At 48.1% G+C, this 141511-nt stretch overlaps 5 protein-coding genes and 1 pseudogene across 14 annotated transcripts in view; 3 read left to right on the forward strand and 3 right to left on the reverse strand.

Moving 5' to 3' along the window:
• The window catches only part of LOC144152189 (uncharacterized), a 648411-nt gene extending 637768 nt beyond the window's left edge, over positions 1 to 10643 (forward strand). For all 3 annotated transcript variants that reach the window (XM_077683415.1, XM_077683416.1, XM_077683417.1), the window contains 7 exons: positions 63 to 288; positions 679 to 854; positions 2699 to 2860; positions 3878 to 3987; positions 6309 to 6495; positions 7065 to 7233; positions 8272 to 10643. In XM_077683415.1, coding sequence (XP_077539541.1) covers positions 63 to 288; positions 679 to 854; positions 2699 to 2860; positions 3878 to 3987; positions 6309 to 6495; positions 7065 to 7233; positions 8272 to 10061 — 2820 coding nt within the window. In that variant the 3' untranslated portion in view covers positions 10062 to 10643. The remainder of the gene's footprint in view (positions 1 to 62; positions 289 to 678; positions 855 to 2698; positions 2861 to 3877; positions 3988 to 6308; positions 6496 to 7064; positions 7234 to 8271) is intronic.
• Positions 10644 to 17747: 7104 nt separating this feature from the next.
• Positions 17748 to 21002, reverse strand: LOC144151923 (very long chain fatty acid elongase AAEL008004 pseudogene; annotated as a pseudogene). Its single transcript, XR_013319005.1, has 2 exons — positions 20730 to 21002; positions 17748 to 18681 (listed from the first exon to the last, which is right to left on the reverse strand). The product of XR_013319005.1 is annotated as a very long chain fatty acid elongase AAEL008004 pseudogene (transcript).
• Positions 21003 to 34281: 13279 nt separating this feature from the next.
• On the forward strand, positions 34282 to 100931 carry LOC144151646 (tRNA (34-2'-O)-methyltransferase regulator WDR6-like). Its single transcript, XM_077682757.1, has 24 exons — positions 34282 to 34466; positions 38900 to 38998; positions 44078 to 44165; positions 44724 to 44906; positions 46262 to 46397; positions 47664 to 47936; positions 50911 to 50973; positions 51093 to 51140; positions 53990 to 54162; positions 57043 to 57203; positions 61355 to 61476; positions 61881 to 62069; positions 67912 to 68073; positions 69760 to 69834; positions 71900 to 72085; positions 72718 to 72784; positions 73694 to 73756; positions 74525 to 74701; positions 77963 to 78140; positions 82545 to 82689; positions 85698 to 85833; positions 95162 to 95296; positions 96631 to 96781; positions 100708 to 100931. The coding sequence occupies exons 1-24, from the start codon at positions 34400 to 34402 to the stop codon at positions 100820 to 100822; spliced, it is 3192 nt and encodes a 1063-aa protein (XP_077538883.1). The 5' UTR covers positions 34282 to 34399; the 3' UTR covers positions 100823 to 100931.
• Positions 100932 to 102354: 1423 nt separating this feature from the next.
• Positions 102355 to 106829, forward strand: LOC144151777 (uncharacterized). Of its 3 annotated transcripts, none has more exons than XM_077682914.1 (4): positions 102355 to 102465; positions 104682 to 104790; positions 104995 to 105161; positions 106621 to 106829. In XM_077682914.1, the coding sequence occupies exons 1-4, from the start codon at positions 102447 to 102449 to the stop codon at positions 106635 to 106637; spliced, it is 312 nt and encodes a 103-aa protein (XP_077539040.1). In that variant the 5' UTR covers positions 102355 to 102446; the 3' UTR covers positions 106638 to 106829. The 3 variants fall into 3 exon arrangements, with proteins under 3 accessions (XP_077539040.1, XP_077539041.1, XP_077539039.1); XM_077682915.1 differs by lacking the exon at positions 102355 to 102465 and adding an exon at positions 102569 to 102596; XM_077682913.1 differs by lacking the exon at positions 102355 to 102465 and adding an exon at positions 102607 to 102779.
• Positions 106830 to 109435: 2606 nt separating this feature from the next.
• On the reverse strand, positions 109436 to 111320 carry LOC144153716 (uncharacterized). 5 transcript variants are annotated; one of them, XM_077685402.1, is made up of 6 exons: positions 110840 to 111319; positions 110608 to 110739; positions 109982 to 110088; positions 109821 to 109866; positions 109628 to 109760; positions 109436 to 109567 (listed from the first exon to the last, which is right to left on the reverse strand). In XM_077685402.1, the coding sequence occupies exons 1-3, from the start codon at positions 110845 to 110847 to the stop codon at positions 110049 to 110051; spliced, it is 180 nt and encodes a 59-aa protein (XP_077541528.1). In that variant the 5' UTR covers positions 110848 to 111319; the 3' UTR covers positions 109436 to 109567; positions 109628 to 109760; positions 109821 to 109866; positions 109982 to 110048. The 5 variants fall into 5 exon arrangements, with proteins under 5 accessions (XP_077541528.1, XP_077541531.1, XP_077541527.1 ...); XM_077685405.1 differs by having other exon boundaries at positions 110649 to 110739; positions 110840 to 111317; XM_077685401.1 differs by having other exon boundaries at positions 109821 to 110088; positions 110840 to 111320.
• Positions 111321 to 135928: 24608 nt separating this feature from the next.
• Positions 135929 to 141511, reverse strand: part of LOC144153157 (uncharacterized) — a 183413-nt gene continuing 177830 nt past the window's right edge. Inside the window, exons 6-7 of the mRNA XM_077684807.1 lie at positions 140579 to 140700; positions 135929 to 136568 (exon numbers count right to left, since the gene is read on the reverse strand). Of these exons, the coding sequence (XP_077540933.1) occupies positions 136102 to 136568; positions 140579 to 140700 (589 nt within the window). The 3' untranslated portion in view covers positions 135929 to 136101. The remainder of the gene's footprint in view (positions 136569 to 140578; positions 140701 to 141511) is intronic.

Consider the following 141511-nt stretch of genomic DNA (forward strand, 5'->3'; position numbering starts at 1 on the left):
TGTGAAGCATGAAGCTGTAGCACTGACTCCGCACCTCTCACTTCTCCTTGCCTCTCGCGCAGGTGTTCAACCCTGAGGAGTTCCAGCTCTGGGTGAAGACGGGCAAGGATGAGGCGCCCTACCCCCTCATAGGGCACGAGTACCCCTACTGCATCAAGATGAACTTTGTCCGCGAGCTACTGCAGAGCTCCAGCCTAGACATCTCGACGCTTTCCGACGCCATCACTGGCTACAAGTGCAGCTTCATCCTCCGCAGGAACTACCACAAGTACAGCCTCTCCACCGAAGGTAAGTCTCTAACCTCGCAGCGATTCGGTGGGGCTGCCAAACGCAGTTGCCAACGCATTTGTGTTCATAGAAGTACTTCGAGGACAAAATGCTAGCCGATTCGTGGCAGCATTTGTGGTTGCGTGTCTTGAAACTGAACGGTTGAATTCTATTCACATGAGGCACTGTCAGCTGCTGGAAGCTGATTTTGTAGCACAATTGTCAGAGGTAGGAAAAGCTGCTGTAATTTGGTTTGAGGTATTTCAAAAGTTGAAGGGGGAAGTTTGTCACCCAGAAAAGGCAGGGATCTTTACTGGGCCTTGTTTGTGTAGGCGTAAAACAGACTTGCTTGTAAAGAAAAGTTAATCTCAATATCTCGAGGTTGCTGATGCTCAACCACATGCTTTTCAGTCGGCAAGCCGAAGAAGCCGCGGCGGCCGACCCTCATCAACTGGCCCTTCAAGAAGCAGCCGTCTTCCAAGCAGTCTTCGACGGACTCTGGCAGCATGTCCCCCGTCGTCGGCAACCTGTTTGGCCAGGACCTTGGCAAGGTTTCGCCCAACGGGGTCCTTCCCAAACCAGTTTTGGTAAGCGCACTCTATCAGCGTTTTGCTGGGAAGGGCTGGTCCGCTTATTAACAGCGGAGCTGTTCTACAAGCCGCAAGTTCGATGTTGCAGGACAAAATATTCAGAATATGCGGAGCGCTCATGAGCGCGTGCCTCGCAGCGACCACGGAGCGCTCCCGGCACGCGCAGTGGCTTTAGCAAAAACAAACAAACAAAAAAGCTGAGCACTTGTAAGCGCGTGGCTCGTGGCAACCGCAGAGTACCCAGCACATGCAATCACTTTAGTGGAGGTGGGGGGGGGGGAACACCCACTCCTCTGGTGATGCCATCAAGTGCTACTATGCATGTAATGCTTGGCATGAGGAACACTACAATATTGATGCACATAACTATGACTACTGCCAGCACAGTGCGAAGAAACGGCGGAACATGTGAATAAACTATTTAAAACTTTAACAAATGCTCAGTGCTCACGCATAAAGAAATCCTGCAGCTTCGCCATGGTTCAAGCCTTGCACGACTTCGTGCAAACTTCACCAGTTGAGGTGGTGGAAGTCTACAATGCTGAGGATGAGCTTGCATCCACCACTCATCGTGAAGAATACAGCTGCCTCTTCAGTGCATATGACTGTGATTACTAGCGCTGTAGCTATGGAAATAAACAGCGGTACTGAAATTTTACTATGTGTCCAGTAATGCTCACCTACAACAGCTTTGCCATACAAGTCTTGCACGTGAGTGCAAGCTTCCCTGAATTTTTTTAAAGTAATAAGCATTTGATTGCAGTTAATTCAAAACATGAGACTGCAAAACTTGGATTTATAGGCTTTCAGTTGCCTTAATTAGCGTAGGTCTGAACCCTCATGCTGCTTGAAGATACCTTATAATCTTTCAAAATCTCAACATTGTTACATAATGGCAGGATTGCATATAGAAAAATACTTAGCAACACAAAAAGTAGTTAAAATTCGCAGCACATGGAATATATTATAAACAAATCTGGGAATTTCTGGATCCGTATGCAATTCCACATGAATAAGTTTTCACGAAGACCTTCACAGGCAGTAACTGGTTTGCTTATAAGATTACTCCAACAGGCTAGAGAAGGAGTTGTTCAAGAAATAATGGCTTTGACTCATTCTTTGGGCAGTTGTTTAGGGTGGCACGCATGACTCAGACAGTCATACATGCATAGACTTGAACAGCACTTATGACTTCTTTAATGGGGGGGCAGTGGTGTCATTGGGATACTGTGAGCAAAGAAAACAGTGGCATTGGTTAAGTTTCATATGTTCTTGCAAACCATTCGTATGTGTGTGGCTGAAGCAATGCATATGCAACCCGGTGCATACACTGCGAGATGTCTGTCTGATTAGGGGTAGATTGGAACTGACTCTATGTTGCTGGTAAGCCATGTTGTGCGGTTGTTGCTTGTGAATGGCAATACTTTCCAACAAGTGCAGCATGAGTTATTGGTCCCACCACAACAAAATTTAGGCAAAACCTTCCTGCAGAGCCGTGCTTTTTCTTGGGTTTACAGTTTGCAGTGCAGAAAATGCAATCTTTCAGTGCCCTAGCATTATTAGTGTGCGGGTGATTTTTGTAGTTTAGAAGCAGTGAAAGAGGCAGCGTCTTGGGGGGGGGGGGTGCATTCAGGATATTTACTTATCGTATTACTCACCTGGTATATTTGCTGTATTGTAACGTGCCTCAACATTTACTGATGCCAGGGTGTAAGCAGTTAATATCTGCTGCCTTAAATGCAAACTCGCTAACCTGTGCGAAAAGCTGGGGTATGTCGTTGGGATGCCTGATTGAAGAAGCAGCCTGGTTTGTTTCATCACTCCCTTTTGTTCTCCTGCAGGCCCTACTGAGGCAGCTGTTTCTGCGGGGCCCGTTCACGTACGGCATCTTCCGGAAATCCGGGAATGTCCGTTCCAAGCGGGAACTCCAGGCCAGGCTAGAGGAGGATCCAGAACTGAACCTCGCCGATGTGCCCATCCATGTTGTTGCTGCCGCATTCAAGGTGGGTGGGGCTGGGCATTGCACCGGAATATTTCACTTGCATGCCGATTTTTTTTTTTTAAGTGTTGAGTTGTGGGGAATGTAATTTCAGCCATTTGTTCGGCCAGATTGACGAGTAAGGTGTGTTGCAAGTAGCGCCTCCCTTTCAGTCATAGCCAAACATAACATCCACCATGGGTGTGGCTCAGCAAATAAGGCGTTGTGTGATTTAGCATGAAGTTGTGGGTTCTAATCTGTTTCAGTTCCTCCTAATGTGGCTGAAAGGAAATGTGGTCATGCATCTAGATTTTAGCACACGTTAGCAATCTCCAGGCACATCATGGTTCAAATGGGTCTTTTGGGGTGGGTAACAAATTGCGGTGATGCCTGCCCACCAACCTAGCAGTTCCCAAAACATTAGAAAATTGCAGCGCAACAATCAAGAGGGACATTGACACCAGACTTTGACAACCCCCAGCTGAAGCTGAAAAGGGCCACACTCGCGCATAGCCCTGTGTTTCATAGGTGAACTTATGTTTGTGGCAAGTTTCTTTCTCGTGTCTTCCTCTGCGATCTAGGGCTCATATCTCTGGTTATTCTTCTATATTTCCTTTTTCACCAGCTCTGTATCCACCTCTGATCTAAACCAGGCTGCTTCGAAGTCAAAGGGGCAAAGATACAATGTTTGTCCAAAAGTTTGTTCCACTGGACCTTATTTGCATCGTGTGCAATTGGTGTGTTCGCACAAGATTGCAAGCTTATTTGTTAACCTAAACTGTATGCTCAAGTAAAACTAATCTAAGTTAAGCACGTGTTTAAGCCGAATGTGTTTTAGTCCTGTATCTGTGGTGTTTTTTGTTTAAACGTTATGCACCAGCTGGCCTGCGTTGGCCCTCTGTTGAGTGTGTGCATGTGGCACTTAACACGACTAGGCAGTCAATTTACCGCAGCCCCTAAACCAGCGGTGGGGTGAAACTTCCTGACCTGCAGGGCGCACATGTTCATCTGCAATCAAACCTCCCGTTTTCTCTCGTGGCAGGAGTTCCTGGCCTGCCTACCTGACTGCTTGCTGCAAAGGAGCCTCTACTCGGAGTGGCTAAAGGTTCTGCACGTGGAACCAGAGTGGAAGAAACGAGACTACACGATCAGGTGAGCACTGGTCTAACTGCAGACGTGTGTGAAAATGCCAATAAGTGGGCTGGTTTGGTACTTTGTTCTTAAGCTGGTTCAGTATTTTTTATTCATTCATTCATTTATACTGTCAGCCCAGTTTGGAGTATTACAGTGGGGGGTTAAATACATTATGGTTAGAGGATGAAAAAAAAAAGTACATTTTTTAGAAATGCAACCCAGAAGCACTTGCAACTTGAGATACAACTATGCCTACAGTTAATATACTATGTGAAGGAAGTTCACTTTATCAAACTTTGATCCGCTATTACTGCGTGCGGTATGGGAAAACGACTGCTAGCATTGCAACAGGAGAGAATAACTCCAGAAAGGGAGTAGTTCATGTTACATTTTAATCACTTTTATAACTGCTTAAAGGCATAGACAACCAATTTTTGTGGAGTGCATGCCCTCTACCTTATATGAAACCCAGCATTTTATGTCTGGGGGTAACCACAGGGACAGGGGCAGATTATTCAAGGTTCAATGGGTTCAAATGAACCAGGCCCCACCCACCGCGGTGGCTCAGTGGCTAAGGCGTTGCGCTGCTGAGCACAAGATCGTGGGTTTGATTTCCGGCCGTGGCGGCCGCTTTTCTGATGGAGGCGAAAAGCAAAAACGCCCGTGTGTACGAGGTTTCGGCGCACATTAAAGATCCGCATGTGGTCACAATTAATCCGGAGCCCTCCACCACGGCGCGCCTCATCGACTACGTTGCGTCCGCGCGTTAAACCCTGCAATCAATCAATCAATCAATCTGAACCAGGCCCCCCCAAAATGGCAGACTTCGTGGTTTGGTTAAAAAAATTTCAGGCTTCCTGCTGATTTCCTCTGATGAAGACAGATTATCTACTTTGAGAATAAATGCTTCGAAAAGGGTGTTCGTTGCATAATGTGCATAATCCTGAAGTCAGCTCGCAGTTCTTCAGTCTGAGGTAAAAACATTGCACTAGCCCAAAACCATGCATCGCGTAGAACGACGGAGCTGATCCAGCTGATGGACACAGAGAGTGGACGGACTGGGATTTGTTGAATGGTCATTGTTTATGACCTCGTCAAACTGCTCCAGCAAAAGGCAGGAAAACGGTGGTAGAAACATGCGTACCCTTTTTTGTGTTCTTAAAAGATGAATAAGAGAAAACGGGGTAATGCGCAAACACCTCATTTCAAGGTGGAATTTCTGCGAAGTGAATAAGCTATTTTTACACTGTGTTTAAAAGGAACATTTTTGTAAAAATGTAAAATTATTAAGGGTGTGTGCAATATGAACGTGTTTCCCGCTCTTACAAAAGTAGATATTGTCTTGCCTGCTAAACTGTAAATACGTTACTTGTTTAAAAGTAAACTATCCGGGCATAAATGAAAATATGTATGGGTGTTTATTCGAGTGTTATTAAGAACATTTTTGTGAAAGTTCAGTATCGATATAGTTTTCTATAGGCGCTATCCTTACTAAAAGCTTCAATTCCCCGCACAATGAAAACATTTGAATAATCAACCATTTAAATTGTGTTGTCCTCAGTTGGCATATACATACAATATACATAGTATTACTGTTTGTATGGAAATGCTGCCTTAGGAGAGCTGTTGCTGTTGCTGGATGAAAGCACGCACACACACACACACACAAAAAAAAAAAGACAACCGGTAGCGTATTTATTTTAAGGACATGCGGAATGTTTCTGAAAAAGGCTTACCTGTCAACCTAGCAGTGCTCACACACAGGAGGCAGGCAAAGTGTGCGCTACCAAACGGGTGAAACAGATTGAGGAAGTTTTTTTATGAATGGGCTGCTTGATTATTGAGGAAAGGTCTCCATTGAAACAAGGGTAAACTGCTCTAAAGGTTAAGGCAAACGGGAGACACACACACAACACTTAAACTGCACTTCTAAATTTTGTATGAATTTCTTGCTTTGGTTTTGGCATTTATAGATTATGGAAATAAAATTAGGTTTGCGGATGCTTTTTGCTGTTTTTTCTTCTCGCGGCAACGAAATTCCCGCAAAAGCAAATTTTTTTGCTTTCCCCGGCGGTTCCGTTAATGCGGGGTTTCACTGTATTCGTTTTGGAAGCATATGGAAGGCTGGCAGATCTGAAAATCCTGCTTTCAGACGTTCTAGAGCCCTATCGGAGAAAACGTTTCAAGTCAAGGTGTTTTAGGTGGTGCCCTTTCATTTGGGAAGGACAGCATATACTCCACAACAATCAGTTGTCTGTCCCCTTTAGCAGTTTCGATTTTCACGATTTGTGTTTTCTCTCTCTCACCGCGCTGAAACTTTCTTGCACTTTCTTGCATAGCCTGCTGAAGCGGCTCCCCCCCGCCAATGTGGAGCTCCTGCGCCACTTCCTGTGCATCCTGTGGCACATCAACAACAGGAGCGCCGAGAACAAGATGCCCTCGTCCAACCTGGCCGTCTGCATCGGCCCCAGCCTGCTGAGCCCCAAGTTTGTCGACAACTACAACTCGCCCACCTTGCAGTCAGAGGTCAGCACTCGCATCTGCTGGAAACGTTCGCTTATGTTTCGATCGTTGTGTGCTGCTAGACACGGGAACATGGCATTTGAGGCATTGAATGGCCCTCGTATCTTATGGAGCTTTATTGAGGTAACTACTATTCTCGAGGGAAGAAACTGCGGCCTAAGTATCCCCCAAAACTTGAGGCTGCCAGCACTGTTGGGACAGAAGCTGCTCCTTCACCTGAAGAGCTGTTGAACCGAAAATATTAAAAGCAGTAGCATTTTTTTTTTCCTGCCTATTCTGTGCATCTTGAAATGTAAAAAAAAAGTCACAAAAGGCACTTTATTCGTCAGGTATTGATTGCGAGACAATATCTGCTTCCGAACAGAGTAGGGCATCCCTGAGCTGTAGTCATGGACAAAGGGAGCCCGAACATGAAAATATGAACCAGGACACACAAATAGCGTGATTTCTTTCCTTACAAGTCAAAATGATGCCCGGCTTAGTTAAAAAACAAAGTTGAAAATTGTGGCTTGCCAACAGTTTTTTCTCTCTCTCTCTTCCTCTCTGACCATTTTGCTTCCTCCTGCTTGCAGATCTCTGAGCAAGTGCCTCAGCTGGTGGAGTATCTGATTGTGAACAGCGTGGACATTTTCGGCCAGGACCTGCTGACCCTGTTTGGCGAGCCTCCGCAGAAGGACCCCTCCATTCAGGACTCGGGGGCAGAGGAGTCGGACAGCCCGCACAGCTTGCAAGAAAGTGGAAGTGAGTGCCTCTCTCTCTTCTCTGCCATTTGTGGCAATAATGAGCGAACTTTTTTTTATTATTTGCATTTTTGCCATGCGGCATATCAAGAAAAGATGACGCATTAGGTAGAATAAAGAGAAGGGGTACAGAAGCCCAGGTAGTCAGGAAATTGACGGCCCTGTACAAGTCTAAAGGTAGGCATAGAGTCCGGTCTCGTGTAAAAAGTTCAGCAGCGACCTGCAATAGCGGTTTTCGTGGACCCACCGGTTGAAGTCCCCCGGTTTATCCCACCAAAGACTGGTTCCCATACACGTCCACAAGAGATGATTGACATCCGCTTCAGCCGCCGGAGCCGGAGACTTGGGACATGTTCCTGGAAACTTGAACACCTTGTTTTATGCATGTTTGTTACCTGCGGGAAAGGTTCTTGCATTTCGCGGAAAGACAGTATTCAGAGTCCAATTTTCACCTGGTTCACAGCATAAAGAAAAATTACGTGATTTTTCTGCATAACTTACATTTATGAAAACCCAAAAACGAAGAGGGATATTAATTGTTAAATGCAGCGGATTTCTACTGCAGGTAGACCTTGATGCTGACAAATGTGGTTTTGAGGCTTTGGCATACTTATGGAAAAGATTCTAGCTGTACAATAAATTTTGCTAAAGTGCCTAAAACATGCTGTAACTAGAATCAAATGCACCTACTGTTCACTGGTAACTAGCACGTTGGAAATATTCTCGCACTTCTGCCAGGGATACTTCTCGAACCTACTGAATTTAAGGTTTCAAGTTTGTGCAGTCACTGTTCAGGTGACGGGTTCTACAAAAGCATGTCCAAGTTTCAAGCCACCTTAATGTCAATCCTGCCAGCCAGCTCTTGATACACTTGCATGCTCCTCTCCGAATAACTATTATTTTCTGTATTTTGGCTAATGTAGACTGGTCCTTTGGCATCGCCAATTTATGTTACTCACTGTTTCATATAAGTTGCTCTCCACGTCACTGCTGCATATTTCTCCATGTTTGACGTTCTTTCTTTTTTTTTCCTCGTTAGGTGCCTTCCGAAGAGATGACTCTTCAATTGACAGCCTTGAAAGGGCTCTCATGGAAGATTCTAGTCCCAAACTGCCAAACCGGACCAAAGTGTCGTTGACAAACCTCAGCAGGGATTCTGGGCTGACTCTGAGTGACACTCAACTTTACACTCCTGAGGACGATGTCGAAATAGACAACCCGGGCTCCACGCTGCAAGGGATGACCAAGAGCGTGCCGCACCTCGAAGCCGTCGGCGTGCAGGAGTCAATCTACAACCGGAGCAACGGTGTGAGCATCGACGGCTCTTGTAACGACGTGGTTCGTCGGAGGAAGTGTGGTGGGGAAGCGCCGAAGCATTCGCGACACCAGACCATCTCGGCTGCCGGTTTCTATGCCCGTTCATCTCCAGTATCGAGGGACGTTCGGTCCCAGCATCTTCAGTATTCAAAGTCGTGCAACTATAGAGAAAACGATCACCCGTGCGAGGAAGACACGGTCATGGCAAACGACCCGCTCGTCCGCTGGAGGAAGTGCCGGGCGCGTCAGCAGAGGGCGAACGCCATGCAGTCGGCGGTCGACGTCAGCCGGCCGTGCGGGACGCTCATCAGGAGTGCCTCCGAGGAGAGCCTCTTGCAGAAGTACATGGGGGAGGAACAGCCCAAGCGGAGGCCCCAGCACTGCAAGGGCAAGGCGCCGAGACCACCGATGGACAGCAACAACTGGGAGAGGGTGAAGCAGTGCGACATGTCGTTGGCCATGCCAGATAGGCACGCGCTGTGGTTTGCAAACCAGATGAACAGTGTTGACTGGAAGCGGAGCCAATCGACGTCCAAGATAGACGAGATCGACCACATCCAGGAAGGCCCACTGAACAAGAGCGGAGGGCCGGACAGTTGCCAAATCATCACCATCGCCCCGTCGAGGCAGCACGACGTCGTCAAAATCAAGGCAGATTCCCTTGCAAGTGTCCATAGCCCACCCCGCGTCAACAGCGTCTGCAGCTCATCGTCTGAGGGAAGCCAGAGGTCCCACCGGTCCCACGAGTCCGCCCATTCGGCACGGTCACAAGGATCGAACCGGTCCCGGACCAGCCCATGCAGACGGCAGTCGACCAACTGCAGTTTGGCCTCCGTCCACCGGTCACCCAACAGTAAACCGATGGAGCCGCCCAGCTACCAGGAGGCCATGACTCGCCGCACTCTACTTCGAAGATCGCAGGCCATGTCGCAAGCGGATGACGCACTTCTGGAGGAACCTCAGGTGGAGCCACTGTCTCTGGGGAGCAAAGCGCTGCAGCTGTACGAGCAGTCGCTGCGGAAATACAACGAGCAGCTTGACGTCGCGAGCGACACCCACCACGCCATCCTCGTCAAAGTGGACAGCAGCGACGAGGGGATATCGGAGAGTCCACCGCCGCCCCTGCCACCCAAGCCCCACCAGGCTGTTCACCGCACGGTGAGCGACGGCAGCGGCATCCGCCTCCGGCACCACCCTCCCGTTCACGTCAAGGACTCTCAGCTTGCCAGCCGCGGAAACGGCAAGTGTGTCGTGGTGTCCTCGTTCCACGACCGTTGCCAGCCGCAGTCGTTGTACGACTTCCCCAAGGAGATCAGCTGGAGTGTTGCCCAGTTGCGAAGCATCTTCAGCAAGCAGTCATCGTCACCTGGGAAGGATGGCAGCCCCAACAGCGGCGGCCAGTTGGACTCTGAGGCTTCTCGCTCTCACCTGAGTAGGCATGGTGGCGTGAACGGCCACCTTCGGACAGAATCTGTGGGCAGCAGCACAGGTGGTGAAGAATCTTACGTGTAAACTCTGGAGGCAGAGTGTGTCTGTGTTTTTAACCCTTTGTCTGTTTTATAATAACCAAGACACATGCAATCTGTTTTGGCTCCCTTTTCTACTGACAAGCGATGCGAAACAGTGAATGCTCTTTTGTGTGTTACGAAGGCAACTCACACCTGCATGTATTTAACTACTTGCCACTTTGCATAATCAGTTTTCTGTATATGTGCCAAATAGCCTGCCGAGCAACTGGACTGTGGCATAGATCTGTATAGGTTTTTTTTTCTCTCGTCCAGTGATTCATGTTGTTCATGCTGTTTTTACTACCATTGTTTTTCTCCTCTGTATAGACCGCGTCTTGTTCCTGCTACCGCTCATTCAGTACCGTGAAGTTGTATATAATCGTAACATCTTGCCGTGCAGTGCATGCACATGCTTGAAGAAACGTGTAAGACAGGCACCGATGTGTACGTTTTGTGACCGGCGCTTGTTGCAGCTCAGTGGACCATTGTATTTATGGCCTTTTTCTTGTGCGATAGCAATTGAACAGATTGTATTGTAGATATTGAAAAAAATGGCAATAAAATACTGTACATGCAACGTACCAAATGCGCAGTGGCTCCTACTGGTATGAAGTTTCGCACATCTGGGATTCGGTGAACGTGAATTTGGAACTTTTCTCAAAGCAGGTTAAATGCGGCATTAAGAACAAGATTGGGTTGAGTGGGTGTAAGGAATGGGGCAAATGTCTCAACAAGTTTGTCATGTACAGCTGACGTTTTTTGCAGTGTTCATGTTTTTGCTTCTCTAGACCATGGAATTTGGGCTCTGACTAGGTAAACCTGTGGGCAATGGCGGTATTCAATTAGATAGACAATATTGGTTTACATAATGTTGGTCACGATAATTTTAGTTGGTGCTGTGTTGTGTGCTTTCTGAACAGCCCACCTAAGGCTACAGCAAGTCTATCTCCCTCTTTTTTGCCGTGCCTTGTTTCCTGCGTCTATTCCTGGACCCTCTTCCTCCATTTTACCATTCGCGCAAGGTCACTTTGTACCCATCCCTGCTTATGTGCCTGAGACCAACAATGGTTGGTCACTACCACATGTTCCAATAATTACCCTGGAAGTGTGCTCTGCTTTGGAGGAGGATAAATTCAATACTATGTTTAAACACTCTCCCTCCCCCAGCGGAAGGGGGGGGGGGAGGAATTCGCCCTTCGCCAGTTTCGACGGTTTTGCCAGCGCTCGCCGTTATCTGGCAACATTGTGCGTTCACCGGAAACGTGCCCTAGAAAGCTTCCTGTTTACATTGTTTTACCGTGGTTTCAGTACAATGGCTATAGTTTCAGTAGTCTGTGTTGGCGGCGGCAGCTGCTTGTGTTTCGATGTTTTCGGCGGTAAAATTATTCCGATGAAACGCTCGCGACTAGGACACTGCTGTGTTGTGCCGAGATGCAGTCTGCGTTTGTGTTTCCCGAGAGATGAAGGCAGAAGGAGAACTGGACGCCCACAAATAGCGCGCAGATTTGTTCTGCCCACTTCATCAAAGGCAAGTAAAGGCGATGCTCAGACGTTAGTCTAAGGTCCCCAATTACAAGGAACACGTCGGACACCGTCGTGTGCCACCCATAACAGTAACCGCGGTGACGCTTTAGTTGGATAGCCAAAGCTGGCTAACGCCGAAAATACATTGTAAAGGTGTTTCTTGCAGTAAGAGGCTTAATGATCAGTGATGTGTACTGTTCGAAGCAACACTCGGGAACCAAAGTAGCCGCGCTCCGCATGAATCGCCGCACAGCGTACGTCGCGTTGCCCATGCACGTTTTGTTGCTAATTACAGTAGCGCCGTTACATTTGCTTTTTGTGAGAGCGACGCCTGCGAGTGGGAAATTTTCATCGGTGCGAGCAACTGACTCGTAGTTTGTCGTGTTGCCGCCAATGGAAATCGTCGCACTCCAGCTAATTTACCTTTCGGCGTGAGCGCGGACTACATGTAGGCGAGTTAACTTGAAAGTTCGATTCATGAATAGTGCACTCGTCAGTAAATCATAGTTGTTCTCGTAACTCAGCCGTACCTGACATCATCACGAAAACGTTTTGTTATCTCAGTCACACTGAACAACTTAGATCGCGACCGATTCCGGTCGGCGCCGATCTCTATCAAAACTACCCATTGTGACACAGACGCAGTAAAAAGATATTTATCGTGATGTTGTGTGCCAAACGTTTGAGTGTGTCAAATAGCCCGTTTTAGGCAGCTTAAAATACGTGTGACAAAGCGTAGGTTCCGTTTATGTGAAATGCCGTACCGTATACACCCCTTTTTATGTGAAAAAGTGGTGTTCATCTTAAGGAATGAGCCAGAAATAATGCAGCAACAAACTCAACATCGCTCTAAACACATCTTAAGGAATGAGCCAGAAATAATACAGCAACAAACTCAAACACACCAGGCAAACCCCGCCGCGACGGCCGCGACCATGGAGGAACCTTTTCTTTCCTCCATGGCCGCGACCATTAGAAACCATTGCCGGAAGTGCCGTACCGGAAGTCTTCAGGGGCGAACCGTTCGGCGCATTCATGTTTGTTTACAGGAACTCAAGGAACTATACGCTATGGTGGCTAGAATAGCCACCATATATACGCCTCTAGCGCAGCCTGTAGGGGCGCCACCATGGAGGAAAGAAAAGTGCGCTACTGAAATCCCCCTAGCGGCCCGTTTCGAAAGCAGCCGCGGGAGTCTCCGTACCGCTCCCCACTGTCGCCGCTGCTTTCGGGGCCCGTTCACGACTGAGATTTACCGTTTGTAGGCGCTGGAAATACATATTAATGTGGAGCAGTCACTCTGTTCGCAAATGTAGCAAATTTACGAGAGTGATAAATGTGTCTGACGCGATCTTAGTCTGGTACATTCGGCCTGTACCAGCGCCAGGTGTGCATCTGAGGTCGGCGTCGCGAAACCGGGATATGCATATGGAGATGATTGTGATTCCACTGCCCTGAAATTTACTAACAGTGTCTACGCGTAAGCATAGTTTCCTCAAATGGTCATGCTATGGCTATACACTACGATGTAAATCAGTTTTGTGCGCTTATATAACCTAACGGAGCACTCATACCTGACAGCACGCCCGTTATGCTTGCCAATATCATACCTCAGATATTGATCACTACCCTGGACATAAATTTCATGAACATTCTACGAAATAAGTACGATGGATAATCTAAAATTATACCCGGGATCAGCGCACGACAAAAAAAATTAACGCTGGGGTGTCTTGTCGTGAGCTGAGCGCCCGCAACATTCATATATGCTTCATATATCCTCGGCGAGCAGCGCGGAGAAGGGCTTCTACAGTAATGCGCGTCCGCGACTATAAACGTTTCTTCGAAGCATAGTCATAGGACGCAGGAAGCCTGCAAAATCCAGCAGAAACGGAAGTCAGAGGGCCTTATCAGATATCCGGGCCCACTCTTCTAACGGCACCTTTTATCAGTTGTCAACTTGTATACCTCAATAAATGCGTCCGCCGAGTGATCAGCTGTTCGTCAAAGTCTAAAAACTAGAGTATAAGGTGGACGCGTAGCTTGTGTGTGTGATTACTAAAACGTTCATTCCTTGATTTCGCTCCGCATTAATTGGTACACAACGATAGTTAAGCGTCCCCCTCCCCATGTCTCGCGAAATAGCAGCGCATTTCGCACACTATAGTTGGTCTCGTGAGACATTCCCGGCGTAATTTTAAACGAACGTCTTTAGCATTTCAGACGCAGCACTGAGTTTTTTTTATTTCCGTACGAGCTGTTCTGCTCCTTCCGGAATTGCAAACAATTTATTTTTCCGTGGTTTAATTAACTTTTCTTGGTTATTGCTATAAGGCATGCAAGAGTGCACATCTTTCGCGAAGCACAGCCTTGGAATATACTTCACATTTTCGCGTGGCTTATATTCTTATAAAAGGCACAAGTTATTGTCCGGGGTTGGGTAATCGAATCCCCGAAACGTATTTTTCTGCGGCGTATATATTCGAAACGAGGCCGCATTCGTTGTCCGTGCTGCAAAACGAAACACACGTCGCTCACTGTGCCAGTATCAGGTCTAAATGAGACTGCAATAAAATTTACTTGTGCGACACGTATTCGGAGGTGACAGCGGTGGTATGCTGCGGCCGTCGCCGACGCCCATAACAGCGGCAAAGAAGGGCGCAAAACCGCGTTCCCGAATAGATATTGTTGGCGTTTGAGCACCCTACCAAGACGCAGCGGCTTTCGAAGTGCCCCAAACGTACTATTTACTTACAGACGTCACCATCACAGGTTTTTTAGGGCGCGGAAGGGCAAAAAGAAGCGAAAGAGAACCAAAGCACTGCATGAGCCCACGAAGCGCTAATCCCGTCAACGCTGCGGAGAAGCGGCGGCAGGCGGCGCAGCGATCGCAAAGCTCGAGGAACTCTAGCCATTGCGAGACCACTGCTCCCTCTATCGGTGGGTCTGGAAACCTGCTGCTACCCCTGCGTGGCCTCCGCGATCGGCTGCCGGCGGCGCGCCGTTGCTCCGCCGGCAGCAAATCGCGGAGGCCACGTACCCCTGCGCCGCGTACGACCGACGGCAGATTTACGAAAATGCTCCAGTGTTAAAAAATCCCGGGCCATGGATCTCCACAAACGTGAAACCAACGGAGATGAAACCGTTGGGGGTAGATGTATTCATGCTTTGCTGTAAAAGTCTCTTGTCTTTGGTCTTTGAAGCACGAATCTCTCCAGCGCGAGGCGTAAACGATTGTCCCAGTGTTTTTTTAGTACGCGTTTCGCCACCCTTGACCACCTACCCTACTCTGGCGCTGCTCCGCGTTTTCACTGTACCGGTCTATCATCACCGATGCTATGCCTCCCGATGCCTCAGAAGATGATCCTCCATTTGAAGATCCTAATTTTCTCAGAACCCTTGGGCTGTTCGGAGCCGAGAGTGGTCTGTCAAGATTAGTGTAGACTGCAGGGCCTACTCCGGTCGTGAAAATCCCCCAATGGTAGATCTTCACCTTAGCCTGGCCTTCGCGGTCTGAAAGGAAGCCCTGTGCGGTCTTCATGGACGCATCATCTCTTTAACTGGGCTACTCCTCCCTTCCTCTCGTTCCCCTACCCCTATTTTGGCCGCATGGCCTTCCCCCGATTAATAAAGGACTACAACAACAAGTACGCGTTACGTTTAGCGCGGGGCGTAAACGAGTTTCCCGGTGTTTTAGATCCGTTACTACACGAGACGACGATTACGACGACGATGACAGGAAACGCCAACAGCCCGAGCCCCTACGGGGCTTTGCCTCTAAAATACTGGCCGTCTCGTCGACTGTCGTCTCGTTTCGAGACGATTGCGCTAATATCCCGATTATGACAATGGCTCTAGCATATATATGCGCTAGTGGTAAGTAGGTAGTGTCAGGCTGTTAAGCTCACCCTTTGGATTACGCTTGTAAGCAAGCTAGGCGGAGTATTTGAACGAAATCGACACTGAAACTAAGTCTACCGCCTGGGCTGAGGTATCATACAAAGCAAAGCTTTCTACCTCTACCAGCCAACGGTTCTTTCGTGGCATGCGGGGCAAGAAACTGCCAACGCGGTAGCGGAAGGTTAGGGCGGTTATCAATCGCGAAACAAATTGTAGATGGCGCGGCGAATTTACCCAGCGTTCCGCGCGCGCTCGGCTTTGTTGTCTGCTTTAGCGACGGTTGTTTTGGGTCTGTTTTGGCGCAGCTTCGCGTCCATTGCGCACACGGCTTGATTAAATTGTTCGACAGCACCTTCTCGGTAACCCGGACTGGACGGAATTAAGTGGTCGTACGGCAAAGATACGTAAAAGATTGGTTGGCAGGGCGGGAAAACAAAATGTAAAGACCACATACAGACCGCTAGAGAAACACTACCTTTTGCGCACTGCTTGCCACGAATGGGACTCCGTTTTCTAAACTGATGAATATCAGTTCGGTTGTGTTTTAACAGGTATTACAAAAGGCAAAAGGGGCAACGGGTTTTTATAAGTAGCGATTAGAAGAGTTCCCTCAGCTTTCTCGCAATTCTCAAATCTACTAAGCTAACTTAGTTTAAATCGGTATAACACTAAGCTCACATGCCGAATTGTTTCGGTGTCCGCGCTTGTGTCGCGCGGTGGTGTAGCCCCGAGCTAGCACAGCAGCATGGCTAGGTTCCGCTGTCTCACCCTTCGAATGGCGCTCCTCGCCGTTTTCTTTCTGCCCAGTGCCGACGCCCGTCCGGGCTACAGCGTCCGCCGCTCTAGCCCGGCCGTGGCCGACGCTTCTGCGTTCGGGACGCTGCCCTGCGAATTCTAGGTAACGGCAGGCAGAATCTCTTGTTTCATTCTTTGTACAGCCCCGCGTGTGAATTCAGTTGAGTGACGTCGCATGGGCAGTTGTTGTGGGTGTCGTTTCGGTTTCCAGCTTTGGTTTCCAACCACCTTCACAGCGTGGATTGGAGCCAATTTTTGCTATAGCTGAGGTTTGTGTCTTTAAAGGGGCCCTAAACAGGGTTCCAAAGGTTGAGATTTTACGTGCGCTATCGTTGGAGTACTATACAAAGAACGTCCTGCCGCAAAAATGGTTTAAAACGCGCTATATCTACAAACTCGGCTAAGCTCGTGTAACGAATGGCGACGATCTACATTCTCCCGTGCCGTGCCGCCGGTGCAGGAGCGCCGCGCGGCCGCGTTTTCTCCCAGAGCCGGGTACGCTGATTAACTACAGCATTTAACGGGGCCCACCAATAGCGCAGCCGTACTGTTGAGAGCTTCGTGCGTCACACGGGTGCGTCACAAGCGCTCTGTCGCTCGTCAGAGCGCGGCAGTGTGGCGGCAAGGAAGCGGTAGGTGAGCAAGGAAGAAAGAAGGCGCCTTTGTTGCGTGTTTGTGCGGCCCCTGCTTTACGCAGAGGTGTAATATTTGGTATACGTTGTCGTGAAGGGCTACTCTAGCGATTGCGCGATTAAAATGGCGACCTTCAGAAGCCTATTTAGGGCCCCTTTAAAAAGCACATGACCAGCAAAAGTTGCCTCATACATGTTCCTGCCTCAGTACTTTTTTTTGCAAAACACTTACGCAAATTCTACCAATGTCATATGCTTCACCATGAAAGTATTCGTGACGTCACAAATTGTAATGCGGGAAGGAGTATGGGACCTCCATACCTGTTTCCACGCTTTCGGCATCTCCTATACGTCAAAAACTTACTGCTGCTGCTGCGATTTGTACTCGCGACGTTCTAATCTAACGGTGTATGCCAACTCGCGTTTACACTTCCGTTCATAACTTGCACTTGGGTGTCGTTCAGAGCTTAACATTTGAACCCGCCGCGGCGGTTGAGTCAGGCAGTCAGGTGTGCTGCTAGCTGAGCTCAACGACGCCTTCGATCCCGGCCGCGGTAGCTGCTTTTCAGATAAAGGCGAAGGGCGAAAACGCCCGTACGTGTGTCGAGATTTCGACGCACGTTAAATACCCCAGAAGGTCAAAATTAATCCGGAGCCCTCCACTACGGCACGCCTCGTGGCCCAGATGTAGCTTCGGCGCGTAGAGAACTCCATAATCGAATAAGAGCTCAACGTTTGTATGTTTCTCGGTTGACAACAGCTACGCTAAACAAGGTATAAGCAGGTGTTACCTTCTTGCCTTTTCGGAAGACACATTTGCCGAGGAAAAAGAATTGCGTGCATGAGCCACTAATAGCTCTTTTGGCGATAACGGAGTTTATTCGCTCTTTCCGTTTGCAACTGGTGCAGCACGTTCGTCGTTTGTGTCTTTGAGGTGATGTTGAGACGGCTTCCGCTTGTACGTCTGTACGTAGAAGTTTATGAACATGCAGAGTATGATGAATGTTTGGACGTTGCCCAACATGATCAAGTGCTTCGGGAAGCCACAGTCTACGAACAGGGGTATGGACATGTGCCCCATGATGACGACGAACTGCACAATCTGCAGCGTAGTCAGGTACCTCTTCCACCAGAGGTACTTGCGCACGGCGGGGCCGAAGGTCGAGAGGAAATAGTACGAGTACATGACGATGTGCACAAACACATTCAGGCACATTCCGAGCACGGGCTGACCTTCAGGCGCAAACAGGGTGAAGTACCAGAGGTTGGCGGTTACGATGGTGTGGTGGATGATGTGCAGGTGCGTGAGGTGGGTGAACTTCTTGCGCAGGATGAAGAAGACCGTGTCCAGGAGGTCGCAGTAGCGGGACACGGTGTACACCCACCCCGTGCGGTAGTAGTCGCGCATTTCATCGGTCATGGCACCCGTGATGCCCTGGCACCAGAGGCTGTAGTAGCCACCCGGCAGGTAGGTGAACCGGAGGACGGTGTAGAGGAACTTGGTGTTGATGATCACCAGGGCCAAGTTGTAGACGCGAACGAGGTTGAGTATCCGGAACGGTTCACGGTCCTTCATCCAGCGCGGGCCGGCGACCTTGACGAAATACAGGTACGAGGCGAGGAGCGTGAACACAAAGAGGGGGTCCACCACCAGAGGGTAGTCCCGCGTTCGGGGATCGCCCATCTCCCGGATATGGTGGGAGAGGGTGATCGGGTTGAGGCTGAACTTCATGACTGCGCGCCGCACCGTTGCTCTCGGTGCCGGTGGGAGTTCTGTGGAAAGAAAAAGGGCAAGATCAAAACATAGAGGGAGAGATACAGACAGAGATAGCACTTTATCTGGGGCTCTTATTCTGGGTAGCTGCATTGCAGTCATCAGAGAGTTTAGCATACCGTTACCGTGTTAACGTTAAGTTATAGCAGAGCGGAAAACCACTCCCGGTACTCGGTCGGCGAACCTGCGCATGCGCGGAACCGGTGCGCAGAACTGCGCACGCGCAGTGCACCGGTACCGTACTGGGACGGGTCCTCCGCTATACTGTAACTCTCCATTGCTTGAACTTTTTACGTTTTACCGCAGTCACCGTGGCATGGTGGCACCACTGGCATGACCCGCCGCCAGTGGCTCAGTGGCTAAGGCGTTGAGCTGCTGAGCCCAAGGACGCGGGCTCGATTACCGGCCGCGACGGCCGCTTTTCTGATGGAGGTGAAAAGCGAAAACGCGCGTGTGTTCGAGATTTACGCGCACGTTAAAGATCCCCGGGTGGGCAAAATTAATCCGAAGCAGTCCACTACGGTATGCCTCATAGCCCAGGTACCATCAGCGCGTCAAACCTCATAATCAATCATTACTGGCATGAACACGTTGTTGCAATGCACCGTTTTAGTTTTCCGTGTTCCGGCTTATTGGCTGCCGTAATACAAGTAACGCCATATCACGAATAAGTCTGAACGCGAATGACAAAAAGCTTGCTGCTCAAAGGTATTCGCTCTTTTTTAAAAAATAGCTTGAATATTCTGCTTTTTGTATTAGACACTCAAGAACTTCTTTCAGGGGGGCGGGTTATGGTCGCGGGTTCGATTCCCGGCCGCGGCGGCCGCTTTTCTGATAGAGGCGAAAAGCAAAAACGCCCGTGTGTACGAAATTTCGGCGCACGATAAAGATCCCCAGGTGGTCAAAATTAATCCGGAGCCCTCCACTACGGCGTGCCTCATCGCCTGCGTTGCATCGGCGCGTTAAACCACACAATCAATCAAGGGGGGCGGGTTATAGACTCCTCCCGTACAGAAGAGTCTTTCTTTCCCCATGAGTACTGCTTTAGAAAAGAAAACGTGGTGTTGATGCCACCATTTATTGTGCATATTCATTAACATCAAAGAACGTTAGCTAGAGTTAACATTAAAAAAAACGTTAACCCTTAGCCTGCGCTAAATGTTTCGACATAAAATGAGTAAAATATGTTGTAATAATTACGCAAGCACCTCGTTACCTTACCCAGCACGAATTACGGAGGCGGGGCGCAAGAAGGCCTGGCGGGCTCAGCAAGCTTTAACGCGGACGACCCACAACATCGGTGAGACATAGAAAGCTTCGCTTTAAAACTGCAACTCAAACTGAACGCATGCGCCAGTCTACTGGAAATAAACAAACGATCATCCCGCCATACCGAGAGAAGGTATACCACCCGTACATTGACAGCTGCCCCTAAAATGTGTATTGCTACGCGGTGGTAGGACGAAGGTGACACGAACCATGGTAGATGATGACTAGATAAATTTACCTATCCTCGCACGACGACGGCAATGCGTCATTGTGACCAAGCCCTTCTTGGGGGATTGATGAGCCTGGTGGTGCGCCACTATAGAACATCTTCTTATAACGGTATTGTAATGCAAATGAGGGGTGTGTTCGAGATTTCGGCGCGCGATAAAGATCCCCATGTGGTCAAAATTAATCCGGAGCCCTCCACTACGGCAAGCGTCATCGCCTGCGTTGCGTTGGCGCGTTAAACCCTACAATCAATCATCAATCAATCAAATGAGTGATCAACCATGACCGCTCATGCGCTATGGTCATGTAGCTATATAACCATCCGAGAGTGGTGAACGTTTGGCTGCAGGGGATACCCAAGCACGATCCCCGTGGACAGACTGTGCTTCTACCCGCCTCCCGCTTCTACAACGAAGTTGCAGTTAAACACATATCTGGGCGGGAAAATCAAAATGTTTAAACTTACAGGTCCAGCTTCAACCGCTGTGTGTTTGTAAAATTACTCATAGCATGGAGCCAATAAATTGAGTTTAGCAATGCGCAGACTTACCGGTATACCTTCAAGAAAGCCGAGCGAAACGCGTGAGTTCGCTGCTGGGATTAACGCGTCTGCACGCGCACCTGGATCTGCCTGCAGTCGGTTGAAACGTGCGAGGAACCTTCAAAAGCTAGACAGGAAAGTGAGCGTTACGTAAAGAGCAGGAATCCTTTTGGCATCTGCGCGCTCAGAGTCGAGCACCCCTCGCGGCCTGCCTTTAGCTAGGTGGGCGTGACAACTGCGTCGCTCAAGTCCCCGGCGCTCTTGTAATCGCGCCTTGGGTTTATTCTCTTCTTACATCCACAACGCTAAAAATACGTGCGTTCGCGAGCGTGGGTTTTCCTAAGTTTCCCTTTGTTTCGTGTGTTTCTGCGCATTACGGTTGCGGTGCTACGGGTTGTATTGTCAAGCGTTGTTGGCCACTCATTAGCGCTGATGCTGTGCAAGTGACGAAGTAGGAAAACATGTAAATTTCGGCGCGAAAGGTAGCAAAAGAGTGCGAGATAAAAAGCAGCTCGGCCTTTGTTTTTTCAGAGGCTTATACAAAGTTAGGAGCGTAACGATTTACCGTAGACAATGTCGGCGTTTCAGAATAATGCGTTGAACAAAAGCCACGCTTGCTTTCGCATGACAACCTCACTTGCGTTACACCATTTGTGAATGACGCTTTGTGGCAAAACCAACGCCATCAGCAGAGGCGGTTGAAAGTGTCGCGAAGTGTCGCAAATAAGAATATACCACTCGCAGCAGCAGCAGCGGCAGCGGCAGCAGTTGCTTGACAACAGGAGATGCCCCAGGCGTGAAAACAGGTTTCGCTGCGGCGCCCATGCATTTTTCCGCACTATAATTTGTGACACACAATTCTCGAATGCATGGCGAAACGGGCTTGGCGGAGCCCGCCTAAGCGTTTCTTAAAAACAAACACCGAGGTTAGAACATGTAAGTGCAAAATAAATATACGCGGGAATTTTCGCCTGTCATGCACATTTTAAAAGGCGCAGGCCTCAGCTAGCAAACATTATAAAATATGACGCCTCATGCAGCTCAGCCGGTTGCGTTTGTGGCAGTTACAATTTCAATGAACTGTGTCGCAAGCTTGCATAAAAGCGCAGTTAAAAATATACATGGATGCGTGTGAACGCGATATCCTACCTACTGAAAGCTAGTGCATGCAATATATGAAACGGCCATCAGATATTCTCAGCGCTAGTGACTTGAAATGAGACGGGCGTCAACTTTTTTGAACAACGGCGCGTGTATTTTCAGCACCTGCTACAAGGTGGCAGCACCTCCTGGGCATTCCCGGGAAAGCTTCGCTGGTGTCGTCAGGCTCTGGCCATGCAGAGCCGAGGCTTGGTGGTCGATTTCGCTGTACGCTGCCACACCAAGAAGGCTCTCTTTGACTGGCTTCCAATTTTGCGACGAAACTAAAAACCAATGACAAATGGCTTTCAGGAACATGGTGACTATCGACTCGAGTGAAATTGGGATTGGCTTGCTCTGAACGCTTTCCGACGTGCTCTGTAACGTCACGGAAAAAGGCGATTTAAAAGGAGACGGCGGAGAGAAATGCCAGCAGTATTCTTTTATTTTCTTGCAAACAAGGGATCGTCGAGCAAAAGTCGCGAGGTCGATAAAACGCGTGATATTTCACAAAAAAAAAAAAAAACGTCGGTTATCATCATCATCAGCAATTATCGCGGTACTGTGCTAACTGCGACCAATTTATCCTCGCAAACTTCTTCATCTCGTCTGCCCATCTAACTTTCTGCCGCCCGCTGCCACGCTTACCTTCTCTGGGGACCCACTCTGTTACTCTTAATGACCAACGGTTATCTTGCCTTCGCATTACGTGCCCTGCCCACACCCATTTCTTCTTAATTTCTGCTAATATGTCTTTAACACGTGTTTGTTCCCTGACTGTTAAGTTCGGTAAAACCGCCCGGCAACTACATATCTTCCGCTGGGGATGGCTTGTTTACCTGTATTGTGTTTGTTTCCCCGCCGGCCGAGCTGAGTTAGGCGCGAGAGGCGTAAGGAGAAACCGCGGAGGCTTTTATTATTCGCCGCGCTATTGTGTATCCACCCGACGAGCGGGTCCGGAGACGACGCATGCAAACGCGTCGGCCACGAGTACGGACGGCGCATTTTAAAAACAATCATTAAAAAGCATTTCCAATCTCTTTGGCAACCACAACACCAACCTTGTGTTACCAAATGAATAAAGAGGACAGAGGAATCCTCACTGTTCTGCATCCGGACTAACTCAGCGCGGACACCGGCGTGGCTTCATAGGCTGAACCTTATCTCCCCACCTCTGTGCGCAACTTGTTGCGTAACAGGTGATATCGGACATGGAGCATGCGACGGAGCAGTTACCTTTGTTAAGATAACTTCAAAGGAGAGCCGCTCCTCATGCCTCTTTGGACGATGTCATTTTCTTTAAAGGCCATTCTATCACAAGAAAAGACATTTTGTGCCTGCGGTTTGTAAGGGACACAAGCCTCAGTGACTCCTGGTAATTTTCAGCGCATAGAAGGTGCTGGTCGGGGGAGCAATTGCCGGCATACCCCGCAAGGCTAGGTCCATCCGTTAATAAACTTCACCACCACCCCCAACACCACCACTACTCCTAAGGACCACCAAAACCGTTGATAAGCACAGGCATTCGAAGTGCTAAGTCGGCAGGATGCACGCTGCCCTGAAAAAAAGGATGTTACTGTACTAACAGGGCCCCATGACACCACCACCTTTTGAACAGCAATGGTGTTGACTTCAATCGACTTGTTCATGTTTGTGGAGTTAAAACACAGCAGTTCTGCTGTCAGTACAAAGCCTCCGCAGAGCCTGGTAGTGGCCCTTAACAGCCTTGGCCATGAGCTCGATGAATTCGTCACAAATTGTTTTCGACAAGTGTGACGGGTGGCCTTTCCTCTTGTCCCCATAGCATTTGATGCACTCCTCCAGGAAGGGATCAAACAGGGCAACGGCTTCAAGCACTCCCATATAATTGCCATTTCTCGAGAAAAAAAAAAGAGAAGCGTAATCACTACGACTACGCGCATCATCACCTCTGTCCAGTAAGCAATCTGAGCCTAACCAGCTCCTTGTCAATTGTGCTGCTCGTGTTCAAGCGGGTTAGCCACGCCGCCACGCAGTTCCGGGCTTCCACACTTTTCATGTGCGCAAACTTCTTCTCCTCTTTACCAGTCAGAAAATCCGTGCGTGGTGAAAGGACTCGGGTTGCTCGAAAACAGTTTGCGCATGATTCATAAAACAGTTAACCGAGCCATTAGGGGACTTGTTAGGGGACTTGTGCCTTCCCAGGCGAGCGCGCCCCACGCTGCTCCTTTTCAAATACTCGGAACTCCCGCTACCGCCTCCTCAGAGCTTCGAGAGAAACCTTCATGGTGACGTCATTATGGCGACACCTTCGTGCTCTCATTGGCTGCAGCCGCACACCGGTCGCGGCGATTGTACGATTGCATCTGGCTCGCCAATCGCACGTCGTGAGGCTTGTACGACTAGCTCACGACGCCAGGAATTTATACACACCTTCCCAGAAAGATTTCGCCCCCCCCCCCTTCCAAGAGATTCCACAACCATGAGCACACTGCCCAGGAATTTATACACACCTCCCCATTGCCTCCCTCCAGGAGTACTTCGACCCCCCCCCCCCCCAAAAAAAAATCGTAATTATGGGTAAACATCTGCATGACGCGAAAAGCGGTTCTGTGCGACCGTCGTCACGGTCAGTCGTATGCGAATCGCGTGCTCTCGTCGTGATGTGTCTCGCGCTTGATAGCTTCATTTTTTTATTATGTACGAGATTATTTGAAGGTATTGCCCCAGAGTCACTATACCCCAGAGACTGGGGATGCCAATCTATTGATGATGATAACTTTATTCAGAACAACTTCGGTTTTGTATTCAGTGTCGCTTTAAAGGGACCAGGAAAAGCCTTCTGTAAAAGTTACATAAGGCCTGTATTGTCGCGTAGCACCAATATAGATGGTATTCGTTGAAAAGTTTAGCGGCCAATTTTTTCGCTTGGCAACACTGGGAACAGCCACAGACATGGCCGATGCGCCACGGACATGGACAAGTACCGCCATCCCGCGGAGCCCGACGTAACGAGTGACGGCGCACTCACACGGTTGCATGCAGAAGAGGGGTGCCTGTTCTGGGGGCCGTGCGCACAACGTCGCCTAGCAACAGACGCTTGGCCACAGATATGGCGGCGCACTCGCATGGTTGCCTGCATGCATTCCACGCCATTGAATACCGGCCATAGCGATGCAACGCCGTTGGAATTATTGATCTACATTCAGTATTAGCTGCGCCAGAAGCAATCAAATGCACCTCTCCCACTTGCCGATCGATTCCTCCTCCATCTTTGCTTCCTTCAAAACAGCTGGAAACACTGGGAATAGCCAGCCATGTGACATCGCGACGCTCGACTTCCGTTCTTTGCGATCGCTGCGCCGCCTGTCGCCGCTTCTCCGCGGAGTTAACGGGATTAGCGCTGCGCGGCCCATAGGGGTCATGCAGTGTTTTGGTTCTCTTTCGCTTCTTTTTGCCCTTCCAAGTGCTAACCAACTTGTGATGGTGACGTCTGCAAGCAAGCCCGGAAGAAACAAAATAGCTCGTACAGAAATGAAAAAAAAAAACTCAGTGCAGCTTCTGAAATGCTAAAGACGTTCGTATAAACTTAACCCGGGTAGGACTTACGAGACCAACTAGTGTGCGAAATGCACTGCTATTTCGCGAGACATGGGGAGGGGGAGGGGGACGCTTACGTATTGTTGTGTACGATTGCGGAGCGAAATCAAGGAAAGAACGTTTTAGTAATCACACACACAAGCTACTCGTTCACGTCACTCTAGGTTTTAGACTTCAACTAACAGCTGATCCCTCGGCGAACGCATTTTTTGAGGTATACAAGTTCAAAACTGATAAAAGGTGTCGTTAGAAGAGTGGGATATCTGATAAGGCCTGATTTCCGTTTGTGCTAGATTCTGCAGGCTCCCTGCGTCATATGACTATGCTTCGAAGAAACGTTTAGTCGCGGATGGGCATTACTGTAGAAGCCATTCTCCGGCCTGCTCGCGGAGGATATATGTAACATATATGAATGTTTGCGGGCGCTGAGCTCACGACAAGACGCCCCAGCATTATTTTTCTTTTTTGTGGTGCGCTGATCCCGGATATAATTTTGGATTATCCATCGTACGTAATTCGTAGAATGTTCGGCAAATTTATGTCCAGGGTTGTGATCAATATCTGAGGTATGTTATTGGCAAGCATAACTGGCGTGCTGTCAGGTATGAGCGCTCCACTAGGTTATATAAGCGCACAAAACTGATTTACATCGTAATGTATAGCCATGGCATGACCATCTCGGGAAATTATGCTTACGGAGACACTGTTAGTAAATTTGAGAGCAGCGGAATCACAATCATCTCCATATGCATATCCCTGTTTCGCGACGCCGACCTGTGACGCACACCTGGCGCTTGTACAGACCGAATGTACCAGACTAAGATCGCGTCACACACATTTACAGTCTCGTAAACACGCCACATTTGCGAACAGAGTGACTGCTCCACATAAATATGTATTTCCAGCGCCTACAAACGGTAAATCTCCGTCGTGAACGGGCCCCGAAAGCAACGGTGACATTGGGGAGTGGGCCGGAGACTCCCGCGGCTGCTTTCGAAACGGGCCGCTAGGGGGATTTCAGTGGCGCCCCTACAGGCCGCGCTCGAGGCGTATAGTGTACTAGTACACTATAGTTCTGCGCTAGAGCCTAGCTACATTCCTGCGCCTAGGCACGCGTCAATCGCTGCGGACCCGCCATTTCCTCGGGATCGCGCAGGGAAGAGCAGCCGGAAGCCAATGGCAGTGACGCCGCCGGCGGCCGACCTCGCCGGCGATTGGGCGAATCGGGGGGCGCCTTCGCCGTTGCGTCAGCCGCGGTCGGCTCGCTCCGGCTCATCGGCTGAGAAAGGCTATCTTCAAAAATTGTTTACAAATTATCCGTGCAACGTATGGGGCTCATACTTGGCTCAAAAATCCCCCGTTATGTGTTCTACCACCTGAATGCATTTGATTGCCACCTTCACAAAGCTTTTCGGGGTCCCTTTAAGTTGGACGCCAATCAAGAGGAAGAGGAGGAATAAACGTCCCTATGGGGCAGTTCGCCTTAGGGAAGAGTTTTTATTCCGGGACACCTTGAGACACCTTGAGACCTTGAGACCTCTTCACCAGCCAAATTAAGCTGGTCGTCAGGGTGCGAGCTGGACAGTGGTGTGGGCCCTTCCCCCCTGCCAATCGAGACTTCGGGTGAGATTTCTGATGCCCGCGCTATTGAACGCGTCGCAGCCAATGGGAGTTGAGCGCGTGGCGAGGGTTACGCGTTTTCTAGACGCATCTTCCGCACGCCAACCGGGATCACCTTTTGTGGACGCCAGCCTGATTTTCTAGTTTTCGCCGACCTAGCCGAGTAATGCTTTCGCGTTAAAATATCTAGAGAAATAATGTACAACCTGTTTTTTTTTTCTTCTTTATAACAGTGAAACAGCTTTGTTGAAGCGTCACAGCTGAGCTCTTGTTAACTGTAAACGTCCAGTTTTAGGATAGTGCAAAGAAAAACAACCCATAACCCTACAGCAGTTTTTGTTTTAATGCGAAAGCGTTTCTTGTCTATGCCATTCAAGTGCGCAGCCGGGTGGTGGTACGCGGTTGTGCGTCTTCATTGCGCGTCAGTGGGCTGTGGCGTGAAGGGTGGACGGAAAGGAAGAAACCGAATTCATTTCGTCAACACTATAGGCACCGGACACTGCAGTTTGCGCGCGACTCCAGCGCCGCCTCTCGCCCCCGCATAGCAACTCCGGGTCGGTGGATGTCGCGACCGGCCGTTCAGCGCAAGTAAAAACACACGCGCTGCTTGCGGTTCGACGTTGTGCATAATTGCAAGTTGCAGGGTCCGAAAGGATCAAAAGGCTACAGGAAAGAATTAGTGGTAGCACCGCTACTGCTGCGCGAAGGACAGCCACAATCGCGAAAGGCAGCCTGCCATCGTTCTGTACAGGTTTCGCGCTCGGGCAGCCGTGGGAGAATAAGCGTCGCAAGAAATGATTTTAGCAGTAAGAAAAGTCAAGGAAGTAAGAAAGTCATGACATTTTTTGTCAGTGGAAGGAGTAAATTTATGAGTACGATTACCGTTTGTGCGCAGCGCAGACAGGAAGGGCCGTAAAACTAAAACGTTTGCTTTCAGTGTTATACACATCACGCGCTGCGATGAATCGCGTGCCGTCGTAGTAGTTGCATAACACAAGGTATTACCGCTTCCGCCACTGTTGTTTTATCAGCAGTACTTTTTTGTAGCAACAATCACGGCACCGAATGGATACCAAAAGGCGACACAAGAATATGCATTCACAGCACTTCGCGGGTGATGCCAAAAGCAATGTCAAGGCGGTCAATACGCATCCCGGTTACTGCCCTACTTAGTTCCCCGAAGTGTACATACTTCGGCCACGCATTCCAAGCGAGAGCGTGGAAAGCTATCAAAAGCAAGGTTGCATTCACTCGCACTGACTTCTTTAATACGTTTTGCGTACTCTGAAAGTTGAGGTTATTATTGTTTAGCAGAGGATGGGGAGGAGAATTCTTTAATGTGATTTTCGTACTCTGAAAGTTGAGGTTATTATTGTTTAAGCAGAGGATGGGGCGGAGGAGGAAATGCTTTCTTGGAGAATTCCGAACGGCCTGAACAAACTGTATCCCAATTAGCCGCTAAGACGACTCTAACATTACTCACAAGATAGAAGCCGAAATTAAACAGAATCTTCGTAAAAACAACCGCCACTCCGCAGCAGATTTCGAACTGTGTGGAACTGCGTTTACTTTTGTCCACAGCTAATAACGTTTGAAATGCGTTGTTAATTAGTGACAACACCAACCGAGCTGAAGAAGGGCAACCGAAAAAGTAACCGTAGTGTGGTTGCGCGAACACAGGAAACAATAACACAAACACGGTTCTGTCGTGGAGCGCCGTTGTATGCGCTGGCTACTGACCTGAATTGGCGCTGTAAATAACCTTCCCTTGTGTCAGCTTGATCGTGGCTCATATTGAGTGGGAAAACACTGGGGTTTTAGAATTTAAAAAGATGTTTAATTAACTGAAAAAACTGGGATTACATATATAGACGGAGGAGCACTCAAAGAAGACGTCTGACGCGCTGCTCGGGCGTGGGGCGACTCCCTTGGGCGAACAGCACACACACGCACCACGCGAGAGTCCAAAGCTCGCACCATACACGCTCGGTGGTGTGAACATCCGGCCGCGGTCGCTGCGGCGGTGGTGGTTTCGAGTGCTTCGTGATCCGAGCCCGGTCCCCTCGGCAGGCCGCCGGTGTCTGCTTTCGTTTTCGCCTCTCGGCGCGAGCATTCCCGGCGCGATAATTATTTGATGCTTCGGAGACGGCTTACACTTGCTGAGAATGGGACTTCGCAACGATGTCTGTCCCGTCAATTTCTTTGACGGCGCACACGCGCGCGGGAACGTACAATCTCTAACTTTTCGCGCACGCGAGGCCGACAGTAGTAGGTCAGCCCCGTAATTGTCCGGAAATCGCACAGAAGCACTTGAGACACGGGGAAACTATTTGCCAGAACAGTTTTCAAGGTCTAGACACCTTTCAAAAACAATTGCAGAATCGCAAAAACAAACCGAGAGGTGCCGAATATATGAACGCGCGGCCGCCGTCTGCCTCTCACCGACCCGAAGTTAGCTCAAGCTTCCGCGGGGCGGCGCTGGGTGTACTTTTTCGTCGCGCCCTCTGAGCAGTGACCGGTGCCTATAGGCACAATAGTTCTGTCACACAACCGAGCGCTGACTCACCTCCATCAATCGAATGCTCCCTCAAATTTATTTCATTTGTGCACCCTAGCTGGCTCACAAGTGTCCAGCACGCGCAAACACAGGTCTCCGAGACTAGTATAGCAAATTTATACCACTCTGCTAGCTTAATAAACCCCCAATGGGGGCGTTGTGGTTAATTAAAAGGTAAACAGGCGATTTTCGTTTTATTAAACGAACATTTAATGTCAAACGCCTGGAAAGAAAAGTGCGCGTTGGAGAGGTGGAGGAGGAGGAATCACTTTATTGGTTTACGGAAGCGGTGTGGACGCCGGTTTGAGGCCGGAAGCGACGTTGGCAGCACGGGTGACCAGAATCATGGACCTCTGGGTCGAGCTGCCCAGCGCCCCCTCCCACTGCTCTTCATTAACTACGGGTTGAAAGGGGTCTTGAGAACAGGCCCACATGAACCAGCGTGGCTAGGTCCAGTGGACAATTTGGCGAAGGGAATTGCGAGGGATGAATTCGGTGCAGAAGTGCTCGACAAAGGCGTAGCTCACGCGCCGGTCAGTTTGTCGCGAACCGTGCATTGGGTTCGTTTGCTAATCAATTCTTTCTTGTGAAAAGAACAGGAATGTCTAAAATACGGGACTCATAAAAACCCGATTTCTGTTTTCTTAACTTTAATGTGGCCGACTTTGCTGCGTTTTGTTCTTACGAATGCAGCCGAATAGCTAAGCTGCGTTACTGGTGTAACAAACAGGATGTAAACGCACAAGCTTGTCCTTGTGCGTTAACATCCTGTTTGCCAGATGATACCGCGGTTCACCGCGTACGCGTCATTGCGCCACCACTCGGGGCTGCTGCGACAAATAAAGTGTCATTTTTTTAAAACATTTATAGGCCTCCTGCGCTGGAGTTTTGGCGACATGCAGCGCCCCTAGCGGCCGACGCCTCTGGGTAGTACAAAAGCAGACGACCCTCGCCGCCCTCCATGTGTTTTCAATTACAAGCCAGAGTGAAAGTTGGTTGTGGCGCTTTGCGGCGTGTTTAAATGACTGCATACTGTATGAAATAGCCCTTAAAGTAGCTGCAGAGGTTAAACAAAATAATATCCGCTAAAAGAAGCCGATCTGTCGGCTTTCTTTTGAGCGAGCTGTCGCGGTGGTCGCGGCGTGGGACAGTATCGCTAGATCGGGTGGTTTAACTGTTTGACGACAGTTACAGTTTTTTTATTTTTGCGTGCGGTCGATAAAGGAAAGTTCACGAGTAGCATAAACACGGAACGCTGCTCATCTTACATCCTGAGGTAACTGCAAAAGGTTGCTTCATCGGGAGCTTTAAGCGAACGCAAGAATTGCGCAGCCGACTCAGCTGACACTGCTGGCCTGGCACCGCCTTTGAAACGAGTGGAAATTTTGTTTCGTATTTTCGCAAACTAAATGATTCTTGCGTAACGTTTTACGCCGCACGATTTACGAACGGCAGGGTACATGTATACTAGCGAGTAGGTGGGGCAATACCGCCAATTAAATAAACAATTGATTAAGCGCTATTAAAGGACGCAAAACACGCACCAAATCACACGCACAGCAAAACATAACACAGCCGCATACACGGCGCGGGGCCCCGAATATTTACGTACGATCATCACTGACTGTGTTGGTTTTCTAGTGCAGGGGTCGTCGAATCTGAACGCCGACACGACAGTTTTGACTTCAAATGGGGTTAGACAGCGAGACAAGAACAGAGAATTTACGTCCTCCAGTTGAATTGCCCCCCCCCCCCCCCATCTTCACACTTCGCCAGATTATTGTCAAATATTATTATAAATTCGCTAAATTTTTTCTCTTTGCATTTAAAGCCCCCTCCTCCTCCCCCCCCGATTTGACGTCCAGCCCTCCGCCGTGTCGGCTGCATGGAACTCGGCCGTTGCTGACCCTCATTCTAGGCTATTAAGTGAGAACTGTTAATGTATGCTGCAAGAGCATAATTAGGTAAAGTGAGAGCAAACAAGGAAAGCGAGCGGCCTCTAATTAGTTCGCCTGACCACTTTTTACGGCCACTAATTTCGGAATCGCGAAATAGATTTCACGCTTCGGACGGTCGCGGCATTTTGTCACTGAGACACGCAACAAAACGGCAAGCTAACGCTGCACCATGTATTCGTAACGGCGACGCAAACGAGCACTGTTCAATGAAAGTGCACGCATAGTGTGCAGGTACGCAAAAGAGCGGCGCACCGCAGCAGGCGAGCCTGCGGTCCGCCGGACTCGCTGGCTTTTTAAAGCGCGATCATCGCCGATTACGTCACTCTTCTTTTTTTATCGGCTGTTTTTATGAAGCCTTTGTCACCTAGAGTATTAGTTTAAACTAGAAATTTTACTTAAAATTTCACTTCGTTCGACCATCGATCGGTGAACCTGCGAGTAGCAGACGCCGTCACGGTCCCGGCATTTGCGTCGGCGCTGTAAACGTGTTTAGCGCTGCAAAGCTTTTTCCCCTAATGCCAAGTTGATCCCTGAAATAGATCGGACGCGTCGGGGATGAGCTGGTGACCACGTCGCGAAATAATCGGGAGCGTCGAGCTCATTTTGCTTCTGTCAACACGGGATCCTATGGGACCCACGCAGCTTTGTACTACCCGGAAGTACTGCCCGGAAGCCGCTTGCGCAGCGCCCCCTGGGCAGCGCAGGAGGCCTATTACCATCGTAACCTTGTTACAAAAATAAAATGAGATTACACGAGCCTAGGCCCCGAGGGATGGCGTTAGCGGCACGCGGGCGCTAGAGTTCCTCTAGCGGGCGCGGATAGGTGTCGATCTTGTCGTTCAGGGAGGAGGCGAGGTTAATCGTTTCGGAGAAACCATGGAGGGAGAAACTCACCCCGATGCCCATTGAGTTAATACTGCCGATGCCCCAAACTCCGTCGTTTCTTGGGGAACATGTCGTCGTAAGTTGTGCCGAGGCAAGACCTCGCCAGGCATGGCTGCCGATCCGGTCGCCCTACGCAGTTTTCCATTACCCATCGAGCGAGCAAAATAGCTCGTAACAACCTTAACATTCTTGATTGTAAAGCTTTTACTACTTCACCTGATCAGTTTTGTTCAATACAGTTATTAGTTTCGTGGGATATATCAACTCATCCCAGACAAAAAAGGGGCTACAGTTATCTGCTATGTCCGTCGTCGTTGTCGTTGTCATCATCATGATCGTCATCGTCGTCTTCAAGAGGTCATGGGCGCGTGACATCGCGTGCTCCTGGACCCGCTGCAGCGAAAGGTCCGTTCCATGAAGCCCCGTCAGGCATAGCGACGTCTTCGAGGAGGAACGCCGCCGTCTCTTCCCCACAGCTCCGGCATCGGGTGCAGTTCTTCCCGAGCCTATCGGTTCCCGTGAAAAGCGGCCAGAGGACTCGCCCCAGCCACGCCAACCGTGGACGTCACAGGCGAGCTCGTGCTCTCGCCGCTCCCGCCAACCGGCAGTGACAACAAGAGCGACGGGATCCTGCGGAATTTGGACGAACCGAAGATTTCGCCGCAAGCAGGCAAGTACTAGAAGGCTCTGCCAAGTACAGCTGCAATGCGCAACTCTATCGAACCCTGAAATCCTGTTCCCGCACCTTCGTGGAGAGTAGCGCCATCTGTCTGCCCGTAGCGGCGAGACGGTCCGCAACTGAGTGGAGCGAAGAATGAAAAATCAATAACTCCTCACCCAAACCAGTTAGCTCGTTTCTCCCTCGGTTATATGCAGAACAGCTTTCACTCTTCGTTCCTTTATATTTTCATTCATGTGACTTGAATGACAATTAGGGCATAAAGTTTTTTCAATGGCCGGCGCCTAAGAGCAGTCCAAGGAAAATGGACCGCTCAATTGAATCTCTTAAATCGAGCATTAGGTTGCTGAAAGATCAGATATCCAATTGCGCTCTGGAATTTACTCTTCAAGTTGCCATAAAATTCATTATGATTGAGTCACAGAAAAATGTTACTGGGCACTTTTTGTCTGGAGCTGATGTCCTGCTAGAGGAAGGGCTCGGCCGCTAGACGAGCTACTATGGCCGCCGGGCAACACCAGGGAGAGGGACAGCGTCCACGAGGCACTGGGCGGCTACCTGGATGCCTCAGGGTTCCGCCTGGCACTTGACTCCCAGGCCCAGTGACTGTGTGAACTTTTACGAGTTCCTTTCTTTTTTTTTTTTTTGTCCCTGCTTCAGACTTTGTGTGGGTGTGTGAGTGTGTGTTAACTTGTAAACATGCCCCTCTCCCCTGTGTTCTGTAAATATGTCACCTCTATCATCTGTCTCTCCTCTCTATGAATCTGTCATCCTCTGCCCCAACCCCCACACCAGCAGGCGTTCCGGTGTCCACCCCTAGGTGTGACAATTTACGCCTGCTGGTGGCTTTTCCTTTCCTTTTTCTTGACAATAAATTCATTCATTCATTCATGGGAACGTATGGTGCCCCCTCTCGTAGTGGCTGGCATCCTCGATGTCCCCACTAAACTAGGAAAGTAATTTACAGCAATAACTGTTTAAAATAAAGAAAATTTTGTTAGAAGAGAACATGTCCTGTTCGCGTAGAGTTGGCGCGTCGTGTTTGAAGACATGGCGCAGGACGATGAATGGCTGTTGGCTGCTGACTGCTGTATGTAAACATTGCTCTTACCGACTCCCCCATGCGCGCGCCTTTGAAAGCAGCTTGAAAGCAGCGGCTGCCAACAGCGACTGACCAGCATCCCAGCTCATGACATCTGCATAACATCTGGTCTCATCACGGGAGCCTTGGTGCAACGGCAGCCCTCTGACTTTGGTCGTCATGGAGTGTCTGTTGTCGAGGACGCACATTATAGCGGCCACATTCTGGGGCAACACCATTCTCGTAGGTGGGTGCTTGGCGCCAAAGCTGGCTCAGGGCTGCTGTGTTTTTACCAGACAGGCGATTTGTTAACGCCGAATTAGAGAGTTTTAGTAGAGCATTTTGTGCCTTTAGCGTATGTTAAGCGTTAAATTTTTACAGCACCGCAAGGAGAGTCTTAGTACAGCATTTTGTTGGTATTGCTTTGCGGCCTGCTAACAGTTATGGCATCATCTGTTGAACTGAATGCGAAGCGACTCATCTGGCCGAAGGAGCACCTGGAATTTTGCGCGACTACCCAACCAGTGAAACCAAGCGCCTTCCTGTTAGTATTGAATAAAAAACGTGCACAGCATGATGGAAATATTCTCCTACATAACCGCACTTTACAGCAGAAGCATTGAAGGCCCGAGTTTACTTGTTTTGGTGATTGCACACAATGCGCAAAACAAAAGGACTGGGCTTCACGTGTACATTTTATTCAACTCGAAAACAATCCAGAAATCCGTTTCGAACACGCGACGTAATGATGTAACTGTTTTGCACTGCGAGGTGGAAGCACAAAAAATGTGCGATCTTTTGCCCCCAGCCGGTCGTAAACATCGCACTTAATTCACACGATTTGCGGGGTCGAACAGTAAGTCACTTCACTCTGACGCAAGCCGAAAAGGCTTTTAATTGCACACACTGAGTCGAGTCATCGCTAGTTATTACTAATCACGAACATAGAAAGCATGGTCCCCCCCTTCCCAGGAGCACACCGTCGACTTCCACCGTGAAGTGAACTCAACAACGCACACAGCATCCGACGGCGGCCTGCAGGAGCTTTCTTTGAACAGTCAGCAATGCCACGTTAGTTTCGCTCACTGCGATAGCAACATGCAAACTACAGGAGCCTATTTAAGAAGACAGGAGCAAAAAACTTGTTTTATAAGATGCAAATTACTGCTCACAGAACAATAACCTTGAGTTGCTCCGCTCTACTTGCCGCCATGTTATAAACACAGGGACACGCAAGGGCCGTAGTGTACGCACACTACTTTGCTGAAATAGCATGCATTCATTTTACGGCCGCTAAATGCAAAACCAACCTTGCATTCTGCGCCTGTGCAGTGCAACCGATGCAAGGGAATAGCATATGGTAACACTTAGCGTATGGCTAAAAACGCTATTACGAACAGCGCAGCTGGCACATTCACCGGAACACTGAAGTGCGCTGCTCTGGTTTTGGAAGCTCCATGTTGTCGGCTTTTCACTAGCAGTGTTTAGAGTGTGGGAAACATGTTTTTCTCTTTTTAATTCCTGAGGCTGCGGTCACGATCCGTGGAAACGAATGCGCTATTAAACTTGTTAAAGGGCCATGAAGACAAAACACAAGTTTGGTTCATTCAAAAGATTGCCTCGTTAGAATCATACTGACACCACTTTTAACGCACACGTCGCTCAGATTTATATAATTAGAAAAAAAGGGAATGGCCATGCGACCCACTAGCTCTTCCCGCAACAGAACCTATGATATCATACCAGTCAGCTCTGCGATTGGCGGAGGCCGGCGAAAGCAAAAGCAAACTATGTAGAGCTTATAAGCTTGCCGAACAAGCTATTTGCGCTTAAATGTAGGGCACAATTCTTTTTATAACAGTAAGAATGGGGGGATAAACAGTGGTAATTACGAAAGCACACGTAAACATAGAAGTACCGATGTGTACGGTTGTTGGTACTGCACACACTATGCTTGTTTTAGCAGCACAGCAGTCCGCCACTTTCGAGTTGTCTTACACGCACTGGCTGATTGGCGTAAGCGACGTTGTCATGCGTGAGCCTATTTGTCGAGGATATTCTATGTTTTTCGAAATGATTACTTTCTACAGCAACAAAAACGAGCCAGGTACAAATATGGTCAAAAAACAAAGCAACAACAGACAACGATCCGTGCATGAGTATGGTAGCGCCACCTGGGAAGACTGACAGCAAGCAGCACTGCAGCCGAATCACGCAGTGCAAGTTCGTTTGTATACGCGTGCTTATGACTTCCGAAAACTCATGATTTGGCGGGAGAATCAAAACTTTAGCCTAAATTGATTAATTTCTCAGTGAATACGGTATCATTTGGTGCCATGCAAGTGTTAGGAGCACTATAAAACATGAAATCTTTCGAATAAAACAAACTTGTATTTTGTCCTCCTGGCTCCTTTAAAGATTGCGTTTAAATACGCTGGTCATGAATATGGTCGAGGCCTGTCTCGAACTGAAAGTAACTGACACCATGCAGATGCTATCTTCCTGCTACGTGCGCTACGTCGTACATAACCTGCACCAGTTTTTCAGGCACAGGCAAACCGTTGCGAAGGGTGGGCTGAGTGTTTCCATCTTGACAGTTTGTCGGCTGTTACCTGAAATTCGGCCGCCATTAATCTTGGAGATGGTTTACAAGGCCTACCATTAAAGGCCAACTGCACTCAAAATTTCAACCTCCTGAAAACATTATTTTTGTAGAGTCCACCTAGAAAGACAGCAAGATACAAAATATGACACCTGAAATGCGCGTATCCGCGGCGCAAACAAGTCGGTTTATGCAGAATTTCGATTTTGGGGGGGTGTCGGTGGGATGTTTGGGGGTGTTGTATAAATCCCTGGGCAGGCTGCTTGTTGTTGTGGAATCTTTTTGGGGGGGTGTTGGGGGGGGGTGTTAGGGGGGTGTGTATAAATCACTGCTGAAAAGACCGTCAAAAATTGGAGATTTTGAAACTGAAATTGAGGAGAGCGCGGCCATTATGGCTAGGCTAAGTGACGTTCAAGCTAGACAAGCCGGTGAGCGTGTGGTGGCACACGGCTGGCCGATCGGGACAAACCTGCGTGCAACGCTGCAGTCCTAGGAGTAGCGGGCTGAGTGGAGCTCGATCGGTTCTCCTGACTGGCCGTAGGAAAAAGCGCAGGGCCGGCTGCAAAGTCACTTCCGCTTCATGGCTGTTTGCGCGATTTTTTGGCAAGTGCACCGTGGCCTGCGATGATGCTATTTTAAGCGTTTATAACTAAACGCATTTCAGAGGGCTTATGGTCATGTCCCAGCTGGTTTGGTGATAGGTACTGTACGCCCGAAGTAAATTTGGCCAAGGTGAAATTTGAGTGCGGTTGGCCTTTTAACAAGCAAAAGTAGCCTGCCGTACAACCACTACACTGTGCGATATCGCAGCGGTCTTAGTTCGCGCTTGTTTCATCACACCAACTAGCCCAAGTTAGTACCTCAGTAAAGGTAATGGCAAAATTTGAGTTTGGTTTATTTTTTAAAAAAGATGCCTTGTTCTAATTACCATATGATATCGATGTTATCACAAACTTCAAACAAATGATCTAGATATTAGGGCAACAGATCAAACAGTGAATGCTCAGCAACTACTTTCTTGCGGGGTCATCACGGCGTCGCAGGGCCTTGTTTGTGTGATTGGCAGCCGCTGACCGAAGGCACTGCCGAGAAATATGACTGCGATTGTAGTGGTTCCTCTAGTTCCATTTTACCGTATCACTTGAGTGCTTATGGGTAGTTCACACACTCAGCTATGTTTTATTGTTCCCTCTATTGCGTCACTTCTGACCCTGTTTAGTTATGGTCCTCTTGCCTCATCTTGTGCAGCTTGCGGCGGTGGCATCCGCACTGGGCATATACACTCTCTACAAACTGACCTTCCTGAACTGTAATGCTTCTCGAAGCGTAGAGGGTCAACAAAAAGAAGGGGGCAGGGAAAAGGGCAAGGAAGCAAGCCAGCAAAAACACTGGACGGCATTCTGCGTGCTGTTTGCTGCACGAGTGGGCTGCCAACTTGCCTTGTTTTGGTGATGCCGGTCCATGCTTTTAAATAGCTCTTCCTGCGAGCTGTCTCCGCAGCTTTTGCATCTTCACTCGTGGCTTGTCCCTTCCGACTTCGCCCATGAGGAGAGGTGTGCTGCACCTTTGGATAGGGCTGGTGGGAAGCAGACTCCATGAGAAAAAGGTATGCACAAGGTGGCAAGAGGCATCGTGCCAGAGGAAATGCCTCAAGGCAAACTGTAATCCAAACACTCGCGGAGGCCAAGGCTGCTCAATCACAGGATTGATTCGCAGCCACGACAGGTGTATTTTCGTGGAGGTGATAGGCAGTGCATGCGTGTGTGGGATAGCCGCTTGTTAAGAATCATATGAACAAGTTCACAGCCCCATACATCGGCAGTCCTCTTAATACACGTTTGACACTAAGGCATCAAGCTCCAATTTCAACCTCCAGACGTACTGCTCTGTGGCCAAGAGGACCAGAGCAGAGCCTGTCGGGCAATTGCCTGGTTTGAGCTTTATTAGTGTGGAGCTGAGTGCGAGGCACGTTGCGATACCTGGGGCTTTTCCGCGAGCGTGTCGGGAAGGGGTGCATTTCTTTGCTCTCCTCCAACCTGTCATGCGTGGCTCTCCCCCTCCCCCTGCTGGGCATGCAGGCGAAGGTGATCGGGTGTACGCCTACTGCCTGGAGACCCTGAGCCAGGTGGGGTTCCAGACGGCCTTCACCACCACCAATGTGCACGGGATACGTGTCGGTGAGTGGCCACCCATGAGGGGTGCCACAGCTGAAGCACAGGGACTGGGCAGGCACGCTGCTTGCGAGGCCCAACGTTACTGTCGAGGGGGAGAGAAGCGCACATGTGCAATGCACAAGATCAAAATGTGTTATGTGACACGCATCGCATGTGATATTGCTTCTTTTTGTTGCCATTCACTGGGAAGGCTTGGGCCAGCTACACCTCTGATTTGTTCCCTTATGTTGTGCTCAAAGGCGGGCTTTTGGAAATGGAGCCCCCAGGATGGCTTTTTTTCTTCCCCATTCAAACGGGGTTACGGTTGCTACAGGGATTTTGCCCGCTTTGAAGAGGCATTTGCTTTGTAGCTTGCGTTCTACCATAGTGAGTGATCAAATAGCTCTTTGACAGTCCTTGACAGTCCCTCAAAAGGTAATGAGGTAGTTGCAGTAATGGTTTTGGTGTATACCTCTTGCTGTGTTAACTAAAGACAGTGTTGCTTGTGTGGCTGGTCATTAGGGGGCTAATGAGTGATAAGGGGCTATCGAGCTATTGAAGTGCTAAGAAGCAATAGTCTACAGAGCACTTAATTTTGCACACATAGCTGCCCCCCCTGCTAAATGGCAAGTGCCAGAACGTAATGGAAATCACCTACTCCGTTATGAGGCAGTGCTGTACAACCACCGATTCAAACACCAGGCCACAGCACTTGTTGTAGTGAAGGCAAAAACACCCCCTGTGCATGGAAAAAAAAAAAAAAAAATTGAGGGAGGTCTACTATTACGCTCCAGAATTGTGGGTACTTTGTAAAATCAGTTAGCGTCTCAATAATTTTAGTGATAAAGTCAGTTCTAGTATTGTGGTTATAGCTAGTTCATAGACGAGCCAAAGAGTGAAATTCCTTACTGCCTGTTTAATCTTATGTTAACCTGATGACTTTAGTTAGATCTAAATTTTTTTCAGCGCTGCGGAAAAAAATAAAATTGTTAAAGAAAATTAAAGAACTGCTAAAGAAAATTGTTCTCTTTAATGTGCATTAAGCTCCAGATTCTTGTTCGCACTTTTGTGTTTGTTTCCTTGCAAGGCCAAGTCATCATGCAGGAAAGCAAACGAAAGTAGAGGTGTGGGGGTGATTGTGTGTACATGTGTGTGCTGTCGTGCACATGATCCGCAGCCAACATTGATCTGCAATATTTGTAGTTATTAAAAATACTCTGATATGGCAAGCAGTGCAGTTCCTGCAGATCAAATTTAACGGCAATTGTTATTAAAGCGAAGTTGTCTATGCCTCACTGATAGTGTTCGATGTCGTGTCAAAATGCACTGCAGGAAAGCCAACTTTACCCAATGGGTTTCACAAAATGATGATGACGATAAACGAGGGAACATCAAGTGCATTAAAAAAAAAGAAAATGCTTCCCATTGTCGGAATCGAACCTGGGTCCCTCATGTTATGACACCGACAGCTATACGATAGCGCCGTTCCGACATGGTCAAAACAGTTTGGATTTTGGACTTTCTTTGACTCATGTTGCATGGGAGAAAGGTTCGCGTTGTAACCGTCCTTAAGGGGGGACACTGGTCTTAAAATAACATATTTTAATTTTCAAGTAACCTTTGGGAAACTTGTCATTCTTGCTGTTTTTTTTCCCACTGGTTTCAAATATGCCATTATTTTTTCACTTGGTCAGTTAGTCCTCGAGGTAATTGGAGATAATTAGCCATTTTTGGTCAGACAGACACAGTGTTGGTCATAAAACTGTAATCTTTATATCTTCCAATGCCATGAACCCTGGTGAATGCAATAATTGGAGCAGTTTTTTTATGCATCGCTTGGAACTAATTTTACAGCTCATTAATTTTCAGTGTTTGAAATGGGCGCTCACAATGGTTCCTTGCCGCTGGTGCCATCAAAGTTTAATGGGCTGTAAAATTAGTTCCAAGCGATGCGTCAAAAAACTGCTTCAATTATTGCATTCACCAGGGTTCATGGCATTGGAAAATATAAAGATTAGTTTTATGACCAACACTGTTCTGTCTGTTGTTTGACCAAAAATGGCTAATTATCTCTAATTACCTCAAGAACTAATTGGCCAACTGAAAAAATAATGGCATATTTGAATCAGTGGAAAAAAACAGCAAGAATGACAAGTTTCACAAAGTTCACTTGAAAATTAAAATGTTATTTTAATTAAGTCCAGTGTCTCCCCTCAATAAAGGGGCTTTAATTTTTTTTGAAAAGTACTGAAGTCTTTGAAAGTTTGTGTGCATTAAAAAATATCTGCAAAACTTGCAAAGCTTTGGCCTTTGACTGGGTAGTAGGCATGGGCAGTGATAAGCTTAGGTTCCAATTACTGTGGGTTATCTTTCTTGTGTTCTAAAGTGTGGTTCCCTTGCGTGAAAGAAAAGGCATGCCCCTGATAAATTTGAGGTGCTGGTTATCCCATTGGGACCACGAAAATCCCTAGAAAACAAATGCAGCCAATTAAGAGATGGTGGCCAAACATGACGGCACATTTTGTTCTTTGAAAAGCCTGCAGAAAGCTGTAGTAGCTCTCTTACATCTTCGGCATGCCTGCACGTGTTGACTGAGTGCTGTGTAACTGTAATATGATTAATGCATAGAATGTAAACAAAGGTGGCTGTAGCCGAGTGGAAGTGGTCGTACCTAACCCCACTACATCTTAGCTGTCCAGGTTAACTGCTTGATTCATGATGCAAACGTATCTGGTGTCTATCAACACTGACTTACACTGACTATACAGTGAAAGATCGTTAATTCGAACTTCGTCGATTAAAATTTCTGATAATTTGAACTTTACGATTTGATCCGGCCAAGCTCCAAAGTATATGCATCATGAAGCTTGTTAATTTGAATGTGAGCGGGTTCTGCCACGGATAATTTGAACTGCGGGCTTTTGCACCAGCGGAGAAATGCACCCACTGCCTGCACATGAGGCGACGCTGCCTCTGTAACGAAGATGAGAATGAAGAGAAAAAGTGAAATCGGGCAAAATTTTGTTTTCGGAGTAAAAAACCCTAGTCTCCTTTGCAGACCACTATGTTGACATGGACACGAGTGCTGTGGTGTGTGGTGCACTGACAGATGATTTCTCGGATTTCTTGGCTCAACAGATCTCTCAGCTCAGAAGCGCAGAAGCTGTCAAAGCACCAGTGTGGCCAAGTGCTGTAGAAGTCATGCCGTACTATTTAAATGCCGCCCTCCTCCTCTTCAGTTTTAAAAATGGCGGAGAGGGGCATTCTGCCATACTCACTTGTTAGAGCAAAAAGCACTGGCTGGAACCTTCAAGCACAAAAAGCAGACGGCAGTCACGGACTTCTAAAGACGATAGTCTTTCTTAGGCTACTTCAACCCAGAAATTTGATCTGTCTTTATGTTTGTTTGTTTGTCTGTCTGTGACTTGATTCAGCCATCCGGACAAAGTGAAACGAAGTCTGCGCAATAGTCTTATATACTCACAGCCAAATCTAAACGTCTGTTCATACTTGTCAACATTCTTGAACAAGAACAAGACATTACGCAAATATAAGACAGAAAATTAATACGCAACGGATATTTACAGTGTTCCTTTATAAAAATATTCATAAATGCTTGAGTTTTGCGAAATGAAATACTACATCCAGTGCAAAGAAAAAAATTCACACTGTCACCAGCTGTTGCCCGCGCCACTATAGCTTCTGGCGGTCTTTTAAGAAATCAAGCGGCAATAGTTACGAAAGGTTCCACTAGATGGGTTCCACGTTCTGCTTGGAACGCACGTGGACTAGGGCAACGCGGTTCTATAAACGTGTAAGTAGGGCGCCTCGATTCATGCGCGTCTCCGCCGTACGGCAGTGCTGGCATCGAGGCACCCAGCCTGGAGCAGAGGAACGCGGTAAATTTAAATTGACTTGAGAAAACCTTTAGCGTGTTTACCTTGGGAGGAGCGCGATGCAAGAGGAACAACATGAGGTAAGCCGGAAAGTGAAGGGAGGCATTTACTTGGCAAATTTCGACAAAGATTATCATCTGTTGTCTACATTTGCAACGAAAGGAGCAGATACGCGGCCAATTTTTTTAAGCATTACCTGTTGACATGCCCTTCTGCTTCACTTTTGTTCCACCTTGTCTTGGTTTTAATTGAAATGGCATCCCCTTGTGGTTTGAATTAATGAGCATTTACTGTATTTATGCAGTGGGGTTGCATAACGCAACCACACTGCTTAAAAGGACAGCTTACGCAGATGTTCAACTTGTGTATGCGCTTTTCCATTGTGACCAAAATTTGTTTTCTTGTTTTGGGGTATTTCGGCGTACGTTAAAGATCCCCAGGTGGTCAAAATTAATCCGGAGCCCTCCACTATGGCACGCCTCATCGCCTGCGTTGCGTCGGCGCGTTGAACCCTACAATCAATCAATCAATCAATTTCTTGTTTTGGGGGAGGGTGGAAGGTAGTATAATGTGCAACTCCTTAAGCAGTTAAAGTGAATCACACGCTACTGTACTTTTGTCACGTCGATGCATTGGTACGAGTCACGAAGTAACTTATGGTGAGCGCTTTAGTATCTGCAGGGTGTCCTTGGGTGGGGAAGTCAAACTGCTGTCAAATGCACAAATGCCACGTGTTTTGCTGCATGTGTCACATTCTGGGTGACCCAGTATTATCATATCCTGTAAGTTGGGCTTACACCCACGACAATATTTAGGAGCTGCCTTTTCTTTGGGAATCTAGAGGCCTGCAGAAAATGAGGCATCAATTTTTTTCAAGTTCCCTTTACTTCATTGTTTCACTGATGCAGCAGTTTCGAACCCTTGGGAGCACCATGCTACTGCTTGGGCTAGTTGGGGCATGTGTTTGACTTCACTGACAGTGGTGTGTCTTGGTTACTGAAGGTGTAGGCAGAACAGAAAGGACACAGTCCCAGGATGCAGTGCTTCGTCCCCAAAACTTCTGAGCCCCATTGCCGGCGGGCGATGCAAATCCCCCTCCCAAATTTCCTCACCTCATTTTGCCCGCTCGTGTTTCTGTGCGAGTTGGCGAACAGTGGCGAGTGCGAGCACATGGGAATTGATGCAGCATGGTGGTGTTGCCTTGCAGTGGGCAAGCCCACGGGGACGTGCGCGGTGTTTGGCTCGCGCTTCCTGACCGTCATGACGGCCGAGGTGGCCCCCACATCAGTCGTAACGTAAGTCCAAGAGGCACGTCCTCCCTCCTCTCGCGGCAAGTGGAAAGGGGGGGAGGGGGGGCAGTTGGCATGCGTTTCTTCCTTTTCATCTTTCTACGTGCAAACTGGCACATTCGGTCACGCTTCTGAGAGAGGTTTAAAAGCTGAGAGTTCGAATTGTTTCTGGGAGGAAGGATTACGAGAACCCCTAGGCACTTCTTTCTACATAGTGATTGTGATAGTATTACCGTCGCGTTACTGAAAAGGTCCTCCCCCTCCTCCTCCTCCTTCCTCTTCTTCTATCACATCCCCTTTGCAGTTTTTTTCTTGTTCTCGGTTACATGACCCAGCTGATACCCAGCCACGTTCACATCACCAAGCAAGTTACTGAAGTGCCATGCACGTTAAACTGAAATGAAAATATTTCAGCTGCACTCGAATTTTGCTATTGAGGTTTCTGTAAAAAAAGAAATTTGCTCGCACTGCTCTACACGTAAGGCACCAGTATGCTTCAGAAGCTGGTCCTCGAGGAAACCCTGCTGGGCTGATCCAGCACCACACTCTCCGTGTGGGGCGCAGGTTCAAGGTGGTGCTGCAGCCGGTGATGTTTGACGACTGGATCTGGGACGTGGCGTGGCTGCAGTCCGGGACGTCCGTGGCCAGCGCCCTGGCGCTCTGCTTCGGCCACAACCGGGTGACCCACTGGGACTGGCAGACCCGCCAGGCGCTGGCCGTCACCACCTGCACCGACTACTGCCTCGTGTATCCGACCGCCGTTAGTGGCGAGGAGAGCGGCGTTCCTGCAGGGGATGTGTTGCTTGTCTGTAGATAGCCCTCGTTTGAAAACAGTGTAGGCACGGAGCCTCATACGTGTTCAAAATACATTTGCGCTGGTGGATTTAGAAAGAGTCGTACCGTATTTATTCGATTATAAGGTGGTCACAATTATAAGGCGAGCGTGCAGTTTGGAGAGTCAAAAAAATCGCCAGATGTATACTATACTGAGCTTCGAATACAAGGCGGAGTATGAAATCGAGACTACGGATTTGGGGGAAAAAAAACTCTCCTTATATTTAAATAAATAGGTACTTTACGTGAGCACAGCTTAAAAGTGCGGGTGATTGCCCCATTTTGACACAGTCGTGTTGTCTCATGCCAAAAAGTCTAAAAACTGTGCCGAAACAGTGTGAAAGCCTGGAATTATCTCACTAGTTTCAGGGTTCAATGAAAACCAATTAAACTCCATGCATTTTATCTATGTTAGTGGTAAAGCAAGGTACCAGCCACATCAACACCATTTGTGTAACTGGGCTCACTGTAGCTTTCGGTTTTCTCTTGTTTTTCTTTTTATCTGTTCATGCTGATGGTGCTCATCTCCCTCTGTTTTATCATGTTTTGGTCATTGCTACACCTCAGTGTGCAACTTTCCACTGGAGGCATGCAGCTAGCAAGCGTGTCTGATGCATTGTGTTCAGTCAGTATCATTGAGCAGGAAATTCAGCGTAATAGTGAACATTTTGGCCAGCGTATAAAGATATACAAAAATTTAAAGCAATAATGTGCCACGGGCCACATTTTTTTAGTGTAAGCCTTTGTGTGAAAAAAAAAAAAAATTGTAAAGTGTCTAATAGCTTATCTTCGTGGCACATTCAATTAAAAAAAAATGTGGCTTTCTCTTTCTGCTACTAGTGCTAGTACTACTACGTGCTATTGTTATTGTTATGGCAATTCATCAAGTGGGTTTGCAGTTCCTTTGTTTGGTTATTTTGTAAGCTTCCATTTCAGTTGCACGTATCATTGGTTTGTGAGAAGGCACTTCCGTTCATGCAAAGCTCCCGTAAAGAACTTTTCTCCTGTGCTGTTCTTTTTGCCCCCCAGACGTTCCAAATGTGAGGATCTTATGCAGCCTCCAAATGAAGTGCTCCAAATGGAGGTTCCCCCGCCGCAAAGAGTGCGCCAAATCGTGTTCCAGCTGTCCCCACCCTGAAAGGGCTACATAAGGTGCGATGAAGTAAGACAGCTGGGGATTAATGTGGGCTTCCCCAGCGTGCGTGAGGGCATCCCATCAGCAGCTGCTGGGCAGGGTTCTTCCTTGACTCGTGTGTGGGGGGCACCAGGTACGCAGCGCAGCTGGTGGGCACCTCCTGGAAGCAGCTCGTAGCTGTCGTGGGCACGGTGTACCGAGAGGTGCTCCTCTGGGTGCCCTCCCAGCCTTCGCCCGCCCCCGTCCTGCACCGCCTCACTGGCCACCAGGTGAGCAGTCGTGGATGCCGCCGTGCATCCTTTGCAGGGTGCCCCTGGGGCACGGAGCAAGAATTATTGAGCAGGCGCAACAGGGTTTGTTCCGGCGGCGCGATAAAGTCACGGCAAATAATTTTTCTGTTGAAAGGGGTGCACCCATTAAACATATGCGCGTTCGATGTCTGGTTGCAATGCATGCATCATTTTTGTAGCGTAAGCTACACTGGCCGAGGTTGAGCAGTTTCGCATGGACCTTGAAGGGCCGTGCTTTCAAGTGCGAGGAGCATTGGATTGGATTGGGTTGGATTTGGATTTGTAGTTGATTGGAATAAATTGAATTGTATTGGATTGGTTTGGAAATCGTTTTAGCAGCAGTAAGCATGAAAGTCAGCTAATTCTAGACAACCAGGAAAGCTAAGAGTAACCAGCTGAACCTTAGGTCACGCTACGTATCCTCGGTATTCAATAACGTGGAATGTATGCAGGCAACCAAGTGTGCGCTGCCATATCTGTGGCTAAGCGTCTGTTGCTAGGCGACGTTGCGCGCACAGCCCGCAGATCAGGCACCCCTCTTCTCCTCCATGCAACCGTGTGAGTGTGCCCGTGGCTTCCGCGATTAGCTGCCGGCGGCGCGTTGCCAGTAGCCGATCGCGAAGGCCACGGTGCGCCGTCACTCGTTACGTCGGGCTCTGCGGGATGGCGGCACTTGTCCGTGCTAAGCATGACTGTGAAACACGACTGTGTTTCACGTTACGAACTCTTTGCCGAACACAAAGTATTGCGTCGAGTTCACCGTGAGTGCGATTAATAACATCTCTGTTGGCGCCACAGTTTAGAATCGGATTGGAATGGAGCAGGTGACGCACGCCTGTGTCTTTTTTTTTCTTCGGCGTGCGGCCACAGTGGCCCAGGCTGCGCCGTGTCCGTGGCGCATCGGCCATGTCTGTGGCTGTTTCCAGTGTTGCTAAGCGAAGAAATTGACCGCTAAACTTTCCAACGAGTACCGTCTATATCCTGGCCTAGCCGAGCTAAGGCACTGATGATTTTCAATGCCACCAAAGAAAATGATGTTTTAGTGCTGCCAATGCGTTCCTTGTTTGTTTTTCGTGCTTTGTTTTTTTTACTTTGCCCTTTTTTTTGTTCCCCCTCCTTTTTTCTCTGTGTGTGGCCCCCTCCGAAATGTGATCCGAAGTATGCCACTTGTCCCTTGGCATCATGCCAAACGGGCAGTGGGGCGTGCACCTCCCCTTATCAGAGAGCCCCCTCCCGCGCGCGCAGGGGCCCATCTTCTCGGTGAGCCTGCACGTGCCCCAGCGGCTGCTGTGCTCGACGTCGGACGACCGGTCGCTGCGCATCTACCGCTTCCACGATGGGAGCTCGTCGAGCGGCACCAGCGTGGGGGGCCTGGGCAGCGGAGGCCACTCCCAGCAGCCCTTCGGCCCCACCCAGCTGGCCGCCGGGTGGTTCAGCTCTATGCACGCCCTCTACGGCCACGATTCGCGTGTCTGGCGGGCAGCCATCCTGCACACCTGCTACCTCAGTGTGGGCGAGGTGAGGCTCTCTCCCTCCCTCTTCCAAAAGAGTGTGTGCGGCATTGCAGTGTGAATGGACAGAGGTGGCAAGAGTTCTTGTTGTCCGGCTAACCGTGTTGCCCTTTTGTGTGCTGTCTGTTCTGTGAAGCCAGCACATGCTCACTCGATGTTCTGCACCAACAAACCCCACCACCCGTACTTCTTGGGCGCAAAGTGCTTCGTTTTGTTGCAGCATTGTCGAGTAAAATTCTATTGTGGCATGTTCAGTCAAATACTCCAGTATGTGTATGTTTCCTTCATTTGTGGCCGTCCGTATATGCATGCCCCTTTGGAAGCAGCGTATGTTAGTTTCTGCATTGCCAGGTAGTTGTCACGTCAAACCTTATCCAAAACGTCTGACGTTGTTCTCAAGCTGCCCAATAGTTAGCATATAACATGTTGAGGTGGATAGGGAAGGGGTAATAACCACTTTACTGATGTTACACTGCCTCTACTTTGGAGGCAAAAAGCAAAAACGCCTGTGTGTACGTTGAAGATCCCCAGGTGGTCAAAATTAACCTGGAGCCCTCCACTACGGCGCGTCTTATCGCCTGCGTTACGTTGGCGTGTTAAACCCTACAATCGATCAATCAACTTTTTAGTACCTTACCTCATTTTGGCAAAAGTCATTAGCACCTAGCTTGTTCAGGCCGCAGTGCCACTTATTAAATAGTTTATCATTAGCGAGTTCTGGATACTATTTGCATAGCATTCTGCTTGCATCCAACGGAAAAAGAATAAAGATTTAAATGGTCATTTCAGACCAGTAATCTTCAGCCCTTCAACTAGCCTCGACTGAATTCAACTGCCGAACACCAGAACATGCCCAATGGCTGGGCCTGGACTTTCTACAAGCCGCCCTCACTAAGTGCATGTGAAGCGAATGGCATGAACTGGTAGGCTGTTCTCATCTGGAATCGTGCTCACTGAAGAGTGTGTGTTCTGAGGCTGATGCATCGAAGCTGCCAATCCAGCAGGGCGCGCTGAAGTGAATCGGGAGGTGTAGCCGGCTTGCGTTTCTGTTCCCCATCACAGTCAAACTTGCAGTCCTACTTGCAGCCAAATATTTGATTAATTAGGGTTTCCACATTTCAGCAGTCAAAATTAATACAATACAGGTGGCAGGAACACTCCCCGTAGTTGTTAGTAAATGGGAGCAAAATTCCCCAAAGAAGCAAAGCTCCAACACTTTGTGCAGTCAGGCTCAAAGATGCACTGCGTACAGCGGGCCGTGCGCAATGGATGTGCTTCGTGTTTGGCGTATACTGGCAATGCTATAGAGATACTGATGCTCATTTTTATTCTGCCCTTGTCAAGGTGCCGGTGAACTTATCTCTATTTGATGCTTTCTCTTTGGGACTGGCAGGTGCCAGAGTACTGCCAGGTTCATTCAAGAGTAAGATAAACCTGCTTAGCGTGACTGCTCAAGTTCACAACCAACAGTGCTGCGATATGGTCAGCTTTTCTGACCAATAGGACAGAAAATCTGACCATATCGCTGCATATCACTGCACTAATTCGTTCATTATATCTGCTGTTTGTCATAAGTGTAAGCCTTTTCTGCATGGGAAAACGCGGTGCGCATATGGCAGGCATAGGGCAGAAAAGCTGACCATATCGCTGCGCTAAATTTGTTCATTATATCTGCTGTTTGTTGTAGGTGTTGTAAGCCTTTTCTGCATGGGAAAACTCGTCACGCATACGGCAGCTGCACTTACATGGCCACGAACGTCACTTGTGCAGTGTTGGTTGCATCAGTGAAGCTCCTCAGGAAAGTTTACCACTCACCCTCCAGAACAGAACTATAATGGGCCAAACAAAGTCACATGTGTGGGAAGATAGCTCATAATGTGGGTGAAAATTGTACGAGTCGTCATTAGCACCGCTTCTAAAAGATGCCATCAAATATCAGCTGTAATGGGGGTGCAAACGCTTCGAAATGGCCATCATTGGTGCAGGTAGTGCCAACTCACAAAGTAGCGCTGCAATGAAAAGCACGGAACACGTCCCGCTTTACTCTGGCTTCATGCGCAAGTGAGCAGAAATAAGAGAGTGCAGACTCACAATCCTGGCTAGTTCAGCGGCTCCAACTTTCTTTCCTTCATGACTGAGATCATTCTTCCACTTTGCCTTGCCCAGGGTTAGGGAAGGGGGGGGGGAGAGACACTGCCTGCGCTTTGCAGGTGTTGCCACCTTGCCAACACCAAGTTTCTGCGCATATAACCTATTGTCTCATCCCTGTTCCTCCCTCCTCTTGACACACTCCCTGCATACGGGGGTGGAGTGGGGGTGCAGGGGGGTGCGGGGGGTGGAAACCTGGAATGCCCAACACTGATGCCCCATTCTGTTTACGTGTTTGTTCACTGGTGTCTTCTTTTTCTGGCTGCTATCAGCTATTTTGAGAAAGGGTGATACCACGCAGTACATACCACACTTTGCAAGTGTGAAACAGCCATCGAAGTGGGGACTGGGACCACTTCTCGCAGGCAGGCAAGGGTGGGTCATTCCTGAACCGGAGCTGCACCCTCACGCCCGTTCGTTGTGTCTGAAATTTATTGCCATTGCCTTAGTGCATACCGCGACGGTCATGCCACGTTTTTCCGTTATAACCGAGTGTTCGTTAAACTGTGGCCATTATAATTGGGCTTGACTGTAATAGCTCAACCCTGAGCTACCGCAAAGTACTCATTAGTCGCACATTCTAACTCATTACCGCCTGAAAACAAACATAGGCTTCTTTTTATGTGGTAAGTGACCAGGCCTTTTGGCAAAAATGAGGCTCATCCAGGGCAAACTACTTGTCTTTGGGAATACAAAATGGGAGGGGGGAACCATGTGGAGAAGCCATTGCTACTTGAGCACTTCCAGTGGTTATCTTGAATTTGTTCTTGTTTTCATCGGGGTTTTGTTTGCACCCGTACCTGACTCCTTCCTTCCCCTTGCTTGACCTTCAGGATGGCTACGTGTGCTTCTGGAATTGCTCTGGAAACCTGATGAACCGGATGTCATCGCCAGGGGTGAGCCAACGTTCTACCCCTTAGAGCACTGGGATACGCACCCGTGATACTCACTGCAGTAACTTCTTCAGAGGGGATTTTGTTATCAGCCCTCATGATTTCCTGTCCTCTTGGCCCAGGGGGGCAGTGTCTGGTGCCTGGCTGTCAATGAAGATGAGACGTTTGCGGTGAGTGGTTCCCTGCTTCTTAAGTGCCATGCGTGTTCGGCTTTGCTGCCCAACAATGTGGCAGCTGTTTACACTGCAGTTTGTGGTTCCCCTGTGCGAGGGCTCTTTCTCGGCTGCAACTTTCAGCAGCACTGACAATTGGCCACAAAAGAGGCCCAAGCAGGGGCCAGGTTGCTTCACTGACTACTGAAATTCGAAACAGCGCGAAAAGACGGGACAAGGAAACGACGCGCTGTCTTTTCGCGCTGTTTTGAATTTCAGTATGCACCACCAACTAGCCCAAACCACCGTTCTAACGCAGGTCGCTTCAGATGCGCTGTTTTGGCTTATTTTCATTCTGTGCTCAGTGGGGAAAGCTTCATGCAAGATGTTATTGCCAGCGATTTTTTTTCTTTTGCCTTAAAAACTGTGCCCTTTGTGGTATATTCGTGCACATGTGATAAGGTGCTTCTTGGGTCAGAATTAGAGGTGAGCCGCAATAAGGTAGCGAATTGGACGAGTTGTAAAATGCTCGTGATGGTCAGCACAAATGCAAGCACGGGGCAAGAAGGGTGGGAACTGCACAACAGTTGGTAGACAGCCTTGTGACGTTCCCACTCCCCTTGTCCCGTGTTTTCATTTGCGCCGACCACCATGAGAGGTGAGCAGTCTTTGATCAAAAACTTTATTTTTTCAGTTGCGATGACGAAAATTTGGGCACGGATGCAGTTTTCTATTCTGATTGTAGATATAAAATTTGTTTGCGTAAAACGACTCTATCAAATATATCTGCATTTTTATGTTTGATTTTGTGACAGTTGTTGCAAAAAAACTGCTGTTTGAATGCAGCTGAACAAGGTACCAGTGAACTGTGCACAAATCAAGGAGTGCAATAAGACTAACATCATCACTATCTGGTCTGCAGCAGAAGTTATAACTGTTTGAAGTTCGGGCCTGGAAGGCAAAACCGGTTTTTCTGGCTCCCACCTTTAAAGCTGAAACTTCAAACTGTTGTAACTTCTGCTACAGACCACATAGTGACGAAGTTAGTCTTATTGCACTCCTTGATTTGTGCACAGTTCACTGGCACCTTGTTCAGCTGCATTCAAACAGCAGTTTTTTTTACAACAGCTGTCACAAAATCACACATAAAAATGTGGATATATTTGAATATAGTCGTTTTACACAAAAGCAAAGTTATTAATCTACAATCAGAATAGAAAACTGCATACGTCCCCCAATTTTCATAATCGCAACTGTAAAAATAAAATTTTTTGGTGTAAGACCAGTGTGCTACCTTAAGTCTTCACTTTTACTCTTAAAGCGTTACAGGAATCTGGCCTGTACCGGTAGATTACAGTGTCGGGAGTATGAATGTACTACTTGCAGTTGCAGCAGTTAACACAGAAGGTGCCAAAAAAATTGGAACGAAATTTTTCGCCACGGGGTCAAGAGGTGTGTGGGGTAAACACCAGAACGCAGTGTGCCTATTCACTACTGAGGCATGTGTACACACCAGACAGCAGCAAAAGTCTGAGATAGCTTTAAAGGGGCCATGCAGACAAAATGCAACTTTTGGTTCATTCGAAAGATTGTGTTGTTAGAATGACACTGACACCACACTGACACAAACTTCACTCAAATAAGCTGTATAATTACTAAAAAAGAGAATGGCCATGCAAATCACTAGCTCATTTCCCACACTAGAACCTATTACGCATACGGGCATCTATGCAATTAACTGTGGCCGGCAAAATCCAATGCAAATGGGTTATAAGCTTGCAGAATGGCCTATTTGCTTTTAAGAATGGTTGAGTAAACAATGGAAGTTTCGAGTGCACACGTAAACATAGAAGCACCTGTGTGTACTGCGCGCTCTGTGCCGGTTGCAGCTGCGCAGCCGTCTGGTGTGTTGAGCTTGCACTGACCAACATTGTGACAGTGTTCTGTGGCTCTGTTTGTCGAGCATATTCAATGTTTCGTGAAACGAATACTATCAACCGTAACAAACATTATCCGTACACAAATTTGGTCGAAATCAAAGCTAAGGTGGATAGTGGTCCCGAGCCGTATGGTGGCGTTACCTGGGAGGAATGACGGCAAATAAAGCGTTCCGGCATTCCGCATGCTTATGTTCGCTTTAGTACTTGCCCGGTATATGTCATCGCAGATGTCACGAAACACATGATTCAGTGGGAGAATCAAAATTATGGCTTAAAATGTTTAATTTCCAAGTTCATAAAGCATCGTTAAGGTCCGAACAAGCGCTGCGGGCACTATAAAACACCAAATCTTTCGAATAAAACAAACATTTATTTTGTCTGCATGCTCTTTTTAACGCAATTGGATACTCTACTGAAGCAACCATCTGCTTTATTGACAACCAACACATTTGAACACTTTCGCTCAAAGGGCAGCACTGCACAGCAGCACTTAGCTAAGTGCCGGGCTCAACTCTGCCGCAAATGGGGCCTGGAGTCCCCATTTGTGACTTTATCTTGGCGTCACCTTCTTCCAAAAAGCCTGTGCTGGTTGTTATTAATGTTATTAATGTTATTAATCGCACTCGCATTGGGGTCGAGGCTCTTATTTTGCGTTCGGTGGGGTAGAGTTTGGAACGTCCAACATACATCATGTGCTTAGCACGCACAAGTACCGCCATCCCGCGGAGCCTGACGTAACCAGTGATGGCAAACTCATATGGTTGCCTGCACGCATGCCTCGCCAGTGAATACAACCTATTGGTTCAACGGGCAAATCACGGTCCCCCTTCAATTTCGTTATAGCGCGGTTTAACTGCATGTCTTTGTGGCCATTCGTACAAGGACTGTGCCTGGTGAGTGGCGTGATGGTCAACACCCCTTCCCCAGGTGACCGGGAGCAGCGGGTCGGCGCTGAGCCTGTGGAACGTGAACGAGGTGGGGAACCAGTCCGCCAAGACGACCTGGATCGAGGCCTTCAAGGACGGGGCCGACTTCCCCCGGAACTTGGCGATCCTCAGCACCTCGGGCACGCTCTCCCTGGTCGTGTCCACCAACGAGGGGTGGGTGGTGGCCTCTGGGAGTGCGATCCCACCTGTTCTGACTTGGCGGGATGCGTGCTGTTACATATTGCAACTCTAAGTTGAAACCGGGCCACTTGCCGCTGTTTCCAATTTCCTCATGCGCCAGAGAAGGGGCACTGCACAATGCCAGGGAAAATTCTCCCATGTAATTGGCCGATACCAGTTCTCTTTGGCATCGGCAGCTTTGCAGCGCGATAAAATCGACTGTAATCGTTTAGAGCACCACTATATAAAGATTGTGTGCGCAGGTGTGGAATGCAAAAGTTGCACATCTGTGTACTGGCGGGCAGTACAGTTAAGCCTCGATATAACGAAGTCATAAAAAACGGCACTGTGCTTCGTTATAATGAAATTTCGTTGCATCGAAATTCGGTACCTACCAAAGCAATCACTCCGTTATTTCCTCTGGAAGTAGTCCGTGACCTTCTTTCACCCGCACCCGTTTGTCGCTGGCATCCATGTTGACGCACAGAAGAGCCGTGATACGCAGCTTGCTCTGCTTACCGCCGTGGCACCGATCCCCTTTCAGTGCTAGCATCCTATTTAGCAGCATCTGATAAAAAAATCCTGTTTCGTCCACATTGTAGACTTCCGATGGCTGGTATTGCGTCAATATTTTCGGGATTTCCTTCTCCAGCCAAGTAGCGGCTTCAGGCGCGTCAGCCAATGTTGACCGGCCACATTTTGCAGAGCTGATAATCACGTCCTTAGCTTTTAAAATTGTTGACAGCATACTTTGTGATATCGCGAATCGAGCTACAACGTCTCTTCTTTTTCCCTTTCGAAACGGCTTCCAGGATCCCCGCTTTTTGATCAAGCGAAATAGCTTTCCGCTTACAGCCCCTCATGGCGGCGTCGCACGCGGGAAACAAAAGCGACGAGAGAACGCACCAGGCAATGTGAAGGCACGAGAAAGAGGGAGGCCACTTTGGGTGCTTTGGGTCACAGCAAAGGAGCATGGGGGGAGGAGGTATGCAGCGTCGCGGCGGCTCGGCCGAATCCTGCACCGGGTGAACGACCGACTCGCGGAGACGGCGTTTACGATTCGTTGGATTTGAAACTTCAGCCATCGAGAGTCCTGATTGGAGCGATTCAAACTTCTCAGGGCTCAAACGAACTTCCGGGGGTATAGAAACCCGCCCGTAGGCACTTATGACTTATCGTCGGCATTCTTCGGCGGCACTTTTCGGAGGCACTGAGTGGAGAGGTGCTGTCGCCTTTGTGGGAGCCATATAATGTTTGCTTACCCTTGTACATACTGCATATAAATGTTGCTTCAACTTTTCGGCGACTCGAGAACTTCCTCGCTCTGCTCTACGCCGCGTCGATAGCGGACGGATCAAGGCAACGTCGCTACAGCGGTGGCTGCGCTCGGATGGCCAGTCACAAGAGTGGTGGCTGCGGTGAGCGGGCCCAGTCCTAACAGCGGAGACAGGTCAGGATGGCTGATAACCAACATTGGAGACAAGCTGGGATGCGAGTCGCAACCTTGGTGGCTGCGGTGGGATGCCCATTCGCAACAGCGGGAGGATTTCGCTGCTTCTCCCTTGCTTGCCGCGCGCCACGGGAGGCCCGGCCGCGTGGGTTGCCCAAGTCGCTCGCGCTGCCAACGCTTTCCCCTCAGACGTCGTCACGGGGAAATTGTCCTTGTGGGTAAATTTTCTTCAAGTTCAAAGACTTCGTTGTGATGAAATTGCAGCAACATTTGCTTCGTTATATCGAGATAAAATATACATGGTTTCTAATGGGAAGTAAGTTGTGTGTGCCTTGTAACTTCGTTATATCGAGAATTTCGTTATATTGAAGTTCGTTATATCGAGGTTTAACTGTATGTGTGAAGCACTGTGTCAAGGTGTGGAATGTAATACCTTTGCTTTATTTTACAGTAAAGCACAATGATAAAAGCCAGAGCACACAGCAGGTACAGACACCTGAACAGAAAGGTGCACTGATTATAACACTCTGGTATTTCGGCAGCATCTAAATATTCAGACAAGTGTGTCCTTTTTTAGATGTAAATTTTATTGATTCTTATGGTGTTTTATTTGCGGTCATCCATTTTCAGCTTCTCATGGTCATGGCTGTGTGTTTGTTAATGAATGCCTACGAGTCTTTGTTTTTAAGAAGTGTTAATTTGCATAAAAAGCTCACTTGTAAGAACGAGCGTAATGGTTCATTCCCATCAAGCCTAATCCATTCCAGCCACACCAGTAGTATTAGTCTGCACTAAAAATGAGACCATTTGGTTTGCTTTGTAAAGACACAGTTGAAGAAGCATTTGCACTGCACAAATCACTTCTGTCAGGCTAATTTTAGTCAACAGCAACTGCTGGAACAGCAGGAAAAAAATCACCTGCAAAGTCCTTACATGTGGGGCAATCGCCTGCAGAGTCCTTACATGTGAGGCAACAAACTGATCATTTATCAGGTAGGTATCATATCTGCGCTGAGTCTATACGAATTTTTTTCCCCATGCTATATTTCTCGAGGAATGTTACTGCAGAGTTCTAAACTTTGCATATACAAATTTAGGCAGATTTAGCGTTTTAGAGACACACTTTTTGGCTTAATTACTGACTGATCAGGTAAAGGGGTAACCTATTTAGTAGAAAATGTGATCCAGCAGAAAATGTCTCTTAGTACTACTAGCCCAGGTGCGAGATGCTGGTGAACGTTTGGAATTGTTCAGTTTAGCTGGCAAAGCAGAGCACAGGTATGCAGACCCCCTGGGGTCATGTCTGTGATCGTTCGTTGCCATTGTCCATCCGTTACTTGGTCTGCTTCAAGTGGGACTGTGTGCTTGTCTCCCTGGCTCGATGGCGGCGCCCTGACTCTGTCGCCCACTCACATTGCACCCAGGCGGCTGCTGCGGTGGTCCCTGGCTGCTTCCGGGGGCGGCAGGCGGGAGGAGATATTCTTGCGGGACTACCTGGCGTCATACAGCGTCCTGGCCGTCTCCCCCAGCCGCAACTTCGTGGCCCTGGGGGGAATGCGGGGCCACGTGGCCGTCATTCGATGCGGTGCGTTGACTGAAAGGGCACAATTCTGGGGCCGTTACGACGACCCCCCTTTGTTGCAGTAGCAAGAAGTAAGAAATGTGAGCTAACTGATGCGGGTGCATGCTAACGTATGAGCAGTGCACCACGGACAAAGGACTGTGCATGGAAAGGCCGGAAATGAGCGAGCAAGATCTGTGTCAGTGCTCATTTGTTGCCTTTCTTTCGATTCTACCCCTGTGGTGTGGCCAGCCTGCCAGTGTCCCATTATAAGGGGATGCTGTGGTCTCAAAGGCCTTTCTTTTTAACTTGCATTCAGTGTACTGGGCCATACAGATAGCAGATGTGCAGTCAACTTGTGTCTACAAGACATAAACGTGAAGTTACATAATGCTATATGGCAAATAGTTTCTGCCAAAGCTTTGGTAGCATATGCGCTAAGAGCTTTTTTGATTCATTTAGATCAGGTACCAAAGGGCAGGCTTTAGATGACGGCATCACCAGTAAGCTAGCAGTGTCTGCCGCTACCACAATCGGCACTTCACTGTGCAGGCTATCATTTCGTACATCAGGTGCTGCTACCCTCTCCTTCACCGTAGCAGCTACAAAGCTTTGCCGTCTGCCTTGGTTTTCATTGTGACATTATCTGGTGGCTTGCCCGTGCTTGAAGCAATGGGCCGTTTCTCCTCCTGTATATTCTTGCTCCGTGGCCAAAACCCGACTACAAGGTACACTGATGCGTTCCCTTATCTTCAACAGCCAGCCCACGCAGTATGCATTGCCAATACAACAGGTCAAGAAATGACCTCCCTCACCGTCCGTACAACAACGCACACGGAATCCGCAGAGAAAGTGGCCATTGCCCTAGCCGCAACTACTGGTGAGGATGCCATCACAGCGCTTGGGGAAGCCTCGTTTCACCTCCTGTCTTATTCTTACTTTGATTTTGGCGTACTTTATGTTCATGACCCTGGTTCGTGCGGTGCAGCGAGCTTGTTTGTAAATTGGTTGCTTGGTGTCGTGGTTGCGGTGGTACCCCGATGTTCTGTCTAATTAGTAGGGGAATCCTAACCTTGTGGTCTTGTGTTGGCGGCGTTGCATAATTCAGTCTTCTTAGGGTGGCTCTTCCTGTGGGCATTAGCTTGAGTTCTATTTGAGAGGTATGATGGGCTTTCCTAATCCCTCCCCAGGTATTGTGCAATCCGTTTTTTTGTCGACGTCTTGGAAGGCAATCCTAGGGCTTGGTGGATGAAGATATTCAATCTTGCGTTCTTGTTCTTTCTGAGAGCTACTGATCGAAGTACGGCCTGCCGTAGGTGATCCGGCTGACCAGCATTGCCTGTACCATGTGCAAGGTGTCTGACTCTTGCAACCCAAAGCATCAATGCAATGTGCATCGACTGACTGGGCACCCTTTGTAGTGGAGCTATGGTGGGGAGGCCTGATCCATTTAGGGGGATTGTAAGTCTCAAAATACGCAGATGAGATACCTTTACAACTGGTTTGCCTGCTATGTTCAGTTTTAGATTCGGGATGCACCGCTTTCTTCTGAAGCCATCCCAGTATTGAGTGCAAGGAGCTCTGCTGACTTTCTGGCACGCATTCGAGACCTCTAGCCCGCAGATGAAGAAGCGCCTGTTCTATGGCTGCTTGTTGCCGAAAGACGATAGTCTTGTGCCACCCCTGCCTCAGAACACCCTTTCCTTTCTCCCTTCCCTCCCCTCTTGCTCATCCAATGGTTAACCCTTTATATCCCAGGTGCCACATTTTTGGCAGTTTTGTTTGAATTTTTGTTCATCAAAATTTCACTACGGGACGTCTCATTCCTAGCTGCCACAAACGTGGAAGTCTGAGCTTTCACTTACGCTTAATAGATGGCACTACGGGTACCACACTTGCGCGCTGCGTTCATTGCAAACCTGAACACCACGTGCGGCCGGTATGGGCGGTGAGGCGTTCCTGGCTTTTTCATGCTCCTCTTTGCTTCCTACTTGTAATATGGAGTTATATACACCTACTATATTCTTTTATTGTGAAGCCTACGGAACGAGCCTAGTATTTAGTAATTTTGTATAATTGGCTATTCACAAAATATGTGCCGTTTAGGCTTGCATACACGTTTGTGGCACTAAGGTCTATGAAGTCCAGCTTCCCGGATGGGCCAAAAAATTGCACAGCAGCTTGGAGTGCATCGCAGTCCTGTTTCTTTTTTATTATTTACTGCAAAAGAATTTTTAGAGCACCTCAAAGCCTTAAAATGGTTTTTCAATAAGTAAGCAACAATTGACACTGCATAAAGTGACCCATGCCAGTGACCCGTATGGCTCATGCCAGTGGTTTGAGCAGTCCTACATGTACTTCTTGTTGGATTGTTTCAACTTTTGGCTGAGCGGTCGAACCAAGTGACCGACAGGCAGACCAAAACTTGTTCATTTAGGTAGCCCAGGAAAGACTGTCATCTTTACATCACCATGCCACGGCTTGCAAATGGCCTGCCATGCACTGGTGTGGGGAACACCTGAACGAGAAGGCCATTTAAAGGCCAACTGCACTCAAATTTCACCTCGGCCAAATTTATTTTTAATGTGTAGTAAGTACCCCCAAATCAGCTGTGACACAAGTGGCAGCCCCGTAAAACGCCTTGTTAATCAGCCGTAAGCGTTTAAAAAAGCTCCGCCGCAGACCACGCTGCACCTGCCGGCGGATCGCGTAAACAGCCATGACGCGCCTGTGACGTTCCAGCCGACGGGGGCTTTTTCCTCTGCTCAGCCACGCAGCCGGAGAACCGGTCGAGCTCGGCTGCGCACGTGCGCGCGTAGAGCTTGCGCGCAGACCTTCTCCCGAGCTGGTGACCGTCCAGCCGCTCGCTGGACGGCTGCAACGTCACTGCGATGGCCGCGCTCTGCTCGGTTTCGGTTTCAAAATCGCCGATTTTTGCTGGCCGCTTGCGGCGCCCACGCGCGTATTTCAGCTGTTGTATTTTGCATGTTGCTTTCTTTTTAAGCAGACTATACGAAAATAGGGTTTTCAAGAGGTTGAAATTTTGAGTGCAGTTGGCCTTTAATGAGGCTGACAACTATATCCCTGCCGTTTGATTGGCTACACACACCCTAAACTAGCTCCAGACATACTAACCTTATCTTGGTAGCTGAGAGCACTACAGTCGCCTGCAAACCACAATGGTGGACCATGGCCTGTTGGTAGAGCCTGAAAACAGCGATTCTTGTTCTGCAGTGTCTCTTATCTAATCGCCATTGGGGCTGTGAAGGCCCCTGTGGAGACTGTGTGTCTTTTGTTCAGTGCCTTTCTCACAGAACCATGGCCAGAAAACTCTCGGTCACCATTCACCATTGCGACGGTTCCCCCTCTTTCATGGAGAGAATTCGCGCAGTCAAAACGAGGTCATGGAAGCACAGTGTTTGCAGGTGGTGACAGTTTGCTGTGGTTCCAATGCATCCTGTGCACCATTTGTGTGGTGGTTGAGGCGATCTTCTGCATTGCACATCATTGCAGGCTTAATTACTCACTGCCCTTTTTTAGAGGTGGAATTCACACAAGCATGCACTTAAAAAACACTTTGGGGCACACCAGACGTCCTTATTCTGTCCCAGTTAGTCCAGGGCACCTCACGACTGTGTGCCTCATAGATTACGTACAACTGAAGTGTGGCAAGCCCCACTTACCCCCATCATTTTTATTTATTTATTTGCACATTGGCTGCATTACACCATTTGTAGTTGCGTGCTGGATAGGCAGTCATAAGCTCCTTAATCATATTTTTGTGTATGTGGTATTTTGGGATAGTTATTACGGAATTTCTCGGGTTTTAAGCTGAACTTGCACCAAGAGAGTGGTGCACCAGAGGCTCAACCAGTCATTACAAACATAGTCTTGAGTAGCTACAAAACCATGCCACAATATGAATCTCAAATTTCCTTTTTTTTTTTCCTTTTCCTGTTTTTTTCTTTTTTAATACCTAACCATAGCACTGGAAAGGTTCCATTTTCGTATTCTGTTCAGGGTCTTGTTGCGACACCATCAGCCTGCTGTAGCTACGATTTTGAACAGGATGATAACTTTGATTGGACTTTGATTGCATTAGCGAGGCAAGAGGATACAGTAGCCAACAAGCGTAGATCCCCTTTAAATCGGACCGCACTGATGTCCGGGTGCAGGACCGGGACAGAGCGTGTCACTGGCATCCGAGTGGCAAGTCCACGACGGCCGAGTGCACAGCATCCGGTGGGTCTCCGAAGACCCGCCTGCCTACCTCAGCAGTGGGCCCAACGGAATCATGGTGAGGTTTTTGAGGCCCACGCATCCCAGGGCTGCCTCCCTCAAAATTGTGCATCCGTCCACAGTGCGTTGGCTCTATGTGGGTACATTTTGTCTTGTGGTGGTATTGCTCATGACGCCTTATGACTAGGGACCGAATTTTAGACAAATGCCTATTCCGTTCCTTGCGTTCCCATCATGCCTTTTTGATACGTGAGCGTTAATTAGAGGTTAAGAAGGGCTTTTGTGGTGTTTTTATAGTGCTTATAAATGCCTATTTTGGCGTTAGTGCCTGAATTCCTGCAAAAGCCTTTACAAAAGCCGTGGTCTCTCTTGCTGCTGCCAAACGGGAAAGGTCGCGTGAGTTGGTGCACGGGGGCTTGGCGCGAGGGCCCCCGAGTGCAGCAACAGTCTTGGCGGCCGCAGGTGATGTCGCGCGTGGGCGAGCAGGAGGCGGCCGAGGAGCAGGAGACCATGGACCTGTACGCCACGTGCGTGCTGCCCCGCGGACGGCAGCGCTGGGCTACCACCGCCCTCTTCTGCCCCGCCACCGAGACGCTGTACGTGGGCGACCGCTGCGGCTCCGTCCACGGCTTCTACGTCGACGTTGAGGAGGTGGGTGCACGTGTTGTGGCCAGCAGTGGGCTTAGGGCCCAGCAGTTTGTTGGCAGGTGAATGTGGAGGCTCTCTTTTGCAGTTATCCTTTCTTCGTGTGGAAGGTTCAGTTTTTGGGGTTTTGAAGCGAAAGCTCTACTGCGCCATGTCTCGCAATGTCCTCCATCACGTTGCAATGTCCTTGAGCGGCCGGTGTGCAAGTGAGTGAGTGAGTGAAAAGACTTTATTCCATCATCCGGCGGACGACTATCCTAGCCCCACGAGGGGAGGGTAATCGCGATGCGGCCACACATCATCTCGGCGTGGTGTGTGGCACCACAAGTGGTGCTGGCAGCTGGGCTCACTCAGGGTCTCGCTGCTGCAGTACTACGTCACTAGGCGAGGGCTTCTTTACTGGTGCTTGATCACTTGCTCTCACCATGAATCGTGCGTGCTGCCGCTGTAGCGCAAATGTTGCAAGTGTGACCTACCGTAAAGATCCGAGCGAACGCCCACTCCCGAAACATCGCCCACCCCCCTTTAGGGGTGAAATATTCAATTTACTAAAAAACCCGAAGATTGCCCACCCCTTAAAATCGATGGCTTTAGCACCGGTGAGTGAACGAAATAAACGCAAAATGGAGAGACGAGCTAGTTGGTTCGCAATTTCCATGAGTGAAACTTAAGCGCAAAATTTTTCACAGGGACGAGAAAGGGAACGAGACAGGCGCTTACTATCAACTGAAAGTTTTAATGAAAACGAAACACATTTATACCACCCCCAGACCGAACAACCCAGCACGTGTGCCCTTCGCACATGCGTACGGCCGTACAAGAGAACCGCCCCATTCCCTTCTCTTTCCTCTTCTCCTTTCCCTCATCCTCTACCCCCTCTCCTTGAGAAGTTGCACTTCTTTATCTAAAATACTCAGTGACGGGTGACTTATGCAATCGGGACCCTTAATCCGGATATGGAAGGCTTCTGCAAGTTCCCTGGTGGCACGGTCTCTGTGCTTAAAAACTACTACCGTGTCCGTGAAGTGTGGCTGACAACGTGGATGATAACCGCATTTAGAACAGTGCTGCGTCAGGTGTGTGTAGGGCTTTCCTTTCAAAGAGGAATGATGCTCCCTCAGGCGTTTGAGGCGTACATTAATTAAGACAGCGGCCGGTCTGGCCGACGTACACCCGGCCACATGACATGGGAATGCAGTACACAACATTGGTCATGCAACGAACAAATTGGAGCCCGTGTTTTATCAAACAACCTCGTGGGGGGGAATCGCCCCGGGAATCGAGCCTGTTGCTCACCATGGCGCATAAACTGCCCAGCTTGTTCTTGGCCAAGAACACCACCTTGACGCCGAATCTGACAGCTGTCTTCTTGAGGCGATGCGACAGCGTATGTACATAGGGAATGACTGCCACTTTTTTGCTCTGGTCGGTATCTGTTATGTGATGCGCGAACCCTTTCAACTGTTTCACAAGACGCTGACAGATTGCCTGGAGGATGGAGAGGGGAAACCCTGCGTTCTCCAGCCGAACTACTTGTGCATTAAAGCTTTGTTGCGCCAAATGATAACAGGACTTGCTGACTGTGGATTTGAGACACGTGTGGGCTATCCCGTTCTCAACCAGCTTGGAATGAAAAGAGGCGAAGTTCAAGAGTGGCTTATTAGAACGGGGCGCGTACATCCAGCATGTATGGTGCCGTGAGAAACGAAGCTCGAGGTCAAGAAATTTCAAGGTGCCTTCAACTGGAACCTCGGTCGTGAACTTCAAACCTTTACCTTTCGCATTGAAGGCATCAAGAACAGCACATTGGAAGGACTCCATTTGTACGTTGCAGCCCAGAACCAAAAAATCGTCCACATAGCGGAACACCTTAGTGGCAACGCCCTGTAAAGCAAGCTGCAAATCACAGTCGACCTTGCCCAGGAAAATGTTGCTCTGGACTGGAGCCACCCTAGACCCAATGCACACTCCCGACTTTTGTACGTATACCTTATCTTCAAACCCCACGACAGTACTCTGAAGGTAGAAACTGAGCAGCTCTAAAAACGCCTCCACGGGGATTCCACTTCGATTCACAAAGGCCAGCTCGTCATTGTCGTTTGTGATGCAATCTCTATTACGTCTCATCATCACATCGTGAGGCAGGGAGTAAAACAGGTCCTCAACGTCCACGCTAATTCCCGAGACGTTCAAGCAACCAACAGAGGACAGATACTCCACAACCGCCTCACTTCCGCACCGAAAACGAATCAACGATGGTCAAAGATTCTAAATGCTTCTGCAAAAAACCCGAAACAGCCACCTGCCACGACCCTCGCGCTGAAACGATAGAACGGAAGGGTGCCCCCGGCTTGTGGGTTTTTGCCGCGAAAAACAGCCTCAGCGTGTGTTCCTTCTCCTTCTTAATAGCCGTGGCTAGGCTATCCAGATTCCACGAAGTACACATGTCCAGGGCCCAGTCCCTGGCTACCATGCCACTGACATGTACCTCTTTGAAATTCTTACGCACCGCACCGAGTGCCCTTTTCGCGAACAACAAAATGGCCTTCCTTATCCGACTCGAGTAGACGGGCGCCTTTAGCCACCAAGCGACTGCAGATCGAGCTCAATGAAGCCTCCCTTCTACCCGCGGGGCCGTGCCTGGCAACAGTTTCGCTTAAGTTTCACTCATGGAAATAAACGCGAATCACCTTTTCATCTGTTCGTTCGCTCACTCATCTGTCCTTTCCGTACTTGAGCCAGAAGTTTGCCCATCTGGTATGTTTTCTTGATATCTCCGCAGTTTTAGTCGGCGGTGCGGCTAGTTTTTGTAGTTTTTCACACCTGACCCGAAAGATCGCCCATCCTGTATTTTTCACCTGATATCTCTGAAATTTGGGTGGGCGTTCTCTCAGGCTTTAGGGTAACTTTCATGAAACACTGTTTTCAAAACCAAATAACTAGCTTTACAAATATTAAACCTGGCCCTCTGTATTTTTGCTGTTCCAGTTGTTAGGAAACACCGAGTACAGGAGTGTGGACTTGATGTACGAGAACTGTTTGCGAGGTCCTATGAAGTGACTGTTACAGCTTGTTGAAATGTGTCAAGCACGTGCTCCAGTAGTTCGGCCCTTGACCCTAGCATGCTTCTTTCGAATGAATACAGAGAGATGTGAGGCCCTTTTGGCTGTCAGTCGTGCTGAATGCTGGATATGTCAGCGAGCATTGCAGCAAGCACAGGAATGTATTTTGTTTAAGTGACGACTGATAGGCCCTATGCAAAAGTGCTGCCCTCTGTCGGAGCCAAAGAGAACCCTCCTATCAGAGCCATGCTCAAAAATGGCGCCAGTCGCTGATACGTGTGCTACACAAACGTTTTTTTTTCGTTTCTTACTGACTCGCTACCCGTCTCGTGCTGTTGGGTCGCACATAATGACTGATGAATGGTGTGTGGACTTGTCTGTGTTGCCTAGTTCCCGTACGACTTAGAAAATACATTTATGCGTTCAAAACACAATTGCAGCACCCCATGAGTGCAGCTACAATACTGATATCGAATCGAAAAAATCAACTTTGGTGAAGTGGTGTGAACAAACTCCTCATTTTAATTGGGTGGTCCTTTTTCAAGGCAATCAGCCATTCCTTACGAGCTCGCATGCAGTGCAGGCCCATAATACATGGCACTGCAAGCCTTACAGGAATGCATTGTTGGAACGACACCTGTGAAAATGAGATAACGGGATGGTTGTCATGAGGAGCGAAAAGAAAAAAGTCTCTCTAACCTTTTTCCCTCACCGGAAATTTGTGATAGCTTGTAATTGCAAATACGATATGATAGGCCCATCCATTGAAGCTTGTGAAGAGGAGTCTTACATAAAATGGAACGCAGTATGGTGGTGGTCACCACACAGAACAAACAGCATGGTCAAAGAAACAGCCATCCCTCCCCTGCCTTCTCCTTTTTGCGCTATCTCCGTCACCCTGCATTGAAAACATTGTTCAGAAATGATTTATTCCACTAATTGCCGTACTGAAGCATCCATACTTGCCTGCATATAAATGTATCCGAACCGCCTCTTTTCATGTTCTCATTTTTGCTGTAGGTATCTTTGCACAGTGTTTTCTTTTTATTTATTAAAAAAAAATTTTCTGCACTCTGCATGTTTTTCATGCTCTTGTTGTCTAATTGCACCAGATAATCGTCATTCATGGCAAGAACAATCACAGATCAAGCAATGGTTGGGGTTTGGCACAGAGTTCATTTGCGCGACCGCTTGAGCTCACTGTGCATGCTATTTGGTGTGAACAGAATGCTTACGTAGCGTGCAAAGCCTATTGCGAGAAATTCTCTTTGTCAGGGGAGCAAAAAAACTGACTTTTGCAGACATTACATAAAGAACATCAGGCCACGAATTGTTGCAGCTAAGTTTGCCTTGAGCTCACAAAGCAGCCTCCCCGTTCAATTGACGTTTCTGCCTTCCGAAGGATGAAATAATTTCAAACCCCAAAGGAGGGAAAATAAACGCTAACTTATCAGTATTGCACACACGGATGTAGCTGTTTCATTTAGTATTTGCTTTAGATTGCTTTAAAGTTTCAATCTCATTTGCGGCAATCACCGTAGCCCACAATCGCGACTGCGCTAGTGCGAAGTAACTGGCAGATTTGGGAATATCAGGCAGTTCTTTGGTAACACCTTTCGTATCACACAAATATAATTTCTTCTTGTCATTGTTGCATGAATGAAAATAAAACATACAATTTGCAGCGCAAGTGACGCACATGCCAGAGAAAGTAGCAACGTCCACGGTCGTTACGTATGGCACCTGTAATGACATAACAAGTAATACTTCGCATTCTAGAGCTGTTTACTTTCTCCCTTAAGAGGAAGACACTGCTCTTAAAACAACTTCTTTTAATTGTCAAGTAAACTCTGTGAAACTTGTTAGTCTTGCTGCTTTTTTTCCACTGATTTCAAATAAGACATTATTTTTTGAGTCAGTCAGTTACTTCTCAAGATAATTAGAGATAATTAGCCATTTTTGGTTGAACAATAGACAAAACAGTGTTAGCCATAAAACTCCAATCTTTGTATTTTCTAATACTGTGAGCCCTGGTGACATTGGATGCACAACTTGTAAATAATTTTACAGCTCAATAAACTTTGGTGGCACCAGTGGCAAGGAACCATATTAAATGCTCATTTCAAACACCAAAGTTGAACGAGCTGTAAAATTGGTTCTGAGCAGAACCACTTCTCTTATTGCACTCACCAGGGTTCATAGTATTGGAAAATACAAAGATTGCAGTTTTGTGACCAACACTGTTTTGTCTATTGTTCCTCCAAAAATTACTAATTATCTCTAATTATCTTGGTAACTAGTTGACTGACTCAATATAAGATGGCACATTTGAAATCAGTGGGAAAAACCAGCAAGACTGACAAGTTTCACACAGTTTACGTAAAAATTAGGTGAAGTTGTTTCTAGAGCCATGTCCCCCCTTAAGCATCCTTGTTCGCACTTTGTGTGCAGCATGGTACACAACAGTTCGGGTTTATTTTGGACGATAGCACACGCCAGGTGGTCACCCAACTCTCCCTGCAGTTAGCTGCTCCGTTTTCCGGTTCAAGGCTTGAACAGGGCAGCCGCGGGAGAGCAGAAAATTTTGCATAAGGCCTCTAACTCCCCAACAGAAGTTAGCTTCTTGGGCTCACTAGCTTTTTTGCACCAAGAAACTTTGGTAACACTTGGTTCTGGTGCCCTCCCGACTTTGCCTGGGGGAATGGGCTGCTCTCCAGTAATCGGGGCACAACATCGTTAGTAGCAGCATGGGTGCCCTGCGATGCAGCAGAGCCTTTTTGACCCAGGACATGGTGGAGCCGTTCCGGTCGTACACGGCCATCCATGGCAACAACGGCGTCACGGACATCCAGCAGCAGCACGAGACGTTGGTCACTGCAGGACGAGACGGCCGCGTGCTGCTGTACTCGCTGCGTGAACGGGGCCTGCACTACCTGCGTGTCTTCTGGGTGAGCATGCATCGCTGTGGCCTCTTCCTTAATTTCATTTGTGCTGACAGCCAGGTCAAGTTTTCACGGGTAGTGAGTGTGTGTGCTTGGGCACAGCAGCTTGCAGGTTTACGGCAGCGTGCATTGCTGCGGGGCAAAAAAAAAGACATCAATTCTGTCTTGCAGGCAAGCGTGATGAAAGATTTAGGTCATGCATATTGGGAATATTTCCCAGTAAAGTTTTGTTCCCGATATTTCCCAGTGAGGTCTCACTCCTGCCAATGTTAGGACGTAAGTAAGAGTTGGTGTTTTAAGGCAGGTTTCGCTAGTCAAGTCAGGTGAGCTTCTTGGGAAGGCAGGGGATGCCTTGTGAGCTGGACCACTTGGAGTAGCGTGCAGTGAAAGACGGTACTTGGACTTCTGGACTAGGCAGTGACTCCCACACATAGAAATGCTCAAGGAAAGTGTTGCTCTCTCCCACTCTCTTTCTATCTCCACTGCAGTGGGATCGATGTGTAGGGAGGGGGCAGTGTGGGGAGGGGGAACCTGCCCTGCAGACCAGTTTGCCACACCTGGCAGTTTGTATGGGCATCTTTAGACATTTTGTGGCAGAATGTTAATGTACAGCCATCTGCGGTGAAAAATTTTGTCTGCATGTATGTGGAACACTGGAGATGCTCCACCAATTTGCTCCAACTTTATTGAGGAAGAATTGCTGCTGCATGCTGCATTGAAATGGCTCTTTTCAGGCATAACAACGCCAAAGGTGTACCACTCTGCTCTCTAGAAAGTGAGGGCAAAGAAATGCGCCCTTAAGGATAAGTGTGCCTGGCAAGCCAAAAGAAAACACAAGCATGTTGTCTTACAAAAAAAAAAAGTCGAGTCCACAGTCGAACCCCGCAATAGCGAATTCACCAGGGAAAGTTTAGGAAAGGCAAGGGTCTTTTTCTCCTTTTCTGTGTGGTATACGTGAAGCCTTATTATGAAAGCCTGTTACTAATTGAAGAACGCGTGCAAAATAGGAAGAATGCCTGCTTCCACACAGTGTGGACAGGTAACAACTATCCCCAACTTGCCATCTGAGAAAAAGCTCCCGTTTGAGAATCACAGCACAAGGGGGAGCCTCAGCCCAAGTGGTAAATGAAGCTGTATCGGTGCCTGTGGGCCGTTTGGCTCTGTTCAGATCATAATACAGTCGAACCCCGCAATAACGAAACGGTCATGGAAATCCAAAAAATTCGCTTTTGCGGGGATTCCATTGCTGCGAGAATGAAACACTAACGACCAGCAAATCGCCGTAAAACCAAAAATTTATTTCCGAAAGTCGTTTATACCACTTCAAGAGACTTGCCTTGTAGTAACGTCACAGCTCGGCCCTCCCACTACAAGAAGTGCTTCGTTGCTAGTCGTGTGCGCCTTCACCTTAACGGCTTGGCCCGAAGGTCAGAAGTTGGTTTAAAAGGCCAAGAGGCTTTTGTTGGCGGGTTTTCCCGTGGCCTTTGCTAAATGAATTTGCGGAGGATTTACTCAAATATTGTGATGAGTTGGGGTGAGGGGAGAGCTGCTTACTTGGTGTAGTGGTGCCATTGTGGTCAGCGTTTGTTAAAAAACACGCACGCACACAAAGTGAACCCTCATTGCTGGGCCCGTGCTAGTGTTGTCGCCCCCTGCAAGCAGAGAGTGCCATTGCTTATGTGCATGGCGCAGTGTTCGCCGACGCTCGAGTGGATCGGGCACATGATTCTCCAGAGCAACGGCCTGCTGCTCTGCGGGTACCACATGGTGAGTGCTTGCCGTGTTGCATTTCATGTGGAAGCCCAAAATTGGCCATGTGCAAATAGTGGCTCGAGGTGAATATACAGCGATGTTGCACAAACAGTTTTGGTGTGTTTTGCTGTCGCCGGCACCAGAACTGAAAGTTACAATTTTTCGGGTTTGCACACTTTCCAAGAGTTAAACAAAAGTCGCAAGGAAACTTGGTGTAGGGATGACTGGTCACGATGACCAGTTTAGCTTGGCCCTTGAAAGCATCAACCATGACATATTGGGATAGCCTCCATCCACTAAGGTCTACTAAGGGCGTGTCACACCGATTTCATTGCAGCATCTGTCAAGAAAAAAAGCTTTCCTCGTGGTGTTATTGAAGTAGGCGTGAGCTGCCCTATGGTTTTCTCGGCGTCATAGCTACAAGGGAAATAATTGCTGCGAAAGTATGATGGATGCAGCCCATCATTTGGTCAGGGAGACTTGATATATGAAGAAGTGAATAGGCTTCCTGTCGCAGAGGTGTTCTCTGGGTCTGCTTCGGCTCATTCAAATTAGCAGTTCACACAGCTACCTGCTAGCTGCCACCAGAGCCAACACCCCTGCCAGTGCAGGCATACGTCGGGAAGCTTGTCACCACTATAAAAAAAAATCCAGCGCGTTTTGGTCGTGGTCGTAAATGCTCCATTTATCATAAAGGAGGGTTTTCAGTGAAGCCTTGTCCCATTTATTATAAGGGGTCATTTCTTTATCTGGGTTTGTTGAAATGTGGTTGAACTAGTGAAGATAGATTCCTAAGCTTCAAAATGCTCTAAGGGCATACAGTTTCAAAACAGTACTGCTGGTCCATTCGAGCCTCTACTTCGAGCCTTAAATACTCGACATATGTTGGGTTTCTGTAATTAACTCTTCCGTTACCACATAAAATTAACCAATTTTTAGGGCTCAAAGAAACGTTTTTTTTTTTGTGTGCTAAGCATATTGGTTTGGCACATATTGCAGCGACATAAAATGCAAGTGATTGCGTACCTTAACCCAGTGACACGTATTTAAAGTGTTTTTTGATACAATGGTGGAAAAAAAAGACCAAAATCAATACTTCTGTCGAGACATTGGGGAAAAAAAGTTGGGCATAAAAAACCACCGTTAGTAAAAAAAAAAAAAACATTCAGAGTACTCTTTTTGTGGGTAAATATTTCAAAAGCATGTTCTAGGGAAAAATGAAATTGTGCAGAATAGTTCCTCAGATACATATAAAAAAATGCTAGCATGCACCAATGCCTTGCTATGAAGCCCAACCTCTATTTCAAGCTGCTCATTTTTGAATGGTCCTCTTAAAGAAATCTGGCGATTTAACATTGTGGGAGGCACGAATTCCACCCCAAGTGATGTAAAAATTTCTTTTCAGTGAGTGACTTTGCATGTAGTCAGCACAAAATTCTGCACAAGTGCACAATGCAAAAAAATTCATTCGGAGTTGAAAATGAAACTCGGTAGCAAATGCTTGTTGATTTTCAGTGTCAGTTTATCATCCCCTGTCAGCCAGAAATTGCATTTGCAGTTTGCTAGATCTTCTGCCTTTCTATTTTAGCCCTACTTGCACGAATGAGGTGCAATAAGGCACTAGAATCGTGCCTGGCAAGTTTTCACAGATGAGCTGTCCCACCACAAAAGGGTTCTGTACCAAGAGCCTCCTGCAGTGCAGCGCCACGTAACGTTTTCGAAAAAAAAAAAAAAAAAAGCCAAACCTGTTGGAGACTTTGTCAGAATGGACAGTTCTACTTAGAAGCGACACTAGACCTGTGGAAACACCCATTTGCAGAAATGTGGCTGGCGCGCAGCTGGCAGAGTACAAGGCCGGTTTGAAGCGTTCTTGTCTGAACTGATATTCAACGACTCAGTGTTATCTTTCGACTTTTAGCTGGAGCTCTAAATCCCAGAAATAAGGCGTGGATGGAGTGAAATCATGAGTGGCATGCTTTTTTCAAGGAGCAATAGCAGGTGACGAAGGTACCTTTGATTAGTGACCAGTACCTTTGAGTGAGCGAGTGAGCATTCCTCTCCCCTCTGGTGATCCTGGCAGAGTGACTTTGTGCTGTGGAGCACGTGGCAGCAGCGGGCCGTGTTCCAGCTCAACTGCGGCGGGGGCCACCGGTCGTGGGACTTTGCCATGAGCGGCCACGACGGCCTCTTTGCCTGCCTCAAGACGGGACGCATCATGGTGCACCGGTGCAGCCTCAAGGAGATGCTGCAGCGCTCCTGCATTCGGGTGGGCATTCAGCCACTATGGATCGAGTGATTGCAGACTGTGCAGGCCAGAAATGAAAGGGGGGGACACTGTTTGTAAAAGGCCGCTAATTGAACAAATGGGGCAAAATCACACCACGAGACATTTGTGATAAAGGTGAATCAAGTATCATGTTGTTCGCTTTGATATTCGAAGGTTTCAAATACCCACACACTCCATGAAAATGTTTATGACGAAGTTTCAGTGCATGCTATGTGCTGTTTGCAATGGGCTTGAATGGAATATCACGGGCACAACGGCGGGAGCACATGAAACTGGTGTCCATCGTCTTTCCTGGTCCTCTTTTATTTTACTCTCAGTCTGCTGGTGTAGTGTGGAACTAAATTATTCCTTGTTAATTAGAAGCTACACTGAAAATCGAGAAACAGTAATGAGAACGTTTTTATGGGCGGAAAGTGTGGGGAGACTGTGCTGTGTGATTGTCCATGGGGGAGGGGGTAGGCAGTAAGTTGCATGCGGAAAGGCAGTGCAATGTTTTAGGAGTGGTGGCAATGTTAAGTGGGAGGCTACAGTTGCGTTGTGAGACCATTGTGAGCGGCCTTGCCTGCAACCATACTGAGAAGTGCTGGTTCTTTCAACCTCCGTCCCTGCAGGCACCGTTGCACAGAAAAAAGATCACCGCCGTCTGTCTGCTGTTCACCGAGGAAAATGCATCTGGGGGTGAGTGGGCAGCAGTCACACTTAAGCTAAACTCTGTTAGGCTCCAATGGCAGCCGGCATTTTAGCTAACCAGGTACCATGCATGGGGTCAAAACTTCGTCCTGTTGGCCGCAAGAACAAGGATGGTGGAAGACCTAAGCCGAGATATTTTTGGGGGCAGTGGTTTCTGTAACTCTGGAAAGTTATGTTGACAAGCTTGAGATGGTAGCAAAAAAAAAGGCTTCAAACCGGCTGTGTGAAACCATTAAATTGGGCAAGTGTCCGCTCGCTTAATTAAGAACTTCAGCCTTTCAGGAAAAATCCCAGACCATCTTCACTAATGTGAAACCTGGGTAGGGGTGAAGCATGCAGTGTATAAATGTATTCTTGGCACCTTGGCGTTTTTGCCAACAGAGATGAAGCCGTTGGGGGGTGGAGGTATACAGCTTTGTTGCAAAAGTCTCGTGCCTTTGAAGCACGAAGCTCTCTAGCACAAGCCATAAACGAGCGTCCCGGTGTTTTTTTAGTACGCGTTACGCTCTAGCGCATGTCGTACACGAGTTTCCCAGTGTTTCAGTACTGTGACTACATGAGACGACGATTACGATGACGACAGGAGGCGCCAACAGCCCCAGCCCCTAACGGGCTTCGCCCCTAATGGTAGGTTGGTGCATCAAAAGAGGATAACATTAAACCAAGCGCAGGCACCTTGCATTTATATTAAAGTGCTTTTTTTGTGAAAAGTACCAAGTTTGTGCACTGGTCCTGCAACGCGGGTAGAATGGCACACTATACAACCTCTGGCATGCATGTTGTACACTGTGGTGGCTACCCTGACTTGCAAAAAAAAAAAAAACAATGGTACCACGCAAGTTTTTCTTGGGAAAAAAATAACAGTAGCTTTGCTGTGCTTTGCTGCTACATTTTCAGTTTGCCAGAGCTACGTTGCCACGGCCGGTGAGGACAGCATCATCACAATATCGCAGCTCTATCGTATCCTTCTTGCATTTGTTTCCTCTTGGATTTTGCGTCATGCCCTGTCGAGTGTTGCTGCCTCAGTGCACTCTGGTGGAGTTGACTGTATTCTTTTTTACACATTTTTATACAATTTTTCATACATTTCACAATACCTTCTCAAAAGTGGTTCACACCTGCTTGGATACCAGGAAGTGTGTCTACTATCTTTGTATATCTTTTATTGTTTGCGGTGCTTCGTAATGCTTGTAGCTTGTGGGTATGATCATTGAACTTGTTTGTGTCACCACATGCTAGAGTTTAAAAGGATATTTTGACTGGCTTCGCTTGCCGCAGGCAAAAAAAAAAACGCAAAGGCACAGACTGAATCATTCACATTTCACATGGTGGCCCAGCGAAGCTGTTTTGGTATCATTGGGGTGCCCACATGTGCAAAACCAAACAGGATTGACCAGGGCACAGTACAAAGTAGTGCGTGAAACAGCTGTGTCTCGCCAGTTGGCAGCATCCCTGTGATTGGTGGTGGTCCCCTCCACCTTGCTTCGGCTCCTTCTGTGCCGTGCCCTCTCACCCTCTGTGACAGTGCCAGCACTGAATTCTCTTCACCCTCTTCTACGCCAAGCCCTCTCTCTTTGCCACAATTTGTTTGCGGGCATTTCCGGGCTTGGGCATCCCTTCCGCAGGCAATCGGGGCATGCGTAGAGGGGCTACGGGTAAGCAGCTTCACCGTGGCATAAGTGCCCCCCCTGGCGTACTCTGCTGTGCTGCCTTGACGTGCCTTGCCAGAGGAGCGGACGCACCTGGTGCAGCGGGTGGCGTGCCGGCTGTACGGCCACGTCTCCATCGTCCAGGCCCTGGCCTGCTGCCGGCCCACGCACCTGGCCGCGCGGGAGGAACGCCTGCTGGTCTCGGCCGGGGGACGCGCCCAGCTCTGCCTCTGGCGCGTCACCGCCTCCCGGCAGTGTGAGTGATGGCCGCTATCTTCCACGTTCCTGGAACATGCTTCCACCCACGCGTTCTTCCGGTGGGCATTCAAAGCGGACATTTCTCCACTGAAAAGAGTCTGCAGCTGTGTTGAGCTTCGAGTCGTTGTAGTCAATGGTCTAGCTGTAGGTCCCTAGAAACGAGGCACGTGCGAGTACTGGCTGTCAATGCGAGAATACCATTTTGAGTTCTCATATGTGCAGTGCTACCCGTCCCCCAAGCATGATACATTCACGTAAGAGCAGCAGTAGCCTGAATTTGAAATGTAAGAGTTTGCACGAGGACGGGAGTTTGATTCCCGGCCGTGGCAGCTGCTTTCCTGATGGAGGCAAAAAGCAAAAACGCCCGCATGTACGAGATTTCGGCGCACATTAAAGATTCCCAGGTGGTAAAAATTATTCCGGAGCCCTCCACTACGGTGTGCCTCATCGCCTGCGTTGCGTCGGTGCATTAAACCCTGAAATCAATCAGTCAATCAATCTGAAACATACGAGTTCGTAACTTCGAGTACCGGTATGTCTCTCGATCGCTGGTGTGCTAGCTGAACTTGCTGGGTCTAAAGCTTTGATGCCTATGAAACAAACTGCAACTCGAAAGCATTGGAATCTTTATGAATATTTGAGTGAAATAAGCTTTCAAAAAATAGGAGCAAATGAGGAGCCGGGATAACATGGAGCTGCTGCAGGGCGGACAGATTTGCAAATTTGTGCTAGTGGAGGACAAGAATTTTTCACGCAAGTGATGTAATTGCTGCACCAATTGTGCCAAGCTGCACCAAAGGGCAACTCTTGGTTCATCCTTTTACATTCCAAGTGATCCACGCCAAACCTGCGCCCAACACCTTGCTTTTTGTTATTTGTACAAATGAAATTAACTGCCTAAGTTTCCAGTACTTTGCAATCTAAAACAACATTCTTCATATTTTGCATGCACAGCCTTTCCTTCATGTGTGGATAGCGATAAGAAAGCGTGCAGGAAAAGTGAGTGGGAAAAAAAATGAAAGTAGAAAAAAAGACAAGATGACAGTCACATCGTCTGCTTTTTCTTTTTGGGGAGCTTGCTCTTCGCTATAGCTACAAAAAAAAAAACGCAACTACAAAAAAAAAACGCAGCCAAATGCCATGTGTTATGAAGACAGCTGCTGCTTCGTAAACGCCACTCACCCGCTAACATTTTTATGGGGCTTACTACTTTGATGCACAGGCTCAAAAACCATTGCGCCCCAATACAAAAAGCTGCTTTACAAATACATAGGAATGTTCACAACAGCCTAGTTTGCGTATTTTATAAATACGTCACTTGTGTACTGAAATAATAAAAAAAAGTCACACTCGCTAGACAGCTAGTGCCATTTGGTGAAAACGATGTACCGTATTTTCGCGTATATAACCCGCCCGTGAATATAATCTGCACCTCCACTTTCAGCCCTTCAGAAAAGAAAAAAAAAAAAATCCTCGCTTATTTTCTGCGCATTTCACACAGGAAAGGCTGCACCAAAGCTACTGCTCAAGCAACACATCACATACTATGTAGACAGAAAGAGCGTATATTCAGCAAGTAGAATACACTGACCGCAAGGCGTAAGTCCCAATTCACTCGGTGTCACTGCTCTCGCTAGGGCTATCATTTGAGCCACAGTCCTCACTGTTGTACACAAGGTCATCTTCACGGCACAACACGTATTGCCGTGAAGCTGCACTAAAGGAACACCCCCGCGTATTATCTGCACCCCTACTTTGCCACTGAAATTTTTGCATTTTTGGAGCGGGTTATACGTGCAAAAATATGGTAAAACAAAATGTATTTCGTGTTTTTATTTCACCAATAAGTGATGTATTTCTAAAAGAAGTAAACTAGGTCGTTAGGAACATTTATATGTATTCGTAAAACTTTTTGTATCAGTCCACGACGGTTGGGTGAATGCCCCCGAGTTTTTTTACATTTTTTATCCGAACCCTTTCAACGCAGTTGTTCTACCTCTGAACAGTGTTGGCTTGGCTTCGCATATCGGAAACGGGAGAATTTGTAGAGCTGTTTTTCCTGGTTTCGAGTAGGTTCTTATGCATGGTACCATAGTTGTGCAACTATGTGCTGTGGCTACAGATGCTTATGAGGGCTGGTGCACAAGCTTGCATTTTTGGGGAAAGAATCTGTGTACAATTTACAAGGTGAGCTTTTATGTTTCGGAAGGTAATCTAAATTTACTTTTGTGCATCAATTGTATCAATTGAGGTTGTTTTTCATTTGCGATTGTCGTGTCCGGCACTCTCTAATCTTGAAACACAAACACTTTAAATTGAGTAGAGGTTTACCAGCTGGAGAGCATCCTTTTATTTACATTTAGCAACTGATCAAAATACATGCACAGATTTGCTGTCTGAGGTTCGTAACAAAATAAGCTGTGCAAGCATAACAAATCGTAGTTTGTGAGAATATTTTTTTACCCTTCAGGAAACATGTTGCGGTGTTTCTGTAGGGCCAATTTTACCACTCCAGCAGGCTGTTTACTTGTTCTGAAATTCTCTTTTTGAAGTGGTACAAAATCTTATTTCTATTCTTCATAAATCCCCGTCGTTCTATTTTTCCCTATCGTTCTCAAGAACAATCAGGGAAAATTTTTAACTAACTTGGAAACTAGTTACCTCACATCAAAACTAATTAGATATTTGAAATAAGCTAAAAAACTGAACAAGTCCTTGAAGTATTGTCAAAATTGGTTGAAAAGCAAAAAAAAAAAGTTTCTAAGACCAGTGTGCCCTCTTAAGCGGTGGTGGGAGCAGAACACACATTGTCTGAAAAAGACAGGATGTTCACGTACTGAGAAATAACGCAATACTATAGGCTAACAAGAAAAGAATACCCAGACGCAGACCATAAACTCAACAAGAAGAAAGAGGCAATCTGTCGAAAATTACAGGTTGGAACCTACCCAAATTCGCTACTGCTTAGTAAACTCTACCCAGGTCAATTTGAACCCAAATGCAAACTTTGCGAAAGCCTGGCAAGCATGGTCCACATGATATGGACGTGCCCATAGATATCAGACGGCAAACACACCATAGACACTTGGGAGGCTCTGATGCTCAACTCAGACCTAGAAGCCCAACGGAAAATCATCAATCAAGAAGCTCAAGCAGCCGCCAGGTCCCAAGGGATACTGGCCGACTCCTAGAAAGGGTTTTAAATTGATACTAAATAGTTTTTCATCATCTTCAAGTGTTGCGACACTGCTCGGTGCAGGCAGCATGACGAGTGAGCAGCTCCACGACCATCGGCTGTGGTCCCTCGACAGGCAGCACCGTGGGACGTTCCGGTTTCCCACGGCGGACCCTCTCGCACGTTACGTGGACGCCCACGTGTGGGAGGCCGCGCCCGCCGACTTCCGCATCGTCACAGCGGCTTCCGACGCCCTGATACGGTGGGTGGGTGACTCGGGTGGGATGATGCCCTGGCTTGGGACATGAAAGGGAAACCACCGTGCGGAGCAAACAGGGGAAGTTGCATGGTTTGAAGGCGGGCCAGTTGGTGGAAAGAGCACACAGAAAGGTGCTGACTAACAACTGAGTTTATTGTCACTGAACGGGCAATAAATAGGAACAGATAAGACACACACGATATCCTTCTTTAGGAAAGAAAAGAACAACTAATGGGAACAAAAGTAAAAAAAAAAATTACAATCAATTCTGTGATGTACAGTGTGCAGATTACTGTGCCTTGTAAAATGGATTACTAGATTGTACATTCTCTTTTTATTTTTATTTATCAACTGGCAAGAACAGCTACCACGGATCATGCGCAGTGATTCCAATGGCAGGCGAGGAGGGATACATGTGCTTTGGGAAGCCCACTCGAGGCCTTGCATGGTGGCAACACCCGTTCTAAGAACAGGCCTGGGAGGCAAGCGACCTGGCTGCCTGTGTGGGCTAGGCTTGGCACCATGGGGCTGTGGGATATGCCCGTAAATGCCCACCCCTGCCCACACCACACGTCACACCGCCTACTCTAATGCGTCGAGGAAAAGCTGTGACTCCAACTCACACTTGTCATCCAACCCTTTTGAATGTTGCGAGAAGGAAGGCTAGATTACAGTTCCACTTGGAGGTGATCAAGGTTCTTTGCCCCGGGGCATTCCTTTTCCCCTACAATACTCACTGGCTTGAAGGCAAGACATGTAAAGAGTGTTTTTCCTAAACAAACTGCTTCTCCATTCACACTCAAGCTTTTAACAAATGTCGAATTTTCTGGCTTGATTGAAATTTCTGGTTTAAAAATCTGGTTTGAAATTTCTGGTCTGACTGAGTATGGCAACAGAACCTGCCTACTTGTAAGAAATGATTTGCACCTATGGAAAAGCTGGCAGCCATATTGGACGTTGTGACAACCCTGGAATGGCAGAATCACCTGGGGTATTCTGAACCCTTGTAGATGGTATTGACATAAAGAAGTTCAACGTCCGATTTCTTCTCTTGGCAGCACTGAAAATCGCCGTGACCATGCCCACCGTGTCTGCGCAAGCGTCCATATCTTACAGAAAAAAACAACAAAGAAAGCAGGCTTTGGCATTCGGCGTCTGTGCCGTTGCCACCAGACTCTCGGCCATGGCATTAAAGTCAGCTGATGTGAATAATAGCAGTGACATTGTGTGGTGATGCTCTACTTGCCCTAGAGAATTCTGCATCACCACTGGAGAATGGAGCCACAGTTGCTCTGTGTTTGCAGCGCAGTTGCCTGTGAACATCAAGATCAAAATGGGCACCCGCACCGTGCCCACGGTAGAGTCGTTCAGTACAAAAGCTAAATAATGCTTCCCAAAAAATTGTAAATGCTCATGCACACACCGATTGAGATACGGCAGCGGCGTAGCAGTGCACGCTAACGTTGGTGCATGCGTTGTTGGCTGGGAGGCGAGCGAAATCTATCACCAAGCGACCGAAAGGGATAGTGCTTGCCGACAGGTGAGAAGTCAGTGGCTGATACCAAACCACGGCAGCTGGCAATCAGCTGACCTGTGCCGACGACTTCACTCGTGTCTTGTGACAGGTAGGCCGTAGGACGCTCCGCGAAACAGTAGTTAACATCGAGGTAATGCTTTTGAGCTTGCTGGGATGCCTTATGTGTGCACCGCCATGCCTGAGTCCACGCGTCCCCTTTGCTAAGGCAACACGCATGGTTGCCGGCATGTGCGCCACGCCAGTGAATACAACCCATGGCCATTTTGATTGCTATACAGTAGAATCTCGTTTATTTGGCCCTCGTTAATTTGCAAATTCGGATAATTCGTCATTCCCACACCCTTCCTTCAAAAATGTACATAGTCCTAACGCAATAAACATTTGCTAATTCGACGCAAAATTGCACGTGCACCGGTTAATTCGGACTAGATGCAAGTCAAGGACGGCGAAACTGAAATGAGTTTTCGGAGCACGCATCGTTACCGTCTTAGCCACCTTCACATGATTTTAGAGCAACAGTGACCAGCGACCGGTTTTGCCATTGTGGAGGACCATCCGTCGCCATCGCTCGCCATCCGTCGACAGCAACGGTGCGCGGCCAAAGTTGGCCGCGGAGGCCAAGAAAAACCGCTTTTATTTTCTCGAAAACGTACTCTAGGGGACGCTGGTGTAAACAAGGTAATGCCTTCTCTAGGAACAGTTGTGCCACGAGTTGTAATAGGTCGTGGAGTGATGCGGCCAGCTAGTTTTCTATCTTTGCCAAGAAGGGTGGCGTGGGTTGGTGCGGCTGCACGTGCCGCGGATGCTCTTGTCGTTCTATTGGAGTTTTGCTACGATGTTCCAGGGAATACGCTTGCACTAGAGGCATTGTTGCATGCCCGAAAACTAGTTGTCCGCAAAGAAACAAGCAAGCATCACGGACTTCTTCTCTAAGTAAAGGTATAGAATAGAAAAATTGAAAATGTACATTGTTATTCATTCGATAATTCGCCATTTGGATAATTCAGATTTTTTTTCACTCCCTTGAGGTCTGAATTTACAAGGTTTTACTGTACAGGGTATTCCAACTCCTTATAACGAATGCCCCCCCCCCCCCTTTTCCCCCCTGCTTTTTTGTTTGACCTCACTTCTACTGTTCGAAGGTCAAGGAGTGGTGCTGTGTTGCTAGCAGTCACAAGTCAAGTGTTGTGCTGGTGAAAGCGGAAGGGTGAGTGTTTGCACTTGAGCGGTTATCTGCAAGCAAAGCAGTTAGCCAGTTTCTCCACATTGTCGCATTTTGTGAATCTGCATGGGAGAATGTATTCATTTTACGAAAGCAAGAAAATCAAAATTTTGATTTTTAGGTCTGCACCCCCTTTCCCTTTTTTTCGAGTCTTGGTTAGCTATACTTGTAATTTTTCCCTTTTCCTTCGGGAAGGCTTTCTGCTAGCAGGTCTTTGCTGGTCGTGCATAGACTGTATCATAGCTTTAGTCGGGCTTTAATCACTAAATTGGGCATCAGAATTAAGTCAGGTTGTCCAGACGTCCTGTTGGGGAACGTGTGACGTGTCAGGAGCTATTTGTAGTGCTCGCATGGCGTATTGTTGATTTGTTCTGCTGCAGAAAATTTGCAACAGCTGGTATTTATCACGCACCACATCACTTGGCTCAGCCAGGAACTTTTACAAACCCAGGCTGATCATGATTGTGAGTCTAGTTTGGTGGGCTAGTTGCTAATGCATCTTGCAGAGGGGTTAACAGGACATTTATACAAAAACAAACCAAGAAAGAAAGAGATGCTGCAGTGCTTAATTTTGACTGAATTTTCGTTCAAAGAAAATTTACATTAACACTCGGTCACAGCCAAGTTCTTTGAATGAAAATTCAGTTGTAGTTCAGCGCTGTGTCCTCTCTTTCTTTGTTAGATAGTTCTTGCCTAAGTGCACTATTAACCCCCTTTAAAATGGTCACGATTGTATCATCGAGATGCTATTGCATTAGATTTTTGCAAAACTTCAGTGGAAAGTGTGGCCCACACGGGGCGAATTTCACGAAAGAATTTGGCCAGTGGCAGGAGCCGTTTGCTGAAATTCCAGGTATTCTAGTTTACTCTACAAGCATAATTGTCTTAAATAATGCATATACGCACTCTCTCCTGCAGCTGCAATTCCAGACATTGATGTGGTGCATTTGTAAGATCATACAAAAATAGCATGTTGCACTCAAGAAGAACATGGTTTGGTGAAGTTAACACTAGTATGTGGTATATCTAGTATAACACTAGGGGAGAGCATCAAATCAACAGTACAGAAAGCTGGCCAGCATTGCAAAGGAGAAAGAGCTCTGGTAATTCTAAATGCTGAATGCATCCTTATCCACAAATACAAGCACAGAGCACAGCGGGGAACTTGTGGCATCTGTTGTTCGGGACCCAGAGACAGAGAGAAGCATTTGCAGACTGCGTGTTGGTCTGGGTGATTCTCGGGGGAGGCAGGATTGTTGATTGGTGTAGGTGAAGTTGTGGGCTCAGCGCAAGTCTGGCTTGTGCTGTCCAACAAGAATGATGACTGTGCTGACTTCAAAGCACGCCTTGCCTGCTTTAACGCCATTTCATATATTCTCTGAAACCTTTGGGGGGCTCTTGTGGCTGCATCAGCTTGCCTCTGTCAGGTAGAATCAAGGAAGCGGTGTGGAGAAAGCGCTGGCACTGACTTCTCTCGAGAAACTGGATCTTTGATCTCGTGGGAATATCTGTACTTGGTGGCGGGCGCTGGTGGCGCTATGCGTGCTTCTGTGCCCTCCTGTTCTCCCGTGTCATATGTATGAGCGTGCTGCCTTGACCCTTCCCCGGCTTCTGTGAAAGGGAAGACTATGTGTGCAACCACTTGCAGCGTGTTCCGGTACCAGTGGGGAGGCGCCATGGACATGCAGCTGATCATCCCGGCGGGCCAGCAGTGTCCGTTCCGGGTTGTGCGCGCCCCCCTGCCACTGTCTACCGGTCACCAAACAGTTGCTCAGCGTCCGGTGCAGGCACTGGTGAGCCCCCTTCACTCTGAGCTCAGCCCTGTCAGGAAGACCCTCTATTGAGCATTCTGTCAAGTCTAGCCATGAAGCAGCTGCAGGGACAAGCTAACCTCGGCGCAGGCTGCTCTTGAAATGTAGAAGTCGAGTGGATAAAAACGCCCGCCTGTCATGCATCTTTCCTCAAGTGGATTTTTGGCAGTATGCAAGCTTTCAACAGCACAGTGTGTGCATTTTGGTTTTGCAGTGACGCAGAAAGAATACTACTGTCAGCCATGGATGGCCCAGTGTAGCACAATTCCGCTCTAGCTCCTGCTGCAGTGGCGCAGTGGCTAAAGTGTTGTGCTGGCAAGCCCAAGGACATTGCTAGTCTAATCCCGGCCACGGTGTTCGTTTTTCTGGTGAAGGTGAAAGGTGCAAAAACGCCCATGTGCTCGAGATTTCGGTGCACGTTAAAGATCCCCGTGTGGTCGGAATTAATTGGGAGCCTTTCACAACAGCGTGCCTCATAGCCCATGTTAAGGGGGCACATGCGTCTTTGATGAGAAAGTTTATTTTTGCAGTTATGATGGTGAAAATTGTGGTTGTAGATATAAAATTTGATTTGCGTAAAATGACTTTATTCAAATTTATTCCGGTTTTTATATTTGGTTTTCTGGTAACTTTTGCGCACTCGAAACACGGACACAGAAAAAGATGACACGAAGACAAGCGCAGACATCTTTCGCAGACATCGTGTCATCTTTTTCTGTGTCCCCATTTCGAGTGTGCAAAAGTTACCGTCAAGGTGTCAAACCAACTAGCCCGCCTACCGGTGTTGATTTTCTGGTAGCGTTTGTAAGAAAACTGCTGTAGTGATGCAGAGGCTGTCTGCACCTATCCGCCTTCAACAGCCGCATTGGTGTCTTTGTTTTGTGTCTCTACTCTAACCATTGTATGGCATGTGCTGGATTCTGCTCTCCTTCTTACTCAGTTTTGCACAAAATGTCCTCGACCTTACTTTGTCTCCTTCATGACGCACACCTTCTGTGAATAATGCTAAAGAGCTTCCTTTGTGTGGCCGTTTGGGCTGAGCCAAGTTTTCTTTCAACATGCTTCATGGTGCACCAAAAAAGATAGTATAGTATAACCTTGTTACAACGGAACATGATAGTGACCACAATTTCAGTCCGCTGTAAAAGTAGTACCGTATTTTCCGGTGTATAAGTTGCGGTTTTTTTCTTAAATTTTCTTTGGTGCGTCTTATCCGCCGGTGCGGCTTATGTATGGAATAAATCCGGTACATGGCGGTCGCGTGTAGTCCATGCTCGAAAAGGTGCCTGTGTGCTGCGTGATGTCAGCGCACGTTAAGAGACGCAGCTCTGTGGTCTAAATGAATGAATTGTTTCTTAGCGAGTCAGAGGAAGAAGGCTTCGATGGTTATGCCTAAATGCCGTCTGTAAGTACATGCCATCTGTGTGTATCAATAAACCATTTTTGAGAAGTTAGGCCTGTCTAGACTTTGGACGGTAGATGCACGTGTCTAGCACTGCTTACCAGGGGATGCGTTCGGAGGCGGCAGCCGCCGCAACCATGTACTTTCACCGCACTTTCTAAGGAACTAATGCTCTACGAGTTTACCTGATTAACAAGTGCGTTTTGTACACAGGTGCATCTTATACACCGATGCGACTTGTATACGTTTTTTTTTTTTTCCGGAAAAACTGTCGCTTTGAGGGGGGTGCGACTTATCAAAAAGTGCGACTTATAGGCAGGAAAATACGGTAAGCTCACTGTGTTTTTTCAAATAGAAGTAGTTGAATAAAAGAGCGCTTATGGCATGTCATTTGTGTGTCACATTATGTGTAATCACAGCTCTACTATGCGATTCTCTGATGTTTCTGTGTTCTACAGGAAGCTGTGATCGTTACAACTAGAGCAGATATGTGTTGCAGGGCTAAACCGTGTCTCAACCTCGGTGCCCACATTCAATTATCAGGTCTTGACGAGGTGGCAGTATAATTACTTACCCCCGATAGCAGACAGTGGTAACAGCGATGGGTTGTTGTGACCGCTGACGCTTGTGAAGGCCAGCAAGACACTTGCAGAAACACATCTACAGAGAGCCTCTATTTCCGTTTGAGTGTCCTGCCAAGCTGCAATTTCTTCTTGATGTGTTGAAAAAGTATAATGCACTTCAAGATGTCACTGTAACAAGTTTGTTAGGATGTGGACATACAAAAACAAGCAAGGAAAAGCCGAAACACGGCATCAGTGCTTATCCACTGTGTCTATCCACTGCCTATTAACTTTTTCTGTATTTTGTAGCGTGAGCTACACTGGCCGAGGTTGAGCAGTTTCGCGTGGCTCCTGGAGAGCCGTGCTGCGCATGCGTGAAGAGCAGTGACATCACCCGGCGCACAGAACGTTGCTCGCTGCCCGGCATCTCTCACACAGCCCACGCGCCCAGCATCTTCGCCGACATCCGTTCCGCACGTGGCGGCCCGGTCCACTTGATGATGATGCGAGGGGTGGCCGGGTGTGGAACCGATGGCTCGTGCGTCGCAGGAACACCGGCGTGCGCCTGTGGAACCAGCTTAGCTCTGGGGCGATTTGTGACGCTGTGCCGGAGCTGCTTGATAAATATACGTGTCACATAATGCGTATACCGTGTGTGTGTCATTGAAGCAGCAGTAAGCATGATAATCAAACTAATCGTAGACAACCAGGAAAGCTTAAGAGTAACCGGCTGAACCTTAGCTCACGCTACGTATATGCTGGCATAGCCGAGCTAAGCCACTGCTAATTTTTTCTCAATTCCTGCAGTGGCAATGCAGTACGTTCGCTCAGATTCATAGCTGTTAAGGAAAAAAAAAAAAAGCTTTAGTGCTCATTTGTGTATTTGTGTCAGAGGCAAGTCACCATTTGCACGTCTCGTAGTCGTCATTGCAACAATGATAATATAAATAGTAGTTACACTGCTATTTGTTATTTCATACATGGCATCGGTGCATCCTAATGTCTATTTCTTGTGTCCTTCGCAGCCGTCACTGCTGCTGTCGTGCGGCAACGATGGGCTCCTGCGCTTCTGGAAGTTGGAAGCGGAAAGGCACGACCTCATTGCCGTCTTCCGCCGACACCAGTCCGCCATCAACGCCCTCGACGTGCTCTCCCTGCAAGGTGAGCGGGCCTTTCTCCCCTTCAGGGCTGGGCCCACTTTCTGTGTAACTTACCGTATTTTCACGCGCATATCCCGCCCCTGCATATAATCCGCACCCCAACTTTCAGCCCACCAGAAAAGGGGGAGGAATAAACATTTATTCAACTGTATGAGTTCCGTTGTGGGAGGCCTCCTCAGTGCATGAAGCCTTGGTCCTTGGCTGCCCGGCGGGCCCTGTCCACCAGTCGTTGCTGGTCTTGAGGGCGCGAGCTGGTCAGCTGGTCCTCCCACTGCTCCAGTGTTGGGTTTGGTAGGGGGGTTAATGATGGTGATTGTCGGCACTACCAGACCATATGGTAGAGAGTGTTGGGTGTGGGGCAGTGTTGACAAGTCAATGTGTATGTTGTTGGGTAGATGGCATGGAGTAGTGTTCCAGTGGGGGTAGGTGTTAGTTTGCAGCTGTCTGGGGGTAATGTCGTCCTCTCTGGTCATGTTGTGGTGTGGTGGGGGGTAAATGCGACGCTGCAGTCGGTAATGGGTGAGGACATCCGGGTATCTTCTTGGAATGTCATCGCTGGAGGTCATCGATCGGTCTGCCAACGAGGGGAAGGCCCGGAAGGTATGCTCGCGGGCAGCAGCATGGGCCGCTTCATTCCTCGCGAGGGATGCGCGGCCTGGGGTCCAGACTATGTGGAGCGGTCCGCTACACAGATGCTGCCCCGTACCCTCAAAAGTCTGCCCATGTTATCATCGTTGTCAACAACCATGGCACAGAACTCACTTTGGCCACAATCTGTGGCTACGTTGGCCACAGAGTCTTCAGAGGAAATCGCCATCGCCCTCGCTGCTATCACGGGTTCAGACTACCTCACTGTCATCACAGACTCCAAAACCGCCTGTCGCAATTACCAACTAGGTCGTGTTTCTGGTCAAGCCATCCGCATCCTGAAAACCCTACAAAGCCCCCCGCCGGAAAAGGAAAAAAAAATATATCCTTGCATATTGCCCGCACATTTCATACAGGAAAGGCTGCACCAAAGGCACTGCTCAAGCAACACATTACATACTATGTAGACAGAAAAAGTTATTTCTTTTGCAGTGCGCAGCCAGAAGTGGCGAAGACTGGAGATGCCGAACAGAATGCGTTCCGCTCCCCGCTAGCAGACGACGCTCGCTTTCCTAGCGCAACTCGCAACCGCAGCGCCGAGGTGGCGAGAGTCGCGGCCGGCCGCCTTCTCTCCACGGCCGCGGCGGGGAGATACAGAACTGAAACTAAAGCGTGGCAAACTGTTCGCATGGCGACGCAGTAAAACATCCCCCTCGCGAGGGGCACGATCAAATGCAGAGCATTTCCGGGGGCGCTCGACGTTAAGTAGTTTGCGTTACGTTAATGTTGTTGCACTTGTGGCAACTGCTGGCGAGAGAGCACTCGTCAGCAGTAAAATTGGCAGCCTCGGCGCACGTTGAGTTCGAGAGAGGGGAGAGAGTGTCCTTGAAACGTACCTGGGCGCGCTATCGAATGTTGATCACGCCGATAGCGAAACGTCTGAGCCGGGCATGTCGAGGCGAGCGATGAGGACAACTACGGACGCCAAGAACGGGTGACATTGTGAGTTAAAGAAATGCTTTTCATTTAAAAGCGTATACTTAGCAAGTATAACACACTGACTGCAAGGGCGAAAGTCCCAATTCACTAATAAATTCAGTTGTTAGAGTGCGCTCATCCTTGTTTTTCCTTCCTTGTCCATGTATGGTTTGCGCAATCACTGCCATGGAAGGCTTAGTCAGTGTTACTGCGTAGGAGCTTCACGGCACAACGCGCATTGCTGTGAAACTGCACTAAAGGAAAGCCCCACGTATTATCCGCACCCCTACTTTGCTACTGAAATTTTTGCATTTCTCGTGCGAGTTAAATGCAGAAAAATACGGTATTTGCAGGGGAAACTTTGCTTGCACAAACGCACCTCGATGAGGCCTAACTGACGTGGCCGAGGGTAGTGGTTAGAGAAGCCTATCTCCGTGGTCGCGTTGCCTTATCGCACGAGAGTGATGGAAAATAACCATCTGTGCAAGGCACACATACAAGTTTTCAAGGTTTTGAAGTTGATTCTGCCATGCCAAAACCCATTTGGCCATACCACTAGATCAGAGAACGAAATCTACAAAAAAATCGTGTCTGGTTCCCGTGTTCACACAAGCTAGTGACGTTGACATACTCGATGTTCTTGACGAGTTGTTTTCTGAATTTATTTTTCTTTCTGAGACGGGCATGTGCTCAGTAGATGACCTATGGCGTTTTTTCAAGAACCTTGTCTTCAAGTGTATGAAAGACTTTGTACCAATGCGGCTTAAAGTAAGAAAAGCTGAAAACGCGTGGACAACACGAGAAGTAGTCCGCCTCAGACGCAAGGCGAAAAAGATAAGGAAGCGGTACACGCAATGCCCTTCCGCGGAAAATATGAGTAGACTTGCTGATCTGCACGCGCAGCTTAGCGACAGTATCCAAAGGGCCAAAGAGTATTACTATGGTGTGTCAATGAAAAATTTTTTATCTTCTCCTGCGAAATTCTGGCGTCATTTCTCTAAAAGAAAAAGCACCTTGTTCAGTGTTGATATTAACAATGAAACAATTACAGACAAGACAACCATTGCCGAGTCTTTCAATACTTTCTTTACTTCCGTTTTTACAAGAGATGACGGTAAGAAACCTCGTTTTGATGTTTTGGACAGCATACCTCCCATTGGCGGAATCGAAATATCTGAGCAAGGCATATTGGCACTATTATTGAAAATTGACGTTAAGAAAACTCCTGGAATAGATGGCATACCGAATACATTTCTTGTGAGGTATGCGGAATGGTGTTCCAAATACCTCTGCATTATATTTAATAAATTCCTTACTGTATCCGAACTCCCAATAGATTGGAAATTTTCAAAAATAGTCCCCATACCTAAAACTAATAACACATCCTCAATTCCTTGCTACAGGCCTATTTCCTTATTGTGCACTTGCGCAAAAATTTTTGAGCACATCATTTTCAAACACATTTTGCTTTTCTTGGAAAACCATAAGATAATTAGTGCATGTCAGCATGGTTTCCGGAAAGGCCTGTCAACAACCACGCAACTACTGGAAACTGTTCACGACTTTGCTGCAGTATTAGATAAACAGGGGCAGACTGACATTATATTCCTGGATTTCAAAAAAGCGTTTGATTGCGTATTTCACCAAAAGCTACTCCTGAAACTTCAGTCTATTCTAAAAAACGATTTATTGCTGTCTTGGGTAGAGGCTTATCTTTCACACTGGTGCCAAAGTGTAGATATTGAAGGTGTCCGCTCAAGTCCCCAACCAGTACAGTCCGGTATTCCGCAAGGGTCCGTCCTAGGGCCATTATTTTTCCTAATCTTTATCAATGATATAGCAGATGCCCTGCCCGTAAAGGTACGTCTATTCGCAGACGATTGCGTTCTGTATCAAGAAGTTCACAGCCCTGCTGACCAGGCCCTTTTAAACGCATCACTCGAAAGTATATTTCAGTGGTGTGAAACATGGCAAATGAAAATTAACATCCTAAAAACTGTAGCAATGACCATTACGCGAAAGCGGGAGCCTTTAAAATTTACCTAGTGCATCAAAGATCATGTGCTTACAAGTGTGGATCAATTCAAGTATTTAGGCATTATTATTTCTTCCGATTTGAAGTGGAACCAACATATTGCTTACATTCAAAAGAAAGCCATGCGCAGCCTTGGGTACCTGAGGAGAACTTTACGAAAATCCACGCAGGAAATAAAATTGTTAGCCTATAAAACTTACGTTAGGCCCATACTTGAGTACGCGTCTATAGTTTGGGACCCTTATACTAAGTTGAACATTACTAAATTAGAAAACATTCAGAGGAAAGCTATTCGCTTCGTGTATGCTAGCTACAGTTGGCGTATTTCACCTAGTGCACTTTTGAAAAAAGCACAGTTAACCAAATTAGAGCAAAGAAGATACTATGAAAGACAGAAATACATGTACCTGCTGTACCATGACAAACTAGGGATTAGTAGGGATGGTTATATTGAACCCGTGATTAGGCGTTCCACTCGTTCACTGCACTCAAAGAAATTGAAGGAATTTTCATGCAAAACCGATAACTTTAAAAATTCGTTCTTCCCTCGTAGTGTACACGAGTGGAATAGGCTTAAAGCTGACGTTGTAGAATGTAGGACGGTCGAATCATTCATGAATGCTTTGAAAAAATAACATCTTGTGTACATTTCCCCTCTCCATCAAGATATACAACGGAAGTTGTATATCTTGTATTCTTTGCCTCCAGTTGTAACTTGACGACCAATGTGTGCAGTTGTGCTTTGTGGCTCCCTTGTGTGTTTTCCTGGTTTCCCCCCACAGACAGTTTTTTGCTCACATTGTCGCGTTCTGTTGGGATGAAATTGCTACTGAAAAGATGCCTCGTATCTTATCGATACGAATAGGTTGTTACCTCAGTGCAAATCTTTTTGCGCATGCGTGCATCAGGTTGTATTAACGCTTTTCTTTTTTTTGGGTGCCTTCTTTTTGTCTTTTATATTATGCCTACAATAATGCCACTACACATAAACCTTTCCCAGGCATATTGCCACATTCTTGCTCCCTTTACTTCTTCATGTCGCTTCTTTTTCTGTCTTTTTTTTTTCTTTTTTTTTTACCGCCCCCTCCTGCCAAGGACCTTGTACCAGACGTCGGCAGTACCATGTAAATAAATTAGTAGCGAATGCCAGTACTGATCTAGCAGTTTCTCTACTCCTTCTGTCTGTTCAGGGCCTCCCGTTTGATGGGAGAGTGTGGATCTTGCACTGTACAGGCCAGGAAGTGCAATCGGAAGCGAACAGTGTCATGCTGGGACTTCGAAGCTGTTCATCCAAACTCAAACCCTTGTGCATGTTTTTCTTTTCTTGACGGTATGCAGACACAGTGTTCTTATATGGTGGTCTGTATGAAAGACACGTCATTTTCTGTCTGCCATAGCAAGGGTCTCTAGGATATTAAATGTTCAAACTGAACTTAATTATTCACTACATCATTAATTCAAAATTTGCGTCCACCCTTCCAGTTGGCGACGCGCAATGATCACACAAGATGGCACATTTGCTATTGCCACCCTTCCTGTACTGTCGAACCTCAATTCTACAAAACCCGATTTTTTGGTTAATAAAGAAGGTTTAAAAAATAGGTTATGGACAGGGCCCTGGTTCGTTCATATTTTGCGTATACCGTTGAAGCTTGGTTTTACGGAAACTCATTTTACGAATTTTTTTATCTATCTAAGCAATTCAGGTTGCCTTGGAGATGTGCATAGGCTTACGGCTTTTTCGATATTACATAGTTCCCGATATAATGAAATAATTGGTGAGATGCAGGGCCTTCATTAAATTGAAGTTAGCCTATAGTATGGTGCTGCTGATATTGCGGATTTTTGTGGCTACGTGACATGTTAGCCGTGCGCGCTATAAACTGTGGAGATAAGGAGTTTCTACATGTTAGGTGGCAATGTGGGAATCGTGGGTGCTACAGAGCACTGAAACCCCGGCTAGCTAGCTACGCTAATGGCGAATCACATGGGAGAGCAGGAACACTAAAAAGCATGCTAAAAGTGCTCTCTTCTGAGCCAGCGTGTTTCAGTGGTCGAACAGGAGTAGGAGCACTGTCGTAGAGCGAGATCACTTTCGCTGCTCCAAGAGCAGCCGGGAACAGTCCGATCTGCTCCCACTTGAAAAGTGGTGTGAGCACAGTGCGAAGGAAATCACATGACCTATAATGTCATATCCTCCCCTCTTCGTGTGTGTCTTTTTTCCCCATTCACCTTGACTGTCGTTAGATGCACTAGGGACAGAGGCAGAAACGCGTCGTTGCCTTGCCGAAGTGCTTGACGAACCAGAGAACGTCAGCAGCAAGAGCGGCTGGAGCTCAGCGTCAGAGTCAAGTTCAAGCAGCAGTAACAGCAGCGACGATGACGAAGTGTACGCGGCAGCGTTTCACCACCTGTTTTCGGTGCCGGAACAAAGGTTGAAGGTGGAGGCATATGTTAGAAAGACGGTGTTCAGCTACTCAGACGAGGGGGTGGGTCGTTCAGCTTCCGAGCGTGGTGAGATTGCAGGAAGGCCTCCTTGCTTGTCGCTTCCCCTCTCCCACACGCTCTCTGGGTATTCCATTGGCAGGTGGAGTGGCCCTGCTCCCAAGTGCCCCCAAGTGTTCTGCTCCTACTCCTCACTGCACGGCAACTGCTCCCGCTCTCTATGAGATTCGCCATAAGCAACACCAACCCTGAAATTCACTAAGAATTTGCGGTGCGACGGGTATGACTCGCCAACGGGGTGTAGACAGGCTTCAAAGAGCTGAGACAAACAAAAGGCTCTATTAGCTGGGCAGCACAGGTGTTAACATAGTGGTAGCCCGTTCAAGATCAGGTAATTATAAAATAATAACGCGACTTTGCGACCGGCTGCTAGTGGTGCCAGGAGAGTCACTAGGCTAGCCGTAAGCGAGGTAGGCCGGTGAGGCCTTGACGTCCAGCAGGGAGGCTAATAGTTTTGTGGTGGCTCGGGCATTTAAGCAGCATCTACTCCGATAAAGCACACTGCTTTTGGGCTGAGGAGGAGCATTGGCTGGTGGGGAAAGCGGCAGTTGTCCCCACCGGGAAGTGGGCCCCGCGTAACGTGGCTTGCGGGGCGATGCACACAGGAAGAGCTAAAAAGGACCCATAGGATTTCCACAATAGCCATGTGCGAGGGACAAGTTTCAGTATGACTTTTTTTTCTGGTGTTTCTGCAGATCATAGGAGTTAAATCCAGACCTAACTGATGTAAAGTAAATAAAAAAGGCTTAGTTCAGAATCAGTGCAGCAATTAATAGAAGAAGTTAGGTTTCGTTAAGTTTGGCAAAAAAAAATTCAAAAAATGGCTATACTGACAAAAACCACTTCCTGGAACATGCATCGAGATCCTGTTTCAATTTCTGTGCTCCTCTCTGGCTCAAGTTCTGCTCCATACACTGTTGTCTGAACGCTGCATGTCTGAACTTGGTACATGACCTGTCATGACATTTTCTGACTTGGGAGAAGGGTGGGGGTCACTTCCTGACAGGTTTCATAAAAGTAGTCATGTGTTCCAAATGCACACGAAGGCTATTAGTATTTAGTTTTAATTGTTAATGGTAGGAGTCTAGAGCTATTCCATTTTATCTGCAATCCTTCTATGACAGAGGCCTTGTGCCAAACCAGGAGAGGGATGTATTTCAGTTCACACTCCAGGTTTCATTTTGCTTTCAGCAACAGAGACTGATTGAAGGCTGGGTGAGGCAGCTGGGTGAGTTCAGGTGCAGGATCGAGCACACAAGCTAGAACAGATTCTTCCTTTCTTGCCACTTAACGGGGTAGCATTGGCTCTTAGAGCAGCTTCCTTTAATTTTTAAGTAAACTCTGTGAAACTTATCAGTCTTGCTGCTTTTTTTCCACTGATTTCAAATATGGCATTATCTTTTGAGTAAGTCAATTATATACCAAGATAATTAGAGATAATTAGTCATTTTTGGAGGAACAACAGACAAAACAGTGTTAGCCATAAAACTGTAATCATTATATTTTACAATACTATAAACCCTGGTGAGTGCAATAAGATAATCAATTTTTTGATGCACTGTTTTAAACTAATTTTACAGCTCATTAAAGGGGCACTGACACAAAAATTTTGCATCTTGTTTTTTTTGTTGCGAGAAGTAGCTAGTGACCTACTTATAACCTGTAGAAACCTCATTTGCTTCAGCGTACGACGGTTGTTTAATTAGAGGCATTTTCAATGCGGCCAGTCGCAGTTTCGGTTTCAGCGAGGGCCGTGAAACAATGGATTTTGTAGATTTTGTGTGTACAAAGCTGACCACGTGACCGTCGGAGGGATATCACAAAGGAGAGCCGCCGTAGCACTGTCGAATCCGCATCGACGGCAGTTTCTGGGAATGCCCCCACGTACTGATCTCGTGAGGCGCTTAATTAAAAAGCGACCGTGGATGTGGCGCAGGCGCTGCGAGTGCAAATGCTACCGCGGCTAAAGAACGACGCGCGACGCTCGAGACGGTGGGTGGCAAGACGCACACTGGGAGCAGCCGGCCGGTCTGCCTACAGGTCCGCCTACAGATGTGTTTTGCTTAGCACGGCGGCGGATATTCGAGTGCCGCTCTCGTAAGCGGTGCAGGTGACAATTTTTAATGCTACCCGCCATTGCATCATTAACTCCTTTCTCATGTAAGCCACCATGGTCGGGACTTGGGGACAATTTCGTGCAGCGGTAACAAGCTATCACTCGAGCTACCTGCGCCGGCCTGGGCCACTCCGCGGCCATGGCCGCCGCCTGCACAGCGACCGTGCGGTTAGCTCAGTGGGCTTTTCGTGCCTCCGGCGCATTTTCGCATCCAATGGTAATAAGCAGTAATAGAAACGGAGTGCCTGGAATCGCTGTAGAACTTTGGTCGCGGCCAGCTGCCCGATGAGCTGACGAAATCACGGCGCCTCCGCCGCCAACGATCGGGTCGTTCGTTCTCAAGAGCAGAAGCTCCGCCCTCCGGCCCTCCGATTGGAGCAGCGAGCCGGCGAAAAACGCCGACAGTGCGGAAGCGGCAAACACAAACTCGTGACGTGTTTGGATGTTGTTTATTTACACAATTTACACAATATCCTTGGGATGTCGATTGCGCGTGGTCCTCTGCTGGCTGCTCGGTTGCGTTTCGCACACTTTAAAATTGATTTTAAATATGTTCTAGGCTGTGTTCGCCGCTGATATTTTGCAGATGATGTAAATGTGTTCCCACCAATCTATCTCTGAAGTTATCTCACCTTCAAAATTTTGTGTCAGTGCCCCTTTAAACTTTGGTGGCACCAGTGGCAAGAAACCATTTCGAATGCCCATTTCGAACACCGAAGTTTAATGACCTGCAAAATCAGTTCCAAACGGTGCATTAAAAAACCCATTCTCTTATTGCACTCACCAGGATTCAAAGTATTGGAAAATATAAAGATTACAATTTTATGTCGACTGACACTGTTTTGTCTACTGTTCCTCCAAAAATGACTAATTATCTCTAATTATCTTGGTAACTAATTGACCGGCTCAAGAAATAATGGCATATTTGAAATCAGTGGAAGAAAAACAGCAAGGCTGACAAGTTTCACAGAGTTTACTTAACAATTGAAGGAAGCTGTTGAGCCGGGCTCTTTAGAGAAAAAGCCTGGCTGTCTAAACCTGACGCCCCTGGCGGCCAACAGCTACTTGTTGCATCTCTGGCCCCGTGGCCCTGTTGTTGCTTTGCAGATCGGATGGTGCTGGTGGTGACAGGGGGCGATGACAATGCGCTGGTGCTCACCAACTATCTCGTCACTGAGGACAACTCGGTCGTCGTCTTGGAAGAGCAGATCCTCACCAGCGCGCAGTGCACCCAGATCACCGGTGAGCACGGGAGGATCGTCTGCTTGGGGAACGTGTGCCACACTGCGAATCTGAGGAGAAACCATTTCAGCTGTTAAATATGCACGAGGCATCAGGATACAGTATCCTGTGGAAGCTCAATGTTCTCTGTTGCAGGAGTGGATTGGGAGTGAGATTGTACACAAATTGACCAGGTTATTTATTTATCTTTATTTATCTTTATACTGTTTGGCTAGTTGAACCGAGCTGAACTGAAAATAACTTATTTCAAGTTAATCTCATTATTGGTCCTTTGCGTGTTTTTGCTTTCACATACTGTTGACGTCTCAACCAATGAGGTGGTAGATAACGGAGTAATAGAATAGTGAGTGCTGTTTTGGCAAATAGCGGTGCTCTCAGTACGTGCTGGATTTAGAAACTGCACCTATGAGCTGTTTTTTTGCCTTCTCCCAGACATGCAGAGGATGGTTGTATGTTGGTTAATTAATTTGTCCACCATTGGTCAGTCGTCAGTTCAGTAGTGGATCTGCCATATATGCTATGGGCATGTTCTGCTTAATGCCAACACAAATTCGTGTGTCCTTGAAAATTTCCCATGACACTGTAGTTTTGGTGCGCAAATTTCTCATAATTTGCCAAGAGTTTAGCAACCCCTTGGGTAAGAGTTTTCATGTCTGTGTAGAAATTCTGCTGGCATTTCTTGGCAATATTGTGAAATGGCTCGAAAGGGAATAATTCAAGAAGCTTGTGTGCATATGGCTACAGCTGAGTGAACACAAAACTAAGCTTGGATTGTTCTTTTTGAGCTTGGAAATTTAATGTGCTACATACATCTGCAAGCATCAGTGTACTAAGAATGTCTACCTTACTGTACAATGACTACATAGTTCAAGATTGCTTCAGCTAAAGCATTTTCATTGTAGTCACTCACTTGATGAGCTTATTGGTGAGCACAATGTGTCTTGCTATTGCCTCATTGTAGAGGCTTAATGCAGACTAACAAGGTTATTAAGCTTGGCATGAATAGCCATTACACTTACACTACTTTGACTAACGGTAAACAAGGCTCCCGAGCACGTATGACATTGTAGACGTCATGAAAACACACGGTCTGGTGGGAGAACCAATATTTTAACGTAAATTGAAAATAGGTTAGTGAATAAAGCATTGTTTGCTTCCGGACAAGCGCTGAGGGCACCACAAAATACGAAAATTTTCTAATAAAACAAACTTGTATTTAGTCTGCATGGTCCCTTTAAGGGCTCTAATGATGAACCACCCACCACCTCTGCCACTGAGATGCTTGAGTAGGGAAATCTTTGCAACTCTATCCACTTTGTTTCCCCTTGACACAGGCACCAGATTCCTGCTTCCACGGGGAAACTGGCTCGTGTCGGCTGGTGTCGACCAGCGGCTCAGACTTTGGCAACGCGTGGCGGGCTCCTTGCAGGAACACTGCAGCCGCTTATCCTGCATCCCAGATATTGCTGCGTTTACTTGCTGGAGGCAAGGGTCTTTTTCTCCTTTTCTGAGTGATGTATGTGAGGCCTTAGCAAAACCTTGTACTAAGTGAAGAAAGCATGCAAAGATGGAAGAATGCCTGCTTCCACACACTGTGGACAGGTAACAATCTAAGAAAAAGCTCCCGTTTGAGAATCGCAGTACAAGGGGAAAGCTCTGGCCAAGTGATAAGTGAAGCCATATCGGTGCCTTGGGGCCATTTGGATCTGTTCAGATCATAATACAGTCGAACCCCACAGTAACGAAACTGCCTGGAAAAGCCAAAAAATTCGCTTCTGTGGGAATTCCTTTGCTGCAAAAATGAAGCACTAACGACCGGAAAATCGCCCGCAAACGGAAAATTTATTTCCATTGGTCAGTTATACCACTTCGAGAGCCTTGCCTTGCGTTAACCTCACAGCTGAGTTCTCACACTACAAGAAGTGCTTCATTGCTAGTTGTGCGCACCTAAGAATGACCGAATCGTGTCAAACGCATCCAAAACATCCTGCGGGTTCACCTTCTCTGCAAGTTCGCTTGCATGCCCGAGCATACAAGCGAACTCCAGCTTCTTGCTTTCCACAAAACTAAGTGAGCACCGCTTTGTTGAGGTTCAGAAAGGCCACAGCCTTCACTGTTTTGTTTTGAGAACGTGCGCCATTAAAGAGGGGCGTCCTTTCTTTTCAAAATGGTGGAGAGAGCTGCAGGCGGTTCAAAACTCGTCGGCGCTATCCTTTCTTCTTCCATTTGGGCCACGACTTTGGCAATGATGGCTGCTTTATCTTGTAGTGGTAAAAACTCCCATTTTTGATTGAAAGCAAGCTTGCTGGTTGCTGCACAAATGCACGCGTGCTGTTCAGCGGTAGGCAGCTAGCGTAGCCCAAGCAAAAGACGTGTCCTCAGCGCCGTGAGTCACCTTGTGTTGCACCGCGGTGGTGTTTTTGCAAAGCTGGCTCTACGGCTGCCTGTTGCACGGTCTTTTATGTAAACAAATATGGCAGCGGCCCAGCAAGCGGGCTGTGACAAAAGTTTACACATTTTGAGTCCAAAAATAATTTATTTGAGCACTTTTTGGACAAATGTTAACACCTTTCCATTACTTCAAGTTGTTGATCAATTCGCTCTCGTGCTACAAACGACTAGTCTCTTGGTTAGCTCAGTTGGTAGAGCGACTGCTCCGGTTAAGCGGTGGTTCCCGGTTCGAATCCTGGACCAGGACGAATTTTTCTTCAACTGCGAAGTTTCTGAGGAAGCTGTATAGCTTTCCTTTGTAGCCAATTGGCTTCATTCAGGTGGATGTCAAACTTTCCTTCGCACTTTTTGAACACTGTTAGCCTCAGATGGGTAGATAAAATGCTGACCGGACTTGCAGCAAATTTCGTTAACGTGGTACCGCTTGCCATAAGCATTTTGTTGCTGCGAGATATGAAATGCACGGGCTTCTACGGACATTCATTGGGGGTCCGAGCGTTGCCGCGAGAGTTTCGTACTCAGGGGATTTCATTGTCACGGGGTTTGACTGTAGTTCTCTTGGATCTACAACCCGATTTCGCACGTTATTGGGACCAGCTGCACAAGGTGGCATGCAAAATATATTTCCTATGCAGAAGGTGAATGGTTTCCGTTGGTATGAAAACATTTTATGGGGCAAAATTGGGCGTGTAGACTAAAATGGTGCAGAATCCCATTGCACACTCCGTGATGAAGTCACCAATTGACAAGGTTGGAAGCCCTATTTAGGGCTCAACAAAAGCGTCATGATTGATTACCCCTGGCATTGGTAGGTTAATGCTGCTTAATCCTGGTAACTTGACGAAGGTCCTGTCATGAACAAAGATGATTCTGATGCTTAGTGATTTGCCACAAGGTTGAAAGGATGTCCCAGTGCGTGTGCCTTTCAGCTCTGACACAACGTAAGGGATGCCTGAAGGAAGCCAAATGCAACCTTTTTCTTGTTTCGGTGTTGCTGAGTGTGCAATTTTGCTTTGTCTTTAGTGAGTGTAGTGTGCATAAGAGTAACCAAGAACATCTTTGGTCCCACTGAACATCCCACCTGCGGGTTATGGCATATTCACACAACGGATGCATATGTGGGCAGATCTGTGATGTAATGCAATCTACACTATCAGAGAGCATTCATGGGCATGGATCAGAGCAGTAGAAGTCAGAGTAAACAGACATTTCTTTATTTGTTTGCGTGTTCATTTATTCATTAATTTATGCGCAGCAATGGACAGCCTAACCTGAAACAACACAACGGCGACCGAGAGATGAAGTAATTGGGAAAAAAAAAAATGCGAGAACAAAATAAATGCATTCCCGTAAAATAAAGTATACTTACGTGAGTGCTTTTTTGTTCATGTTTTTTCTCAGCCACCGTTTTATTGTTTCAGCTTAGGCTATTTATGACACTACCTCACAGGCTCCAAACTGAACATTTTTACTCATGGGGCAGACAGATGAAAGTATAACAAAAAACGAGCAATCTGGTAATTGAGCATAAGTAGTAGGAGCGGGAAAAGAAAAAAAAACATTGATTCAGCGGTAATCGAACAAAATTACTAGATATTAGAAATGTATTGAGCACAGTTTTTGTTTGAATAATAGAGGTTAATGAATGCGAGCAAGGCTATCAGGAAGGTTGTTTTAAAGCACTGTAGCGAGGTGTAGTGCTGATTGGAAATTCTCACCCAAAGCTGGAGTGATTAGGCAATCGCCATGACAGGCAATCGCCAAGGGGCAGGTAGATGGGTGGTGGCAGTACACAAATCTTAAAAAGGGCAAAGAAGGGGGACAGCCTTGGCTTACTCTGGGCCCCGCGGCCCCGCAAGGTGCTAACAGCACACTGGTAATGAGGGTAGCCGCTGACATGGACGTGAAGGAAGACAGCATTCATTTTCTGTGGCTGCTGCTTGTTAGAGTTTGATTGGTTAGCCACAAAGAAACGAATACTAAACACCACTGGTGTATGCAAAGTTTGAGGGGGTGGTGGTCGAGGGCCGATAATAATGAGTGCCAATAATTATTAAAGGGAAAACCAGCACACAACAATGCCACACAGGAAGAAGGCACTAAACATTTTTCCCTTTAACCATGTACCAAGTTGCCCAATCTTTTGTTTTACCAATATTTATGTAGCTGTTGCAAGATACAGGCCAACCTTATGCGGCTTTGATGTGTCCTTTCACTGTGAGCCAGTTCACAGTGGTCCTAAAAAAAAAATCCTGGGCAATCTCCACTAACGTAAAACCTGGGGAGGGGCAAAGCATGCAGCGTGTAAGTGTATTCTTGGTGCCTTGGCATTTTTGCCAATGAAGATAAAACCATTGGGAGGTAGAGGTATGCGCCTCGCGTTTACGCCTCGCTTTGCTGTAAAAGTCTCATCTTTGAAGCACGAAGCTCTCTAGCGCGAGGTGTAAACGAGTGTCCCGATGTTTTTAGTACGTGTAATGAAGTTCTCTAGCGCGAGGCGTAAACGAGCGTCGTGGTGTTTTTTTAGTGCATGTTACGCTCTAGCGCGAGGCGTAAACGAGTTTCTTGGTGTTTTAGTACCGTGACTACATGAGACAATTACGACGTTGATAGACGCCAACAGCCCCAGACCCTAAGGGGCTTCGCCCCTAAAAAACAATTGATTCCTCATTGATTGTATTTATTTTTACTTTCTCGCTCCTTTAAAGTTCTCTTTGTGTTGCTTTTTTCTGGAAGGGGTGTCCGTCCCAAGATGAAATCCTGTGTGCACCATTGTTGCTGTGTTCCTTTGCGCCACTAGTGATCCTCCGTCCATGATGTTTCTAAGCGAGCCAGCCTGTGCAGAGATCTGTTGTGCAATGGGACAAACAGTTTGGGGCCTTAAAAGTGACGATTCACGTTGTCGTGCGAACACAGTGTTGACAGTGCAGTGTTGTAACTCTTGTGCTGGTGCTTTGCAGGAAAAACAACGATGACGTGATTATGGTGGCCGCAGGCGAGGGCTTGGACGTGACAATGTACGCCAGCAAGGCCGAAGAGGCCATGATCAGTCAAACGGGATATTACCTCGCCTAGCGAAATGTTTTTTTATCTGTACAGACTATGTTTTTACGCGAATAAAAGGAGCCATCTGCTAACGTGCAAGTTGGCCATGTTTACGGCAAGGTGTGACCTTTCATCTATTTACTGTCTCAGCAGCTTCTTGCAGAGTCATCGCTGCACAGGGGAGGGTTTTCATCAGCCTGAGCATACCTAACGCTGAATGTGTTTTGTCAGCTGCATTCAATACCAGGCGTCACCACAGATCATTAGGGAGAATGGCATGCTGAGTTGGAACAGAAGTGCAACGTGTTTGACCAACAAATGTATCATGTAAGAAGCTTTTGCCTTAATGAGATTGGGAAAAGAATTTTTGGTGGTGATTGTCACGCAAGCTGGTTATAACATACCACGTTGCGAGGGGTTGGCTGAAGTCCCAGAAATGGCCGTCAGATCTGCTGACCAGCACTGAAGTGGCAGAAAACTAATTTACCAGCTGTATTTACTCTACTAAAGAGCACACTTCCTGCAGTTCCTTCAGCGGTGGTCCACACGGTTTATCCGCGTGGTAAACAAATAGAAGTGTCTATTCTACCCTATTGACTGTTGTATTGATCTTGACGTGTTGTCGTGAACTTTCGAGGAGGTGATCTACAGTGGTCTTTCAGAGTAATTGTGCTTCTAATAGTGTGAGTACTAGTGAACTGTGGAGTGAACTGTGTGTGTAGTGAGTGAAGTGATACATGTAGTGTGTATGGTTTAGGCGACCCGTGTAGTATTCAATAGCACAGTGGGTCTTTGTATAGGCTATTAATAAATTTTCTTGAAAGGGCCTCAAAACAATCACGCTCGCAGGGAACTGGCAAATAAGTTGGAAATTGGTAGCCGTAGCCAAAGGTCGCTGCAAACGCTTGTCAGACACAACATCCTCATATGCGTGCGTCACGAAGAACATACTGTACTTTTCAATTAAAAAGATTTCGTACATCAACACCTTGGCTTGTAGGTTGCAAGTTTCCTGCATATTTCTAATATGAAGCCTATTTTTAAAATTTTTTTGAAGCACTTCAACTCCAACGATGATCTCTCTGGAGAAGGATATATGAGAATTGAGAACCGCTTATGAAACGTGAAGCAAGTTCACTGTGTTCTTATATGGCGTCTGCCCGGTACCCCTAGACAACACCCAATGTCCTCAGGACGTCCTCAAAAAGTGCAAACGTCGTCGCTGTTCTTGCGATGTCCTCAGGACATCCTCAGTACGTCAGTGCCCTTGATATCCTGGAAATGTTTTTTGGCCCCTAGAAGACAGTGGGAACGCTCGCTAATATAGTTTTCACGCGCAGGTATTACACACAGATAGTGATTAGCGTTCTCGTCCATGCTGTTTGTGTGTAATACAGGTGAAAAAAATAGCGCTTCTAAATAACTGGCTGGCTTCATTTTCAACATTTATTAGAATACAAACTACTTCTCCAAATTTTAAAACTAAAAATGAGACAAAAGAGAACATGTTTAGTATGTGCATGCGTTTCTTGCGAAACAATTTTTTAGCACTTCTATTTTGCTGCTGGCAACCATGCGCAAGTGCGTATTTTAGTCAAGCCAAGTTGAAAGTTTGAAGACGAAAGCCATCTGTAGCCAGTCGGCCTTGAAAAAGATGGCAGGCCCGCAAAGAGGTAAGTCATTTATCGTGGGTGCAAATAACGAAGGCGAACGCTCTGTGCAATTTTACTGGATTCGAAATGTCGGAAAGCAGCGAGCGCCAGTTCAGGCGGGAACGGAAGCGCCGCACCGATGCATTTTCCACGTTAGTTGGCAGCGCGAAAATTGACAGTGTGCCCGAGCCGTCGACATCGTAACAACGTGGGATTTGTGTAGAAGCTAGCGCATGCGCGCGTAATAGGCGTAATCCCAGTTGGAGCAACCACCACCAGCAGCAGCAAGGTTCTCATGACGACGGGAAGAACTTTAACGTGTCACATCCTGCTGGGTCTGTAATAGATCGTCGCCACATAGTCACGTTGCGAGGCCCCTGTCCAGCGGAGATCACGAGTTGTCAGACCACACTTCTGTTAACGAATGCGATAAAGACACCACATTGGCGTTTCGGCACAAATTGCAGGAGTGGGCGGTAAACTCTAAATCGACCTATGCCGCGGTTATTTCACTGCTTGGTGTGTTGCGCAGCCACACGCGTTTTTCTTCACTGCCATCGGCTGCAAGAGCCATGCTACACATAACGAGGTCCAGTGGTACTTCGCAACGTGCAGGGGAAAGTACAGTCGAAAGCTTTATGACAGTATACACGGGAGCGCGTGTCCCTCAGTACATGCACGGAGGTCTAGCGATGGGATGGCGAACTGTCACAATTCGTACATTTGGCCGACCCACCCCCCTGACAACGGTTGATTACGCTGCTGCGGCAGCTACGTTAGATATCTGGAGGTGATTCCGGAGAATGTGCCGATGCGAGGCTTTTTATCAAGCGCGAAACGTAGCGAACGGATTAAAACGTTCGCTTTTCGCTGCCCGATTGGGTGACAAATATGTTGTCCTCCCTGACGAAACTGATGCAGCAGGCAGGCGCGCGATAAAGCGCTTTCAGGGAGTGCGTCCGCCAACCGCGCAAACTGCGAGAGCACGCCATCCTCTTAGCGGAGCGCTCTGCATGTATTGAGCGGCACGCGCTCCCGTGTTTACTGTCATAAAGCTTTCGACTGTACAGCCACTTCGGTGTAGAAGCAGGACTGCGCAAAATACTGTCCAGAGCTCTCGCAGAATTCAGCTTTACCTTAAATACAGACGGCCTGGAAATATGTAAAAGCAAGAGAACTACCTTTTGGGTCATTTTTGGCCGTTTGAACAATGTTGAGAAGGAGTCATTTGTTGTGAGTGTTTTCTTCGGCCATAGCAATAACGTAAGTGCATAAATTCGATGCAGACTGCACAGAATGAGCTCCATTGGCCTTACACTGGAAGCTGCTGTACGGGCGTAGAATGCTTATATGCCAAAAATTTTCTTTTGCATGTGGGACACGAACAACTAAATGAAAAAATCTCATTCTTGCTGCAGAACTGTGACCTTCCCAAGAGAAAATAGTAGTTGGTACCACTGTTTTATGGTTAAATTCCCAGCTGGAACTAGCTGGTACCAGTTGGGAGCAGCAAGGACCAGCTGGGCCCAAATGGGAATTTAACCAGTTACATTTTCTGTTGGGTTACCATCGGAGTCGAGGTATGGCGATGGTCCCGGGGACGTGGGCTGGTCACAATCGGGTACACCGTGGTTCACCTGAAGTCGCTCTATATATACAGGGTGTTGCAACGATAACTGGAACACTTTAAAAATTTTTCCTGAGCGATCCGCCGCTCTGTTCGCGCTCAAACTTCACACAAAGGTCGCATTTTGTGGTCTATTTTGTTTGACACCGGGAACAACAACGGTACTTACCTGTTTATTCTGAAAATAAATAAAAACGATTTTTGCCTATGGGAAAATGGCCGCTGATTTGAACGTGCGAGCCAGCGCAAGTTGATGTTGGGACGACGGAACCACCTGCAGAGGGAAACGCACGTTTGGGATTCACGTACGGAGCCAAATGGTGCAGCAGACGATCAGAAAATGCACCTAGAAATGAGCTAACAGACGATCAGAAAACCCGGTTTTCGGGCTCGCACGTCCAAATCGCCGCCATTTTCCCATAGGCGAAAATCGTTTTTATTTATTTTCAGAATAAACAGGTAAGTACCGTTCTTGTTCCCGGTGTCAAACAAAATAGACCACAAAATGCGACCTTTGTGTGAAGTTTGAGCGTGAACAGAGCGGCGGATCGCTCAGGAAAAATTTTTAAAGTGTTCCAGTTATCGTTGCAACACACTGTACATGTCGCAGGGCCGCCTGGAGGGCTTGGAGCTGGGCGTGCCTGCTGCCTGCTTCGGGCAAAGGTTCTGCGCCTGGGGAGCCCCGTGTGCGGACCTGTCGGATCTGCTCGGCCCAGAAGGTAGTGCTGGTAGCCCGTACATGCCTGGTAATGGAGAGGGCTCATTGGTGTGAGTACCCCCTGCCCTTGCCAGCAGCTGGGTCACTCCCTGTGAGATGCACGCGATGTGGACCAGATGGGCTGGTTCATAGCTATTTGCGGCACTGTTGCGGCAATGGCAAAGCTTACGTAAAACGCCTCTCTGTGGTTACCATGCACACACAGGCTCTCCATCGTGGGCTTGGAGACTCCATCGTCAGACTTGGACTGCAATATGCGAAGGCCCTGCACGCGAGGCTGGTCGCCGCATCAACAGCCTCCTGGGATGCTGCAGAGGCGCCTGCCAGCTGGCCCCCTCTCTGCCTTCTCGACGTTGTCCAGGAGGCGCATAGGTACGATGCTCCTTTGGTGCGCTCCAGTTCCGACATAGTGAGGCTCACCAACCGCGTATTCGGAAAGCCAACTTACCGAATGACATAAAAAAGTCTTTCGTAAGGGCCGTAAAAGGTAGCATGAGAGAAAGCCAGCATGCATTTCAAAAGTCATCCATATGAGAATTCAGTGGCCTTGTCGAAGTGGAGCAGTGAGGTTCAGTTAATGCAGGAGGAACGAACCTTAGGGGGTTGTGGATAGACAAGCAAGTTGGCTGAGGCGGTGGTCTTCGAGGGGCTGGGGGATCGTGTTAACGGTGCCAGTTGAGAGTAAGCGTATTGTAGAGGGGTTGGCTGGAAGGCAAAGTGTTGCTCTGTATACTCTGCGCTGTAAAGCTTGATTGATTGTATCGCTTAACGCGCCGACGCAAAGCAGGCGACGAGGCGCGTTTTTTAGGTGCAGAGCACCTTAGGACCTCACAATGTCCGGCCGCGTCCGTGCGCATAACATTTAAAATCGCAAAAAATCACACAGGCACCGGCAGGATTCGAGCCTGTGTTTGGTAGACCAGACAGAGGTAGTGTCAGTCGTCTTACCCATTGGGCTACGACCGTGAGTTAGTACCCGAGAGCCAAACGGCTTACTCCCTCGCCTGTAAGGGTGCGGAGTACCTTAGGACCTCCCAATGTCCGTCCGCGTCAATCCGTGCGCACACCACCATTAAGCGAAAATCTGTGCGGACACTATCTAAAAGGGTACAAGAGCACTCCAAAACACTAGAAAATAGGCACTAACATAATCTAGCAACGAGAAAACGTGCAAAAGCACCGGTGTAGTCAGGTTGTGATCAAGTTGTAATACACAGTGACTGCATCGAACTACGCTAAATGGCGCTACGCGGAAACACGAGATGGCGCCGCGGTGCACCGCGTATGTAAGCGGGTTCTGAAAATCCCATACCCTGTTCCCGCCATGGACGGAAACGGACGTAAGAAGCGTCACACTGCTGCTAACGTTTACGAAGACAACGAGCTTCCCCGAATACGAAACCGCGGCAAGCGGAGGCAAAGTGACTAAAATCGAATGACAGTCGGGGCGCAAATCGGATTTCACTCGGGGTGCAACTTGGATGTCACGGTCCCCGTACTCCACACCCTCGCCATTATCCATGGAGTTGAGATGCTGCCATTTTTTTTTAACGTGCGCCGAAATCTCGTACACACGGGTGTTTTTGCTTTTCGCCTCCATCAGAAAAGCGACCGCCGCCGCCGGGAATCGAAGCCGCGACCTCGTAGAAGCATGACTGAAAGTCTATAAAACTAATTTCATGTAATCTGTGGTGCCTAAGGATGCTTATCGGCCTGCTCCCTTCCCTTTGATGGAGCTGTAATAAACCGGGTCGCCAGCCCGCAGCTGCTTCTGTTCCCGACTGCTGTATATGTGTAACTTTGGCTTTTTCTTTGTGTTCTTTTTTTTCAGATGTTGCATTCACTTAGCTTCAGCACGCTGGCCTTGTTCGACAAGTCACGACACCTCTTTGAAGTTCCAAACCCGAAGTGCGTCCAAGCCTGCCCGTGTTCTGTACAAGCTTGCAATCCTTCACGCCGCCAAAACATGACGTCGTAGCATCTCGCCATGTCGCTCATACTCCTTGCTTCAATTGCGAAAATAAAAGAGTTTTCTAAATATTTGCTGCCTCTATCAAGGCTCCTGAGCTCGCTGGCTACGCCAGCTTGAGCACAGTGGCGTGCATGTACAGAATTGAAAAGAAAAAATTAAAAATATGAATATAAAAGGGAATTTGGATGGGAAACTACGTTTTAGAACAAACCCTCACTCAGTAAGATCTCTGAATACGAATAAATAAGATCACATGAAAACTCACGTCGAAGAGAAAACTTACACACGTGATGTGAACGTTTCCCTTAAACGGTAAGTTACGCTGCACGCAAGGGAGCAAATTCTGACTTTCCTAGGCCAACCTCTCCAATAAACATATATTTCTCTTTCTCTCTCAGGTGCAAGGACTGACACCCTTCTGCGGGGCTTATACTTCCACAGTTCCAGTGAAAAGTTTAACTAAAGAACGCTTGAAAAGACCCCCTTTATCAGCAAAAGATTTGCGCGATAACATGAAAGTTCTCACCCTTCGAGCCGAAGTATTCTGCACTATGGTCAAAAACACGGCAAGTTTGCTTAAAGGTCCGCGGATTTCTAAATTACTGTCTCCGTTAATTAATTACGCGAAACTCGGTAATGCGTGGCTAATTACAGCTTCGCAGGCTTGTGGATGTGAAGGGGCGTATATTTTGAGCATCCCGAACATCTTTGGCCTGAACGGGCGTTGTCTAACCATTCTGAAGGCACCAAAAGGCGCAAGAAAGGCGCTAAGAGGCACGATTTGCGTCGCCGTTATCAAGAAAATCTTTTGCTGATAAGGGGGGTCTTTTCAGCGAAACTTTTTTCCCTCAAAGGGGGTAGTTATAGCCCTGCAAAAGAGAGTCAGCACGTACACCCTCAAGGGAGTCAAAGTTTACACCTTTTCGCACAGCCTAATGTTACACCATGGTTACACCTTTGAGTGAAAAGTTTTGCTAAAGAATGCTTGAAAATACCCCCCTTATCAGCAAAAGATTTTCCTGATAACGGCGACGCAAATCGTGCCTCTTGGCGCCTTTTTTGCCCTTTTCGGCGCCGTCGGAATGGTTAGAAAGCGCCCGTTGAGGCAAAGACTGCATGCGGGCTGAGTTGAGACGTACACCTTTCGTCCCCATTAGTACACCCGTGGCTAGTAGCGCTAGTTCTGAAGCTTTCAACCTTAGCTTGACCAGGCAAATTACTCATGTGTTTAGTTCCACACGCATTAGGGAACATTATTAGAGCCATTTAATGGCGGAGTCTGTCCGTGAGAGGGCGTTTCTCTGCGCCAATGACGTGTGGAGGTTAGATGGCGGTATACAGTGGCCGGCAGATTTAGTCGTCTTGTCAGAGATTGAGCCCCACGCATAATCCGTAAGCCTGATTCAGTACCTTTTCAGCAATTTTTTCCACTTTTGCTCCTTTCTCTTTCATTTCTTTTACCTGGTCTGTTATCGCATTACTGTTTCTTTACTTAATTCAGTACATGTATTTCTAACGTCGAATAGGACTCCTCTGGTTTGAAGCGAAAATATGGCCGTATGTGAACATTATTTGTTTGCCGCTGTGCTTTCGGTGCCTCTGGTTAGTGCTGAACGCTTTGGTGAGTGGAGCAAGGGAGGACAACAATCGTGAATCATTTTATGCATTTTTTATTGACCACGAAGGAAATATATTCTCTGCCAGGGCACACCTGCTTTAGAGATGAAGGAGCCCGCTGGTCAAGCAAGTAGGCGGGAGACATAACCAAACGTCTTTTGACTCTTGGCAGCGTCAACAGACACTGATGTCGCCATCACTACGAACACCAGAACGCGCGCACACTGTTTATTTCCGGTGAGTTTGAAGCAAACGTCCCTCTGGGGGTGAAAACTCAGTCGGGGTTCCCCACAGGCTCTCATCCTCCGCACAGGTAATGCACCACTCTGGCAGGGCTGCTAGGCTCCTCTGTGGCGATCTGCTTGGGGCTTAGCGTCACTGAGGCGCTTTGCGACAGTTTTTCGCACTGCCACCATGCATAATCGAGCCCTTCACTGCACATTTACGTACAACACTTGTCGATACTGAATCGCTAATCTTTCAGCAGCTACATCTGATACAACTCTGGTATGGCACGCCATGGTTTATCTGGACACAAATTGGTGCAGTTAGAGCCACTGAGAAAACTAAACAGTACGCCGAGTATTACACTCAACTCTACGAGTGACGACAAGAACGTTCAGACTTCTGTCCGCATGCTACTTTGCCGGCGGCTACGCCGAACTCGCCTGTACAAGTTACACACAACAGTCCGTTTACCTTTTTCGCCGTCCGGGGCCAAATCCTGGGAGGACACGTTGCCTAGAATGAACACTTTCACACCAGCCAGAGGACAAAGTGCCCGAGTAAGAACTTCATTCATGAACGGTGCGACGTTCACACGGGGTCCCTAACCGCACTCCTAGCGAATCATTTTTGGAATTAGGCTCACTAGGAGTGCGAACTTGTTCGCTCTTTTTTTGTCTCTCCGAACTTTAATGAGCGCCATTATGACGACTAGGATTTGCTAAAATACTGTTCGAAACGAGGTACAAGAGACCGACACAGTACTTGATGTCGCTCGAGCCGACAGAGCCAGCGAGCCGCATCGACTGTGTACAAACGACAAAGGCAGTACTCCGGTTTCGAACAGGGTTTAATTCCAAGACAGGCGCTGCCACGGACAGCTCGACTCGAACGGCATCCGTGAAGGCTCGATGACGGCACCGTCCTCCAAGGTGGTAACCAGGACGCATAGATAGGAGGCGGTCTGCACCAAGAGGCAAATCACGTTAAAAATGTAACGTTTAGGGCGACCACCATTCCTTACCGATTGCAAACAGGGTTTAATGATTTCAAGACAGGCGCAGCCATGTACAGCTCGCCTCGAACGGCATTCTGGACGTCTCGATGACGGCCCCGTCCTGCTCGGCGGTGGCCGGTACGCATAGGCAGGAGGTGGTCTGGAACAAAAGGCAAAGCACGTTAGAAATGTTGCAATTTCGAAGGTAATCACGGCTTACCGAATGCGGGGTCCATGATTACGCCTGGCAGGAACGGGAAGGGACGCTGAAAGGCAAAGTAACAGACGAACAACGACAGAACCACGTTTATTACCAGAAAACACCTCTGTACAAAACACGCGTCGTCGAGCTCAGTAGACAGGACAGATGGAGACGTGTACCTGCCTAGCCAGAAGAGTAGTGCATGTTTGCGGGAAGGAGCAAGTGCAATAAGACACAACACAAGGGTCAGGGAAAGGGGAGGGCGGAGGCGGTGCCGGACGCGAACCTGAAAAGGAACCAAGGACACCAATTCCATCACTCGCCTTTGCCACGACCCCAATTTGGCGCCGCGGACCGCAGAGCTGCGTTCCGTGCTTCAGTGATGCTTGTTGAAGGTGGCGACTGTATTCCGAACGCCGCGCGAACCGAGGACGTGCGAGCGGAAGGCATTATCGAAGTGAATATACCTCGGCTACCGCGGCGTTCGGAAAGGAAGACCGACTATCACCATAACTTAACGGGGCTTCCGAGCTGAGTCGGACGCTAGAGGCAGTGGCGAAGGGCTCCAACACCGCCACTGCGCCGCTGTCTCGAAAGCTACAGCCTAACGCGCACCGCAAAGCTTTGGCGACAGTCGGAATCCCTGCGTCGCGACGGCCCAGGAAACGTCCGGCTCCGAGGCTAACGTGCGCTCGGTTAGGAAAATGCAAATACGCAAACGTTCAGCGTCGCGAAAAAAATGATACGAAAGCCGGTTTCGTGGGCACGCCGCATGTCGCGCCGGGCCTTCAGCCACGGAACTCACCACTTGGAAGAGTCGTCGGTGAAGACTGTGAAGCAGCATACCGTGAAGGAAGTCCGTGAGGCCCTCGCGGGCATTTGCTTGTCCGAGCGAGCCGGTTGGGAGCGGGGATGGCACAGGCACAACGAAAAACGACTGAAGGAAACAAAAATGACAACACTTATTACATTAAAACACCTCTTAGCGCGAACCAAACTTCCACAATAGACAGCATACCGCCTGGAAAAAAACTCACCTGTCCATCGCCGCCGTCAGCGCGCCGCCAGCTACTCTGCGCCCGATGCGCAACAGGCAGGCCACAGAACGGCAGGCAAGATGGCGTGCCCCTTGTTCTAAAATGCGCTTATCCTGGCATTACAGAGCGCTGCTATCGGTCGGCTACCGCCTACCCTTCCACTCTTTCACATCGATATGGTCTTCCAGAACATTCTGCCAGTTGTAAAACAAAACGAAAAAGTTATCGCATCAAGTCGCAGCCGCGCGGCCACCGGAGCATGCATGACAAGGCATTTTATGCTGCGTCACGGAGCAAGATAACCTTCTGCTTGGTGGTTCTTCATGTCGGCTAGGGGCTTCGGCTGGCGCGATTGCACGGTCCTATCGATCATGCGGCCGTTACCGGCCTTCTTCCGCGGCTTTTGAAACCGAATAAAAAACGCCATGTCTTGACGAAACAGTCGACTGCGCGGGAACACAAATGCTACTGCGTACGAGTCATTGATTGATTGATTGATTGATTGATTGATTGATTGATTGATTGATTGATTGATTGATTGATTGATTGATTGATTGATTGATTGATTGATTGATTGAAAGGTTCAACGCGTCGACGAAATGAAGGTGATGAGGCGCGCCGTAGTGGAGGGCTCCGGATTGATTTTGACCACCTGGGGATCTTTAACATGCGCCGAAATCTCGTATATACACAGGCGGTTGGACTTTTCGTATCCACTAGAAAAGCGGCCGCCGTGGCCCGGACTCGAACCCGCGCCCCCGTTCTCAGCAGCACAACGCCTTAGCCTTAGCCATCGCGGCGGGTGCGTACGAGTCGTGGCTGTAAGAAAATTAGTGCCCTTTCCACTCTGTGAAGAAAATGACCTGCGAAGCTGGACGCAGTCCACGGAGTGCATGAAAGGAAACACGTTTGTTCGTAAATGGCGATTGAACATACTTCCTAGCCAATTATCTGAATGAAACTTTGAAGGACCCAAGGTTCAGTGTCGCGGACAAGCTAGGAGCTGACTCCCCCTTCGTAGGCATCTCACTGTTCGTGTAACACACCAACCCAATCCGCTCGATCACTGGGAGGTCACCGGACAAGTCGCATTGGGCCGTTTGACGACCGCGTTTAAACCTCCCGCCAGCACAACGGAGGCGCCATCAGCAAGGACCGCGTGCACGCACCCCTCCCCCAAAGCCGTGCACGCCGGCAACCGGTTATGTGCGCGGGCTTAGAAGTTAAAGAAACCTGAACAAGTAATACTGCCCCACGCCGGCGTTTTAAGCGGGCAAGTTGCCCTTCATCCGGGAGGTATTCGCAGCTACTCGACGAGCTGGAACTAGAGGGCGCAGTGCGGCGGTAGCGGCTAGAGTCCCGCAGGGAGCTATATAGAGGAACTTTAGTAGCGGCTTTCTATACATGGCGAAGTTGCGCAAAACAAACAAGGTCAAAGAAGAAACGACAAGAAAGGGCGCTTGTCCTTTCGTTTCTTATTTGCCCTCGTTTGTTTTTGCGCAACGTTGCCGTCGATCGCCTCCAACTAGGCCGGCACGCGGTATCACTTCCTATTCACCTATTCGCGGTTCTGTTCGGGCCGACGCCATTCCCACTCTTCCTCGAAGCGAACGAAACGCGGCCATCCCATAGCGAGTTAAAGCTGGCTTTTATTCTAGCGGACAAACATGGAACCGTCGGTTTCCCGCCCCCGTCGTAATCATCTTACTGTCTAATACACCAACCCAGACCCAAACCGATTACGAAAGACAACAGACAGGACGCATTGAGCCATGAAAATTGCACATCTAAACGTCGAACCGGCACAACGGGCATTATCGGAAAAGGCATGAAGGCCAACTGTGCGTGCACGCCCCACTACTTTCCCCCTTACCCCCCCCCCCCCCCCCCGCAACTCGTGCGCGCATAAACCGACAACCGGTGATCTGCGCATACGTAGGCATGAAATACACCGGCGAAAATGCCGCTCGGAAAGCCTTTCCAGTTGGAGAATTATGGGCTCACGCCGTCGTCTCAACCGGGCACATACTCGGCGAGGTGGAATTTGAGGCGGCCACGGTGGCGGCGGCTTTCGGTCACTTTAACGCCCATTCGCGCTTCTGTGTGTTCTCCGCAATCACCTGATAACGGTGCTATCGACGTTGTCAGCCAATAGAGAGAGAAAGTGTTTATTAAAATGAAAATATTTACAAGGCGAAGTTTTGCCTCTCGACAGAGGGCACAGGTCTCGCCGGGGAAAAAAGTGGTTTGGAAAAAAAAACACTGAAAGGGCAATGAAAAATTAAATATGATAACAGGCTATAAAAGGCTATGCACAGACTACATACATACACACTTAGGTTACATACACACGCACTCACACATACACATCCACGCTCACAAGAGAGTGGGCAGGGGGTGGATAGCCGGTGGGGTCGGGCTTCTACAGTTCATGGGCGGGTGTTGAGGCCTGACTCGTCGAGGTACGAGAGGAGCAGCCTGAATGCCTCTCGGTGCAGCATGAAGGGTCCCCAAGGACGCAGGATGTCCTCTGCAGTGCTTGACGGTAGCACCAGCCGCCGGTACCCAGACACCAGTTTGTTCCGGGCACCAGCGTACGCAGGGCAGGAGCAGAGGATGTGATCTAACGTCTCGGGGTCGGGGCAGTGGGCACAGGTGGGTGTGGCCTTGCGACCCTGCCTGTGGAGGCGTGCTGCTGTGTTGTAGCAGCCGGTGCGGAACCGGAGGAGGAGGGACCGCTCTATTCGGGATATCCCTCTGGTGGGAAGGAGCCGCGGGGCCTCACCGGTGGCCACTCGTTTGCAGGGTCAATAGCGCAACTTCTGAAAGAGGTTTTTGCCCGTTTTGGTGATGGTTATGCGGGCGGCGGTGGTGGCCTCAAAACAATCACGCTCACAGGGAACTGGCAAATAAGTTGGAAATTGGTAGCCAAAGGTCGCCGCGAACGCTTGTCAGACACAACATCCTTTAACTCATATGCGTGCGTCACGACGAACAGCTGTTGTATTGGGTTTATTCAACACCAGTGTCGGTTTATTGCACAAAGAAGTTTGCATGTAAGCAGCCAGGTAAGACTTGTGTAGATGAATGAATGAATGAATTTGTTCAGAATATGAAAGGTTGAGCGCCTCATGTCGCGGAATTGAGGAAATGGAGACAATAAATCCTGTTGGCTAGTGGTATATGATCCCTTACACATCAGCCCCGAACACGGACCGCTTAGTTCAGGTCATTTTGGGGGAAAGTAGCCTTCGAATTTAGCGGGTCTATTTGATGACTCTTTGTCCGCACCGCATGCGGACAGTAGAGAGTTTTAGTTGACCGTTTTCGACGGTCCGCTTTGGTATCGGCAGCCCGCTCAGCGCAACCGTGCCACGCATGCGCAATGGCGCTTCCGCTTGCTATGAGCGGAGCGGACCGTGAAAAACGGTGAACCAAAACTCGCTAACGCTGAGCCAAAACTCGGTGAGCTAAAACTCAGTTGAGGAGGGTTCGCTTGAAACACAAACCGGCTAGGTTCGCGCCAGTGGCGTAGCCAGGAGTATGGGGGGGGGGGGGGGAGTGTGCTGACCGGGCTTCAGCCCCCCCCCCCCCCCCCCCGCGAAATTTTTCCGGCCCGCGCTGTGCTGCCTGTTATGCATAGTACGTCGCCTGTGAACAAGTGCGCATAACGCATTGGTGCTTACACAAAACGAAGCGCCCGGCTCCAAAAGCAATGGCGCCCTCGGGTAAGCTCAGACCACGTTGTGCCCCTTTGTATTTGGCATGTCACCACATGGAGACTGAGTCGTTCTCAGCAGAGGAGATTGGCTCGTCACGGTATGGCCGGAAAAACAAGGAGTAATGCGCACTAACTGGCGGCGTAAAAAAAGAGAGACATTGATTGGTGAAGACTGGTACGATGAAGGCCGTAAAGGGAAAAGATCTTTGTATGTGTAAGCAGAACCACGTGCAAGCGGTGGTGGCAGACAATCAATACTCCTGCAAGTTAAAGGGGCCCTAAATAGGCTTCCGAAGGTCTCCATTTCAATCGCGCAATCGCTAGAGTACCCCTTCACGACAACGTATACCAAATATTACACCTCTGCGCGTAAAGCGGGGGCCGCACAAACACGAAAAAAAGATTTCACTTTCTCTCCTGGCTCACCAACCATACCTTGCCGCCACACTGCCGCACTCTGACGCAGTTCTTTCTGGCTCTGACACGCCTGTATGACGCACGAGACATTGCCAAGTACGGCGCCGCGAACGCGAACCACAGCGACAGCGCTCACCATGCAACCGGAATCTGGTGGGCGGAGCATGCACGTCGAGTGCTAAAAAAAAGCGCGCGCAGGGCTTAGCGCAGCCAATGACTGCACGTACATCAAGGAAGGTGATGGATTGCCCTGTTTCTCTCGGTGGTCTTGCGCCGGGTCGATGACGTCGTGGCTTCCACAGTGCTTCGGAGGAGCTACTAGAGGAAGAGAGCCCCAGGCCTTATGGGTGGCCCCTTTTAATGAGCGATAATTCGGCTAATACTTAACGCATTTAAACAATTTTTGCGGGATGACGTTCCTTGGATAATACTCCAGTGGCTGCGCATGCAAAATCGTAACATTCGGCAGCTTATTTAAGGCCCCTTTAACTGAAAAAAGCGATGGGTCTGCGTATTGGGCGAAATGTGTGCTTTACCTGAATGCAGTAAAGTATGCCCCTCTTCCGTGCATCCCCCCTTCATTCTTTCATTTTCACGTTTCTGTGGAGCCCGGGAGGGTGTTGAGGTGGGATAAATGCTTGGTCTCAGCTTGCGCGCACTGCATGTCCCCTTCTGAAAGCGGTGTTGCAGACAGTCATTTTCTCCTCTGCAATTAGGCAGATTCATTCGGCGGTATTTTTCGCTAACCTAGGCAACTGGGTAAAAGCCAGTTGACAAAAAGGGCACGCTGCAGCTCGCCGCACGAGTTCCAGACTTAATCCTAAACGTGAAGGCACGACGGTCACCAGCCCTGCAGACGGCGGTCGCGACAGTAACAAATACCCGATGGCTATCTTCGACCTAGGTCACAACTAAAGCCCCTCCATTGCGTCCATGGTCGCTTTTTCCGTGGGCGGCGGCTACCCAGAGCAGTGTATATTCAGGGGCCGGAGTCACAACGGCGATATGACAGAACGGAGCAAGGACAGCAGCGCCCTGGCTTTGGGAAGTGCCAACGCACAAAAGAGACCACAATTGTAAGTCATTTTCTTCCCCTGACCACTGACTTATCCTTGCGTGATCACTGCAGTCTTTTTATATTTAAGTAATCGCTTTCTAATATTTACACAATGTCACAGTACCTTTATGTCTGCGGGCCAAAAAAATTGTATCTCGTTCTATTTCGAGTGCAATATTTGTGTTTGAATTGGTTGTTGAAAGGAGCGTCCACGATGAAGCGGATAGGTAACTTTGAACGATGGAAAACGTAAATTCAGCTGATATAAACGCCTGAATATCCTATGATGCACAAAGTTGACGAGGGTTACTCAGAGCGTATCGGGACAGCGTTAAGTACATGAAGAGTTACCGCTGTCCATGATGTACATGAAGAGTTAAAAATATATTTGTTCTCGCTGCAGTTTTAGTAGTTTGCTTCATTTACAGGCACGCAACTGCATGTGAGGTAGCCACTGTTGCATGGTGTGCCTGTTATCGCGACTTTTGTTACCCCGTTACATACCGACGCATGCATCCACTGCTACGCCCAATTTTAAAACCATCATAGCAGTGTGTGCAAGTGAAGGGCCTTCGTACTGGTGGCGAAGAAACGAACGTGCCTTTCTAGTAGAATTTTCCTTTCTCTCTTTCTGGCCTTTTTTGAAGTTTTGTGGGCTCAAGAGTATCGTTCTTTCAATGCTCAATCGAGTTGGCATGGTGAACGAATGTAGTAATTAAAAAAAAAAAAAAAAAACAGGCTGCAGACCACAAGCTCTTTCAAGAACACCAGCACACTTCTGCGCTCCCCCATACGGTTGCGCGCTGATGTGATCCTGCATGGATCCATTACTGTTATACGTCCTAAAATGTTGCATGAAAGAAATTTTGAGCAACAGTCAGCATTACTTAAGTAACCAAAATTAGCGAGGAATCATCACCGTAAACAGGAATTGTCACCGTAAACTTCGCAATTTTTTGCCAATATGTTATGTCGTAGCCTGAAACCATGCTTCAATTTGAACATCACGGTCGCTGTCAAGCAAGCGAGTGCCTTAACTATACTATTAGTGCCTGCTTCGTGATGAGACACGGCAGTCGGTAGCATTTATGTACGCGGGCCCATGCCATTGCGCATGTTTTCTTCGGGCACTGCGGACATCAAAATACAGTACTAACTTGTTTCGAGCGTCGACCCACGCCCGAAGGTTATGCTGGCTCTGTACAACTGCCCAATGCTCCGTTTTCTGGTGGACCAAGGAGCTTCCCAACATAATTTCCATTTCCCGCGTCGCTAACGAAAACTACAAAATTCCTATGCGTCCTATACATTTCCGCCCATGCTGTTTTATCGTTTAGCTTTAAAACTGGCAGTGTGTTTTGTCATTGGTGTGGTCAAGTCAGGAAACACAGTTTCCAATGGCCGAAAAGGAGAAAGAAAGGAGAGTAGCCGGTATTGTCGAGGCGCGATGAAGTGTAGGCGAAAGTAACGTAAGGGAGAGGAACATCCCAGTCACGATGGTCGGTGGACACATACATAGCGAGCGTATCCGTGAGTGTCTTGTTAAATCGTTCAGTGAGCCCATTGGTCTGCGGATGATAGGCCATGGTGAGGTTGTGCTTAATGCGGCGGGAGCAGAGAAGGTCGTCAACTACCTGAGATAAGAAGTACCGACCACGGTCCGTGATCAGCTGACAAAGAGCACCGTGATGCAGAATGACAGCGTGTAGTAGAAAATCGGCGACGTCCGTGGCTCAGCTGGTGGGAAGGGCACGTGTGATGGTGTAACGCGTGGTACAATAGGTGGCAACAGTGATCCACCTGTTGCCAGAGCGGGATAAGGGGAAATGACCGAGAAGTTCCAATCCAACACGCAAGAATGGTTCGGGAGGAACGTCAATCGGTTGAAGAGGGCCTGCTGGAAGTGAGTGAGGTGTCTTGCAGCATTGGCAAAGGTCACAAGCCGTGACGTACCATCGCACAGATTGGTAAATAGGCCGGGCCAGTATAAGCGTCGCCGCACACAGTCGTAGGCCCGAGTCGCGCCAAGATGTCCAGCAATCGGCACATCACGAAGCTGGTGGAGGATGTCAGCACGAAGATGGGCAAGGTTATAGTCCTTCCGATGGGGAGATTTGGTGCACTGAAAGTGGTCCAGTCGATAGCAGAAAATTCAGGCCAGCACAAGTGCCCAGGTAAGTCTATAGCCCGGCAGTTCCGGCATACACTTTGGGAGGTTGCAAGCTGGGATAGTTGGAAAGACATTCTTGGCTCTCCTTGTGTTCCACTTCCTTCGTCATTGTTTAAATTCATGCTGGTTTCATCCAAGAACATACATTTTGGTTGCAGTAAAATAAAGCGATACGGCTATAGCCCAGCTGGCCCTGCATACATTTTGGGGGCAGTGAAAATCGCAAGGCTGGTCCGGCTGAATTTCGGGGTGCAGTGTAAGCGGTAAGGCCCAGCTGGTCTGGCAGAAGTATTGGGTGCAGTGAAAGCAAGAATGCTATACCCTAGCGGTTCTAGCTGAAACTTTGAGGGCAGTGACGTGGCCTCCGCGATCGGCTACCGCCGGCAGCCGATCGCGGAGGCCACGGCAGTGAAAGCGGTAAGGTTATAGCGCAGCTGGTCCAGCTGAAATTGTCCGGCTTAAATTTTGGTGTACAGAGAAAGCAGCAAAGTATAGCACAGCTGTTCCGCCTGAAATTTTTGAGGTGCAGTGAAAGGAGCAACACTATAGGCCAGCTGGTCTGGCTGAAAATTAGGGGTGCAGTGTACAGTGTGGAAAGTGCAATGTCGTAGAACTTTAATAAAAATCAATCCGAATACTCTAGACTACCACTGCTTCACTTACTTCGTAATAATTATATGGCAGTCTTTTCTGCGAGCCCTGTTGAAGAGGAAGGATCTGTTTTTTTGGGTAGGAGGGGGCATAGTGGAGTACGTGTAATAAAAGAATATAAATAACTGTGTAGCAATGTTTTAGTTGCATCCGAGAAGCCCTAGACAAAACTTGGGAGTCTGGCTTGGAGTCTCTCTCTCTCTCTCTCTCTCTCTCTCTCTCTCTCTCTCACACACACACACACACACACACACACGCACGCACGCACGCACACACACACATTACCGTCGAATCGTAAATTCCCAGCACCAGGCAACACGTGCCATGCCCGCGCACATGAGCAAGGAGGCGAGATGTGGCTGACTGAGTACATCCTGGTATAAGCAGGTCCATCGCGCTAGCAAATAGTGCGGAGAAACGTGCCCATCTTTCGACCTTTTTCTAACTTGTTCGTTGGAAATTATTTTATTTGGTGAATACAACATCGCTTAACGTTTTGCTTTCTTCATCCGAAAAAGCTGTATCTGTTCTCAGTACTCAGGGAAAATTGTCTGTCACTAGGGGTCTTGGAGAACTCGTCAAAAGTGAACTCGTCGCAGCCAACTCGTCATAGGGGAATTCGTCACATAGGGCAAGTCGTCATAGGCCATCTCGCACTAGGGAAACTCGTAACCTAGGGCAACTGGACACTCGGCCAACTCGTCACAATTTACGCTTTTCGTCTATCATGTTCAAATGAAAGAGTACAAAAGATAATTCTCATCTAATGCGTAAACATTCTTACACTCCTCCTTCAATTCACCATCCTTTCCTTTGTCGCCTTCGAGGAACGCGCCAGCCAGACAGCGTATCTTATTTTTTTTCTTTGTGCAGCTAATAACGTGAGCCTTTTATATTAGATTTAGTTTGCCCGTTCTGTTTTTTCTAATACATTTTTTTTTCATTCTTGATAATTAAGTGACGGCGCTGCATTGGGATTGCGATTTCGTTCGGTGTTTTCGCTTTTTAGTATGTTGATCTTTTATTTTCATGCCTGCTGACAAACGATGATTGTCAAGCTGGGTAACTTTCGTTTTGTTGGTCTTCATATCCCCTATATATGGGAGCGAAAGTCAAGGCTGAACTTAAAAGTTTACCCCCCCCCCCCCCCCCACACACACTCACACAAATTTGTGTGAAGATTATTTTATAGAAGGATACGAAAAGCAAAAAAAGAAACCGGAAGTTGTGCTGAAACCGAAAAGCCAATTTCAACCACCACCTGCAAACAAACAAGAGGCAAATATTTTGCCCTTTTTATAGATATATACACAAGCAGGCAAAAAGCTTCAAAAGATAACGCAAAAAGAAAAACAAAACAAAAGAAAGAAAAGAAAACGCAAAAGAAAGAAAAAGTCAACCCCCCCTCCACAGGAAAAGTGACGAATATTTTTTGGAAGGAGAAGAAAAAAAATAAACCTGAAAAGAAACCCCTTACCCAGTAAAAAACTGTGATTTTTTTTTTTTGCAGCAAGAAGTGAAATAAGAAGGGGACAGAGGAACATGTGTTAAAAAATAGAAAAGCCATTTCAACCACCGCCTGCCAACTAACAAAAGCAGAGGACCCCCCGAACTCTGAAGAGGTCAGCCTGGGAATAATTATAAGATTTGAAGCCACTAACTTGCTCTCCCCATTTCCTCGACATCGGCCAAAAATGGAACCGTGAGACGACTCTTCCTAGCACGAGAAGGTCAGTGCTACCACTTTTCCTAGTACGTTATCACCTAGAACGAGATGCCCTATTTGACCAGTTTCCCTATGACCAGTTTTCCTAGGACGAGTTGGCTGCGACGAGTGGGCCGGTTCCCTGTCACTAGCATTGCTGCGCGCAGGAATACTAACACAGCGCGGCCCGCACGGCCGTGTCCTTTGGTACCCGTCGCCAAAACCAGCATGCCAAACAAACAACAGAAAATAAAACAGGAAGATGGGGTGTCCCCTCTACCTTTTCATCGCTTCCCAGAATTTCCTCACCGCGCCTCCTACCGTCCGGCGTGGGTCGCTCTCCCCCTTTCTCAATGACTAATCTGAAAGTGGGCTCCGCGGGAGAAAGAATGCGGTTGTTCGCAGCTTCCACCATATTCCTGAGAGACCGTACCGTGGGCCGCGAAAGATATTTCCAATCTGCTTCGACGCTGTGAGGGCCGTTTTCAGAGAAGCCCGCTTTTTCACTTGACCGCGGCAGCGAAGGGCCGCAGAAGAAGAATTCTCCGAAATTATACGTCTTTCGGTCCACGTTCATTTGCAAAGTTTGCCGACGCGCAGTATCCAAAGTTGCAACCTGAATTTGAGCATTAATCAGTAGCTGCCTTTAATTGTACTTTTCCCGTAAGGTTGGTATGATAAGTACCTAACCTTATTGAAAAAATACGTTCATATAACCGGCCGATCAACCTCATCATCTTTATTCAATTTGTGTTGTAGATGTAGCTAGGTAAATCATGAGTATATGAATTTCACGTCATACGTCATATTGAAACCAGCAGAGCTCGAATTATACCTTTATAGGCTTACACCTTTCGATTAGCGGCTTGAGACTTGGAGCCTTATGTTATTATGTAGTTAGCTAAAGAAGCCTTTATGGATGCCGGCTTGTAAATTCTGCGCCAAACGCTTTCTTAATGCCGGCAAAATGTTGCTTAATTGTCACACGTCTAAAGGTTTACAGTTATATATTGCCCTGTACCCAGCCGCAGAAGCTTTTATGGCTGCCTCTCTTTCTCTTTAAAGCAAATTCTCTCCAATAGCTGGCCGAAGACAGCTGAATGGTTCCAAGTATGTAGACTTAGAGCTAGACAATGGCTATATCAAGCCAGATGAGCTTTTATGGTTTCTCTCTTTTGCTTTAGGACGAATTCTTTTCAATAGCTGGAGAAGACAGCTGAATGGTTTTGAGTCTGTAGAGTTAGAGCTAAACAACGGCCCATAGCCAGCCAAATGAGCTTTTATGGCTTTCTCTCTATAGCTTTAGGACGAACTCTTTTCAATAGCTGGCAAAAGACAGCTGAATGGTTTCAAGTCTGTAGACTTAGAGCGAAACAACGGCCGAATGAGCTTTTATGACTTTCTCTCTATAGCTTCAGGGCGAACTCTTTTCAATAACTAGCAAAAGACAGCTGAATGGTTTTGAGTCTGTGAAGTTAGAGCTAAAAAACAGCCCATAGCTGCAGCCAAAAGAGCTTTTGTGGCTGTCTCTTTTTAGATTGAGGACATATTTTTTCCAATAGCTGGCAAAAGACAGCTGAATGGTTTCAAGTCTGTAGACTTCAGGCTAAACAATGGTCTATAGCCAGCCAAAAAAGCTTTGTCGCGGCTGGTCTATAGAACTAAAGCCATACATATTTCTTTAGCTGGCTACAGTAACCTGAATAGCTTTGACTCTATAGACTAAAAACACTAGGATATTCTATAATCGTCTAAAGAGAATTGTATAGTTTACAGTCTTTAGTGCAGGATGTATAAAAACTTCAATAGCTGGCTATAGCCTAATTTATGCCTTTTTATGGGTGACCGTAGGGAACCATAGGCGGCCATAGCTCACCATACATTTTTCCATAGACGCCCATAAGGCGTTTTTGTATGGGCTACTCTACTCCTTCGTAATCATCGATGCATGTATTCTCTTACATATACAGAACCGTTCCTTTTTCGCGATTTTTCAGGCAACCGTTTTTACACAACGGAAGCCTGGTTTCACGCACGCGCCGTGTGTCCCTTACCAGCGCTTTTCGGCCGACCAGCCGGTCCACGGGGAGATGCGTTATTTTTTGACAGGACGCCATCGATCCAAATGAGAAAGCTTTCGCTCACTGTCAAGTATGCAGTGTCCGTGAGGACATAGAACATGTCCTGTGTGTGTGTCCCCGTTATGACACCCCGCGGCTAACCTGGAAGACAACTTTGGGACTGCGTGCTGACGCACCATTGAAGCTTTGTGACGCCATTGGTCCTTGGCACTCAACTGCCGCGGCAACACGGAGTACACGGGCTTTGGTGTCATTTCTCCGTCACTCCGGCCTGAAGGAAACTCTGTGAATGTGTGCCTTAACTTCACTTCTGTTTGTGCGCCGTGTGCGTGATCTTGCATTTGTCAGTTTGTGTGCTTATTTGCTTTTGTAGTGTCTGTATGAGTTTTTGTGTCTTCGTTTCCCTTCACTTTCGCACATCTAATGTTCATGTGGAGTAGCAAGCCAAGCTCGCTGCCAGGCTGACTTCTCTTCATTCATTAAAGGCATTCCTCCTCCTCCTCCTTTCGCTTTAAAACAAACAAAAACACGGCACACATACTTAAGCCTGCTTATGTGTAGGAATGCGAACACATTATTGACTCGCGGGTGAAACGCACTAATTATTACCTGCATACGCATGGAGCTATTCGCGGCTGCGACGGCGGGGTCGTGTGTGTTATGCGTGTTTTAACCGGAGCACTGGAGGTGTTAACGAGGAGAGCGACAACCACACAGTCTTCTCTCGCTCAGCATGCGAGCTGCCGCCGCCTCACTCTCCGCTCCTCCACATGGATGAGCTGTGCTCATGCCCTGGCGTCGCCTAGCAGCGGAAGTGCACGCTTTTTTTCTTTGATTTATTTCTAAGGTGTGGCGCAGGGTCAATGTATTTTTATAACCGTCTTTCTGTCCCAACGATGCCGACGCCGATTTTTATCGTGATGGGACATGTAAGGCTTGGGGGGATTGGTCCCACACTCCTCCGTTTCCTATATGGGTGAGAAACACAACCACTCGGCCACGAGGCCTTTTTTTTTAACTCTGATAATGGGGTAGTATTGCGGGGTCTGTAGTCGAGTTTCGTAACCTTTCTCAGTGCAAAAAGGCGGATGAAAATCCACCATGGTTTGGAAATTTTCTCGCAACTGAAAAAAATTCCTATGCGGAATTTTTTGGAACGATGGAACGCCTAAGAAGATGGCAATGTCTTACCAGTAGATCTGGTGTGAGTGAGTAAAACACTTTATTGAAAGCGAGAGGCAATGAGGCCCTGCGGGTAGTAGGGAGGGGGAGGAGATAGGGAACGGTCACAATCCACATGCACAATGTGCACCGTTACAGTCTTGGGGTCCTGTTCACAAAGGCACAGTTAGTCAGTCAGTGGCACCAAAAATGCACAGTTCACACTGTAAATATTGAGCGTGGACAAATATCGTCAGTCCGGAAGAGTAGGTCAGAGTGCTGCACAAATTTGTAAATACAGTTTTCAAGGGCGTCCTGGGTTATTAGCTTTAGAGCAGCTGGATCCTCGCGGACGCGCCCATGCAATGTGCCCCAGTTCAGTCGCGGGTGCTGGACAGTTAAAAGCTGATGGCGTTTACGGGCGGTTAAGGACACAGTCAAATGATGTGGACGCGATTTGGTATGTCATCATGATTACAGTGGGGGCATCGGCGCGATTCAGAGCCTGCTGGGGCTGTCCACGTATAACGGGTGCTGTATACGCTGCATTCGCACACACTCTATTGGCGAATACCTCGCTCGGGCACGAGAACGGCTTGAGAGGGGCAAGGATACCAACCGGAGTTTCTTGTAAGCGCTTGCTGCTTCCCTTCTTGAGGTGGCGAAGCTGGAGTTGCCGGTCTGCTTGGAGGGGAGAACGGGCGTTGTGGGCACCGCGGGAGATGACTGTAGCCTCTCCTAAGTGGCGTCGTGTTCCAGACGGTTGCCTTGTGCGCCGTTGTGCCGGAGTACAAACAATGCGAATTTTGAAGCCTTCCATTTGCAGGTCTCGTATGATAGTAAGGATATTGGTTGCCGTAATGTTCAGTGAAAGCGGACGATTCAACTCTAGGACAGCAACGTAGGATTCCGTAACAATGCGGAATTTCTTCATGGGGAAATGGACGGAATCACCATAAATTTTTCGGGTGGCTCCTAGAATGCCCAGAAGTTCTACCTCTTCAACGAGGCCTATGTGTTAAATATGTGCCTGGATTCATTCAATTCCGGCAGGTCCGTGGATGTCCATTCAATGGCCGCCATGATTTCATCCAGAGACGCGTCAGTGTAGATGAATAGTCTACCCGGGTTAAGGACGAGAGGCCGCTGATCACACGGAGAAGGTACGATTCGCCTTTTGCAGAACACTAACATGCGGCTCTGGTAGTTCATAAACCGGGTAGCTGTAGGTAAAACGCCCATGTGTCACGGTACGGTCGAGCATGGTACAGTCTGCTGGTGCGCCCCGCCATATTTATTAGACATTCGGGTAACTAGGTGTAAGGTGGAACGCCACTGTCCCGCCACTGATATGCACTGTTTTGTGCTATTACAGCTACTGGCTGGAACGCCCAGCAGACTAATGATACCATTGCGAGATTCAGGGAGGGTATTTCCCCACTTGAAGCGAGATAATTTGTTCCTTACTTGCGCCACGTTTACCATCGACGCAGAGCAGTTTTTCTTGGTGGGGAATAGCTGAAGCTGGAATTGGGACAGCGTGAGTTTCAAGCTCAGGACTGCTGCTTGCAACTGTTTGTACAGTGTTTGTCGTGACATAATGGGTGGCTTCAGTCCATACCACAATATCGTATGCATAAAGCGCGAGCCGGGCAGAAATGCCCTGTTCAAGAGTTCAGGCCACGTGGTTCATTGCCATATTAAAGAGAAGAGGAGCCAAAATGGACCCCTGCGGGACTCCTGTATCCAGGTAGAACGTAGAGGGCTGCTGGGCTTGAGGGTTAAGACGAATCGGTCGATGTTGAAGAAAGCTGCGTATCCAGGCCTGAGCTTTCTCGCTATATAGAGAAGGCGAGGGCAGGATCCTGAAGGATTCCTGATTGGCTGACATTATCATATACCTTGTGCATGTCAAGGTGAGTACGTAGTCAGGCAAGGCCTTGCGCGGGGTCCAATTAATAACCCTCCAGAGCAGCCATAGATAGTCGTTGGTAGCAAAGTGGGGGCGCAAACCCGTATCTTCCTTAGTCGAATCCACACCAAAGCACACAAGGTGCATGTCCATGACTTACCGCATAAACTGTTGATGCCGTTGTAGGTAATATCCACATAAGGCTGTGCCTCCATAAGGAAAAATCCCTTCGAGGATTGATCAAAACGATGAGGAGCAATTATTGTTTTAACCACGAACAGAGTATTCTACTTGAAGAGTTATTTATCTGCCTAGTTTCAAATTAAGCGAGTCGGGGTTGTTGTTGCAACTTTTATTGGCTAGGATGGCTCTAGGCCATGGTGGGAAGAGGGGAGCGGGAGGTATAGGATGTTTCAGTCAGTTGTCGCCTTTCAGCGCTAAGTATAGTGTCGCAGGGGTGCTCGAGGAGTCGAAGAAGGTGATGCATGCTGACGGCCAGACGTAGTGGATCTATACGCTATAGCGCTATTGCTAGACCGCTTTAAATGGAAGAATTAGCGATGAGGGTGAGTGCGTTCATGCCTGAAGTTTGTGGCTCTGTAGGAATAGCGAGGTCAAAAAAGGGCGGTTAAAAAGACCGGTATTGAAACAATTTGGGGAAGTCCCAAACAAAATGTTTGGGAGTAGTTTGGGAGAAACATGCAGCAAGGACATTTTTGGGTTTAGAGGGGTGCGTATCTTTTGCGGGTGTTTCATAAGAGGCATCGACTAAAAACCTGTTGATAAAAATTTTACTTGCCGCGGTGGCTCAGTGGCTAAGGCGTTGTGCTGCTGAGCACGAGGACGCGGGTTTAATTCCCGGCCGCGGCGATCGCTTTTCTGATGAAGGCGAAAAGCAAAAACGCCCGTGTGTACGAAATTTGGGCTCCCGTTAAAGATCCCCAGGTGGTCAAAATTAATCCGGAGCCCTCCACTACGGCGTGCCTCATCGCCTGCGTTGCGTCGGCGCGTTAAACCCTACAATCAGTCAAAATCAATTGATAAAAATTTTGCCGTGGCTGAACCCAGTTAAACCAAGTTTGTCGAGCGTGAGAGAGAGAGAGAGAGAGAGAGAGAGAGAGAGAGAGAGAGAGAGAGAGAGAGAGAGAGAGAGAGAGAGAGAGAGAGAGAGAGAGAGAGAGAGAGAGAGAGAGTGTGTTTATCGAGATCATTTGTGGTGTTTCTGTAGGATTGGTTCCCTCTTCACAGGAATACATAAGGCGTGAAGTGGCTCGATAGCAGTGTCTCCCACTGCTCTTGAGGGTTGAGGGTGCTGGGAAGGGGTGGTAGGTGCTTGTTTTTTCTGCACTTTATGGCAATATGTTTGAGTGTACCCGGCTGTTGTCAGAATTTGCATTCTGCTGGATATTGGGTGGGGGATATCTGGTGTAGCCTAACTGGACGCGGGATGGTGTTTGTAGCAGTATGGGTGTTATTTATGGTACTTTGGGAAGTTCAGGTGAGGTATCGAGAAAGTCTGTCGATTAATCTTGTAACATGTGTTATTTCTTTGTACGTTACAAGTGGTTTAGGTTTCTCCCCGTCCTCAGAGGCCTGGTCGGCAAGTTCTCTGGCCTTTTGGTGTGTAAATTCGTTGCCCTCCATGGAGTCACCTCCAGGTGTTCACGCAATCTTTATTTTGTATCGGGGAATTTGATTGAGAGCATGAGGTGTGCTGCTGGTGCCACACAACCCACATGAAGCTCCTGCACGCTTCCTCGGAGTCAGTTACGACCGCCGTGGCTTTCGTCTGCGTGAGGGCCAGCGCCACAGCTAGATGTTCCGCTTCTTTGGTCGATGCGGTTATTAGGGGCACTGACAAGGAGCTCTGTCTTTGTGGTGATTACCACTGTCTTTGCTTTTCTACCATGGATTCCGGCTGCATCCGTGTAGACCATTTCCGCGAGGCTGCCGTATGTCCTGTTTAAGGCTTTTGCGCCTGCTTCATGCCGACCGGAGTGGTGGACCGGGTGCGTGGTCTTTGAGAAGGGGTGGGATATGATATGGCTCCGCCACCGCTCAGGATACTCCTTGGTCGGTTTGACGCCCGGGGAGCTCCATTTGGTACGGTTCAACAATGTTTGACCGGTTTTAGTCATTGCAAGCCGTGGTCTCTGCTTTGATAGTTGGCCCTCTATGAGCTCGTCCGTCTTGTTCTGCAGACTCACGCAGGAGAGCCAATCGGTTGACGCGCGCATGGGGATCCCGAGGGCTCGCTTCCTGGCTTTACAGATAATAGTGTTGAGTTTGTCCATATCTGATTTCGTTATAGTGCCGTGTTGGGCGCTGCGTAAATCAGCCTTGGAGGACCAAAGGAAGTAGACGGCTATGACCGCCTTTTACCGGATATTAAGACAGATATTATAGCCTTCTTTTATGCCCAGGTGTCTATTTGTGACTCTGCGAATCATGTATGTACAACTTGTTGGGTCGTTCTTGTGAGTGGTGGAGCATTATGGCGCATTTTGCATCAGCTTGTACGAAAACTCCAATACCCTGAGCGAGCTGCAGGGCTTGTGTGTTCCTCTAAATTGATCTCGATGTTGTCCTTGTCATTTCCAGTGCGGCGAGCCCGCAGTTTACGCGCACAGCGTGAGAAAACACAGACGCTGAACGCACAGTGAACTGGATGCATCCAGGGCCTCCTTGTACCATTTTCCGATGGCACGCGCCCTTACTCTTTCACTCTTTCTCCATATTCCCCTCTCCTCCCCCCTCCCCTTGGAACGTACAATCGATTAGACTCTTTCACTCCGCAACAGTGCAAGGCACTGGCTTGATCTTGGCTGAACTTGGGGGCAGATTTAACGTGGCTTTCGCTGGGTTTGTACCTGGAGTAATAATAATAAAACTTCCGCTCTAAAGACATCCGGATCTTGCCAGTACCGGAAGGAACTCCAAGAATACCGGGATACGAAATGGAGACGCGTCCTTTTTTGCAACGAATAAGTTGCATCGCGGGATGAAGTCGCTAGTGAAAACAGGCAACATTCTCGCGATCTCTGCTGTGCACTTATAGGACAGCCTTCCGGCGATCGCTGATCCAAAGGCCCCCGCCATCACAGCGGCCATGTATCTGCAACCTGCCGTGCCCTCTCAGGCTAACCCAAAATTATTTGCACGTATTCCCAGTGAGCCTGTAGACCCTACCCGCACAGCAAACTGAAATGACCTTCTAAACGACTTAGTCCCCGTCACCTTGACGAAAACTCTGCATGCCACATATCGGCCTGTCTGGACACAGGCACACGAAACGGTGGGAGGAAATGAAGCAGTGGAAATGTTTGGGGTTTGTGGTTCAAATCCCCTAACACCACAGCTCTCAGGACGGGACGAAAAAGGAGGCTACACACAGCGCTATGTGTGTGTATCCTCATTTTCTGCCTTGTTCTGAGAGCTGTTATGTTTTGGGGAGGAAATGAGCGCACCAACGCTCTGGCCCGAGTTAACGGCCTTCGGGTTCTGAGGACCACGTGATCCCTTCTTAAAGGGACACTAAAGGAATGGCTTGCATCAGGCCGACTAAAGTTGGCCTGCATCGACAAATAACGGTGCTGAGAATTTAAATACACCATTCTTGCAAATAGCGGTCTTTTAATAAAGCAGAAAATACCACAAATGTGAAAGCAGCTGACGACGCCCGTACTCTTTTGGGTACTACGTTTTGGGACGTCATAAAAGTTGTGAACGGCCAGACCTCATCGGAAAACCATCTATAAAAGTTATCCTCAAATACACAGTTTCGAAGTGGCTGAGCACGTGAAAGAATCGTAAGTAAAAACCTTCCGTGAGCTGATCTCATCTAAAAAAAACACAGACTGCAGCTTTTGTACGTTGCGATACAGCCGTCTCGAGACAGGCGAGACGGCCGGCATGATGGGGTCTGGGTGTCTGGTGTAGGCGGGTACACAGGCCGCTCGAGAATTCAAAAACATTTCTCGTTCCGTCGGTTTTCAATAATACGAGTCTAAGCCAGTCTCCTAGGCCTGAGAAACGTTCTCGGGGTAGAATATGATATGGAGACGTGAAAGCAACCGCTGCCAGCGTGAGATCGCCTAGCGCCGCCTAAAGTCAACCGCTTACGCTCTACACCGCATCGGTGCCTCGATCCTACTATGTGACGCGATGGCTGCGTCTCGAAGAAATGAGAGGGAAGCGGGACAGAGAAATGCCAGCTTTATTTACTAATTTCCCAGCAAATAACGCATCGTTGCTCGTCGAACAAACGCCGAGAGAGTTACGAAATGTAAGATCTTTCAGTTAAAACAAAATTTCAGTCAGCCTTTATTTAACAACCCACTACTCGACGTGAGATAATTTCTCCTGGTAGAGCCCGGCGTCATCTTCCTCGTCCTCACGCCGATACGCCAGGCATAGACGAATTGTATGCCTGCGCTTTATTTCGTGCACAAGTCCCTCAAGAAGTCCTGGGAAACTTGCTGTATAGTTTGCAGCTAGTACCCGTACGACCTGCACGTGGTAGAAGCCGTCCTTGACTACGCCCCTTCCCTATTTCTCCAACCCACACTCCGCCCTCTTGAGGAGAATGGTTCGATGGCCGAAGTGTGGAAGTGTGGAAGGACAGGAAGCTTGACGACCCATGCTACGCGAGGCTAAGGCGGAGGACATGATCTTAGGTTTTCGTCGCCATTTGATGGGAAATAAATTTCCGCTCATTTTGTCGTACAGGGGGTGCGGATGGAGGCACGGAGGGGACGGGATCCCGCTCATCTTAATTCCGTCCCCTGAGGGGACGGAAGAGGGAGCAGGACTGGGATGCCGCACGTTCATCCAGTCGAATACGCTGTCTCGAAGTCTTAACAAAATTTTAAAAGTTCAATGACGTCTCTAGCGTTAAAACTTTGGGCCAATTCCTTGATTTCGCGTTGCCCTTTAAATTTATCGGTTGTGGCTGATTTTGTTTTCGCTTCAGTGGGATTGGTCTTGGCCTAATTGCCAGCGTAACCTAGCATTTCGCCTTCCCTACCCTTTCCGCCTCTGTGGCACTGCCGTAAGGGATGCATACGGAACTCGGGAACAATTTCATTCCTTCACTTTCCACCTCAGTCAGTTTCTCGCCGATACGGCCGCATCGTTCACCTCTGCTCCAGACCCGTTCAGCTAGATACGGAAGCTCGAGTGTGAGCGCCAGCCTACGCAATAATCACTATACTCGGTGACAACTTAAGAACGGCACCGATGATGATGATGATGATTGCTATTGGTTTCCCCTTTGAAGCGGGGTGATGACATGTCATCTTACCAAAAAGGACTAATATAACCATATTTTACACTCTTGATTTAATACTAGCGCTGCTGAGGCCAGGCACTAAAGCTTATTAGGCCCGAAATATTTTCTTTTCCCTGTTACAGGTGGTAACTGTCCTAGGCAATATTCCCCTCTCTGCTTTTCATCCACCAGCATTCTAATCTTCTTTTCGTCCCCTCGACAGCCTTGAAGTTAACTTCCTCTGTGATACCCTTAAATCCTAGGGCTTCTGGAAGCCCAATATTCCCTTCATGTAGATTTGGATGGATACCCTCACATTCTAACACTATGTGCCGCATAGTTTCTGTTTCTTTTCCGCAGACCATACATACCCCATCATTTTGTGAATACTTCCCCACAAAACTCTTAGTTCGCAGGCAACCTGCTCTAGCCTCAAAAAGCAAAGCACTGCCCTGGGAATTATCGTAGAAATTTTCCTTTCTGATGTTCATTTTCTCAGCCCTGTACATCTCTAACGACGTTTTAGCTTCCATTTTTTCCCTCCATTTATTCGTTTCAATCTGCCTTGCCTCTTTTTTGGTTACCTTGGCTGTTTTGGATTCTCCACTGTTCTTTCCGTATTTCATCGTTAGCCTTCTAGTCTTTTTTAACCACTGCGTGTCCACGCTTTTCAAGTATAGGTACCTAAAAACCTTAGCTGCCCACCTTCGTTGATCCATTGCCCTCAACCTCATCTCAAAGCATATTTTACTCTGAGCTTCTCTAACTTCAAACGACGCCCAGCCCATATCTCCCTGAACTGCTTCGTTAGTTGTTTTTCCATGCGCGCCTAAGGCTAAACGTCCTACCGTTCTCTGGTTTACTTCAAGGCCTAAAAGAACGTCTGATTTTAAGCAGAGTACAGCATTCGCAAACGTGAGACCCGGAAACATTACTCCTTTCCACATTCTTTTTACTGCTTCATATTTGTTATACCCCCACAGAGCTCTATGCTTCATTATAGCTGCGTTTCGCTTTCCCTTAACCTTAAGTTGCTCCTCGTGAGTACTTAAGTAGTTATCCCCTTCGTTTATCCACACTTCCAAACATTTATATTCCTTCACTCTAGGTAATTCGCCTTGCTGGATGGACACTACATCGGTGATAGCGTCATTGAAAACCACTATTCCTGATTTTTCTGCACTGAAATTTAATCCGGGGTCAGTGGCTTCCTGGCCGCTAATATTTATTAGCCGCTGCATATCGGTTTGGTTATCAGCTAAAAGAACAATGTCGCCTGCGTATAACATTCCCGGAATATGCTGTTGTACCACTTCATCTTGCAGCATATGGGTTAGGCTAAACTTTACTTGACTTTCTTCCAGTTTCTTTTCTAACCCTGCCATGTAAAGCATGAACGGTATTGGGCTCAAAGGGCATCCCTGTTTCAGTCCCCGATGGATGTTGACCTGCTGGACGCATTTCTGTCCTTCGAAAGTAAGGTGCACTCTATTGTCTTCATAGATTGCTATAAGAAACTGTACTAACTAGTCATCTAATCCCTGGAGTTTCAGCATTCTCCACAGCCGTTCTCTGTTTACGTTGTCATATGCCCCTTTAATGTCCAAGAACGTAATCCATAGTGGTCTATTCTGTGCTTTCACAATTTCAATGCATTGCGTTATCACGAACAGATTGTCATCCAGTCGCCTGTCTTGTCTAAATCCATTCTGCAGTTCCCCAAGTATTTCATTTTCTTCCATCCATGCTTGAATTTCTGATTTTATCGCCTGCATTACGAATCTATACACCACTGACGTTACTGTGAGTGGTCTGTATGAATCAATACTGGCTTTGTCTCCTCTGCCTTTATATATTAAATTCATCCTACTTTCTAACCAGTGCTCTGGTATTTGTTTGGTTTCTATCACCTTATCTATTGCCCTCATAAACGATTCCTTACTTTTAGGTCCAAGTAGGTTTATCAGTTGCATTGGTATTCCGTCCGGGCCCACTGCTGTCTGCCGCTGTGCCTTATCACCGTAGCCGGATGTTTCTCCGCACGGCGCAAGTAGTGCGTAACTGGGAATATTTTGAACATAGCGTGAGCCGTTCCCGCAATTTTTTGGACGTAATATGCTTATATACGACTTCAGTGACGACAAACAAACTGCGTGAGACAAGACAGACGATATCACGCATTCATAGCAAACCCCTTTCAAAACGCGCGCGCACTGACGTCACGGGTCCGGCGCTTTGGCGGAGTGATACACTAGATGAGGTGGTGCCGTTCTTCAGTTGTAACCGAGTATAGGTAATCAGTACCTCCACCTTCCCTTCCATTACGCCGACGCAGCGCCAGACCTAAGGGAGGCCTAGGACGCGCTTGGTTGTTGTGCGCTTCGTTTGTTCCCGTCGCCGCCGAGGTCAGTCGTGTCCTGAAATTGGCAAATAAACGCTTTCTTTTCAATTAGTCCGCTTTGCCTCGCCATGCCACTTCAACGCCCCAGTCTTTACGCCCAGCCCTCACACTAAACACCACTGGCGATTGCTACAACTTTTAAAGCTACTTCGGTATCTCCAAGGTGTTTGAAAGGGACACTAAAACGGGCTGCAACACTAATTAATTCGCCAGATTGAAATCTAGGATGCATGGGCCTGTTCTGAGTTGCCTTTTTTCCGACTTATATGAAGTCATAAGAATAAAAAAAAAAGAAGGTGCGTTCGAAATTACCGTTCCCCTTTCACCATCCTCCCCGACGATTTGCCATCATCCGATATGACCACACACTTGCAAGTCTCCATGTACACGTGCATGATAAAAGCAATATTCTGTAATAACCCTAAAACATAAGGAAATCAAAATTTTGGAGGCTGAGGCTGATGAAAACACAAGGCAACCTGCTGTCACGTCATTAAGTTAGTTCGCGCGTCACCCACGGTAGCCGCGTGGTGTTGTTTTCTCGTCTACTGCGTATTACAGATAAACGAAGGCTCTAAACTTCCACTAAGTAGACAAACGATAAATTAATCGGCTTGAACTGAACCCTGCATCTCACATATGAATGACAAATTTTAAGGGAATGTTCACAGCCCGTGGCTTTAAAAAAGAAGAAAGCAAAAGAGCACGTGAATGTGTTATATCTGTTTTCTCCCCTCATAGATTTACCATCAAGCTAGAGTGGGAAAAAGAAATAAAAAAAAAGGTGTCGAAATCGGAAGCCCATTACAGCGCATAGCACCGAAGCTTCGCGCATGCGCAAACGACGGGGGTTGTTCGGCGTACTCCGAGCCGAGGACGGCCAACCGGGTTAGACGAGCGTCCAAAAGAGTTCCGTCGTAACAAAAGGCGACACTTCGCATAGAAGGCCCGGCAGATTCTGAACCTAAATGCAATTCCCAATGTCTGCCGAACGGAGGCTGCCATTCGCGCCTCCCCTTTACTACCAACCTTTTCTTTTTCCTTCGTTTCGGGCTTTGTGCAGGCCGGAGAAAAGTCGGTGCCGACAGATCGTAACGCTCTTCGCAAACGTCTGTCTACGCCGCCCGCTCCTTCCGCTCCGATTGCCTTTAGGCCTTACCTTTGTCTCCTTCTGTCGCCGCCTCTTTCTTTCCGGGCACAAAACGCGATGCCGTGAAGCGAGCCTGTCGTTCTGCAGTCCTTGCGTATAGACGAGGTTCAGCGAGCAGGCCAGAAAGACGTTGTTCAGCTTTTACGTCGCCCCCTCTCACCCCCCCCCCCCCCCCTTCGATTCGCATGTGTTAACTCCGTGTTTCTTCTACTTATTCCCCCTTTTTCAATAGCTATACGAAATGCTTCATGTTCCTTTGCTACCACTAGCATTCGTCAATTCCGTCCTATTCCATCGTCAAAGCCATAGGTGCCCGGTAAAAAGCGCAAAGGCTCATGGGTACAGTGTTTTCTCCCGCGGAGTGCCGCCACTTCCGGTTCGGGAGCTCTCCTGGCCTCGCGTACGCCGTCGCCTTTCACGCGCGTGTGTGCTTGTTGTTTATCTGTTCCCACCGGGGGAAAAAACGCTCATGTATCGGGAATTCCATAATAACAACGATTGACCCTACTAGGGGTTTATCTGACAGGTAAGCAGCCTTTGACAAATAAACAACACGCACACGCACGCCTGAAAGCCGCCGGAGTACGGGAGGGCCGGAGAAACGTCGAACCGGAAGTGGTAGGAGCAGACGACGTACCCGTGAGCCTTTGCACTTTTTTTTCCGGTCACCTATTCAGAGCTGAGAACGGGGGACAAAATACCATGTGTCATGGTTGCTGCCCCCTCACTCCCTCGGCGGAAGAAGAAAATAGGGAGATAAATTAAGGAGAAATAGGGAAGTTTCCGAAGTTGCATAGGAAGCTGCATTCAGGACAGTACCGGCCTCCGTATACGTACCGCGCCGGCTTCAGTGAGAGGAGGCGGTGCACGGTTGCCTAGAGAATCTAATTTTGACCATCGAATAGACCGAACGGACGTAGCGACCGCGTGAAGACCGCACTATATAGACGTAAAGGCCGTGTCCAGGGATTTCATTTCTCGTCGAAGTGGTTCCAAACGGCATTTCCTCATACTTTGGATCCTTTTAGATGGAAGTTTATATTCTGACGAAAGATAAGGTCTATATAACTCACACACGGAGAAGGCGCGGGCGACCGTATCGTACAGTGTAGATAAGTATTTATATAAAGATATGAAAGTGAACAAGACTCTTTCTCGTTGCTTCCTCATTTTGCCTTCTCTCTCCGCCGCCACCTCCTGGTTTTGTCTCTCGAGCGTTCTTCCCGTGCTGTTTCTTCCCCATCTTCACGGTCCGGGTCATTCTGTCACGTTTTTTCCCTTTACTTCCTGCTTTCGTGCGGCCTTTCGAAAAGCCCGCCTCTTGGCCTCCGTGCTGCAGTATGCCTGTAGAGGACGTCATTTTACAAAGTCCCCCCCCCCCCCCCTTTTTTTTTTTCTTGGCTCTGTTGCTCGCAGAAAAAGCAATCATCGTTCCTTTTTTTCTCTCTTCACCCCAGAGGCCAACGGCGCGGAAGGCACTTGCACGCAGACACGGACACAATAGAGAGGAGGAACATATATACGTTTCGTAAGATGTGTACAGGAATGACGGAAAAAAATCAACGAATCAAGAGACACGCCACGGAGACCTCAGAGAAAGAGACGCAGCCAAGACAAGAACCGAAAACTGAGAGATCACACTTAAAAAAAAACGCAACAAGGAGCGAAAGCAATGTTGAGATATCACGATATCTGAAAAATAGTGAGCAAAAGGAAAGGAATATTGGGAAAGACAGGAGGATGGGGAAGAATGAACGATAAAATTGCAAAGGGAGAAGACGAGTTCAGTTGGTGTACGAAATATGAGCGGGAAACCCGGCTCAAGGAGGGAGGGTGGAAGATGGGGAACGGGGAAGAGACGACGCGCCCACGACGGCTCTCGGTTGGTCTGTCTCTTTCGGTTGGTCGGAGCCTCCTCCGAGAAAATTCGCATTTCAAATGCGGCTCCACGGCTCTCTTTCGCCCACGCCGCCGCCTCCAGCCTCTTCCGCTCCCCCTTCTCCGGTGCTCCTCGGCCACGGGTTCGAAGAAGTCCTGTGCAAGGAAGGAGAAAAAAAAAAGAAAAGAAGAAACTTAAGACAGAGATAAAAAAAAAAAACGTTCTTTTGCACAACAGCAGAGATGTAGCGGACGGCTTCAGGGACCGAGCCGCTCGCGGCCCGGTTCAGCGGAGTTTCCACCCCGTAGCCAGGCGTTTTTCCCAGAGGCATTGGGTTCCTTTCAGCCGGCACCGCCAGCAACTGCCGCCCCTTCAACACTCTGAAGTCGCCCCGGTTTCGAGATTATTTTCGGCCGGGACGACCTTTCCTCTTGAGTCGCGAATTTTCACTCCTATAGGCCTTATTTCCCCGCCCCGGTCTTCGGTAGGCAGGACAGCGCATAGAACTGCCCGGTATATAAAAAAGTGCTCCACCATCCGCCGCTGGACACCAGGAGAAAAGTTTCGCGAGATATCATGCAAGTTGGGGACTCTGGAGAAGGGCGGTGCCTTCACCTAGCTTATCTGACTTCCTTGGGGAGGCGGCGACCAGCGGGTGAATCTCTCCGTTAGTTTTCGTATAATAATCTCTTTTTATTCGCGCAGGAGACGGTTTTGGTAAGGAAAGCTTTTCCGAGAAAGGGGGAGAACGGAGGGGTGTTTTTTTGTTGTAACAGGAATGGTGCATATAATGAGCTCCTGAAGGAATTATTTCTACCTCCCGTGTGAGCTGAGGGCATGTTCTCAGAGGTTGGGAAATTGGCCTCTTCCGAAAGGCACGACAGCTTCGAAGGTCTTAAAAATAAGAAAACCTTTTTTTAGCTCGAGTTGTCGCTTACGGGTCTACCGTCGAACTAAAAAAAGTAGAAAGAAAAAGCTTTTTGAGATTTCGAGATCTGTTCATAACGAAGGTGACGTGCATTGAAGTTAAAGCGAATTTCAAAAGGAATCAGTGAAACATCGATGCAGTTTCTTTTATTTGATTTCATGCCTTTAACTTCTCATTTGACATACTCCGGCTGTGTATTTATAGCTTCTTTTTTACCGGTATGCAGCTTCAGGTGTCAACTTAAAACAAGTAAAAACGTTGTTTGGAACCGCGTATCCAGTTTAAAGGCAGTGCAGACAAAGTAAAAGTTTGTTTTATTCGAAAGATTCGATGTTCTCTAGAGCCCCCAGCGCTTGTCCGCCAGCAAACTATGTTTCATTCACTGAGAAATGAATGATTTCAAGTTAAAATTTTGATTCTCCCGCCAAATCGTGTGCCAAATCATGTGTTTCGTGACGTCTGGGATGGCTTGTCAAGGACAGGTCTTCAAGCGAACGTTAGTGCGCTGTTTACTCTGTCGCGGAAACCGGGACGCCTTTTTTACCATTAGTCCTCCTAGATGGGGCCACCGTACTGCGCAAGACCGTCGTCTATTTCTGCTTTGTTTCCGACCGTATTTGCACCTGGCTTGTTTTTGTTACGGTAGGTAGTAATCGTTTTGTGAAACCTTGGGTATACTCGACAGACAGGGACACGTAAGGCAGTGTCGATTACGCCAATCGGCCTGTGTCGTGCTAGACTACCCCAAAGCGCCAGACTACTGTGCATCTATAACATACGTAATGCGCGCACTACCAACAGCAGTACGCAGTGGTGCTTCTATGTTAACGTGTGCGTTCGTAACTTCCATTGTTTACCGCAGCATTCTTACTGCTCTATAATGAATATGTATTACATTTAAGCGGAAATAGCTCACTCTGCAAGCTATAAACCCTGACTAACTTGCGCTTGCCTTTGCCGGCCTCAGCCAATCGCACAGCTGTGAATATTACGTCACAGGTTCTAGTGTGGAAAATGAGCTAGTGAGTCTCATGGTCAATCCCATTTTTTCTATATACTTATTTAGGTTATTTGAGCGAAGTTTACGTTATAAGTGGTGTCAGTATGATTCTAGCGAGGCAATCTTTCGAATGAACCAAACGTGTTTTGTCTGCATGGTCCCTTTAGGCGCTTTGGCAAACTACTCTTTCGAGACGAATTTTTCTAAGCCTCGAGACAGCCATTTTGCTTGCACATTTCACCGCGCAGCGTTGCTCCCAAGTTACCGTACAAATCATGCACGATTACTTCCTTTCTCCAAACGAAGCGCCAACACTCGCAGACGCCGCTCAACCCCCAGTCGGCTCAACGCCTTGCCTTGTCACATCGTTAACGCGAGAGGAAGCCAGCGGAGTGGCCGGGAGTGTTTAGCGCTCTCCATTCGAACTCGATGGCAGATGCCCTGAGGACGACAGGGAAGCCCTTGCGGCGGGAGTGAAGAGGGCCCTCGGCGACGCCAGAGCTCGTCGCGTGGGCGCCGTCCCGGTCCGGAGACGCGCCTGGAGGTGACAGGCCGGGCGCCGATGGCGAGCGCTGGGGAGAGGGGCGGTGACGTTGGCGGCGGGCGTCGATGAAGGGTGCTCTCGAAGGTCGGAGTTAATGAGAACTGGAGTGGGATGCGAATGCGACTACGCTGGTCTTCGCTGCCCGCCAAATGGCACGCGACGTCGCTTGGGACGCGCCCTTCACCCCGGGCGTGTACGTTTCCAACACGGCTTACGCGGCGCCTTTTGATACCGGATTTCGGGGCTAGAAGTCAGCTGCCCGAGGCAATGTTGACGGGGGCCGCGTGTCCTACATGCCAAGGCCAGCCCTGTTTCCCCCGCGCAAGCTTTGTTTCCTTTTTTTTCGGGTACTTTTGATTAACTGAACTGGTGGCTTAGTAGTCGGCCGTACTCTGCCTTTCGCGCCTTCATATGCAGGTTGTATTTAAAAACAACTTTCAGTTTACACTGTTATAGTGAAGTTGTGGGTGAGCTGAATCCTTTGCTTCATACATTACCTTCGAAAATGTCACGGGGAACATTTTGCTGAGAGCCTGCCTTGCCTTCAATAACGGCTTTACTCTGACTTTCTGAAAACACTTCGACCTTTTCCCAGGAAAATCATTGTAAAACTATTGGTGTTGCGAATTTTCTAATTCGCAGTAGGGTAACCTAAGCATTCGAAACTTGTGCATAGTGTTCTATAAAATTTCTACCGGTTTTGAAGTGGGAAGCCATTTGTACATGGTGCGAATTTACCTACGAATTCGCAGCTGCGACGCCGCTCGTGCGGCAAAATGATCTATTTTCGTTGCTGCGGCAATCTGCCATATGTTTGGAATGGCCAAACTTTTCCTGTGAATACCGTTTGGCATGTGACAATTTGCCGCAGCAACGAAAATAGATCGCTTTGCCGCATGAGCGGGGCCGCAGCAGCGAATCGGCAGGTAAATTCGCACCACGTATAAAAATGGCTTCACACGTCAAAACCGGTAGGAGTTTTATAAACACTATGCAGCGGTTTTGAATGCTTGTTGTCGAATTCTCAGATCCTTTACCATGTTTTCTACGCTTTCTTGAATGTATCCGAACAATTGCAGTTTTCGAAATTGGTATTTGCTACCGCCAGTTGGTTTACAACTGTATTCGTCGCCCCACTTTCGGTCGACCGCAGATGTATGCACACAGGTTGGCGTTTGACACTTGTCTCAAGCGCGCCGACGCTACGCTTGCTGCCATTACCTAAACCCCATATGCTGTGACCGCATACCGCAATTCCCCTCCTAAAGAAACCTACAAGTTCTTGGGCATGTGCATCCACCTCTTTCCGTACTCACCCCCCCCCCCCCCCCCCCCGGCCATACACCCACATTTCGTAGCCACTTATGACTTAAATGCCAACAGCGCCTGCCTACGTCATCGAGCGATATCATCCCACTCTAACCCTCCGCTACGCTTTAATATCTTCCCCCAGCTAACTTCATTTGCACATAACTATAACATAAAAATCAACATTTCCGCACCATTTCCGACTACCAACACAAAAGACGAGGCAGCGGAAAGCAAGGACAAAAAAGGAACGAGAGGCCGGCGGCATCCGCGAATCCAAAAGGCAGCTTTCCCGCCGGAAGGGAGACCACGTGGCGGACGATGAGCGCGGCCGCTTATTGCAGATACGACAAAGACACAGGAAGCGATCACCCCGCCGCTTTACCTCGGTGGATATATTCCCGCTCTCCCAGGAGGCCCTGCCGACGCCCGTTCCCTTTTTCCCGGTTGGCGCCTCTCCCGGCACTCGAGCGGTACGATGACAGCGCAACGCTGGCACACTCAGTCCTGCACGAGGGAAGAGGGAGAAAGGAGACACAAAAAATGATGAGTATGAGGGTACAAGAGCACACGAAAAGGCTGCAGAAATGTGATCGGGGGAAAACATCATATACAAAGCGGTCACAAATAGATACAGCAGCAGCTATTCGCCGTACGGAGCTGCTCAGAACGTTCCTCACTTCATGGCGCACACCAAAATATCGCTTAGTAAGCATTCAGGTTTCTCATAATTATTATCATTGCACGCTAAGACACGTTACTGCATTTCGGCCGTGTACATTAATCACCCAAACTGCCCTAAATACGCTACACAAGACCCATGCATGCCAAGCTGCAGCCGCCTCTTAAGCGTTTCGAATAACCATAAGCCTGCGTAACAATGACAACAGGCATAGAAAGAAGACGGCACAGTTTCAGTGTATTCTATTGTCCTGGTTGGAGATAAACAGCACCAGTGTGCAACAACTGCAAGTGACGTTGTTGCATACTAGAACGGCAAACAGAAACGTTCAAATAGGGCCTAATGAGACGACCTACAATTGAGACACCAAGCGTACCGAAATGGAGGTTTAAGGATTGCATCCGTGGATCGAGGTTTCTCGCTATAGTATTCAGGCAACACCCTTAATGCTCATTCATTTGTTAGTTACCGACATAGAAAGTGACCACATATTCAGGTTCCGCCACCCCTCGACGTTTACTGGATTTCCAAGTGTTGCTAAACCAGCCGCGCGGAGCTTGTGCTCCAACATGTCCGACTAACGGGATCTATCCAGGTCTGCTTCAGTTCAAGCGCACAAGGAAGGAGCAGTAAACA

The sequence above is a fragment of the Haemaphysalis longicornis genome, unplaced genomic scaffold (assembly GCF_048455015.1).
Source record: "Haemaphysalis longicornis isolate Haplotype H1 unplaced genomic scaffold, Haemaphysalis longicornis Haplotype H1 scaffold_9, whole genome shotgun sequence".
NCBI classification, from domain to species: Eukaryota; Metazoa; Arthropoda; class Arachnida; order Ixodida; family Ixodidae; genus Haemaphysalis; species Haemaphysalis longicornis.

Excerpts from the sequence above, each read along its gene's own strand:
- LOC144151646 (XM_077682757.1), top strand. The coding sequence starts at position 34,400 with ATGGAGTGTCTGTTGTCGAGGACGCACATTATAGCGGCCACATTCTGG. Across the intron at positions 54,163-57,042 it reads GTCGTGTCCACCAACGAGGG|GCGGCTGCTGCGGTGGTCCC; the intron begins GTGGGTGGTGGC and ends CATTGCACCCAG. Across the intron at positions 95,297-96,630 it reads GCAGTGCACCCAGATCACCG|GCACCAGATTCCTGCTTCCA; the intron begins GTGAGCACGGGA and ends CCCTTGACACAG.
- LOC144151777 (XM_077682913.1), top strand. The coding sequence starts at position 102,740 with ATGACGACGGGAAGAACTTTAACGTGTCACATCCTGCTGG. Across the intron at positions 102,780-104,681 it reads AACGTGTCACATCCTGCTGG|GGCCGCCTGGAGGGCTTGGA; the intron begins GTCTGTAATAGA and ends TACATGTCGCAG. Across the intron at positions 104,791-104,994 it reads GGATCTGCTCGGCCCAGAAG|GCTCTCCATCGTGGGCTTGG; the intron begins GTAGTGCTGGTA and ends ATGCACACACAG.
- LOC144153716 (XM_077685404.1), bottom strand. The coding sequence starts at position 110,252 with ATGCCTTCCGCTCGCACGTCCTCGGTTCGCGCGGCGTTCGGAATACAG. Across the intron at positions 109,761-109,820 it reads AATCATGGACCCCGCATTCG|ACCACCTCCTGCCTATGCGT; the intron begins GTAAGCCGTGAT and ends CTTTTGTTCCAG. Across the intron at positions 109,568-109,627 it reads TTAAACCCTGTTTGCAATCG|ACCGCCTCCTATCTATGCGT; the intron begins GTAAGGAATGGT and ends CTCTTGGTGCAG.